Source organism: Penicillium hispanicum, assembly GCF_028827665.1.
Source record: "Penicillium hispanicum strain IBT 35686 chromosome Unknown utg000009l_segment0_segment0, whole genome shotgun sequence".
NCBI lineage: Eukaryota > Fungi > Ascomycota > Eurotiomycetes > Eurotiales > Aspergillaceae > Penicillium > Penicillium hispanicum.
The window spans coordinates 7,498-134,244 of NW_026623201.1; the positions used below are offsets into that span (position 1 = coordinate 7,498).

Here is a 126,747-nt window from a genome sequence, read left to right on the forward strand (position 1 = left end):
CTATGCAAAAGGATTGACCTTTTTTCATAGGTAAGTGTGGGGTACATTTCATAATCGGCTGACTTGAAATCTCCATTTGAGATACATTTCGTTTTCGGATCCCAGTACCAATCACCATGAGAGAAGAGGGTTGCATAACCAAAATTCAAAGGTAATACGTGGTAATTTTGTGGTTGTGACTGTTCGACATCCCACTGACAAACTAAACATGGAAGATAATGGAAGCCACTCATTTTCATGAGGAGTGAAGTAGATGTTGATTTAGGGTAGGAGGGGAAATCTTTGCGTCTATATATATGGCCCTATAAACATACCAACGTAACACAATCTTGTTGACAATCAAGCAAACAGCTTGGTATATTCCCCATTTATATTTATTGAAAAGTGGTCCGAACACACCGAATTCACTGTGTCACAAGCTGACAAGCATTGCGCTACTATATATGATTATAGAGGGCTATAGCGGCCATCGTGAAAATGCACTAAATTGTGACCGCTACCAGCGCGGTGAGAGCTACTATAATTGTATCTTACTAACTAGTGACCTTCTAACTAACTTGAGTTTGCCAGATAGGGGCTTTACAATAATTCAGACTCTTGTTCGCGATTCTATTGGTTGAAGTATATATCCACTACATCCTAGGTTGTAACACCAGTTAACTAATTATATTATATTAGTAAGTTAGATCATAGTTAACTAGTTCGTTAGAGGGAACAATACTAGACAATATATCATCCACGTCAGCATATAAGGAGCCATGAACACTAGGACGTACGGCTTCATTCGTTCCCCTGGGTATCCGGACACAATGAAGCGCCTAGAATGAAGCAGCAGATATAGCAATTTTACGCAGACATCCATTCTCCCCTTTGCTGTCACGAGACAGAGCTTACATCTGTGATAACATCCGCGCCTAGTTAGAATGAGGGAGAGCTTCTACCAAAAGCAGTTAGCTTATAGAATTGACAAGAAGCCAACTACCATATACACCAGAACGCCCTATAGGTCTCTGGGTCTCTACCTAAGACCCGTGCCTACCATCTAACACGATTGGGAACGGCATATTATCGGTTATTGACACATGAAAGGTTAATTACATATGCAAAGTCCTACAACAGGAACTAATGTGACTTATGTCGGCAAACCCTTATCCTAGTAATGATTATTTCATTTCTTGGTTTCTCTCTTCACGGCTTACAGTTATCGCCATACCTCGAGCAATGTTGACTTTATCCAGAAAACTCTGATATCAAACCAAGATTCGGACACTATTTCTGCGTCAATGCCAGCCAACGAAGCCACCAAAGGAATATACCTTCATCTAGCCGGCACTTTTGAACGAGAACGGTAGTTTAAGGAGTAAAGGCGTTGCTGGGTGATGAAACCCAGCCCGCTGAGCTCTTTCTAGTATTTACAAGTGGCTACCAGTAAAGGCAGGTACTTACGATTGGGAACCCCTCGAGATGTGAACGTGATTGGATCAGGCCCATCTTCATCACTGCAGTCCTATACTATGTACGGCAGTCTTACTCTCTTCTTCCCAGAGCGGAACGGACAATACATACAATGTTATCAAAAACCACGGCGACGGAGCTACGCATCACGAAGGACATCGTCATCCAGAAGAGAATCACAGATCCTTGGTCCGTTTGTCGCTCTCAGCGATCCATTGCTCCAGCATCTTAGGATCGCGGGGGACAAAGCCAACTTTGAATGGCTTGGGCTCCGTAGTCAGAGCCGTAGGGATAGCATTGCAATTGATGGCGTCCAAGATAGGGTGATCAGTCGGGTTTTTTGCAGGGCGGATCTCGAATGCAGTGATGAGGCGCAGGAAGGCCGTGTACAGCTCTCGGTTCGCGAGATGAGAGCCAGCACACATACGAGAACCGGCTCCATACCCGTAGTGGGGAGTGCCCGATCCGTCAGCCAACTCCAGATAGCGCTCGGGAATGAATTGATCTGCCTGCTTGAAGTGATCCCCGTCGTAGTCGGCCGCCCACGCATTCTAATCAGGGTCAGCAGGCAGACGTTCAGGAAGACAGAGATTGGCACTTACCATGAAAAAGGTGGTGCCGGCAGGAATAGTGGCTCCATTCCACTGGATATCCTTGGTGCTCTCTCGAGGTAGGCAAATTGGGATCACCGTCCAGAATCGCAGGGTCTCTTTGACTAGAGCTGTCACGTAAGGCACTTTTTCCTCAACCAGACATTTTTCCCAGGCATCACCACCCGGATAGACGTTCATAATTTCCTCGTACGCTTTCTTCTGTATGCGTTGGCCATCTTCGGAGGCCAGATAAGCAATGCCCATGATCAAATTGCCGGGAACAGTGTCGAGTCCAGCGGAAACCATGGTCAAGCAGATTGATTTCACCTCAGCTGGCATTCAAGTCAGCTTCAAGGATGACCAGGTCAATCTGTGTAACTAGAGAGAGGCCACAGCACTTACCGTCATTCAGCTTCGCCTCGGGGTCTTTGATAATGTTACCCGTGATGCAGGGCTTGTCCGTGCCCTCGTTGATGCGATCCTTCAGCATATCCAGCAGGTACGTAAGATATTTGTCGCGACGAACACGGAAATCCTCGGCCTCGTGGTTCATCTTTGGGAAGATACGCAGTAGCGGGATATAGTCCTGCCAGTTGTTGGAGGTGCTACGGAAATTGGACACTCCACGCTCCACCTCGACGATTTCGTGCAACAGCTGGTCATCCACATTGCCCTCTATACGGAATCCATAATTGAGGGTCAGGCTGGTGTTGAGAGCAAACCGCTGAAAATAGGCCGTTGGGTTGACATCGACGGTACCATTCTTGCTATCCCGGTAGAGCTCCTTGATGCTGGAATTGGCCTCGAGGTCGATGATGGGCATGTACAATTGCACTGCGGGACGATTCAGGGCGGTCGCGGCAGCCTTGCGGCGCCGCTTGCAGGATTCATCCCACGGGGAGGTTCCAATGGTGAATCCCTGTGAGCTCGAGACCACACTGTGGAATGTGTGAAATGTCGGCCTGGAGATGAGAGCGGACTGGTCCTTGATCCATAGTTGTCGCACCGAGTCAAAGCTGTTGGCGAACACGATGCGCTGGCACGCCCAGCTAGTCAGTCTGGTTGAAAACGCGAGCGCAGAGAGAGGCAACGAGGGCGCGCCCTACCTTGTTTCCCATGCGCACCTGGAACACTGGACCAAACTTTTTCGCCCACTTGCCCGCCACGGTCGCATGCTGGTCGCCCAGCTGTAGCAGATTTCCGAAAAGGGGGAGGCCTGGGATTTCGGGGATGCCTTTGATCTTGGGGACATCGGTGCGGTTCAGGTAGCGGATGATGAAGTAGACCACCGTGACGGCAGCGATTGCAAGCGTGTGGACAGCCATGGTGAGTCTTGATCCATCCAAATCGGAGAGTCCGCGAGCCTCGCGAGGGGCATGCATCTCTTAGAAGCAGAGTGCCCCAACGGCACCTTTCCGGCCAGCAGGGTGAGGTCTGCATCACGCGAGCCAGTCACTGCGAGTCTCGACGCATGTCGACGCATGTCGAGCGGGCATCTCGGAATGAACGCCGCGCCAGCCACTTACAGACGGCGGATTTCCTCCGACGCGGACACCAGAAGTGGAGAGATGCGGAGTGGGTGACCGAACTTGGCCGCGGGGTTGTCGTGGCAGGGCGGAATGAAAGTCACTCTTTGCGTAGATCCGTAGCCAGAGGGCGTCTCCATTGAATCGCGTCCCTGCTGGACCTCGAGTCTATCCTTATCATCCGCATACTCTGGCCAGTGGCAGTGTCGGCTTACGATACAAGGTCTCAGAACGAATATCACCTGCAGGAACACGCGGGAACGAAGAAATACAGACGGTAACATGTACCGCATTGGCCCGGGTTCGGTATAGAGCGTTAGATAGAACATCAATCACTCAAGTCCATCTACCTTTTCCAGGGATTACCTTGTAGGGGACAAAGCTAGAAGTCAAGTCACCGGCGAAATATCATCTCTGTGGTAAAGAAGCAGTACGGCAAGAAGACTGTCTATTCGGTGGTATCCCCCCGAATATTCTGTGAACATCCACAGATATATCTACGGATATTCTTGTTATGGACGGTACAAGGCCAATCCCGATGGAGGCTAGTGCCCCATCCCACATCTACCTCGTCGCGGCGTCCTTTTTTATTTATCCCTGCCTCGTTCATCATCACGAGCGACGCGCTCCCCTCCGTTCTCACCAACCCCCTCCCCAATGGACGCTGCAGTTGCTCGTCAACCAACATCTCTCATCGGTCGCGAGGTCAGCTTCATCTCGGGCCCTATCGACACCGGGTCCGACCAGAAGTATTTCCATGTACACTACGTGCCTCGCATCAAAACGGCTATTGAACGAGGCCACACTCCGGCAGAAAATGGGATGTTGGGGGGGGGGGGGGGGCGCCCTTCCGTGCGCTGGGAGTCAATGTGCAGGTGGTGAACGGGCAGACGAGCCGCGAGCGCGACGCGACGCTAACCGCTGCCAGCACCTATGACATTTTGCGAATCCGTACGAAGGAAGAAGCACAGGCCTTGTACGGCCACCTGTGGCACGACGGGTATGTGACCAACACCGAGAGGAATTGGAAGCGCCGCCGGGGCATTCAGGAAGATGTGGGCTATCAGTGCCGAGGAGGTCAACCGCTCTTTGGGATATTCCTCGGAGGCGACCTCCGCCGTTCTAAAAAAGAAGCCCATCTGGGTGAAATGTGTTGAGAAATTATTGAAACGGCACCAGTGACGGAGACAATCTCTCAGGTGAAACGTCAGTCTTGCCTGAGATCGGCTAATATAGCATACACGGTTGGGGTCAACGCGATCTCCATGATGTCATTTATCTGGTGACTCTCACGTACGCAAGGCGATACCGTCAAGTGTACTGGATGGCTGCAGGTTGAAATAGGCTTCAGTCACAAAAGAACTTTGGGAGTTCTTGGGGGTGGCTTGAAACGCAGGGATGGCAACCGGATTTGTCCACGCGGTGGTGAAGGCGCCGAGATATACACCGCGATCAGCAGCGTGGAATCCGAGCCTGATTGTCGTTGGTCGCTGCACTCCGCCCTCCCGAGGGTCACCCAACCGGTTTGACATCCAACTTGTTCTACACAGTATAGCAGCCTGACATCACCACACTTGACCTGAACCTCTCTGGGCTCATCTAGGCGCCGGTGTTGCCGTTTTGAGCTTTCCATTAGACGCCGACTTCCCCGGATTAGGGCAACTCTAGCGCGTCCACCAATCATCTCGCTCAACTCTCCGTGATGATGTCGAATGTGGGCCTTAGTTAGCCTCGATCGCGTTTTCGGTCATCGGCGTGGACGAACGCAGACCAGAACGCCATCAATCGCACCGAAATCAATCCAGATTGCAGCACCCGTGCAAGGATATAGCGTGGCAGGGAGACCATCTACCGACAAGCCAGCCTTTGATCGGCAAAAATAGACACAGTCCGTCGCCACGGACTGTGAGCGCCGGGTTCGACCATTCTGTGCTCTTTCTCATTTGTAGTACGGAACACACCGACGTATATTGACGCGACCATATGGCGCTATTACATACGTACGGGGCCGAGTGGAGACTCACTACCCAGGTGACTCCGAGGTTGGGAGGAGCGACGCTGAGTATAAAACACTGTGCGGCGATGAACCTCCGGCGGGCACTGCCCCTTCGTGGTTTTCTTCTCTTCACAGTTCGCCTATACTAGTGAGGTCTTTACTATTCACTATTCTGATATTTCTGAAGAACCCCCTTTCCCTACATCCCCGTGTCTTCTGCTCATCCTTTCCATTTCCCTTTCGAAACGGGTGTACGCGGCCACCTCCATCGTCGACCATGGGGGCTGGAGATGTGATCGCCCCCTCGCAAGATCTCGAGAAGGAGTCTCTCGGCAGTAAACGCCTCGACTCGATCTCGAGACGTCAGCCAGCTGACACGCATGCCGAAGATGCTGCGGAACCCGACAACGAGAGCGGTGCCTCCCTGCGGGCGGACAAGGTGCGGTCCGATGGCAAACGAGAATTGACCGAGGATGATTGCTACGACCAACTCGGATTTAGCTTCCCTTGGTATAAAAGATGGGGCATCCTGACAGTCATCTTCATAGTTCAATCCTCCATGAACTTCAACAGCAGCGTCTATCCCAACGCAGTGACCCCATTGTCGGAGCACTTCCATATTAGTGAACAGGCAGCTCGGGTTGGCCAGATGATTTTCCTGGTAACCTATGCCTTTGGCTGTGAGCTATGGGCTCCTTGGAGTGAAGAGTTTGGCCGTTGGCCCATCATGCAGCTCAGTCTTTTCCTCGTCAACATCTGGCAGATCCCTTGCGCGCTCGCCCCAAATTTCGGGACTATTGTTGTCTGCCGTGCACTCGGTGGGCTGAGCTCTGCCGGGGGCTCCGTGACACTGGGGATGACTGCCGACATGTGGGAGCCGGATGATCAAGGCTTCGCCGTCGCGTACGTCGTGTTGTCGTCCGTTGGCGGAACTACAATCGGCCCCGTATTCGGCGGAATGATTCAGCAATGGCTAGACTGGCGCTGGAACTTCTGGATCCAGCTGATTTTCGGAGGCGTCACCCAGCTAGCGCATTTTCTCTTCGTGTCGGAGACTCGCGCCACTATACTCATCGACCGTGAAGCAAAACGTCGACGCAAGACAGGCGAGGATCCAAACGTGTACGGGCCCAATGAACTAAAGAAGCCTCGTCTTACTGGTCAAGAGATTCTTGCTGTCTGGCGCCGGCCATTTGAAATGTTCTTGCGGGAGCCCATAGTCCTGTGCTTGTCGCTTTTGTCGGGGTTCTCTGATGCTTTGATCTTTACCTGCATCGAGTCCTTTACCTTGGTATTCAAGCTATGGGATTTCAACGCCCTGGAGATTGGTCTATGCTTTATCGCGGTGGTTGCTGGCTATTTAGTCGCCTATGCTATCTTCCTCCCGGACATCTGGCGACAGCGTCATATTCGCAAACGCCAGGGAAATGCGTCGCGTCTCGCCGAACGTCGCCTCCTGTTTTTACTCTTTATTGCGCCGCTCGAGACCATCGGGCTTTTCGGGTTTGCCTGGACTTCGATGGGGCCCGAATACACCCCTTGGATTGTACCCTTGGTCTTTGCCTTCCTGATTGCCATCGCCAACTACGGTATCTACATGGCTACCATCGACTATATGGTGGCTGCGTATGGTCCATACTCGGCCTCCGCCACGGGCGGTAATGGTTTTGCACGCGACTTTTTGGCCGGTATCAGCGCTATGTACGCCACACCAATGTACAGCAATATCGGTGGCAAATTCCACCTACAATGGGCAAGTACCATCCTAGGCTGCATTTCCATTCTGGTCACTATTCCGATTTATATCTTCTACTGGAAGGGTCCTCGGATTCGGGCTAGTAGCAAGTTTGCGCAGACTCTGGAGGCTGATCGTCAGCGTGGAGCCAGTCGGCGAGCCAGCCGCGCGAGTGCCAGTCAGTTGGGAGCGTGATCGCTTTCTCATTTCTTCCATATGTCAATTTTGAACATCTGACTGCATACCGGCTGTGTTGGTTAGCTGAGGGTTCTGACGGTTGTGAGAAGGTGAATTTTGGATGCTTTTCTGTCGATAATTTCCCCTACTATACAAATTTAAGATGCATGGCGAACGTCCATTTGTATATGAATGCTGGTACTGATTGCATGTTTCATGTTTCCCATATGTTCATAGAAACTAGATATGTGTATTATTCTATTCCACCATCTGCCCTCTTGGCCCATTTATATTGCCCCCCTGCTTGGCCCTACCGGCTCTCACACTTGCAAGTCGGTAGGTATAGAACCCCCGGCACCTCGGGCGATACGAAACGAGCCTTGGTAGGGGAGAGATGAAGTGGAATAATAGTTAGCTAATAAGATTCCTGAAGCAAGCACCAAGACTGCTTTATATAAGGCTGTCCATGCAGAAACTCTCCTTGCTCTCAAGACCAGGGATCTGCTCACGAATGACACATTTTTCCAACAAGCGAAGTCCAACAAGAGGCGATGCTCAGCAAAACCCTCTAGCGAAATGGACCCCACTATACGCAACAATAAATCCCCATAGACATACGCAGTCACCGTGAAAACATAACCGAGTAACAATTCTAGAAGAGTCTATCTGCACGCAAGGCAAGTCTATATGTACTATGAGGCAAGTCTATAGTCTTCCACCAGGCATGTGGATATATCCAAGGGAGAAGAACAGGCGTATTCAGAAAAGGAAAAAAAGTGCATCACTCCCCCCAACCATCCACCCGTTCGCTAATAATCAAAGAATGACATCTTGCGCAAGCTATTCTATACAAATACAACAGAACCAGTCAAAATCTCGCATCTCTAAGAAAAAGGCCAGTCAGTAAATGCTGTGAACTCCACCGTATATGGGACATCTTCTATGTCCTATAAATCTTAATCACACTCTTGATGGACTTGCGACAGATCGGACAAAGATCAACCTGCTTAGCACACGTCACGCATGAACAGACATGGCCGCAGTCGCAGAAGACGGCATCCTGTTCTTCCGAGTAACAGATCTGGCAGAGATCCATTTCCTCATCAGCCACCTCCAAGTAGCTGATACCTTTACCATGCCGCTTGCCATCCTTATAACCACCGACGTATTTATTACCGGTCTTCTTTTCAATGTAGGTGCCTTGTCCGTGGCGCACATCTTCGACCCAATCACCATCGTAGGTATCGCCTGTCGGGTAGTCCATTTTGCCTTGGCCATGGCGCCGGCCAAAGATGAAATCACCCTCGTAAACAGTTCCATTGCCGGACAAGTGCTTGCCTCGTCCGTGATAATATCCTTTCAGGAACTCACCACTATAGAAATCCCCAGTGAAGGTAGCCTCGATTGTCTTCGTACCTGTGAAGCCCTGAACTGGGTGATTGCGTGACTCAGCCCACAGATACTGGATGAGGCGATCGGGGCTGGAGAAAAGGCCAGCGGTACCAAGTTGGATGCGCCTGTGGTGTTGTTAGATGTCGATTCACAAGATTACGGGTCCTTTGAAACCTACTTATCTCTGCTCATCTTGTCACCAACGATGATGCAAGATCCATGGGGGACAACAACATCCGCAAAATTTTCAGCCGGCGACACAGTGGTCACGGTGGTACCATCTACCCGCTTCCACATGAGGAAGTCCCGCCGAATGGGCCACTGGAGGTGCCTTCGAAGAGATGCTTTGACGTTGGCCTCAAGCTTGGAGAAGAAGGAGCCCACTGTACGAAGAGCCTGATTGTCTGCATCGAAAACCTGGATGAAATAATATGCATGCCCAACGGGTAAAGTGACTTCCTGATCGGGCCGCGCTTCCGTAGTAGACACTGAGTGGGAAGGTTCAGCTGCACCAGGGTTGAGCGACGGGCGTTCTACTTCCGATGGGATGCTCTGATCCGATTCAGGAGGGGTCGTGGAGGCCAGTTGATCATGGGCAGCAGCCACGGCCAAAACAGCCTCACGCTCGGCTCGCTCTTCCGCATATACATTGATTTCTGGGGACTGAGCGCCCAGGGCTGGCGGAATGCTGGCATTCAGATAGTCCTCTGTACGACCGGGAGTAGCCTCGTTGATAACACCACTCGATGAGCTGGCGATAGCATCACCTTCAATCGCAGATGACGGCGGCTCTGTGACCTCTGAATTTGCTCGCTCGATGATAGACTCCTCGGGCTTGTCTTCAGTCGTAATGGGCGATGGTGGATCGGGGATGGCGAAGAATTTGGCATCGTCTTGGAGTACAGAGTCAACTAAAAAGATCCTTGTGATGCAAAAGCAAAGATTGTCACTTACCCTCGGAGATGGTCTCCATCCAGAACCGCAGGGTATCTACTGATCCATCCAGTGGGAGATTAAGATCAGTGATAAGATCGAACGTGAGTGTGGGCCCACACTGGGAGGGAGTGTGCCCAATGTGCCAGAGACGAACGCGCTCGGCCCCAACGGCCTCATTCGCGGCCGACTTCCACAGGGCAATTTTCTTGCGGAGATCGGCAAGACGAGACGAACGAGGCAGCGTCATATACATGACACCGTTGGTCGCCTTGGCGCGTGACATGAGATCGTATGTGTCAAACAAGCTGTTCAACTGATCGTAATCGGACACCGAAAACACTTCGACCTGAACCTCCTCATTTGCTGGCTTCTCATACGTTTCTGGGGCCATTCTGTAGATCCCGGTCTCGTAGTATTGTTTGAGAGCCTCCGAAACTTCCCAAGGCCCTTGAGGACCAGGCAAAAGCTCCGATACCATGTCTTTCCTGACGTACATAGCGACAACCGGAACATCATGGCCTTTCTTGTGATCCACAGTCTGCGACGGATCGAGGCCAAGGTGCGGCCCCATGGCTGTCTTTTGAGTCAGGCACTCCACCCGGTTGTCACTGCCATCATCGAAGGCCAACCATTTGGTTCCAGGACCTGCCGGACGAAGGATGCTGAAGAATTTGCCAGAGGTACGGCGACCGCGATGCACCACATAGCCATAAAGTACATACTTGCCGCCCTGTTTATCAACCACGAAAGGATCCAGATCAAGCTCCTCATGCAGATCAACTTTGTTAAACATCAGCTGCCAGCGCATTGTCTTGTCAAGGGAGTGGCGACCAAGGTCAACGTGTAGCATTGGGGGAGAGACCAGAGACCAGGTTTGGCTTCCAAGTAGACCTTTACAGCCTCGCCTGTTGATCGAACCTGGTCGGATTGAACACGGATACGAGAGTTGAAATCCACGGGTAAAGTGTTGATCGGGGCAGTATTATTTGCCCCTCCAGAGGATTTGGGCGGGCTGTCAAAAAGCCTCGCTAGATCTGCGCCAGCATCTGTGTCGGCGAGTTCCAGCTCCAGAGTACGACGCAAACGCTCCCAGAACTCAGAAACATCACTCGAAAACTCACGCAAGTTGCGCAGAATAGATGTGATTCCATCCGTGTCGACGTACTGAAGTGACTGAGTGCGACGACGCAAGTGCCATAGCAATTTCTGGAGAGCATCGCACAAAGGCTTTGGTTTCACATCGCAATTGGTAAGATGTTCGAGGACATCAACCTTCTGAATGATCTTGCAGAAGGGGCCGATGTGCAGCCATGATGCCAGGCCCGCAACCTCAGCGCTATGGTTGATGACCGAGTCACCAAGGGGACGGTAGCCAGTCAAGGCTAGACTGTCCCAAGTGGGCTCCGAGTCACTTGGATGCCACCACAAGGATCTCGTGGGGTCATCGACCACACGAATGTATGCGTCGAATGCAAGCGTGTCATTATTAAGCAAAGCACGATGTTGGCCCCGGCGCCGAGTGTGAATCTGATCCCACGGGCCATGGAAGTAAGTCCATCCCCAATCTAGATTGTGAGAGTTGAATTGGTGGCAAGAAGACTGCATCCACCCTGTTCGAGGCTCCTCGGGGTTGTACACAATGACGCCGATCTGAGCGGCCACCCGCCAAGGGTCGGATGGCGGTTCAATAGGTGTCTGAGAAGCCGAGGCTGCGGCAGGATATTGAGATTTATAATGCTCCATCCACGATGCTGGATCCGTGGATGCTGCAATCTGAATGCTGGCGTCGGGGGCCGTGTCATTTAGAATATCCTCCGATTCGCCGCGACGGATGGTGAACTCGGTTTCGGGCATTTTGTCATCGGGGGTGGGCAATGTGGGAGAGCATTCAATATATACACTCAGCGAGCCAACGTTGTTTCCACGGGGGTAGAACTTGATCCGCCACCAGTATCCCCCGATCAAGGCGGCCGGGGAGCGCATAATCTTATCTCGATTAGGAGCTTCAGGCGTACCCCGGACGCCCTTGAACTTCCACGTGAGACGCGCCTTTTGCTTCGGCACGAACTCGGGGTCGTCCAAGTCACGGAAGAAGTTGCCCTCCCAGTACGAGTCTGCCATATCGTCAGCCGCCGTTCATCACGATTTCGTTGGTCCTCTTGGCCCGGCACCTACGATCACAGGCACTGTAGTCCGCATCGGCCCGGTCAATCTCTTTCAATTCCTCTTCGTCAGGGACTGTGGTATCCTCCTCCAAGTCTGCCCAAAAGGCATGCTCGATTTCTTCAGCGGGCTGGACCGTGGGCGGAGGAGTGAGTGCCCGAGGATGCGGTGCGGCAACGGACTCAGGCTGTTCCGAGGTCATCACCGGGTTCGAAGGCACAGCATTGACTTCCGGCGGGTCTAACGGCAGATTTTCGGTTTCCAGATGGCCGGGTTCCACAGGGTCGTTATCCCCTGTCGCGACGGTGGACCGGGCGTTGGTCACGGAGTCCGGTGCGTGGTCCATGGAGGTGGAATACGCAATGCCGACTGATAACCCGTCAAATGAGACCGGGAGGAAATCGAGGGACTGCCGAATCCGGGTGTTACGGCGGGAGAACAAACCAAACTGGAAGTCCCAGTTGAGATCGATGTTGGCGCCGCTCTTCTCTCTAGAACGATGATTCTTGTCCGATAGGCAACTCACAAGTTTCGCAACGGAGATGAGCGGCTGATGCGTGGGATGGAGAAAGAAGGGAATGAGAGGGAAAGAGAGATTGAGAGAAGCGAGAGGGAAAAGGGGAAAACCCTGATGGGATTCCAGAACGCCCACGAAAAGCGAGCGGAAGACCAAAAGATAAGAGTCCGGGGGATTGGCCGCGGTGGGGACGGTGGATCTCCACGCGGTGTACTATGTCTATACACGGAATGTCTAACGATGGTGGGCGAGTGATCAGATGGATACTATGGTATTACCACGCTGTTCGGCTCCTTTCAGGCTTGACACATTCGATGCGCCCTCGAACTCGCGGTGAAGCCTTGTCTCTCGCTCTCTCACTCTCTCTCCGATCGGCAGTGGATCCGAGACTCCACTTCAGGGCAGCCAACGGATCCCAACCTTAAACCACTCCTCGGATATTCATTCAGCGAAATAATTTTTCCCCTTTGCCACCTTCGGCCCACGACACTTTTGCCACTCCGCTGGTCGTGATCGTTACGCTTACGAATCCGACCCCTTCCCCCTGGTGCAGATTGCAGATAGTGCCACTCAGGGTGTGGAGCATGGAAACAAGGGGGCGGAGAAAAGGAAGGGAAGAACGGCGTGTCGTGGCGGCTGCGGCTGCCCTGAGGTCTTGAGGTCTGCTCGCCAGACGCAGTCAGAAGCATCCCCCGCCCTCCGTGACCCACTCCGGTGCCGCACCCAAGTTGGGCATTCTGCCTGGCCAGAAAGCTTGTAATCAACAGGAATGGAGGGATGCAAGCAGACACCGAATTGGCGGTGCGAGAGAGCCCATCTGGTGATCGCTGGCGCATCTCCTGTGTGACGCGGGACCCTGCATGGCGGGCAGGAGATCGAGGAAGGAGCGCACTCGAAACTCGACCAGAAACCCTTCCCCTTCCGATACAAAGACAAAAAGGATACTTGTTCAGTATTGCGTCGAAGGTTTGGCCCGGGCAAACGACGCAGCGACAATGAGGGGGAATGCCACGGTCGCTTCGGCATAGACCTTAACGGCTTGGGCGTCGGTTTTGATCTTGCCCCAGCTCACGGCCTCGTCGGGCCGGGCTCCCGCATCACTGCCATCGAATTCCTGAGCAGTGTTCACGTACACCGCGTGCTCGGCCCCATTGCGCATCAAGCACGCGTTGGCGATGTGATGCTTCACCACGCCGCCCCCCAGAATGATCATTCCCGCCCGCGCGGCCCGCACGGCCATCGTGTTGATCCGGCGCACATCATCCACGATATCTACTCGCAGCCGCTGAGGTGAGGTCTTGAAAGTATGGAAATAGAGCATGTCCCCCAGGGATCCATCGGTCAGGGCAGGACAGAAGACGGGGATGTTGTTGCGGGCGGCCCAGTAAAGCACGGAGTCCTCGTGGTTGATCTCCCGGCCCAAGCGCTCTGTAATACGGCTGGGGGTCCAATGGAGCTCGTCCTCCTCGTCTCCCGTCTCCTGTGCCTTGCGCTTCGCGGCCTCCTGTTCCTCGAGCATATGGTTCAGAATGGGAATCAGCCAATCCTCAAAGGCACAGTAGTTGTTGTTTGGCACCAGAAGATTGCCGATCCGGTTCAGGCCCTTGGCCCGAAGGCCGGCCCCGGGGGTATTGAACGACCCTAGGTACGTCGGGGCCAGGCATTTGATGAGGTCTTCCTCCACCCCGCCAGCCGTGGTCACGATGGCGGACACATGCTTATGTTTGACGAGATACCGCAGCGTGTCGCGCAGACCAGATGAGATCAGGTTGGATGTGTATCCTAGAAAGATGGTGGTCTTTTCGCCCGTTTCGGGGTGCTGAAAAGCACGCTGAGAGAGGAAAGGAGGCATATCAGACTCGGCACAGTAATTGGAATTTGGCGTGGTCTGATTACTTACCATCTCGTTGATAATGCGAGCGGCCTCAGCTACAGCACTTCCTTGGAAGCCGGTATTGGACAGGTTGTCGACCAGCTCGGCCACTGTTATATCACGCCCCTCGAACTGATCAAAGTCCACACCACGTACTTCCTGAGTTCCTTCGGGCACCGGTTCGGAGGACAGGAGAACTGAGTCGGTCGCGGAGGCGGGTGGTGCGGAGACGGGCTGGGCGCTCATGATGGCGGGGAGAGGGAAACAGAGAGAGGGGAGGGAGAGAGGAAAAATGTAAGTGGGTGCAAAATGTATGAATGAATGACCTGCTTCGGCTGGTTTTCTCCAAGTCTGGCGGCGTGCAATGGAAATCGTGCTGTCCCGCGTGCCGAGCGGTAGATAGATTTTTTTTTCTGTCGGAGGCGGGGAAGATGATTATCGTCAGGCACTCGATGATACCTGAGGCATCAAGAAACACAGTTTGAAACATGCTGTTCTATATGCCTCAGGCACTCCGGCTTCGATCTACTCAACGGCTAGAAAGTCATGGCCAGCCGGCGCCCTGCGTGATGCTACGCGGGGCCTGTCAATATCGCACTCTGATACAGGAGCAGCTTCCGGGGTCAATCTCTTAGTCCTACGCAGTGATAGCGTTAGTCCCGATAGGCTAAGGAGTAAGCATGCCGAGACACCCATCTCCGAGCCCCATCGTACAGTACTTATGTAACACTACTCTTGTCAGGCACGCAGGACCCGCCCAGCGCGTGCACGGCCCCGGCTCTCTTCGTTCGTTCGTGCTTCCATGATTTCCCTTTCCATTCGATTTCGGACTCTGCAACACTCTCCACGGGGGCTTCCCATGAACCAAGTCCGTCGGTAGTTCTTCAATCTCATTTGATCCCTGGCGGGATCCGTCCATCCATCCCACTCCCTCCGCCATTATCATTATTCACCACCTTCGTCCCCCGGCCCTTCCCTTCACCCTCCACTTCGCATCCTCAGGCTCCAACCCCGACACACCCTGACTCGACCGGGCCCTCACGTGGCCCGTGCGTGGATCACGTGTTTCTACCCTCAATCGGTATGGCTTCTGCATATTTCAACCATCCAGCCTTCAGCTACTGACCGCCGGGTCATCTTGTGATAGTATGACCTGGTAATGTCGTCTCGATTTCCTCCTTCGTCCGGGTTCAACTCCCGCGACCGTTCCCCCCAGCGCTTTGGGGACCGCCGCCCACCTGCCGGTCCCCGTGGCCCCGACGACGGCAGTCCTTCATTCGGCAGGGAACCTCCGCGCGGTCCGCGTGCCTTGGTCGATTCCCCCCGAGGGGGTCCATTCGGTGGAGGTCGAGGTCGCGGCTATGGCCGCGGCGAATTTCGAGATCGGGATCGCGACCTGAGAGACCGGGACCGTGATCGCGATTTTCGCGACAACCGCGACCATCCTCCATTCCGCCGCGACATGGACCGGGATTGGGGTCGCCGAGACCGAGACTTCGACCTTCGTGATTCCCGTATTGGTTTCGGCCGTGGGCGCTCTAGGTCACCGACACGCGACTTCCGCGATCTCAGAGAACCCCCGGGTCGCGACTTTGATTTAGTGCGAATGCGACGCAATTCCCGTGACAGCCTCTTGTCCGCCTCCTCCGGTGGCCCCGACGGTCCGCCCTCGAGTGGAGGTCACACACGCGGTGGCTCCATGCGTGGGCGGGGACGTGGTGACTGGGAAGGAGGTCGGGGCCGAGGTCGTCCGCTATACTTGGATGATCGTGAGCCCTTCCGACGACGCAGTCGGTCTCGCGATGCGTGGCGGGACCGTGTACGCGACCGCTTGCCCGATCGTGACCGTGACCGGGACCGTGACCGTGATCGAGATTTAGATCGAGACCGTCTTATGGACCGTGATCGTGGGCTCGACCGCGATCGTGACATTCGTGACAGAGACTGGGACCGCGAATTGGATCGGCGTGATCGATTCGATCGCCGAGACGATTGGGATGTTCGACGACATGACCGGGATGACCGTGATCGACCGAGTGAGCCCTGGAAACGTGACCGTCCTCCCAGTCGAGCAGACATACGTGGTCCCGTAGGTTCCGCCATTCCTCACGGTGCGCTTCCGCCCATGGGTACTGCTCTGTCTGATCGTGTACCTGGTCAAATGGCCCTCGAACACAGCCGAAAAGCATCGACGATATCTACCACAGCGGGACAAGAAATACGACGTGATAATGACCGGTCTGAGCCTGCGCTTATCAGATCTGAGCCTCCCAAAGACCTCGGACCTACTGGTCACCACTCGCCTCCTCCGTCAGCTCCCCAGGTGCCGGCGTTTGGCTCATTCTCTGCTCCCATTCCCGCTTTATCTACGACCAAAGCTTCCGTTGCCGACGAGCACTCACTAGGGGATGCATCGATACCGGGTGACAAGAATCGACCTGAGGGCACAGACAAGCCATTAGTTCATCCTCCAACGGGCCCGAAAGCAGAACGAGGCGATCCGCCTGAACTCCTGAATGCTCGCCGACATCCCCCTGATAGGGGACGCCAGGAAGAGCCTGCGCGGACTGCAAGGGCATCCACGCATTTGTCAGACCGGTCTCCCCCGACTGCCCCAGCTGCCATGTTCAAGCAGGACTCGATTTCCGGCCCAAGTGAATCGCACCCACCTGGAAAACCCGCCTCAGCAACCACCTCTCCCACGTTTGCACGACTTCCTCCACCAGCTCCCCGCGCCCTTTCCCGAGAACCTTCTATCTCCCCTCGAATGCAAACATCGAGTATCCCAACGGGACCTCGGGCATTGCAACAACAGCGGCCAGGCCTATCCCCGCGCGGTCCGACTAAAAGTAACAAACAGTGGTCTCGTTCCAGTTTCGGTCGTGCGCCTTCTGTTTCAAATGTACCACCAAACAGAGACACGGATGAAAATGCCAGCATTTCTGCGGCTAGCATTGATCAAGCTCATCGAGACCATCAGCCAGTGTCACCTCACCTCGACGATGAGGCTACGATATGTCAGGCCCGTCACACCGCGGAGCCCTCAAGCGCGGCTTCACCAAATTTATCTGCAACAAGGATCCCAATTCGCAGTAGCCCTCCACCAGTACCGACAGTTGAAACTGCCAACGAGAAAGACTCGGAACAGTTTGGAAATGAAGAGCCACCCCTCATTCCTGATTTTGAACAATCAAGCGACGAAGAGGACGAGGAGAGTGGCGTGTTTAACCAGGAATATCTTGATGAGCGGAAGCGGTTATTCGAAAAAGACATGCAGTTCCTTCGCTCTGAAATGCCCCTTTCTCCTCTGGAAGATCCAACTATTGTCTCTCTTCTCTGGAGAATCCAGTTGCTTGGCGCCATTGCCCACCAAGAGATAGCTGAGCCACCGCAGCCAGAACCGCCCCAGTCAGTGGACGAGGAGGTTGTCTCTAATGTCTCATCTAAAGAGAGAGTTGTTACGTTTGTTCCACCAGCAATTGAGAGCGAGCCAGACTCAGCCCGGCAAAGCCCCATTCCACCCGTTGCAACACTTCCTGCGATCACGATCGACAGCCTACCTTTTCTCAACCCAGGACCTCCAACCCCCCTCTCCGATCTCGAAGTGTGCCATGAAAATACGTCCACTCAAGACCGTCTTAAGGATACGTTTCGCAGTGAGCTTTCCAAGCGTCAGAAACAGATTTCGCATAAGAATGCAGATCTGAGGGAAGAGTACATGGCATACTACAAGCCCTGGCGCTTGGCTGTTTGGGAACTCGATCGATCAAAGGACCACAATCCTGTGAGTCCGGGTTCTGCGTCACCACCGCCACCCCCGGTCCCTCCTACCCCTGCACCCCTTCCAGAAGGGCGTGAGGGCCGACGCTATAAGGGAAATAGTGAGCTTGATTTCCTCAACGCGTTGAAGGCCTCAGAGATCTCCGCTCAAGAGGAACTTGAGCGCCGACGAACCAAGATGGCGACAGCTCGCCCTGATCTGGCCCGTGAGGCGGTTATACCTGACATGATGGAGCCACGAGAAGAGAAAGCTTGTGTCTACAAAGATGTCAACAACACCGTCGACCCCGATAAAGCCATGGACGTGTTTGGTTTCACTCCGCCGCCCAATGATTTCACCAAGGAGGAACATGTGATCTTCACAGACGCTTTTATGGCGCACCCTAAGAAATGGGGCAAGATCGCCGAGGCACTACCTGGCCGGGACTTCCAGCAGTGCATCGTTCACTACTATCTCACCAAAGAGGAGATCAAATATAAGGCAAAACTGAACAAGCGCTGGAGTCGCCGGGGCAGAGGAAAAGCCAGATCGACCCGCCCTAAATCGAATGCTCTTATTGCCGATTTGGGTGTGGTCAAGCCGGATTTTGACGGCGAGGATGAGCCTGCTCCTGTTACGGATACTGGCCGCCCCCGTCGTGCAGCAGCCCCTACATTTGGCGATTCGAATGAACCGGAAGGTCTTAGTAGCGGCCGCCGTGGCCAAACGGGCAGAGAGAGCGAACTTGTTGAGAAAGTTGCCCCGCGGCGGGGCGGACGAACTGCTGGTGTTCGAGGTCAACGACGCACCCGGACTACTCAGCAGGAGCAGAAGGCTCAAGGCCAGCCCCTGCAAGGCAATCCTCCTCTCGCGGCTGCGCCCAAGATGGAAGCAGTTGTGGAGGGGCCGGTAGGTGTTTTACTCCAAGATCGCGAGCCTCCTGAGAAGGATGTCAACCCACCTATCCCCCGTCCCAGAGCAGGTCGCGGGCGAGCGAAGGAGGGAATGTATGTCTTTGAAACTGAAGTCGAGCCCATCGTGGCTCCCAAACAGGTAGAAACTGGATATGGATCTTTGCAGCCGACGAGCTACTGGTCTGTCCCAGAGCAACGCGATTTCCCCCGATTGCTTGCACATTTCGGTCGTGATTTTGAAGGTATCTCGAATTTTATGAAGACCAAGACCACAGTGATGGTAAGAACCCGCTTTTATTCCCCCGTTCCTGGCTAGTTCCCAGGCTAACGAGAATTCATATAGGTGAAAAATTACTATCAGCGACGCCTCGACTCGGGCCAAAAGGACTTCGAGGAAATTCTGCTTGTGGCTGAAGATCAAAAGGCTCGCGGAGAACCTACAGGCCCTCTGCCCGTCCCTAGTGTTGCCCCCAAACGGCGCTATGAGGCAACCCCATCGGCTATTGTTCCCCGCCCTCTTGCTCCTCACGGCGATCTGATGACCGAAGCGGAGGAAAGACGGTTCTCGTCCAAGAGCAAGCCCATTGCCATGTCCCCTCAACCAATGCCCCTCCACAGCCGACCGCTCCCTGATAATGAACGGGGCTCCAGCCGCTACCCACCACTTGCGCAAGCTTCTACGCCGGCTTCAGTGCCACCGGCCGCTGCCACCCTTGGGGAAGAGGCTTCCAGGGCAATGCGTGCTCAGCCAGGACCGGCCAGTCAACGGATGCAGGGGCCGCGGCTTGGATATTTCACCGATGACCGACGGGAGTCTTCCATCTTGCCGCATTCCACACCTCGTACACAAGAGATGGCAATTTCCTCGCGACATACGCCTGCAGCGTCGATACATCATGATATGACTCGGATAGACCAGCTGTCTTCACAGGCTTATGTGCCTGCTCAGCCACCTACGGCCCTTCTGCCCCCAACACATTCTCGACCTCCCAGCCTAACGCAACCTCCCGGATCGCCAACCCAATTGTCCAGATCAGAGCTTGATATTTCTTCCGTTCATCGTGATCCTTTCGCACAACGACAGTATTATCCGCTTTCAGGGCAAGCGGTTGGACTTTCCCAATCGCCCCGACCTGTCTTGTCGCCAGTGAAAGATGCTCCACGTCCGAGCGCCACACCAGCTCCTGAGCCAGCTCCCCGTCAGATTCCCGCTAAGCGCTCCAACATTATGAGCATCCTAAACGACGACTCCGAGGAGCCGCAGCCTCGGAAACGGTTTGCCGGTGAGCAGACGCCATCTGCTCCTGCCTCCCGATCTGCATACCATCCCGCTGGCCCAGCGCGCCTTGAGGAGAAGGGCTCCGCAGGTACCGCACAAAAGTCTTCCAGCTACGGCCAACAAACCCAATATCAAACATCGGCGCGTGGTTATCCAGAATTGTCCAGTTACGGTCCTCCAAGTGGCCCAGGAGCATCGGTCAACAACGATTGGATGGCACGGTTTGACCCGAGAGCACAACAAACGTCCTCGCAGTCTCAGGTACAGGCGCTGCCGCCGCAGAATAATCGACCAGCCAGTTCGGTGGCTCCTCAGGGTCCGTTTTCACATTACGCATCTACTCTATCCCAACCGGCGGGTCCCTTGAACAACCTTCCAGTGCCATCTCCCGCGCCAACCCCACCACCAGCGTCCCAAAGATCATCTTACGCCAGTGTTTTCGCCCAGCCTAACTCTGGTCAGCCCCCTTCTTCCTCTGGCCCTCGCGATTTGCCTCCTCAGCCTTCTACATATCGGCCTGGGTCTCCACCTCCGCGAGGCAGTGTTGCTTTTGGCTCACGACAGGAGCCGCCGACACCAGCCCAATCATCTGCAGCATTGTTTGGCCTCCCTCCCCGAACTGGCGCTCATTCCTCGTATGCCCCTGGCACGCCGTCCACTCCAGTTTCGGTCCAGCCGCATGGCCAAAGTTATCAACAGCATGTCCAGACCCTAGTCAATGGCGCTCACCAGTCGCACCGATCGACGCCAGTGAGCTTGCCTGGCGGTCCTCCGCAATATGGACATAGCACTCCGCCGCCACAGGCTCAGGCCGCCCGGTCGATGCCGTCCCTAGCCACCCTCGGCCGGTCATATACACCACCATCGGCCTTGCATCCGACAGTGAGTGGTACAGGAATGGGCTATGCGCCCCCTCCGTCGTCCACCAATGGAACGATTCCACCTCTCCCTCAACGACCGCCTGGACCGGGCTCGCTGGGTGAGCCTGTGTCGAATCCGACTCATCACCGAGTTTACAGCCAAAGTTCAGCACCAGGCGGCCTCCCGGGTCCAATGCATCCGTCCGCGCAACCTCGTTGATTAGATGCATCGATGAGTCGATGAGTCGATGAGACTGCACCGTGTATCGTCTCAGAAGCCTAGTTGAAAGTGATGTGGTTTGTTCTACGATGGACACCCTCTTATTTGTCAGTCAGTGCGGGGCATTGCTTCCTGTGTTGGTTGGGTGTTTGTTCTTTTAATATGTACAATAAGACGAATGAATTGATGCATGCCGCCCATGTCTGAAGACTCCCCCGAACTGATAGTCGTAGGATACGGCTGATGACCGAAATTCCTATACATAGAGCTTCAGCGATCCACCTGGTTCATATGGCTGGGCAGATTCCACGGATCGTAGTCTTGATGCGTGTACTGCAGGCTCTCGCTAACGTCATGGCTATCACGGAGACCGAATCGTTCGTCCACGACCAGATCAACCTCAATGTTCAGCTTGTCACCCGCGTAGTAGGCCTTAAGGTCCTGGATCTTCAGAATCACCCGGGAGAAGCGCATTGTCGTGTACAGAAGGATATTATGGTCAGTGGCTTCTCAATTGATTGAGAGGGTAAGATCAAGCTGGGGACGTACCCCATGGGGAAATGATGCTGAACGTGTTGAAAATGACATCCGTCATGGCATCTTGGGCCAGAATCTGGACGCTGGGGCTGGGGACGAGACGACACCATATCCAGCAGAGCAGTCTGATCAGGACCGTGCCCGTCACCAGGCCAATTGAGGGCACCGACAGCCCGACCAGGGTGGGATCGCCTGCGGTGAGTCAGTTGAGGGATGCTAGAGCCACTTAGAAAAGAATTGTAGTGACCCAGGCGATTACCGTGCTGAGGAAATCCAATACTCCGTCCACTAGGCCTGCGAGCATGGACATGGAGCTAGTCAGCGCCATGATGGCCACCTTGGATATCAGCAGCACTACGTTGGCCCAGTTGATCAATCGCTCCTCAGTCTCTGGATGTATCCTGCCGTTGGGATCCCTGTGCCCCCCATTGTTGCGTTCGGAGCCCTGGAGTACTTCCTTCTATCGGGTTTGTCAGTCCACATAGGCTAATACACGATCGGGGAAGGACAGGTGAGCCATCAACCAATAACACATTGATGGAAGAGTCTCGACAGACATTAGTTTGCGTAGATTCTTCAACGAGTCTGCGGGCCGATAGTAACGCTGCCTGTTATGGTTCATAGGCAGCGGTTAGGCTCGGGGCGGAAGTACTCGCATGTTTAGTAGTCGAGACGTTAGCACTCTCACTAGGTCGAAGCGGAGCAGATGACCCTGTTGATAATTATATGTATATGGGTCAACACATGTTGGTGGCCAAACGACACGATCGTCATTCTCGTCTACTATGGGCATAACCTGAGACTTCTGTAATGACAGGAGAGTAACAGTGATATCCATGGAAGAGATTGATTGGATGTGAGAAAGAGAAACACAAGGTATATATGTCCAGATGCGCCGACCACCCATACAAGGAGATGCTTTTTCAGATTGGCAATGCCAGAGATATAGATACATGAGAGACACTCGTGAATTCACAGATCATTTGGCCGCCTTCTTGGCCGATTTCTTCTCCTTCTTGTCACCCTTCGTAGCGGTCTTCTTCTCGCCTTTGCTCTCGTTCGATGACACCTTCACAGGCTCGGTGGCGGTGTCTTCCTCCTTGCTTGGCTTGGCCAATTCCTCAGACTTGGGTGACGCTTCAGCCTTGGTTTTCTTGGACTTGTTCAAAACGGCCTTGGGGTTGATACCCTTGCGACGCAGACGGTTTCGTTCGGCTCGGGCAATTCGCTCTGAATCCTCATTCTCTTCGAAAGGACCAAAGCCACCGCCCTCAAGCTCCACGGCAGCGCCATCCTCGTCAACAATCGGAGTCTTATCGATTTCATCATCAGTAGACGCACCCTGGGAGCTGGCACGACGCGCAGGGCGGTCGCCAGTCGCAGTAGCCACGTCAGTCGGCTTGGCCACGGGAGTAGGGCCAGTCTTCTTGAGCTTGCAGACATAGAAGCCATCAACGTTCTCGCGGTGAGGGAAGTACCGACGGGTGAGCGCCATCTTGGCATCAAACTTCTTGCTCATGTAGCTAGTGAAACCGGGGCTACCGAAATCACCCAGGCCAGTATCCACGATCTTGACGTTGGGTCGTTTCCGTAGCACATACTGCACCACGGCCTCGTTCTCCTCCACAGTAACACTGCAAGTCGAGTAGACAATGTATCCACCTGTCTTGGACGAATGATCAACAGAGTCAATCGCGGCAAGGAGCAGCTGCCGCTGCATATGAGGGATAGCCAGAAAGTCACGCTCATCCTTCGATGTCTTCACGCCGGGGTCCTTGGAGATAACGCCGGTACCGGTGCAAGGTGCGTCGAGCAGCACGCGATCGAAACCACCCATGGCCTTGGGGAAAGCGGTGCGGGCATCCATGTTGGTCACGATGGTATTCTTACAACCAAGGCGATGGATGTTACCAATTAAACCCTTGGCACGAGGCTTGCTGGCATCGTTGGCGATGATGCAACCGGTGTTGCGCATCAACGCGGACATGTACGTCGTCTTACCACCGGGGGCAGATGCCATATCCAGGACGCGCTCGTTGGCCTGAGGTGCCAGCGCCATGACGGGCAGGAAGGAGGAGGCGGCTTGAAGAATGTAGTGGCCCGCCAAGTACTCGGGAGTAGCACCCAGGGGAACGGCAGACTCGAAGACTTGCAAACCAACCTTGGACCATTTGCCAATGGGCTCGAGCACCACACCACGATTGATTAGAGCTTGAGCGAGGGATCGACGATTCGTGCGCAGGGTGTTCGTACGGATAACGACAGGACGAGGAGTCTCGTTGGCTTCGAAGAATGCGAACGCCTCCATGGGAGTGAACAAATTGAACAGCTTTTCGGCGAGGAAACGGGTGTAGCCGTAGTAAGTGCAAATATCGTTGAGGACGAGGTCGACATAATCAGCACGGGACTTGTCGGGTTGACCGAGAGATTTCAAGTCGCCCAGAATGCGAATAGTGTCCGTAATGCGTTGGCGCAGCAGTTGGAGATCTGGTGCAAGTCCCTGTTGGGTCTCGTCGCCGAACACATCGGGGCGGTCGCCAGCAATATTGGTTTGCATGGCGGCGTCTTGCAACTCCTGCTCAGCCTCCTCGTCTTCGAGCTTTTTGGCCGCATCTAACTTGCGGGAAAGACCCTCAATGTTGGCGGCGGTCAGCTTTTCCTCGGCGTCTGACAGGTCCTCGTCGTCGGAGAACATGGTCTCGCGGGGGTGGTCCTCTTCGTCGGAGTCCATAACCGAGTCGTCCTCAAGTTCATCCTCATTCTCGAGGTCCGAAAGCCCTTCAATCTGATCATCACTATCCATTGAGCCCTCACTGACGCCGTCCAGATCGTCAAATTCGTCGTTCTCCATGCTCATGTCTTCATCGTCCGAGTCCACGTCGGAGCCCATGGGTACCGGCTTCTTTTTCGTCAAAATCTCTTTCTTCTGTGCCTTTTGTCCAGTTCCATTGGAGGGCGCGCTGTTGACCTTGGTCTTCTTCAGGGAATTCTTCTTCGTCACGATCTCATCGTCCTCGTCGGCTCGGCGTCGCTTCTTAGCTGCTGCAGCCTTGGCCGAGTCTGCCTCGCCGGCCTTGCGCTTCTTCAACATGGAAATTTTTGACTCATCAAGCGGGGCCGGAGGGCCCTGCTTCTTCATACGGCGGCCTTTTCCCATGGTGATGCGGTGTTGGGGTTGAATGGTTGCAAGTTTCTTCTCGACCTTTTCGGGTCATTTTTTTTTCTTCGGCAGCGGTGGAAGATGGCAGTAAAGAGAACAGAGAAGGCGGTGTCCGAAGCTTCTGCTGCCTGATATCCGAGGCGCCAACGCTCCACGCGGAATGCAGAACGGATTTTGGACAACGCAATAACTAGGAGGAGAAACCTGTTCTAGAGATGACATCACTCATGTACCTACAACTGAATATACTTCCAACAGTTCGTTAGACGAGGCATACACACATGTCCAGTCAGATTCGCCGTGACCATTCCCCCTGTGCAGATCCATTGCAGGGCTGCAGATTCCCTTTGAACACACCGTGCTCCTAGTCGGAGGCCGCAGCAATGCCTGTCTATACTGGAACATCCTGGAAAAAACGAATTTGTCAAATCAGCTGGGGCTGGTACTCAATCTCCATGGCTACAGGAGGTATCGCCATCCTCTTATCCGAAACGCCTCACCGATTCACTGGGCTGGAGATCATTGGAAAGATTATCTACATTGTCAACCTGATCCTTTTCTTCACAATCACTTTCTGCATGGGCCTACGCTTCCTTGTTCAGCCAATCGCCTCCAAGGAGTCTCTCCAGGATCGTAACGAGACCTATTTTGCACCGACATGCTTGCTAGCCATCGCGACAATCATCATCGGGGCAGAAGCCTACGGAAGTAGCTCCTGTGGCCCCTGGTTACAGGATGCCATGCGTGTTGCCTTTTGGATCTATTGTGCCATCTGTTTCCTCTGGGCGATCTTCCACAATTGGTACTTATTCCACCGGGGCATGGCCAGCCACCAGCCCTTCCCAATCATCAGGCTATTGCCCTCTTTCCCAGCTATGCTTTCTGGCACAATTGCCTCATCCATTGCGACGAATCAGCCACGGCACCAAGCCCTATCCATCCTCATCGGCGGTATCACCATGCAAGGATTCGGTTTCATAATCTCGCTGTTCATTTACGGCGAATACCACTACTTCCTCAACAAACACGGTCTTCCGCCTCGGCATGAACGGCCAGAAATGTTCATCGCCGTGGGGCCGTGGAGTTTCACTGCACTTGCTTTGATTGGAATGGCCGAAGAGGCAGTGGAAAAATTTCCTTCGCACTATATCATTACCTCCATGAGCCCACCATCCACAGGAAGCGTGAGTGCGAACACCGGTAATATCACATTGATAATCGCCTCGCTTATCGCCATCTTTATCTGGAGCATGGCCTTTTTCCACTTTTGCATTGCCATGGTCAGCGTTTTGGCGTCTAGTCGGATCTTTGGGGGAGCAGGGTTGGTGGGTATGTCGCTTCCTTACTGGAGTATGGTATTCCCCAACACGGGCTTTGTGATAGCAACCATTCGTATCGGAGAGGTGTTGCAGTCGGAAGCTATTCTATGGGTAAGCTCGATCATGACTGTATTACAAGTGGCAGTATGGCTAGCGGCTGGCTTAGCCACAATCGTTGCAGTTATGAAGCGTCAAATGTTATGGCCAGAAGAATGCTAGCAAGCAAAAGACCGGTTTATGTTACGATTTCTTAACGATAGGAAAGAAAAGGGGGGCATGGATTAGAATTAATTTTTAAACCTACAATGAATTTCCATAGTCGTAGAATGCCTAGATTTTCAGCAGTTCCAAGTCCCGAGTTGCCTCGTACGATATTCGCGTTACCAAGTTCAACTCCTAGTCTTTGGGGTATCGGGTCGAACCCAAAATTATTCAAGATAGGACGCTAATATAGCTATGTTATGATTCGATTGATATAGGGGAGTAATTTGAACTATTGTCTGTATTATTCCGCCCATTTGAATGGACCAACTCTTAATACGACCACACCGCCCTCCGGAGGACCAAACAACCTCACCACGTTCGCCGGACTACAGCCACAAGGGCGCCTCCACGAAGTGGTTCTTGCGCTGGATTTTCGCTTACCACCATTTCATTTCTCGTCGTTTGGTCCCGTCGTTGATCATGTCGGAGCTCTCCTTCACCAAGTCCTACCTTTCCACGTTGGACTCTCGTCCTATCAAGCTACGTGCTGATCATGTCTTCGATCCCGAGCAAATTGGGCTGCGTGTGCCGGTGAGCTCCCCATTCCACTAGAATTTGGTCTCTGCGCAGGATCTACAAGAAGTTCACGCTAATATTTGCCGATTTGCAGTACACTCTCCCCCGCCTCCAGGCCCCGCACCCGGAAATGCCGAAGAAAGTAAAGCAGGCGCAGGCTCCAGGCTCCTCCCGGTCTATCAGTATCCATGTCAAATCAGTGCGAAACCCGCCTCTCGAATTCTCGCTCCCTAATGCTCCGCTATCTACAACCTCCGTGCAGGATCTACGTGATGCCGTGAAGGAGCGAGTCATCGATATGCAAGGGAACCCAGTTGCATTGGACAAGATCAAGATTCTATATCGCCGCAAACCTGTGTCGAGTACAGGCAAGACCGTCGCCGAGATTTTGGCCGACGAGCCGGATATGCTTGCTGGCGGCAAAGCCGTCGAATTTGGGGTGATGATCATCGGAGGCGCCAAGGTAGTCGATATATCCGAGTCTCAACCAGAGGCAGTAGAAGCGCGAGATATCTCCCCGCCCAAGCCGGCCATTGGACCAAGTGGTGCGGAGGTCCTACAGACCGAGGTCTTCTGGGATGATCTACAGGGTTATCTGGAGCAACGGTTGAAGGATGAACAGGAGGCTAAACGACTCAGATTACTGTTCAAGGAGGCCTGGAGCTCGGGTCGGTGAAAAGGGCTTGTTTCTACATGAATTCCATAGTGTCTTTTGAGCGGTCCCAAACTGACCTTGATAATACCCATGGCCGGTTGGTATTTACCTGCAATGCCACATGCACAGGAAGCTATGGATATGGATTTCAAAGTTGTACACACTTACACATCGGAGTCCCTCCGCTGGCAGGTAACGCCCGTAGAGAAAAACCACTGAGAAACCAGAGATATTCAGACCGAATGCCCAGCCATGGGTGTCTGGGAGATGAACCCCCGGAGGATACAACGCCAAGGGTTCCAAGTCCGGCGGCAAGCCAGCCGATCAGAGGACAGGAGCAAGAAAGCAGGAATATCGGTAAGGGATGGGACCATGTCGAATGGACACCGAGCATGCACCAAAGCAGATGGTAAGCAAGGAGATGTGGCAGAAACATGATTAGAAATGTACGCCAGGGTGTCATCGCGAAAACGGCACATTATCCGCGTCGGGGTCAAAAGTACACATGTAGAAGAAAAGAGAAACCACATAGAACGAATACCATATGCCAGGCAGCTGGATGGGAAACCATTGCAAATGCTTGAAAGAACTGGCCCGGCCAATCGCTCATCCGGTTCATGGGATCATATCACGGGAAGAAGACCCAAGGAATACACATGGGAGTAGAAGGCAAGGAAAGAAAATCATACAAGGCTGTCGTCGCGTCGTTTGGTCATCTCGAGAAGACCTTGACCACCCCATCTCCACCACCGCTGACGACCCAGCGTCCGTCGCGGCTCCAGACGACAGCGCAGACGCCCTCCCCGCGCATCAGTCGATGGCTGGTCAGCTCTTGAGTGCAACTACGCTTCTCGAGATTCCAGAAGCGCAGGCTAGCATCATGGCCGGCTGAGACAAGCTCGCGCCCATCTGGAGACAAGGACAACGAAGCGATCGCAGCCGGGTGGGCCAGCATCGTGTACGTACATTGACCTGAGATAGAACTGTAAGAACGACGACAAAGAAATCGAGGCGAGGGATGCTACTTACCGCTGTTGGCGTCAAAGAAGCGAATGTATCGGTCTTCGTAACCGCTGATGATAACACCCTCCACGCTGCTTGACCCGGTAGCCCCGTGCACCACTTCTTCTTCGGCCATGGTACGGTTAGGATCCAAGTTGGCAGACCCGTCAAAGCCAACAGTCGTGGCAACCACGGAGTTCACGCCGGTTGAAGGGGTCCCATCGTAAGTTTCGAGGCTGGCCATGCCGATAATTTCCTCACCAGTCCTGGTGTCGTAAACGAGAATGGAGGCATCCGAGTAGGAAACAACAAAGTTGACACCAGCCAACGACAGGGGGCTTATGCATGTGGGGGAGGGTGAGTCGCTGCGCACGATGTGGTGGACGAGTGTGTAATGGAATGGGGTGGTAGTGGCGACGCTGGGCTGCGGAGAAGATGGGAAGTTAGACCCAGAGGAGATCGAGTTTGCGCGCCGGCTTCCACCTTGGCGGCGCGAGCCTGCCTGGGGAGAGGAGACCAGAGGAGGAGGGCTGACGGCCCAGATCAGGATACGGCCGTCGGCTGCACCAGATGCCAGCAGAATACGATCCGTTCCTCCATAGTGGCTGCATGAATCGCCAAAGACAGAGCCCGCTGTCCCGGGGAGTACGCAGAGTCCCCATACGGCATCGGTATGACCATCCAGAGTAGCCTTGGGATCAACCCGGCCACGTTCCCAAACCCGCACACTAGCATCTTGACCACCAGAAAAGACCCATCCATCGCCCAAAGCTCGGCCACCGTTGGAGATGTTTTGTGACGGCGAGCAGGCGGCTAAGGATGTGACTGCGCCCACATGGCCACGGTGGGTGAAGTAGCTGGTGATGTCTAAGTCGTTGCTCGAACTGGGCCCGTGAGCGCCAAAAGTGCCGTAAGTTGCTGGGATGATCCATCGCTTGATCGTTCCATCGTCACTGCATGTGCAGATCTCCGGCTCCGACGGGCTACCACCACCCGTGAAGATCACAGAGCGGATCACATCGAGGTGACCACGAAGGGCGAATCGGACTTTGAAGTTGGAGTCCTGCTGGGCCATGCCGGCAGCGAAATCCCGGGAGTCAACTGCGCCATCGCTCTTGCGCCGAGAACCTAAGCTCTTTCGTCGATGAGAGAGAGACCCGTCGCGGGAGGGCGACTTGCCGCGGACAAAGTTGGCGTTCGGAAATGCATCGGTATCAGGACGATGGGGCAGTATGGGCTCGCTAAGCGTACCCTGTTCTATAGGCTCATCAAAGCTCCACCCATCCATATCCTCTGCCCTCTCCTCATTCTTGTTCTGCGCATGCAGCTCCTCTCTAATGGCCACCTGGGGACCCTGAGCCTCGTATGCGGACTGTTGGCCTACCGCACGATCATCGCCCAACGCCTGCTCGTAGACCTGCTTTCGATTGTCGACGGCCGCGAGAGGTGTTTGTTGCGTCTCAATCTGCCGGCGGTCGATTGCATCTCGAGGAACATAGTGGGCCTGGTTACGGGGTATTACGGCGTTCTCAGCGTACTGGACACTCACAGGCTGGTGGTTAGGAAGCACTACCTCACGCGCCATCATGTTGTTTGCCTTCTGCCGTTGCTGTTGAAGATATGCCTCCTCGAGATTCTGCTGTGACAGCTGTTGGTTCCCATAGATATGGCCCGAAAGATCGGACTCGCTGAGGTCGGGAGGCGGGTGAGATGTAGGAATGACATGATATGTAACCTCCTGGGCACATTTGGATAGATAATTTCGGGATTTGTCCCGTTCGTCCTCTTGACGAAATTCCTGGGAATCATCCTGGTTTGCATCCGAGTCCTCGTTCGAGGGCAAACGTTGCGCTGGGATCATTCAGTTCAGTAAACCTGAGGCAGTCGCACTGATGGACTCACTGCTCACCTTTCAAGAAGTTCACACTATCACGCGCAACAGCTTTGGGCTCTTTGGTCTCCTCAATTCGCTCGTTGTTCGAAAGCTTCTTCACCTTCTCCCTCTCCTTCTTCAACGCAGCCTCCATCAATCGAACGTGCTTCCCAAGAGACTCATGAAGACGTTTGCTAGTCCTCAACTCGCCTTCAAGTCGACCGATACGAGACTTCATCTCCGCGCGCTCGATCTCCCAGGCGTTACGGTCGCGTTCGTGTCGGTGCCATTCTGTCTGTAGGAAACGCATCACACCTGGTGGGCCAGAAATTAGCCAACGATCAAAAAAGCGGGATATTGAGCACATGCTCACCCTGTAACGTATATTCTGTCCCCTGCGGTCCGCCATTTGGAGGGCCATCACCCATCGCCCCGGGCATTCCAACACCAGCCATGGCCGATTGGGATTGCCAAGCCATATAAACGTAGTGGGTTCAGCACACGAGGTCAATCTGGGTAGCAGGGGCAGTTAAGAGCGAAGCCCGCTGAAGACCGAAAGCAACGAGCCTCGATCTGGAGCTTGTGGTTCTCCTGACCCCCGGTCGTATCCACACCGCGGTAAGCGAATCCAAACCCCCAGGGGGGCAGCGACGAATGGCAGGGGAACCACAATGTGTCGGCCAGCAAGTCGGGGTTGTCGAGGCCCGGACAGAATGGGAGGGAACAAGGCCAATGATCGTCTGCAGCAAGGTCGAGGGCGTGCGCTCGTTTGTTATGGGCGAGTTTGGGTGGCTTTTCGGGGGACTTCACGTGGTGCTGACCGCCTGCTGCATCGGGACTGGGGGGATTAGGGGTGGTGTGAATCACCGGGTTTGAATAATATAGAGTGCGGAAAAGAGTATGATTGATGAGATATAACGGAGACAGCGATCATAGCGATGCCAATTTCTGGCAGCAAGTAAGTGATGTGGTCACTCTTCCGGGTTCGTTCCAACCGACATCAAGGTGAGCGCCCTGCGGTTGAGGTATCCACGGGGGCCCGTACTAGCCAATAATATGTGTCTGGTACTATACATATGTACATTGTACATGGTCATTTAAACGTGACTCTCGATTTGATTTCTCTCGATCCCAGGTATATTTTATATCAAGAGGGCTGAGTGAGCAAAGAAGATATGGACCTTTATGGGTAGAATAGAATGTGCTTGTCCACCAAAGTAGCTCCCAGGACTATATATATTGGAGACATCCATGGATATCTCAAATTGGTATGAAACAAGTTGTTTCTACCAAGGGATAATGGATCGTTGCGGGCAACGATAAGGCCAGTAAGCATGATGTCAACCACTAGAGAACGCAAGAAAAGAGGATTGAATGATTTAACCGAGTCCCATGTGCCCCGTCTCTAATGCACATTGTCGTAGAGAACGTACCGTCCAAGTAAAGTTCAAAGTGAGCCTCACATGGACAAGCTTCTTATGGAAACAGGCAGGGCTCATTGCTCGCCAATCATACTCATGATGTCGTAAATCAATGCAGTACCCAAGTTGGCACTATTGGGTGTTTAAAATTCTAGCTCTTCCACTTCCATGCCACAGTCCACGCAAGTCTTGACTGGGATGCCTGTTTCCGGGCTATCCACAGCTCGGCCCCATTGATGGACGTGTTTGCGATGACTACTCAGGTCGTCGCCAAACTCCCCGCCGGACTTTCCCTGTCGATTGCGTCGGTAAGCTTCGACACGGGTACGCTTCTTTAGGTCCTGCAGTTTCGTCTTGAATTTAGCTTCCCGCCGTCGCTTCTTGTCGCTCTCGCGACGTTCAAACTCGGCATCCAGCGCCTCGGGGGAACCCCACTTCTTATCGGAGAACGCATATTCCTCCACTTGACAGCGGAGATACAGCATCATGTTATTCCACGTCGATTTGTGGGGATTGGGCCGTTCAAGGTGGGGGAGAAGCTCCTCGTCTCGCAACTCGGCTAGTGGGAAGGTCAGTCGTACTCGAGCTTCCATCGGGAACGAAGACGGCGACTCACGATCGGTCAGGAGATAGTCTTCCTTCGCTTCCGTTTTCGTGAGAAGACTGTACTTTTCTGGGTACTTCTCTTTACAGGCGTGGCAGATGCAGCACCGAAGCATCTCTTCCCACTTCCAATCGATCTCTAGACTTCCACATTCGCGGCAGGTCTTCTGTTTGGTTTTATCATCCAGGACGCTCAGCCCCGGCTCGAATGGGCCCTCACGATTTTGGCGGAGCGACTGCAGTAATTGATGACGCTCCCACTCTTTTTGAGTCATATGAGCCGGCCTCTGCTCTTCCTTGCCATCGGAAACATGTAGTGCCTTGTTATACGGATCATCCTCCTGCGTCAGAAACCCGCCCTTGGTGTCAGTCATCTTGCTGAAGTCATAGTCGACATATCTCGTAAAGTTGCGCGCAGGCCTGATAGTATCAAGCGGACCACCAGACGAGACTTTATTTGAGCGAGCATCGCGCATGGTGGCCGGAGGATTGGCTGCCGTCATCGAGTTGAAGGATCGCTTGACTCCCTGGATGGGCTGGGAAGAGTGATGTGACGTGACGGTGGATGCCGAGTTGTTGGCTAATTCAGCTTCCCGTTGTTCACGAAGGGCCTTGGCTTTCATACGATTGACTTCCTAGTGATGGAGCCGTGAGCAATGTGAGGGATTCCAACTGGTGTTGCGACTTACCATCTTGCGCTGTTGTTCAGGTGTCAACGGGCCTCGGGGTAGTTGCCCAGAACCCGAAGCACTCCTGCGCGGAGGTGTACAAGGCTGATCGGTCGACATCGTGTCCCTTGTTTCTGGTCATTGGTTGCTGTAGAGGAGGAAGCGGCGCAGAAGAATCGCGGGCGGCGAGACGCGCGGTCACGTGTCGAAAAGGAGATATGATTGGTTCATGGGTTGTCGGTTTGCTTCATTGCAGAGCTTCGGCTTCATAGACATTTCCTCACCAGCTACGAGTCTGCAGCGAAGGCACCGGATCCTCCTTCGTCGTCGCGCTCCTGACCATAGAGTACCTCACAGACGCCCCCGACTGGGATATCCATGACTGCATCGGTGCCTTCGCTCCAAATCTCCCGCCAGTTGACCTTGCGATTTTGCGGGCCCATAATCTGGTATGAAGTTGCGCCAGGCTTCATCTTGGTGGCTCCTCCCGGTCGCCGCCGCGCCTTCCCATCAATGACTGCGATGTTCGCAACCTCATCGACGATATTCTCAATGCTATCCATGGGAAGAGTAAGGTAGCCAGTGTTATACGAGGCCAATGCCACGTAGATGTAAACAAGGGACATAACCAGCCATGATGGGATCGCCAGTGACCACCAGCGGTTTGGATAGTAATAAATTCCAAGTTGATGAAGGAACGGCGAGGGAAGATAGGACCACAGGAGGTAGATCACTAAAATGAGGTTCGGTCAGCGTGCGCGGAGAGAATGAGAGACGATGAGAAGTGCCGAGATGCGACGAGAGACATGTCACTGACAGAATGCAAGCGATGAGGCCAGGTAAAGCACGAAGCCATAGTATTCGTAGGTCGGGACCTTGGGGCTGGCGCGCGGAACGGTGGTTGCGCGACGGGCCGACTTGGCCACCGCGGCCTCCGTGTCGTTGGGAGTTTCGACATCCGAGCTATCAGGAGTGGTGGGACGCGACGTCGTTGTCGAGAATGGTGGCCGTAACAAGGATGTCAACGAGGGAGAGGGCGGGAGCGGCGTCGGTGGGCGATTGTAAAACGGAGGCGCAAACGCATTGGGCCCGTGAAGAGAGCTGGACGACTGTCGAAATGGATGGTGCCTCCCAACGTCGTCGGCCGAGTCCTCGGATCCCGAATCTGAGAGGGACTGAGGATCGAGAGAGTAATGCGATTGGAAGTCGGCGTCGTCTTCAACTTCGATCTCATGGTAGCTGGGGGAGGTCACGCTTTCGTCCTCGGCATAGCTCTCCTGTGTCTCCTCTGGCGAGGCTAGATCGTCGAGCAAGGGCGGAAAGGGCTGTTTGGGCTCGAAGGAGGCCTCCATGCCCGTCCGCTTGGAGGCTGTATCCATCCGGTGCGGATCGTACGCTGGTAGACAGAGATGTTGACGGTTTTCCACCTCGCGCGGGTTTCTGCCGCCGCCAACCCGTCCATTTCCACCGCTCGATGCGTAGTTGGAGCCAAATAGATGCCGCGACGCAATAAACATGCCACTTTGGAGAGTTGATTCCCATCAAGGCCTATGTGTACTCTATCTTGAAGAAAAAGAATGAGGAAAAGGAAATGATTTTTTTTGGTCCCATAATTGTTCGTTAGGCTTGTTTGCGTAACATTGCGGATGTCAGACTTCCGCCGGGGCGTACGCTATACCACGACTCGGCCTTTGGATTTATTCAGGAATTTGCCTCAATAGGCACTGAGATGAGACGATGCAGAGAGCAACCGAACTCAGCGAGCAGAGCTATATAAAAGTGGCTGAATAGCCGACTGGAGTCTCCCAATTCATCAACATTCAAAGCACTAGCAACTAATTGATTCAAAAGATTGCCTTGAACTGAGTCCATCCGCAGCAGAAAAGCTTTGTGATCACCAAACATACAAGGCTTGCGGCGTAGTTAGCCGCCGTGAAAGCAATGAGCCCCCGATATTCTCCGTTGCATGTCGACAGAATTTGCCCAGCTATTGGGATACCGGTAAGACAACTGCTCACGTTAGCTATCTCTTGACGGCGAAATACAGGGAACAGGCGGGAGACGTACCTGATGCTGACAATCACGTAGGCCGTCGCATAGTAGCGACCATACGTTTCCAATTTGCACAGTTGACCAATGCACACGGGGGCAAGACTAACGTTGCTGCCACTGGCAAACCCAAACAACAAGGCAAAAATGGTTATAACGGGCTTACTGGAGGCTGCAGGAATCCACAAGCAGCAGACGCACAGCAGACATCCCAAGATGGTGATTATCAGGGTGTTGAACCGACCAATGCGATCAGCACAGTAGCCGGGAATCCACCGACCAAAGATGGCACCAGCGTTGATCAAGGACAGGAGAAGGAAGGCAAACCCCGACGGGAGGCCATGAAGGAGTGCATAGGAAGTCAGGTATGTGACTGGGACGAAGAGACCCCATTCCATGAAGAATATCCCCATACTGGCAAGCATCAGCGCTCTGTCGCGGAACACAGAAAGATCGGGCAGAATGGCACCCAAAGTCGCAGATCGGCGAGGATTCCTTGGTCGAATCAGCAGAATGGCGATACTGAAAGTGATCAGATCGACCAATGCGATCACACGAGTGGCCCAGGCAAAGCCTATCCGCGATGCAACATGCTGGAAAAGCAAAGGAAATACCAGTCCGCCAAAGGAACCGCCGGAAGAAGCGACCCCGGTTGCTAATCCTCGTCGCCGATGGAAGTAATGGGCGACAATTGAGATGGCCGGATTAAAGGCAAGAGACAAACTGGCCCCTCCAAGAACCCCAAACACCAACATGAAATGCCAGTAGGCAGTGCAAAAACCCAAGAGAACTAGAAACAAGATCGTTCCAATGGCGCCGCAAACGACCAGAGCCCGTGGACCTTTGGCATCAAAGATGGGACCAACCTGGATCCCGCAGAAAAAGGCTAGGAAGGTGTACAGGCCGAAGATCCAGCCCACTTGCCCAGACGAATATTGGCGCAACTCGTGTTCCTCCAGATAGGCCTGGAAGATACCTAGACAATTCATCAAGCCCATAGTGCCAAAACACGCCATCCAACTGCCTAGCACGACACTCCAGGCGCTCCAGCCCCCTTCGGGATAGGCTATAGGATCATCTTGGTCACGTTGATGAGTAGAACGAGGCTCACCTTGGGCATGATCAGGTTGCTCTCGTGATTTCCTGCTTTCTTGTTCATCCGCCAAGTCGGTTGTTTTGGCTGTGGTCATTTTGCGGACCGGCAAATGGGACATCCTTCCCTTTGCAGAGTCGTGGGAATGTCACCGTGTATTTTCCAGAGCTGAACTAAAGAGTTGGTGTCATTTCGACTGATGATAGCGGTCTTTGCAAGAAGTCGGGTTGTGCGGTACTGTCGACTAATCTGACCCGTCGGACGATCCGAAGCAGAGCCATCGGCTCACCCCACAGTCGATCACTAGGATTGTATCTGGCTGGAATGGTCGCTTTCGAAATAGAACCATTGCAGCGCTGCCCACTTCTGGAGCCCAGGAAAAATGGGGGTTTGTGCATGGACTTCATTTGTCTTATTATGTACGTCTTAGGAGACGATCAAGCATGCAGAGCCGTCGCACCCCGATTGCACTCGATTGCCGGCGCGCTTCAACCTTCAAAATCCCACAGAAGGCATCGTATTATATACTCTTAGTTTCGCCGTGACTGCCTGGATCATGCCTTGTATCTTCTTCGCGGAGGGAAACTTCCGTCCAAACGCATCTAGCAATTCAATTGCCAGTTCCAGGTCATCAATGGCCCTGACATGATCCAATACCAATGACAGGTTGTCAGCGCGCGCAGTTGAAGTATACATGAGTGACAGGGCTGAGTTGAAAATGGCAACCAGGTTGAGCCAATTGTAAGCAAAGCGATTCTGTCGATGCAAATTGATTGCTTGGCGAATCGCCATGCCTGACGCTTCTGCGAGAATCTTCATTCGTGCAAGGTCCAGATCGGGGCTCAGTGGCGAGGGACGATAAAGCATGATGACGTGGGTATAGTAGTTCAGATCAAACCAGCTCGTGCACAAGTGTGGTACCTTGGATTGGAGATCGGGAAGGGGAAACGGCATGCCCCGGCGCCATTCAATGAGACGCTTATGTAGGTTCTGGATCGTTTTCTCTCGTGCTTCTGGACTTTGTCGCTGACTGTAATTTGGCGAGTGAACACAGCTTCCGATATCGCTGGCAATCCGTCGAAGAGCGAGGATGTGAAGGGGGACCGCCATTGTAGATGGCTCGAGATTGCTAGGCGACACGATACCCCCTGGCTTGATGTGATCATCGTCGACATCCACAAAGGGCTGACAGGACAGAAATTGGTCAGTAATCATTCACCCTGCGGTTCGGACAGTCGCAACCAACCTCGACGGTGATATCATCATCTTGAATGGCAAAAGGCCGACCCAGAGCCAAAGAGACCACCCTATAAAAGTATCGAGTTAATTCGGAATGTCTCGATGCCGGTCTCCAATCCTCAAACACGTCACATACCGATCCATCATATAGAGGGAAAAGAAGATACGCTTCTGCTGCTCTGCGGCATCCACGGCCAATGACTGGTATGTTTCTGATGAATGAAGTCCCATGCCTGTCGCCATGCGAGCCGCCATCCCAACCAAGAACCAGGTATCTGTCCAGCGTTAGTGCTGAATCAACATCATCACGCTTTCATGGCTAAGGGGACAGCATACTAGGCCCTATTTTATTGAAAAAGGAGTATGAAACCTGGAGCATTAATACCTCCAACCCGGCCTGAACACGCAGCGTTAGAAAGGGTAGCTTTCCCAGTCATTGATGAGGATTCCTTACCAAGTCGCCACATCCCATCGCAGACTCGAAATAAGTCATGGCTTTATTAAAGAACTGGACGGATTCGGTTTCGTCCATGAGCGACACGGAGCAATAGGTGGTGGAGCCGATTGCCAAAACCATCCAAATCCTGAACTGCCACGAAGGGGACTGAGCAAGAGGATCGAGCGGGTCGGCATATATCCTCCAAAGTACCGTTTCGAATTCATTCTTGCGAATAATTGGGTAGAGGGTGTGGGAGTGGGCAAAATAGAAATCGAGAATATAGTTGATGTGAGAAGGTTCCAAGAGCGCAAGACCCATGGAATCTTCCAAATCTTCCACGACCGGGTTGCCGAATAAGGAGTTCAATGGCAAGGGACTGGTCAAGGAAGGGTTCATTTCGAAGAATATCGGGTTCAGATGTGCAGACGAATCTGATTCCGTGCCCCAATTCTGGTCCTGGTTGCCGTTGGCGGGCAGTTCACCATCGAAAACGAAGCCATCTTGGTCCGGAGACAGACGCTGTAGAACCGTCTGAGTGAGCTGGGCGAATGATAGCCCCGACGACGACCCTAGATATCGCTCGGCCGCTGCTTCCAAGGATAATAATCGGAGTTCTTCGGCGAGATTGTCCGTTCGCTGCCCGGCGGCCACGTTGGCCGGGGACGCTGGAAGGGCATTAAAATCCGGCACGGCATCCTTCATCGACTGCAATGGAGATGAATGGTTTGCGACATTGTCGGAGAGCAAATCGTCGCCGAGATGGACCTCGCGCTCCTGGTCCCAGGGACCAGACGTCTGATCGTTTTGAGAATTTTGCGGCGTCAGCGACGCGGCGAGCCGTTGCTCAAGCTCCTTCACTCGTCGCTCCAGGCCACGCACGTAGCTGTTGCTCGTTAGAACTCCGGCCCGAGTTATTCCCAAGGGGATCCGCTATTCGGGGGTAATGCGTACGCGATCGGATAGGACGCTACTTGGGTTGCATCGTCCAGGAAGCTGCAGGGCACTTTCGCATGCTGGCATGCTTGACATTGGGGGAGGGTCTTGTCGCAACGCTTTTTGCGTCGGTGGCAGCGTTTACAGGAGCTCTCTGCCCGCGCTTCTGCCTCCATCATCGAGCACGAAGACGGAGGAGCGAGCGAGAGCAGGTGGGGAGATAAGGCGCCGATTGGGGACGGCGGTGATCTCTGGCCTTATCTCGGGCACTTCTGATGGTGGGCGCGCGCCAATGGCTTTTTTTCTCTCCTCCCCCTCTCGTTCTCTCCCAAGTGACTAGGTGTCGGTTGTCCGGACAGCAAAGACGAATAGCATCCAAAAGATGTGTTGCAATCTCAAGCTGGGGATTGAGGAGTGAGTCGTGCGGGGAGGAATGGGTTGAAGTATCTGCTGCCAATGGGAGATCGTGGATTGCTCATTGTGGGGGGGGGGGAGAGAAGGATGGGAGTGGCTGAAGGGGGAGAAATGGCAGATCCGGTGCCGGAGAACGAAGAGAAAGATGCAATTGATCCGATCGCCATGGTTGGAAAGATTGGGCGCGTCAAAGGGGATTCCATTCCAACAGTGGACTCTTTCCTACTACTTCACGACCTAATCTAACCCCGATGTATCCATGGATAGTTATATACTGTCAGTCTCCGCCACTGCCGCCGGATAGGCAAAGCAATAGTCTATTGCTCCTGGAAGGATCCATCTAGACTGGTGATTTTATAAAGGTCACGATTCGCTGGGGATATCGAGGTTCATCCCAGCCCTCTTCGGCGATGCCGCCTCACTGCCGGCCGTCGGGCGATCCGCTTAGGACACCGAGCCTCTGGAGATGGCGGGCAAGTATAAAGACCCCAGTGCATATAGATGGACCCTCGTCTTCCACCATCCACCATCCACCATCCACCATCCAACTTCGCTCGCCATGTCTGCCAATGGCCAATCTTTCCTCCTCGACCCCCAGAAGGTCTCGGGTCCCATGAGATACTCGCATGCCCGCGTGGTGCAGCCATCCACCTACCATACCATCTACATCTCTGGAATCGCCGCCGTGAACCCGGAGGATGGATCCTACGAAGGCGTCGTGGAGAATGCCGACGGATCCTTCACGACCGATGTCCGACAACAGACCGCCGCCGTCTTGCGCAGAATCGACCAGATTATCCAAGGCGCGTCCAATGGCAAAGCAGACCTGTACAACATTGTGGACGCGACGGTCTACATCTTGGACATGAAGACGCAATATGCCGGTATGAATGAAGAGTGGAACAAGATCTGGGCCGACCGCGCGAGCGCGCCCAGCCGGGCGACAATCGGGGTCAGAGAGCTTCCCGATCCTCGATTTGTGGTGGAGATCAAGGCGACGGCGATATTCCCGGCTTAAGGCATCGTAATCCCGTTGGCTGCAGGAAAAGTCGGCAGGTGTATCAGAATATTGAAGTCAAAGGCCAACTGGTCGGAGAGTCCGAATTTGTATATAACCGGATGAGAAGTCGGGAGTCTACCTAGTGAATATGAGAATCAATGGAAGAGTGAAGAATGAACGTAAGCAAAGGGATGGCTGGCATTCGGCCACCTGGGAAGTTGTGAAAGTAGCCTGATACCAGACTAGCTGCATCCATTAGTTATATAACTACACCGCTTCCATCTCGCCATTCACCGGTTATCGCGGAAATGCAAGATGACTGGCGGGTTGCCTTATGACTTCTCACTTATCGCGTCTGTCGCGTCCTGCATGGAGCTAAGACCGATCAAGGGAATCCATCCAGATCATGAGGGATAAGCGTAGCTGCTGACATGGACGAATTGCTCCTTCTACTCGGAGGGATCCGTGGTCGGACAGTCCGACGGCGCTTCCAGCGCGTGAGGGGCCACTGATCGGAGTGTCTCTTCACTCTTCGATCTTCGCATTCGGGGCGTATCTATTTAAACCCCATGTCCGGAAATCCCCGGTCGACCTCATCGCTGGTGATTCCATCTTGACGACTACACCGATCGACTCCAACGGCCACCTTCCCGAGAAGAGCAATGATTGACATGAAACTCGAGGAGCATCTCGCCGTCTTGGGCACCGTGCCTCGAAGCTACTTCTTGGCTCTCGTCCCGTTGTGCATCTATCTACTATACAGAGTAAGCTGCAGCTCCCCCCCCCAGCAATGGAGGCGTGTTGGGTGGTTCTGACTTGATTCCTCTAGTGGTCCTTTGCGACCGACATTCCTTACATCAAAGGCCTACCGGAGATCCCTGGGGCAGTCCCAGTCTTCGGTCACCTCCTGAAGCTGGGTGAGGACCACGCCACGGTGTGCGAGCGCTGGTGGCGACAGTATGGCCACTCCGTCTTCCAAATTAAGCTGGGGAACACTCGGGCCGTCGTGGTCAACTCGTTCGAGGACTGTCGGAGGATGCTCCTCGGACATCAGAACGCGATCATCGATCGGCCAACGTTGTACACCTTCCACGGAGTCGTGAGTAGTACCCAAGGCTTCACGATTGGATCGTCCCCATGGGACGAGTCTTGCAAGAAGAAGCGCAAAGCCGCCGGGACAGCACTGGGACGGCCGGCATTACGCAACTACCATCCGATGTTCGATCTGGAAAGCTATTGCATTCTGCGCGATCTCTACCGGGATAGTTCGAATGGTGCGATCGAACTCAATGTCAGACCGTATATCCAACGGTACGCTTTGAACACCACCTTGACCTTATGCTACGGAATTCGCATGGACGCGGTCTACGATGATCTCCTCCGGGAAATCCTCTACGTCGGCTCCGCAATCTCGCTGCTTCGAAGCGCCTCGGAGAACTTGCAAGATTACATCCCCATCCTACGCTACCTGCCCAACAACGAGAAGAACGCCCGGTCTAAGGAGCTGCGGGACCGTCGCGATGCATACCTGAACCTTCTCTTGGACAAAGTGCGCGACATGATCAAGAAGGGCACCGACAAGCCTTGCATTTCTGCCGCCATTCTCAAGGACGAGGAGACCAAGTTGAGTGGCGTCGAAGTCTCTTCGATCTGTCTGTCGTTGGTCTCCGGTGGCTTCGAAACTATTCCGGGCACCTTGACCTCAGCCATTGGCTCGCTTTCCACCCCGGAAGGGCAGATCTGGCAAGATCGCGCCTACGAAGACATCAAGCGCCATTATCCCAATGTCCGGGATGCGTGGACAAGCTCGATATCGGAAGAAAAAGTTCCCTACGTGAATGCCATCGTCAAAGAGGCGGGGCGCTACTACACCGTTAGTTCCATGAGTCTGCCTAGAAAAACGGTGACCGAGGTGAACTGGAACGGTGCCATCATACCCCCCAAGACCATGGTTCTGATCAACGCCCAGGCAGGCAATCACGGTAAGGCCTCTCAATGACTTCTCTGAAATGCCCCTGCTTACTTGCAAACTAGACGTGGACCACTTCGGACCCGATGGCGGGAAATTTGACCCCGAGCGGTGGCTGAAGTCCATCGATCCCCCAGCCGAAAAGGAAGCATCCGGGCTACCTCATTTGAGCTTTGGCTCTGGATCGCGCGCTTGCTCAGGCCAATTCATCGCCTCGCGACTCCTCTATTGTGCTCTGATCCGCCTTCTCGCCTCGTACAAGATCGTGGCGAGCGAGGAGAATCCCCCTAACACAGACTATGTGGATTACAACCAGTTCAAGACTGCGCTGGTTGCGATCCCTAGAGATTTCAAGGTTCGGCTGATCCCAAGAGACGATGCTGTCACTAGCGAGTGCTTGAACCTAGCCGAGCTTCGAACAAAGGAGCATTATAAGGAGTAGAGTCAGGATTCCTGAAGTGGAGTACATTTGTACCTAGTTGATCCTAGTCTAAAATTGATATCTAACATCCCTAATTTTGTTAGAGTTCGGATTACCACTGTCTATCAATGCGTAGAACAAGACGATGAAGCCCAGATTGAGATAGTACCAGGCAATGAGAGGTTTACCAGAGGGCGGACTTCATGGGATGCGATAGACGCAACCCGTAAGAATCCTCCAAAACGTATGACAGCGGAAGCTAGAATCTTCTCCAAGCGACTCGACTGAATACCTAAAAGCATGCGGCGTGGTGACTATCGGCATTTCGGCTACTCCGACGAGCCCAGTGGAAGTTCCCCACCTCATCCGACATCAGACCGCCATATATTGATTGCGAGAGCGATCTGCTCTTCAGGGCAGTCCAACTGCAGCATCTGTCCTTTTCAACAAGATGTCACAACTCGCAGCTCTAGATTTGTTTAACGTCAAGGGTCGTGTTGCAGTGGTTACCGGCGGAAGCAGTGGGATCGGGTTGATGATCTCGAAGGTTTGTCGAACACTGAACTCACAGAACAAACACTGATAGAGACATTACTACAGGGACTGGTGCAAAATGGAGCCAAAGTGTACCTAGTAGCTCTGCCAAGCGATCCCATCGAAGAGACTGTTGTCGATTTGAACCGGCTGGGACGCGATACCGGAGGGAGCGCAGAAGGGTAGGTGGAAATGCGTCGACGAGAGCTACCACTGCACGGATTAGCTAACACCCCTTCCAAAGATTTCCATGCAATCTCTCATCAAAGGACTCGATAGGAGAGCTTGCCCGAAGGATATCTCAGCAAGAGAAGTCGCTGGACATGCTAATCTCCAATGCTGGCATTCGCCGCGATCCTCCGCGTGTTTGCAACGTGCTTACCGCTCCGCTCGACGAGCTTCAAGCGTCAATGTGGTCAATCGAAGACAAAGACTGGGAAAACACATTTCGTGTGAACACCACGGCTCACTACTTTCTCAGCGTTGCCTTTCTTCCGCTGCTTGCGGCGGCGGCGGATCAACCGACTAGCGGTGGGGGGAAAGGCCGCGACGAGGGAAGAGGGGTGATAGTGGTCACTAGCTCTTGTGCCAGTATGCACAATGCTACCAATATCGACCTTACCAGCTATGCTACCAGCAAAGCAGCGACGGACCATCTTGTGAAGTTGTTGGCCGCCAAATACAATCGATTCTATGTTCGAGTCGTGGGGATCAACCCTGGATGTGAGTCAACTGATGAGAACCTCGTTAAAGTCAAGGGCTAACTCATAGATCTTATCAAGTTGTCCCTAGCAACATGAACCCCGTGGGGGCTGAAGGAAACATTTTCAGCTCTCTGTTCGACAAGGTCCCCGCTAGGCGAGCCGGGGCCGCCGAGGACATTGCCGGAACCATTTTGTACTTGGTCAGCAAAGCAGGAGTGAGTGATGTGAGGTCAACCTCTTATCTACTGAGATACACTGACAAGTCGCAAATAGTCGTATGTTGACGGTGTCTCCCTTTGTGTGGATGGTGGTCGAACTCTGTTGGCGAACGGACAGGAATAATAGCGCAATTGGTAATTGTCGATCCTATGGATCCAGAGATACTATCATCAATGGCATTCACTGCGAGTTCCTAAGCAATGCTCACCTATCGCGGTGCCGGACTCGGGATGATTCGAGGTTATCCAATCATCGGGATGCCCGCATCCTTAGTCTAGTAGCTAAATCGGCACCTCCGATCTGTCGCCATGACTCCCACTGCTAGATTTGATTCGATATTCTCTTTTAAATACCAATTGAAATATCATAGTTGGAGAATACCATAGTGTCTCGTGGTTGCTATTGTCTCACCTCCTCGATTTCAACATGTCGGTGGCATTTTTGGCTGACAAGACCCAGTACGTGCGGCGCAGTCACGGAAAGGAAACGAGAAGTTAATCCATCTTAGATCCAAAGTCTCCGTGGAGGATTTGCATCATGCTGCGGCAAGTCTCGGGATCAAGATCCCGAACGACTCAGATGCCGCCGATTACTTGCATCTGCTGCAGTCCGCCGAGGCCATCATGCGGGAGATTGAAAGCGGGGAGGATTATATTCACCCTTCACTGGTACCCACTGCAACCATCAGTCCTCGCACATACTGGGAGCCTCACTGCGAAGACAATCCTTTAAATGCCTGGAGATATCGTTGCGAGTTGGTAGCGGCTAATCCGACCAGTGCTGCGCTGTGTGGAAGGACCGTAGCCATCAAAGATAACATTTCTGTCGGCGGTCTTCCGACGACGGTGGGAACGTTCACTGAACTGCTTTGCAAGGACGGGGCCCTTCCCGTATCTCCAATTGACGCTTCGGTAGTCTCTCGGATTCTTTTAGCGGGTGCGACAATCAAAGGATCCTCGAATTGTGAGAACTATTGTGCATCGCCGCTCTCTTTCAGCGCGGCAAGCGGCCCCGTCCACAACGCACGGATGAAGGGCTACACCTCCGGCGGAAGTAGCAGTGGCTCTGCGTCTCTTGTGGCGGCTGATTTCCTGCAGCGCGCAGAAGGCGCCTCGCTGGGTGAAACGGTTGATCTGGCGATTGGTGGTGATCAGGCCGGATCGGTCAGAATCCCAGCATCCTATAGTGGAATTTATGGAATGAAACCCACGTATGGTCTGATCCCATACACCGGGGCGGTGCCATTGGCACCCATGATCGATCACCTGGGACCCCTCGCCTCCAACCTGGAGGACATTGCCGTGTTACTCCAGGTCATGGCGGGTTATGATTCGATTGATCCACGAATGACTCCCGAATCGCCGCTGCCATCACAAGTCCAAAATTACCTGCAAATTTTGTCCGAGTTCAAAGATCGCAAGCTGGATAGGCTTCAAAAACTGGGATCTGGGCTCAAAGTCGGCCTGCTCACGGAAGCTTTCGAGGTGTTGGGTTTATCACCCGAAGTTCGGGACACTGTGCTCCAGTCAGCGAAGCAGGCCTTTGCTGCAGCCGGTGCAGAGCTGGTGGATATTTCTATCCCCATGCACCGACAAGGCAGTCTGATCTGGACAGCCTCTACCCGGATGTCCATGTCTGAATGGGTGTGTCAGGGTAAGTCCTCCGGGTTTTTGTCTTATCTGCCACCCCATATCCAAGCCCGTTGGCCTCCGGACCAACGCATGTATGACCTGATTACCTCGACCAACCCGGCCTTGATGAATGTCATGCTCAGCGGACCGTTCCTCCAAAGGCACTTTGGTGCCCATGTTGAAGCCAAGGCGCATCGCAAGGTGTTTGAACTGCGGGCAGCCTACGACCAGGCGTTAACGAGTGTTGACATTCTCGTCACGCCTTGTGCACCGACAGTCGCCATGGCGCATCCAAAGATGCAGGCCGACGCGGAGGGTCCCAGCTCCAGTATCATGGAGAAACTGTCCGCGGCAGTCGGGGTGACCACGAATACAGCGCCTTTTAATGTCACTGGGCATCCCGCCCTGAATGTGCCATGCGGGCTCGGTCGGGCTCCAAATCAGCCTGGGGTCAAATTGCCGATTGGCATGCAGCTGGTGGGAAGACGATGGGAGGATGCGACGGTCCTCCAGGCAGCGGCTGTTTTTGAAGAAGGACGGAAGATGGTGTCTCTGGACCAGAGCGGAGTGAGGGTGTAGTTGGGCCGAAGTCACTTGCCTACAAATTCGAGAGTTTACTTTTTCCCCAATGTCATTTTGAATTGGATCGTCTTCAATCCCACCAAATCATCTATGAGGAAAAGAACCCCAGCCCTTTCCCTCTTACACATCCTACAATCACCCGTCTTTCGTGTGTGTTATGCAATCCCCACGATGGCGCTGCACGCCAGAAGCCTCCAGTTCGCACACCAGATCACCGCTACAACTGGCACTGCACGTGTTGCATATCGCACAAGTGCCCACAGTTCCACCTGCTCGCAGATCTTTGTGAAACTGCAATGACATCAGGGCTGATCCCTCGTTGTTACACACGACGCGTGTGGAGGGCGACATAGTAGTGAGATGCAATCTCGACAAGACGACCCACGGGCTCGGCCCTTTGGACGGGACACGGTGATGCGTGCTGATCCCTTTTACCTGCCACCGGCAGACGCTGCAGCTTAAGTGTCGCGCCTCCCAAACCCTCCAACCACCCTTGCATCTAGGCTGACAAGTTGGCCACCCCGGTATCGAGTGCTGGTGTAGGGGAAAGAAAAGTTTGTCTGGTGACAACTTGCAGAAAGCTTCTCGCACACCATCTCAGCCCTATTGGAGGATGGGGCCAAGCGATTGTTGTACCAAGGGGATTGTACGGCCATGAAGAAGGGAATCCGAGGGCTCGCCGATGTCTATCTCTACCCGATGTGGAGCGCCCAGCTTGACCCTCGAGCGCGCGAACATTCTGATGCACGCCACGGCAATTCTATTGGCTGAAAGCTCGTGACGGGCAGCACGAACCACTGTCCATGCGGTTCAGGGGAACCTCTCAATCCCTGATCCATGATCGGCATATCTCCACCCGATAGTTTTGTTTCCTGCGGGTCTCGCGTTCTCTGCCGTCCGCTCTTTCGCGCTGCGCGAGGATGGGTGTGTGTCTGTTTCCCTCAGATTGCTCCGGCATGGCGGGCCTAGCTGATGGAAATTCCATCCTGACCTCGGGCCAGTACCTGCCTTGTCCCTTCGCGCTGTGACACGCAGAGTATTGCGTAAGTGCTTCTGCGAAGGAGTGTGGCGCACAAACTATGGGATCGACAAAATACTATCGCGTTCCGACGATTTGGTGCAATGCGACCTACCTATCACAGCCCCAGGCGGAACTACAGTGGATGCATCTCATTTGGAGTGACAGGTCCAAAATGCGGGACTGCACGCCAAAGCCTTTTTCTGATGAGAGGAGGAGCGGGCCGCCGTCCTTTCTGACGGAGAAATTATGGGGCCCTGTCGTCTGGCATTAATACTTTTATCCCCCCGGTCTCCCGGCAGGGCTGGCGTGAGCGGGAACCAGACACACACCCACGATGTCGAGTGCAGTCGTAGGCCACCCTTCTCAACCACGCCGGTCATCCGATACTGACAGATTTTCAGGACCCAAACAATGACCCCAATGTGGGCTCTTCGCGAGGCGATGCTTCGTCAACGTCTGGCGACGTCGTGAGCGGTCTAACTGGCGATGGTGGCTCATCGTCCTCGGCCCTGATAATGACACTGCTTCCGGCTTTGATCTACGCTGCTTTCTGGGTCGCTCTGTTTCTAATCTTTCGACGAACTCAACGCCGATGGTACGCGCCAAGATCCCACCTGCCGGATCTTCGCGAGCACGAACGAACTCCGGAGTTGCCCTCTGGCTGGGTCAACTGGCTCGGGACATTCTTGAAAATTGAAGACAATCACGTTTTACACCATTCGTCGCTGGACGGCTATCTTTTTCTGCGATTTTTGCGAGTCCTCTGTGCGACCTGCTTCACAGGATGTCTGATTACTTGGCCTACGTTGATGCCCATCCATGCGACTGGGGGAAATGGCAACGGCCAGCTCGACGTCCTGAGTTTCAGCAACGTCAAAAGTCCGAACAAGTACTATGCGAATGTTTTGGTCTCATGGGTCTTCTTCAGTAATGCCTCCGGCTTGATTCGTCCTTTGTCTCCAATAGCAAGTCGCTGACCAATAATTAGCATTCGTGTTCTTCGTCGTGACCCGCGAGAGTCTCTACTATGCGAATTTGCGTCAGGCTTATCTGAATTCTCCCGCATACACCTCGCGCATGTCCTCAAGAACAGTGCTTTTCATGTCTGTCCCGGAAGACTATAAAAACGAGAAAAAGCTGCGCCATGTATTTGGTGATACTATTCGTCGAGTCTGGATCACATCAGACTGTAGCGAATTGGAGAAGAAAGTCAATCAACGAGATAAGATGGCCTTCAATCTGGAAACAGCGGAGACCAAATATATTCGACGAGCCAACAAAGTTCGCATCGACGCCGTCAAAACAGGCGAATTCTCCCCCGACACCTGTCTTGACTGCGAGTCGAGTAATCCTTCATGGTCCCACAAGGTCAAACGGCCCACACACCGATTGAAGTTTTTCGGTCAAAAGGTTGACTCCATCTCTTGGTACCGAGCGGAGTTGGCCAAATTGACCGAGGAAGTCATGGACCTCCAACGGAAGCACCAGGATGGCGAGGCTAAACAGCTCTCCGCAATTTTTGTCGAGTTCACCTCTCAGTCCGATGCCCAGATCGCCTTACAGACGCTATCCCATCACCAGCCATTTCATATGACACCTCGTTTTATTGGTGTTTCCCCTGGAGAGGTAGTCTGGTCGGCTTTGAACCTCAGTTGGTGGCAACGCATTATTCGAAAATTCGCGGTCCAGGGTGGCCTCGCGGCCCTGGTCATCTTCTGGTCGTTCCCCGCGGCCATTGTGGGGACCATCTCCAACATTACCTATCTGTGCAAGATGATTTCGTTTCTCAAGTTTATCTTGGATTTGCCTGATCTTATAAAAGGAGCTATTGAAGGCTTGCTCCCCTCGGCAGCACTTGTGGCTCTGATGTCGCTGGTCCCGATCATCTGTCGGAGTACGTGTTTCCCTTCTATGAGATGATACTATAGGGTCGACCGATCTGACAATGTGCAGTTTGCGCCCGTCGCTCAGGCGTCCCATCGACCGCACGAGTTGAGCTGTTCACCCAAAGTGCGCACTTCGTATTCCAGGTTGTGCAAGTATTCTTAGTGACTACCTTGACATCAGCTGCATCTGCAGCTACAGCGCAAATCATCAAGAACCCGCTTTCAGCCAAGGATCTATTGGCCCAGAATCTACCCAAAGCCACCAACTTCTATATTTCCTATTTTCTGCTTCAGGGACTGAGCACGAGCTCCATGGCCCTGGTGCAGATTGCAAGTGCCTTGGTATTCAAATTTGTGACCACATTCTTTGCTTACTCCCCACGCCGTCTGTTCCGTCGGTGGGCTGAGCTGGGAAGTCTGAGTTGGGGCAGTGTGTTCCCTGTTTTCACCAATATGGGGGTGATCGGTAAGTCGACTCTCAATATATTCGATTGAACTTGAAACTAACCCCAGGAATAGCTCTCACTTATTCATGCATTGCGCCACTGATCTTGGGATTTGCGTTTATAGGTCTGTATCTCGTCTACCAGGCCTACCGCTACAACTTCCTTTTCGTGTACGATATCGAAATCGATACCAAAGGCCTGGTCTATCCTCGAGCCCTGCAGCATTTGCTGACGGGAGTCTATCTGGCGGAAGTCTGCATGATTGGTCTATTCGCCATTAAGGGCGCCGTCGGATCGGTTGTTCTGATGGCGTTATTTACCATCGGAACCGCACTGGCCCATATATCCCTCAACGAAGCGCTCGCTCCATTGAACACATTTCTACCGCGGTCCCTCGATGCGGAAGAAGAATTGCTGCAGGATAAGGAGGACGCTAGAAATGAAATCAACGAACAACGACGATCGCGCACCATTGCTTTCTGGCGATGGTTCCATCCAAATGTGTACAAAGACTACGCAGCACTTCGTCGAAAGGTGCGCCGCAATGTGGCAGAGGTTTCCTATACACCTGAGGAATTGCGTACGGCGTACTTCGAGCCCTGCATCTCATCTCCAGCGCCAACGCTATGGATCCCGCGCGATAAATGGGGTTTCAGCCAACATGAGATTCTAGAGACCGATGCCATCATCAACATCACAGACAAGGGTGCTCATCTAGACGAGAAAAACAAGATTGTGTGGGATAAATATGACCCTCATCTTCCCCTGCGCGAGTTGAAAACGCTGTATTGATGGGTTTCTTTTCTCTTGCTTTTTGATACCACGAGAATGATATGACGATCGATGAAATTTCTTTTTGTACAGTACGAAGCCCATGGTTTGGCGATATTGGCGCCCATTCGTGGCGGGGAGGGGAGCGTTGTGCGAACGTATATACATACCTACCTCGGTAGACACGATTTAAATGAACATGGCATAACAGGAATTTGGCCTTCATACCTAGGTATTAGACCTCAAGAATACTAGAACAAAGTATATTCGTCGTGAACACTTTGCTCAATGGCCATTTATGTGAAATTGACAGCATTCGCAGCCTGATTAACTGTTGCCCCACGAGTAAGGAGAGGTCGGATTTGAAGACGACTGTATGCGCGGCAGAGATTATCGAGCTGATTGCAGACAACGTTATGATTACGTCTGAAATATCCTAGTAGTACTGACTGCTGTTTTCCTGCACAATACTGGATAGCCCTGACACCAAATTTAACGTCAATGTGATATTTGAGCCGGAAACGAATTAATCGGTTCTGAAGACAGGGTCGAGCCACTGTGACTACCGATAGAGGATAGTACATTTCCATTCTTAATGAGCGGCGGACTCTATGCTGTCACTTTATTTCCATATTGATGGAATATATATGCTGGTGTCTGCTTCGTAGATGCGGACGTATCTTCTGTGCTGTCAGGTAAGCTCTTGGCTGCGAAACTGTGGAGAATGAGGACAATGGTTCGGAGAACCGGGGACTGTGCTTGATATATCTTAACATTGAGCTCGAAAATGCTGTAGACCATTGTTGAAGGTATGTTGCTTCGTTAAATTGATTCATTACATCATAGAAAGACCCTCTAGTTAACTAGTTAACTAGGTGGATGCATAAACATGAATGTACGTGTGACAAGAACACTTGGCAGTTGATTTGTCACACATGGAGCCTAATAGCCGCACGCTGCAATGGCAAATTTACATCAGGATGCAGTCTTTGTTGGAGTTTCGCCGATCTGAAAATCGATCGGTGTTGACCGGCCTGGCTGAATATCGATTCCGCGGATATCGATTTCCAGGATACTGATTGTATTGGTGGGTTGAAGCTTCTCCATAGTGGGACCGCCTGTCGGGAGGTGAATATCGCGGACCGCTTGCAGCTTGCTCATAAGGAGGCGGTGGTGCGTTAGGATCATCGGGATCAGGGTGCTGATGGGGCTGCGGGCTTGTTTGGGAAATGAGACCATTCGCGATGCTCGAGCTCCGAGTGGGAGCATTGCTCATGCGAGGGCTAGACCCAGGTGGAGAGCGAAGGGGTGTCGACGAGACACGGTTCGGCGCCTGTTGGTTACCCGATTGCTCACGATGTTCCTCCTCGTATTGAAGCGAGAGGGCGAAGGCATAGTCTGCATCACTTTGTTCTTGTGATGACAGACTGGTCCGCAGTGTCTCGCCTGCGGCGGGCGGTGCGTTGGCTGCAGTGCCGCTTGATACGCGAGGAGCGGCTGAGTCGGCGGAGCCCGACGAGCCGTGACCAACAGCTCGGAAGTCACCAGAGAAAAACTCAGAATTGAAGCCAGTCATGTCGACAAGAGACTCCCACACAATCTCAGCATATTTCGCGTATCCAGTGTCCGTGACCAGGCTATAGAGTTGCTGTGATCGAGGATGTTTATAGAGTGTAGAGAAATGATCATTGCGGAAGAAGATGGAAATTGAGCCAGGGGCTAGTTTCGTTGATAGTTGGGTCAAGCCAAAGGGGCTCAGCTGGGTTGCATTCTCCACATCCACGAATTCTTCAATGACTTGGATGTCTGCCATCTTCTGTTCCTCTTCTGGAGACAAAGAGCCCCCACGCATGATACAATCCTCGAGTTCTTGTTTGCGAAAAGGTAAGAGCTGAATATCTTCATGGTATTGAGCGACGCGTGTCATTGCAGTGTGAGCTTGGCTGGACCATGGAGCAAGCCACCCATGGATGAGAGGCACGCCAAATGTACTGTACAGCCGAAGATCGGCGGTCTGGAAAAATGTGCCCAGAGAATCCACCGTTTCCTAGGAAGGTGTCAGTTCCCATGACGTACAATTTGGCGGTGAAAAGCGATGGGTGCTTACCAATGTCAGGCGAGGGTTAACATTCATGCCGGTGTGCAACATTGTGAGAAATTGTGTGAGAGCCTCAATATCTGGAAACTCCTCATCTGGACTCAGACACGTGGTCAACTCCTCGAACAAAGCTTCGATTAACAAGCCCAAAGAGATTTGTTCCCGAGTTCGCAAGGCTTTGACAATTGGCGTTTCTTCCTTCGGGTCAGCGCGCAGGGCTAGAGCATTAATGAGTGCAAGTAACGGACAGGGCCCGTTTTCATTTTGGACCAGGATGGGAGACTTGAGTAGGTTGCCAGTCGGGTCAGTCCAATTGATATGCCGGATGGAATAGGTTTCGGCCCGTTGTTCCTTTTGCCTGGCTGCCCCGGCAGTCGATAGTTGAACGCCTGATGTCGGCTGAGGCAGATCTCGCGTGTCATCGTTCGACTGCAGTACCGAAGGTGACTCTGTCGGTGGCATAAAGCCATCAGATAGTGCCCACTCCGTTGTTGGACCTACCGCTTCCGACGAGTAGACGGACGACGCTGCTCTGTGGGACCCTGTTTCCACGCCTAGGGTATCTGGAGGTTCCAAGTCAATCAATTCGTGGGATGTTGCCGAGGTTCCGCTCGAAATCGCACTAGACATTGCGGAAGGAGTGTGTATTCCAGCATCTGAACCCAGCCTGCCATGGTTCTGAGAGGGTTGTAGACCAAATGGATCTTCATCCGGTTGATCTGAGGGCTGTATGATTACAGCCGGGGCATAAGGATTGTTGTGCTCCCCCTGCACATAGATCTCCTGGGGTGCTGAAATTTTGATTGAATGTTCTGATGCCCATGGGGATGGGTCGTGTTCCAGTGAGTGGTGAGTCTCGACATGCGGGTTCTCAGCGTAGGCCCATGAGGACTCGTGGTCAGGGTCCACCAACGAAAGTCGAGCTGTCATGGGAATGTATCCCTCCGCTGCGACATGTGAGCAACAGCTCTCAGATACCAAGGTATGCTCATGCTTACTTTGACTTAACAGGTCACTGTTTATGGTTGTATGCGAATGGCGGCCATTCCATTCAGTCGGGTCCGACGAATCTCGATTGGGCTGTGCAGGTCTCTGTTTCAAGAACGGGTTGTTGGATTGAAGCTGCACAGGCACGTCCCCGGTCGTCGCATTGTGAGAACCGGCAACAGGTTGCGAACCGTGCTCCGCCATACCATGTGAGCCTGGCACGAGAGCTGGTGGAATCCAGTCCCCTCGGTGATCTGTATCCGCTCGATCTGTCCCTTCGACGGTGTCTGGTCGGTGGTGCTCTGCTCGTCCTCCCAGGTGCTCGGCCCAGGTGTGTGGCGGATAGCTGGTCGTGGAGCCCACGGGGGACCTCTGAGCTTCTTCGAGCGGCATCAGGTCGAAGGCTGGGGAAGTGTTGAGGTCGGGGGAGTATACAGACTCCTGCGAGGGGATTCGGGTGGTGCGAGCGCAGCGCGGAGACGACGCCGCGGATTTGGCGGTGGGTGAGGGCGAATGAGACTCTGGACGAGCATTCCACTTGCTGATATTATCCAGGCGCGGCGGGGGCTGTTTTCGGAGCACCATTAAGAATGTCTGGGGTGGGTGTTGGGGAGTGTATATTTAGAACCCAGGGCGTAAGCAGTAGGAGTATACTTCCACCAGCTTGTTCTATACCCACTTGCTCTCCACATCCAGAGCTTTCAAGCGGGTTGTACGTGCCAGAGTAGCTCAATGCCACAGACTAAGCATTTAAGTAAAATTGAGAGCAGTGAGTTGGAAAGTGAGCCATGGAGTGAACGGCAATTCGGAGAGTACCTTGCGCCCAGCCAAGCCTCGGGAGGGCGAGAGAGACGGGGAGGAGAAGCTCGGCCTCTCGAGAGGCGGTGATGATATCAGACGCGATACGGACGTAATTACGCGCTGCAGTCTTGTATGGAAGACACCAGGCACCCGCATTTATGGTGGTATGGGTATTACCCAGGTATGGGTGGAGAGATCGCGGGCAGGTCCGTTCTACCGTCGCACCCACAATACCATACCGTTTGGACGATACAGGCGTCTTGATTCTGCGGACTAAAAGATGACCCGAGATCCGGGAGCTCCCCCATCACGATCGCTGATTGGTCGAGGCGCGCAAAAAGTTGCCCGGCCTCTTTGACATGACGAAAAGTAGGTGGAATCGCATCGATGCAGCGGCCAGGGCCTCGCACCATGCATTCCTTTATTCGCCCGGATCAATTTGTGGCACTCAAGCTACCATCAGACCAGACCCGGATCGTGAAGCTCGTCCCCGATACGTACGTCCCTACCTAGAACGAACAGAAAAGGCCATGCTCCAAGTACACTGACACTATCTCACCAGTGTGGTGCAATTGGGCAAATATGGCAGCTTTGCCGCAAACCAGGTCATCGGTCGCCCCTTCTACTTGACCTTTGAGATCCAGGATATTCCCGAGAGCGATGGCTATCAACTGCGCGTGGTCTCCGCCACCGAGTTACATGCCGAAACCCTCATCGAAGAGGCCGAAGCCGATGGCGAGGGCGATGAACCGGAGTCTGACGAAGGCACTCCGATGCGCACCAACCGTCAAACCGTCGACGACGCCTCAACACAACGGTTGACCCTACAGGAGATCGAGGAGCTGAAGAAGGAAGCCGGCGGCGCAGGCAAGGAGATTGTTGCAAAACTCTTGGAGTCGCACTCGGCGTTGGATCAGAAAACCGCATTCTCGCTGGCCAAGTACACTTTGCGCAAGCGCAAGAAGTACATCAAGCGATTCACTATCCTCCCGCTGGATGTCGGCTTCCTCGCCAACTATATGCTGGAACAAAAGGACGCATCAAAGACCATGGAATTGCGAGACGAGCATATTGGCTTGCTTGGGTGCCTGGGGAATGTGCATCACGGTGGTGAGTCGGCAGCGGATGCATTGCCTTCGGTCAAACCAAATGGACGTTATCTCGTGGTCGATGAAACTGGGGGGCTTGTCGTCGCTGCTATGGCCGAGCGCATGGGAATTCTGTATCCTCGTGACAATGAGGATGAAGAGGAGCAAGAGGCAGAGGAACAGCGTGAAGATCATCCTGCTGCGGGAGATAAGAGCATCGAGCCACAGGGATCTGGTTCGAATACTCGGCGTAAACCCCCTCGTCCAATGTCGGCCCGTGGGAATACGTTGACTGTTGTTCACGCCTCTTCACAACCAAACTTGTCGCTCTTGAAATACTTTGGTTACGACACTAACAGCCCTGACCCATCCCACCCTCTTCATACTCACCTCAAGACTCTATCCTGGCTGCAGCTCGTGGACCCTGGCCGTGACCCCATTTTGTCCAATGAGCCTCCCGTGATGGCCCAACAGGAGTTTGCGGAGCTCAAAACCAGCAGGCGCGCCGCGTATCTCTTCAAGCGCAATCGGTGGGAGAGAGTCCAGAAAGTGGTAAATGAAGCTCGCGAGGGCGGATTTGACGGTCTTATTGTTGCGACTCTGCTCGAACCCGCCACTGTCTTGAAAACGCTAGTCCCTCTTCTCTCCGGATCGGCCCCCGTGGCTGTGTATTCGCCAACCGTCGAGCCGCTCGTCGGGCTGATGGATCTCTATTCTACTGGCCGAAGGACAGCCTTCATCAATCGCAAGCGGGATTTGGATGCGCAAAAGCCCCTTGGGCAAGAATCGGCTGACTTTTCTTCACTACTGGAAGAATTTGAACTTGATCCCACCCAACTACTGCCACCCTCTTTGCAGACTTCACGCGTCCGTGCCTGGCAAGTGCTGCCAGGTCGAACCCACCCTCTCATGATGGAACGTGGCGGTGCAGAGGGATATCTCTTCCACGGCATCCGAGTCCTTCCTACCACGGAACATATTCAGGCGGCTGGTAACTTCCGCAAGAAGCGCAAGCTGGAGGCGACATCCACTCCCAATAGTGACCGAGATGTTGTAATGACATCTTAGCTATCCCCAATTACCCACACTGCATAGGACCGCTGGAGTCAACTGGGATAGCATCAAGAATGTGTACGAGTGTAATGGTTTTTGGAGTTCATCGGACCCTGCGACAGGCTTTCTTTCCTACCGTCAATTCAGCAGGGGAAATGTGACGAATGACAACTGAGGCAGTTGTATCCCTAGGCTGAATGAAGTGAACAAATGCCGCCCGAGATCCAGCTCTGGCAGCTACGGTATATGGCACACCACGCTCGACGAGACCGCCGCGTATTAAAAGCAAGGTCCATTCATGCGCTGAGTTTCATGAAACAATATACAACATTCCCTCCATCTACAAGCTCTTTCCCATGAATTTTCTCTTCGTGAAGCTGAGCCAAAACTGGGCAGATCATTAGTACTGGGTGTTTGTGGATCATCGATAGAATCAAGCGTACCTTGGATGGTCCGACCCCGCCGGGGTATAATCTAGCATGTAGTCGTACGGCGATTTCCTGGCGAACTTGGGAGATGTATCTAATTGGAAAATAGGCGTTAGCATTGAATTTCTCAGATTGTGGGTAGACGTTGACATTGAGACATACGCCCGCAGACTCTCCGCATCCTGGCGATCGCGTGGAGGCTCAAAGGCCTGGTTGAGTGGGAAGGACACATCACCGGGTATGGCGAAATTGTCGAGGGCGGCATTGATCAGGGCCTAGTCGCGCAGCGTGTCAGTGATTCTTGATCACTAAGATTGGGAATTAAGATTGGTAGAATCTACCTTCTCGGCTTCGCGGGCGGTCATTGTTGGCTTCACCTTCCCGAGACACTCGCTGATGAACAGCGTACCGTAGATGAGCATGCGGTCCGCCGGACCATTGATCTCAAAGTTGCGAAACAAAACATTTGCGCGGAATAGCGACAGGATCTCGTCGACGCAGTCGTAGGACTCGCTTTCGGGGGAGACGTCGATGTCCGGGGTAGAGGGAGGAAGTGCAGGCAGAGTGTATGCGGGACCGCGAGTACGAGTGCGGAGAGGCAGGATAGGAAAGTTTCCTGGTGATTCAAACAGTCAATTCCATCTCGTTGGAGTCGGTCGCATGCACTGGCAGCGGTTGGCGGGGCACGCATACCTATCACGGGGACGTCGCGGTCCTCTAGGAAAATGGAGTGGTATGCCTAATTGAAATACCAGTCAGTCCGAAAGACTCAAAGGGGGGTGGCAATTCATCATTGTTAGGACGTACGGGCATGGTGGATGGTCAGCAACGAGTTGTCCCCGGAGGAGGTTGCAAGGCGTGGAAGGTGCGGAGTGATTAGGCAGGGAGGATGTCATCGCCCGGTGGAGCTTGAAAGCCCCAGCTCCCCTTGATTTTCCGCCCCGAGCCTCTCTTTACGCGCGGAACGCGTCAAGCGCTACTTTTCGCGATCCCTTTCATTGAGTGCCTGGAGCCCTTCCTCACTCCCGCAATACTCACCATGTCAGACTACGAAGACGAAATGGAGGTGGACGCGACTTCCAAGGAGGTACAGTTCAGCTCCGACAACGCCAGTGGGAAGAAAAGGACAGCCGCCGATCTCCCCGTTGAAGCTCAGGACAATCTGCCGTGGTACGTAGCAGCAGCGCTTGGAAGCTTGATCTTCGAGAAGAGGAATGCTCACGATCAACACAGGGTCGAGAAATACCGTCCAGACAGCCTCGACGATGTCTCCGGCCATCAAGATATCCTAGCGACCATCAACCGATTTGTCGAAGCAAATGTATTTCTAGCTGGTGCACACTTCAAAGCTCGAGCTCAGATTCTAATCAATTCTGCAGCGTCTGCCACATCTCCTTCTCTATGGACCCCCTGGAACCGGCAAGACCTCCACAGTGCTCGCACTTGCGCGGCAAATATACGGTAGCAAGAACATGAGGCAGATGGTGCTGGAGCTGAATGCCAGTGACGATCGTGGCATCGATGTCGTCCGAGAACAGATCAAGACGTTTGCCAGTGCGTTGGTATTCTTCTGTGGGTGAATAAGTGATGGGGAATATAAACTGACGTGGCAATGTTGTAGGCACAAAACAGATCTTCTCTATGGCTCCCCAGGCTGCGGGTAATTCGTCTCTCGCTGGGTTCAAGTTGATCGTTCTCGACGAAGCAGACGCCATGACATCGACCGCTCAGATGGCTTTGCGTCGCATCATGGAGCGCTACACTGCCAACACACGGTTCTGCATCATCGCCAACTACACACACAAGCTTTCTCCGGCTCTCCTCTCGCGGTGCACGCGGTTCCGATTCAGTCCACTCAAAGAAGCCGACATCCGGACTCTCGTGGACAAAGTCATTGAGAAGGAGCAGGTCCGAATTCAGCCCGAGGCGGTGGATAGTCTAGTGACCCTGAGCAAGGGTGATATGCGGCGGGCCCTGAACGTTCTTCAAGCTTGCCATGCGAGCAGTAGGATCCTCTTGATGTGTTTCCTTGCCACAATTTGCACCTCGCTGACACGATCGACTAGGCATTCCTCTGCCCATGCGCGATGCGCCCAATGCGCCCCGCCCAGAACCTGAGACGATTACCAACGCGACTATTTACGACTGCATTGCGGCGCCGCACCCGGCCGATATCCAAGAAATCATGACCACCATTCTCTCTACTAGCGATGTCACCTCTTGCCTAAACACTGTCAACACACTCAAGGCCACCAAGGGTTTGGCCCTAGCGGATATCCTCTCGGCCCTGGCCGATCAACTGCAGCAGCTGGAGGTGCCCGCACAAACCCGCATCACTTGGCTGGAAGGCCTGGCCGAGATCGAATGGCGACTGTCGGGAGGTGGGTCTGAGATGATACAGACGGGAGGAATGGTGGGCGTGGTGCGCGACGGGTGTGAACTTATGGGGGACAAGGGCGTTGCATTGACATGAGCGGACGAGAGCGGGTGCGGAAGCAAAGGGAGGAAATGGACAAAAAGAGAACCAAGAAACCAACATTGAGAATCCTGGATACGCGCCAATGACCGCAATCATGACTGCCGATTCACCAGAAAAGACATGCCGATGAGATACACAGCAATGCCCGCCTGGAGCAGCCTTGACTGCCCGTTGGTGATTTAGTACTGTTTCGTGCTCGACCATCACCCCGGTGGAGTCTTGCGTAGTAGAATTCCATCCACCATTATCCATTGGTGTCAGGTTAACCAGCTTGGCCAGATTTAGTACGATTTCGGAGCTGATCAGCGCGAGGGGAAAGTCGGGGACTCCGGGGACCGGGGGTTCTGCATACGCCGAGGGTGTAGAACGCGGGCAATCGTCTCCAGAGTGCCAGACACGCTCGGCGGCATCATTCGTCGTCAATCTCCCCCTCCCCGTAACCCAATTGCTTTCGGCTGCAGTAGCCTCTGCGGTGTCCAGGTCGCTTCGTTATCGGCCCTCTCCGTCTCCAATGACAGTTAGACTTTGGCACTTCCGCGGCATTCGCCCAACCATGACACCCCAGTTACGAGCCGACATCTCCGCGGATCAGTAGCGACAGAGACGGAAGCTCAGAGGAGAAAAGATCTCCCTGATAAGTAGCGGCGCTCGTGCCCTGCGTTTCGGAGAGCTTCGTTCTCGTTTGCTTCGGATCTTCCATCCGAACTCGCCTCGCCATGCGCTATTCCCTCCAGTGTAGCCTGCTTCTGGTCTCTCTCTCGGTGCCGGTGGTGAGCGCAGAGCGTGTGCTGGGTGCCTACATCTACTCGCGCCATGGAGACCGCACAGCCAAGGTGTTTGGCAGCACTCAGTTGACCGATCTGGGCTATCACGAGGTCTTTGAATCAGGGACCTTCTACCATGACCGGTACATCGCCTCAGGCTCGGAGAAACGGATCGAGGGCATCAGCGAGTACGTCGTCAATTCCAAGCAGATCAGCGCCAGTGCCCCTTCCGATGCAGTCCTGCAGAACTCGGCCACGGGCTTCCTGCAGGGTGTTTATCCCCCGGTGGGCAGTCATGCCTCGCAGACCCTGGGCAATGGTACCACCGTTGAGTCGCCATTGAACGGCTACCAGCTGATCCAACTGTCCATCACCTCCGAAAACTCGGACAGCGAGGATTCGACCTGGCTGCAGGGCTCCAGTGACTGCCAGAAGGCAGGTATCAGCAGCAACGACTACTACGCCTCGGATCCTTACAACGAGATGCTCAAGTCAACCCAGAGTTTCTACCAGTCTCTATCTCCCATGCTGAACCGTACCTTCAACGCGTCCTCCATGTCGTTCAAGAACGCGTACACCATTTTCGACTACCTGAACGTGGGCCGCATTCACAACTCGTCGGCGGAATTCCCCAACGAGTCGCAGCTGACCGACGAAGTCTACCAGCAGCTGCTATCCCTAGCCAGCATCCATGAGTACAACCTAGCGTACAATTCAAGCGACCCGGTACGCGCCATCGATGGCGCCGTTCTGGTGGGCCAGATTCTGTCAGCCCTCAACGACACCATCACCTCGGAGGGCAAGTCCAAACTGACCGTTGGTTTCGGCTCATATGGTACCTTCTTCTCATTCTTCGCGCTGATGCAGCTTCCCGCTGCATCCGTCGATTTCACTGGCGTCCCGGACTATGCCTCCACCATGGTCCTCGAGCTGGTGACAAATGCCACAGACAGCGATTTCCCGAGCTCCGACGAGATTAGCGTGCGCTTCCTCTGGCACAATGGCACCGTGACCGGCTCAGACGAGCCTACGACTTATCCTCTATTTAGCCAGTCGAACACTCTTCTCCCCTGGTCTGAATTTGCCTCGGAGATGAAAAAAATCGCCGTTCTCGATACCAACGAGTGGTGCCAGGTATGCGGCAACACAGATGGCAAGTGCGCTTCCACCTCCAGCAGCAGTTCGGGTTCGGCCTCTGCCAGTGCAGCCTCATCCGGTGGTGGCATGTCGCGGGGCATAGCCGGGGTGATAGGCGCTATGGTCACGCTGGCTGTAATCCTCGGTTTGGAAGCTCTGTTCTTCCTGGTCGGTGGATTCCGCATCATAAAGCGACGCAAGACAGTCACCGATACGAGCACACCGGCTGCTATAAACGATGAAAAAAGTTCGTAAAGAAGAAAAACCTCTGGTCGATATCGAGGATCTTCGGCGGACTGTGTATTGGGTACAATGTCGACCCAGCTGATCTCATGGTCTGAAACTTGCTATAGGTTAAATTGGGGACGTATGACGAGATAACGTGTAGACAAGACGTATAGTAATCTCCGATTCCACATCCCGAGTTGCTTATCCATTCAGCCCAGTAAGCAGGAATGTAGTCTGATCGATTGGTATCGTCGGAAATGAACCCTAGTCGAAATGGAAGAGACGCCGAGCGCCAGCGACCATCCCGCAGATTCACCGCCCTGGCGTCTTTCCCCCTCGACCAGCCGCGGCCGCTCTTCCCCCCGTCCCCTTAACCACCTGTCATGCCGCGCCAACAGATCAACCTCGAGCCTTACCGGGACGAGATCATCACGCTTTTCCAACATGGGATCAGCAGTGACTCGATCAGCCGCACCCTGGAGAGCCGATATAACATCCAAGTCAAAGAGAGAACGATCCAGAGCCGGCTACGCAAGTGGGGTATTCGCAAACGACACCGCACCACTACTGCTGATGCCACGCTGCATGCTCGGATCAAGGTGCTCTTCGTGCAAAATAAGCTGACCGACAAGGCAATGCTGAAGTTGCTGTGGCAAGACGGCTATGACATCTCCGAACGCACGCTCCGCCGGCTGCGGTTCCAGCTTGGGCTCCATGCGAAGGCTTCTTTGGAGCACGAGCAGATCCCTGTCCAGGTCGTTGCATTGGCTCCAGCAGGATCGATGTCTTGATCCTGGTCTGTTGCTTTCTATGCGTCTGCTGACGATTCCCTTGTGTATAACCGGCTCGTCGTTGTCTCTTCTGACGACACCTTCACCCCATGCGCCACCATTACAACTTGACTGGAGTCCCTCTTCCCTATGCGACAAACTGCACACTCGCCCAACCTGGGGTACTAGTAGTCAATTATTGGCTGCTGGCTCGACTCACCCTCCCAGAGCATGCTCTCACCTCCAAACGCTTCGTTTGACCAACCTCCGAGGAATTTATGTGCAGTGATACTGGCCAGTCTCAAAAATTACTACCCAATTTTTTTCAACTGTTCCAAGGACACTACATTGCTGGCAGCCGACAGCCGAAACTTTCACGGCACTATGATAGCTCCGCTTACCTATCTGTCCTGGCAACACCGTGTCTGAACATCGGCTCAAGCTTCTCCCCTTGCGACCTTCTACCGTGCGCGACTATACGAACGACGACCTGAACTCACTTTGCATTAGCACTGACTGGACTTTGTAGGGGCCCTGCTTGAGCCCCCGCCCGACCTTGCCAACGCGACAATTATCTAAGCAATCTTGGGGGATACCTTCCATGAGGAAATGATGACGAGACAAACAACCGAATGGACCCAAATGTATCGCATTCCATGACCATAGCCAAGTGTATCTAGTTACCTGTAAAGACCAATGACGACCAATTGTAGCAGAAGCATCACGTGCCATGACGTCCACTTTTCTCGCCGCACGCCGCGTCCGTTCGGACTGCAGTGCTATTTTCTTGATCGCCATTGCTGTTTTACTCGAGGGCCGGGGCTCGCCCGCTCTTGCTCTTCTTCTTTCCATCATGTCCGCCCACTATGCCAGCGAGCCAAATCCCACCGCATCAGCCACGCTGAATACAACAGTCGGTCCGATCCACATCGCGCTCTTCGCGAACCAGACCCCTCTCACCTGCAAGAACTTCCTTCAGCACTGCAAGGACAACTACTATGCAGGGACGATCTTCCATCGTGTCGCGCCAGAGTTCGTGATCCAGGGCGGTGATCCGACAGGGACCGGGTCCGGCGGCACCTCCATCTACGAGTATCCAGAATTCGAGTACGACCCCGAAGCTCGCGATCCGAATGAGCAGGTGGTCCTGCGAGACGAGCTGCACAGCCGTCTACGCTTCAACCGGCGGGGCCTGGTCGGGATGGCCAAGAGTGAAGATGGTTCATATGGCAGTCAATTCTTCATTACGCTCGCCAACACCGAGCGTGAGTTGAACCAGCAGTGCACGCTTTTCGGGCGATTGGAAGGTGACAGCATCTTCAACGTCCTCAAGATTGCGGACGCGGAACGCGTCGAAGGCACCGAGCGACCCGTATACCCGATCAAGGTGACATCGTGCGAGATTGGGGAACTGGGTCCATTGGCCGGCAAGCTGAAGGATCGAAAGACGGTTTCAGTTTCAGGCGCAGGAAATGATAAGCCGGTGCCGAAGAAAAAGAAGAAGACAGCCAAGGCCGGGAAGGTCTTGCTCAGCTTTGGGGGTGATGAAGGCGACGAGGAAATGCCTATAAGGCCGGCAAAGCCAAAATTCAACACGAAATTGGTGGCAGATACGCCCGGTGCGGCAAGCGACACATCAAAGGCGCCAAACCCTCAAGTATCAGAGTCCAAACAGCCACGCAAGCGACCTCGGTCTCCATCCCCGAAACGCTCTCCGTCGGCAGAGCGCAGACAACGTCCGAAGACGCCAGAGCCACAGAATCAACTCCCCCTTCAGAACCCTGAATCCCCCGAGCGCTCGCCCGGCCCCATTTCTCCTCCAAAGAACCAGTCGAAATTGTCCCGGACCAACGCCGAGATTGAGTCATTGAAAGCGTCTATGCGCCGTAATGTCGACACGGGTCCAGCTGACACCGACCACAAGAAGAGTGCTCTCGAGGCTATGATTCCGGAGACTTCGATCCGCGGACGCAGGCGTCCTCCACCGGGCTCAGTCAATGGAGCAGGATCTGGTGCGGGGCCCCGAAATGCAGCGGAGACCGAGGCATTGCGCATCTTTAATGCGTTCAAAGCTAAGCTAGATGGCGCCGATACACAACCCTCTACGCAGGCCTTACATAATGGATCAAATGCTGGCAGAGACAAAAGTCGCGGCAAAGAAGATGACGCAGGTGACGAGGAAGCGCAGCTCTGCGATCTACACTTTATCGCCAACTGCCAGTCCTGTCAGTCGTGGGACAACCCCGAGGACGCAACGGCGGACGAAGCAGCTGGGGATGATGCAGGCTGGTTGACGCACGAGCTCCGGTTCGGCAAAGACAGCCTGGGCAAGGATTTGAAGTGGAAGAAGGACCACCGAGACGACATAGACTCGCTGATGGTAATTGATCCGCGTGAGAAAGAGAAGGAGCTGGCCGGCGGCAGCAGCGGTGGACGCAAGCGTGGGCTCCAGCGGGATCGAGAGCGAGAGCGTAAGCGAGAGCGAGTAGGCGAGTTGGAATGGGACCGGGAAAGACGGCGTTAGAGAAATACAAGATGGAAGAGCATCTGATACCCGTTTTGCACGGTCCTGGATGAAATATAAGATCTCCGTAAAATAATCTAGTCACACAACATGATGCCAGTCGCTCGCAGGAGTAGTGGATTCCAAATTCATACGATCATCAGGCCTTAATGAGCAATAGGGATCAGTCCATTCAAATATCAATTGGATCATCATGGATCATGTCAAGTTTGTACAATGCAGCCTAATTGTCCCGCCCCGAGAATCACACACTACTCAGTCAAATAAAAGAACGCCGTTGGTTGTTATCCGCATCATTTGTCTTTTCTTCGAAATGCCTTTTTGGGCGTTCCATTCCTCCTCAGGGTATCTTTGATACTCAGTGCCCATTATGTATGGGATAGACTGAATCACGTCTTCCTGCGGCGCTTCGCACTGCCTCCATCTTCAGCACCCTCGCCGGAAGGCTCCTCAATGGCAATTGGACTAGTCGCCTCACTGTCCGTCAACTGTTCGATGACACGGCCCGAGTCCAGGTGGTTCCCCGATCCAGAATCACTGCCATAGCCCGTTCCGTCGAAGCCGTAGTTGTAATGGCCAGGGCCTTGGTTGGTCCCTTCAAAGAGATCACCGTTGTCAGGAATATGGTCAAAGTCGAAGAGATCGTTGGTGTCGCCGTCATCCTGAGAGATTCCTGTGGGCTCGTGAAGGCTCGCGCCAGGCCCTGAGCCTTGGCCGGTGCCATTATTATCGTCAAGATTGAGGTGCTTCTTCGCGTCATTGTCCGTGTCGCCGAGATCAGTGAAATAGTCGTTGTTGAAAATTTGATCAAGGTCCAGAGGCGGGGGCGGCACGTTGCTATCGTGATCCAGGCCCGGTATTGCGCCAGTGGGGCTTAAAGGCTGAAGAAGGTTGGTGAGATTCTGTACGGACCGATCCTGTTCCGCTTGCATCTTGACTAAGTTGTCAATCTCTTGCCGGGTGTTTGCTAGACGGCCAGAGTAGTTCTGCGGCATTGGGGGCGGATTCGGTGTAATAAGGGCGTTGTTAGGCGATCTGGCTGCACCAGGGTCCGCCGAGCTGGTCTCATTTGCCATGAGCCGAAGCATATCGGCGCGTTGATTCGGGGTTAGGGGAACGTTTCCGCCAGAAGTTTCTAGGGAAGAGAGCACATTGGGGAACTCGGAGAAGCTCGTTGGGATGCCATTCCGCGCGTTGGAATTCTGGATGACAGACATGATATCTCTCCCCGGGAAGTCCTCTCCTGTTTGCTGCACCGAGGGGACGGTCGAGGCTCCCTGCCGTGGGCTGTTCCCTAGAACCTCTTCCACATGGCCAGACTGTGTAGCGCTCGGTTGACGAGCATGACCACGCGATCGCGCTTCGTAAGAGCCATTGGCTGCAGGCGAGAGGGTCGTGGCACGATTCGTCTCACCTGCAGCAGGAGGCGCTTTCAAGAGTAGTGGCTGCTTTTTCATTGTTCTTTGTCCCGTCGGACTCGTCATCGAGGCCAGGGGGCTCAACGAAAAGTCATCCCCCATATCGACAATATTCCCTTGGTGGTCCTGAGAGATGGCGCCAGCAAACGAGTTGGCAATATTCTGCGTTCCATCTTGCCCTTGCAAGCTGCGGTTGTACACTGTTGCAAGGAATGTGAGAATGGCATTTATCGAGTTCTCATGCCGAGTATGCTGCTCCTGGAAGTTGGCAGCCTGGGCATAGAGCTGCTCATGTTCTTTCCGCAGCCTGGTGATGGTATTGGAAATTATTTGCTGTTGCGATCGAATCGCCTGCAGTTCCCGATAAACTCCTGCAAATTGGTCATTCGGCAAGGTAGTGTCAGTGGTGAGCGACAACTGCTGAGGCCGCGCCCGGTTCTCGCGAGAGGCGGGCAAGCCCTCCTCGCCAAACTCTTCTAGATCATTTTCATCTGCATCCTCTGTCTTCACCCGCGCTCCGCCTTTGCTTCCCTTGGTTCCGTGTGCAGCTGCATTCTTGGGCTTCTGAATCAACCAGAGAAGGTCTGGATGACCTCGTTTGAAGTACGGGTTGGCATATTCACTGGGACTCTTGTTCTTTCGCTCGCTGGCGCGCATGGAGTTGTCTGACAGTCCAACTTTCTTGTGGAAGCCGTACATATTAAGCTGTCGCACAAACGATGCATAATTGTTGTGTTTGAACAGTTCCGGGATCAATGTCCTCGCAAATTCATCCTCGTCCAATACGATAAACGAATTACCATCATCCGACCACCGAATGAGTTCAGTGTTCTTGGACTCGTCTAAAAAGCTGTGTGTTTCTCGATTAGTTGAATGCTTTGAACAGGGGAAGATCTCTCAGTCATACCTGCTCAATTTCTGCACGAATGGTGGGATCTGTTTCCGCTTCGCCTGCGCCTCCTTCTTCGCGGCTAACGCCCGCTGATAGAGTTCCTCCAGCGATTCTCCCCACGCGCCCGACTCGCCTTGGCCAGAATTTGTGTTTGGATCCGAGTATGTAGTTGGGGCTTGCTCATATCCACGGTTTCGAGTCACCAGTTGGTTGGCTTGTTGACGCCGGGTCAGTTGATTAGACGTGGTCGCGGCTGATCCAGACAGGTCCTGCGGTGCCGCATAGCCTGTGGGATTGAACGAGGAAGGATCGGTAAAGGAAGCTGGATTGATGACGTTTGCCGAAGGGTTCTGGCCCCATTGCAAGAACTGATCGTTGGATAGTTGGGAACCGGGGTTGGACGACGGGTAGTTGGGCACCGCACCTAGCTGCGGATGCACTGCTGGTGATGTGCCTGGAGCTGGTCTTTTGCGAGTCATGCCTTGAGAACTCATTTTCAACGAACTGAACTTGGATGTGGAGGTGGGATAGATATCTTAGGGCGAGGATGCTCGAATATATTAGACCGAGATGGGCGAGTGAATGAAGACCCCAGGCGTGGGGGATATGGGAAGAATCGGATCGAGAGCAATCCGGCTCTAAATGCTAGAAGTTGGTCGTGAATATCGTCGCAAACGTAGAGCCACGCAAAAATGTCTGGGTCCACCAGCACTCGGGTGAAAAACCGGCCGACGGTGATAACAACACCCCGAATATCGTAAAGCAGCGCAACCAACACGGGAGAATGCAGTATTCAGCAGCAACTAATCGAGAGGACGTCGACAGCGATGCAGGATGCTTTGGCGAGACACCACAATCAGCAGGCGCCAGAAGTGTCCGACATTCAGAATCGCTCGGGGGGGCACCAGCAAAGAGACCGGGCCAGAAAGACAGGATGCTCCAGCACAATGGAAGCTGATGCAGATTGATCGGGCGCGATCAAGGAGCAGGACGGAACGGGGGAGCGCAGGAGAGGGAAATCTTGAGCTGCGTCGCTTGGCGGCGACGATGAGGTCAATTCGAGCGGCCGCGGGCGCTGATTGGCTGATGCGCTGAGTCAGCGGCGAAGGCGGTGGTCTATCATATCCGTCACGGAAGCATTGTTCTGAACTGGAAGCACGGTGGATGGGAGAATAACTGGCGACGGGACTGCTATTGATCTTGGCCTGCCATCTATCTCGTCCTACGAGGCTTGATTCGCAGCTACGGCTGAGCATCTCCGACTAACACGCGGAATTCCGTGAGGGTTCTCTCCCACTCGGCTGGTTGCTCTCTCGTGAATCTCCACACCCTCCGGGGGGCTGCCAGGTCCTCGGCTATACGTGCCTCATTTTTGGTGCCGTTGAACACTGTGACATTACCCAGTCCCATCACCAGCGTGTACAGGGCAGCTGCGGGGCTGATGTTGGTGCGGGCAGCAAGGAACTGTATCGGCGCAGATTGTACCAGTTCGGGGTTGGCAGTCAGGGTCCAGAAGCTCTGGTAGATGATCTGATGCTCGCGACAGAATGTCCGTAGGGGGACGTCGAATAAAGTGTCCTCGTAGAAACGATTTTGCACCACTGCAGGCTTCACCTTGACCTGGGGCGAGGTGCATAACTCACGAAGCACCGACAGATCCGTATTGGAAATGCCCAGATTGCGGATCCGATGGGGCACATAGGTCTCCAGCGCTAGCCAAGCCTCCATGGTCAGCTCGATAGTCGGCAGCGGTGTGTGCACGACCACAGTATCAAGATAGCCATCGTTCACACTGCCCGGGTCCTCGGACGGTCGGAGATGGTGCAAAGATGATTTGATGGAGGCATGGACCTGCTCTGTCACAGATGCATTTGCGTCATACGGCTTGTCGTTCAGGTCCTGTGCCGAGACGGGACTAAATTTGGTTTGCACCTGCATCGGGGGTCAGCGACCACAGCCTCTGGATCTCTAGTCGAGTCACTGGGCACCCACGTAGAGATCCTCGCGGCCCACCATGCCATCCGCAATAGCCTTGCGCAAGCCATCACCGACCAGTCGTTCTTGATAGTGTCGAGGCTGAGCTGCTGTGTCCACAGCCCGGAAGCCAGCCTTGACCGCGGTGTAAACGAGATCAGCGGAGCGGTCCTTCTTCCAGGCGGTGCCGTAGATGAACACTGGAAGGACCGACAAAGTGGAGTCCAGTGTGGGACGCAAGCAGTATTTATCCCACATTTGGCTCACGGCTCGAACTATGGTGATAGTGTGAGGATGATTGCGGCAGATCTATAATTATCCTGCGTGGGGCTGCTAGTCGAGCGAGAGAGAGAGAGACAGAAGGGAAGACCGGGAGACTATGGGGCTGATCTAGAAAGTAATGCAATATCATGTTAGTAACAAAATCATCATTCAATGGCCGGTTGGAGTAGTTGGTTATCTCGCATCGTTAACACCGATGAGGCCGCCGGATCGAGCCCGGCACTGGTCATTTCTTTTTTTTTTGTTAGCACGCCGTATTTATTTCATGCAAGGAGTACCCTCCTGACTTTATTTAGGTATCTTTCGTATTATAAAAAAATAACTTTCAGCAAGAATTGATATTTCACTGCCAAATAAGATGCCTTGTACTTCTCTATGAGTGTCCACTGAAATTCTATATTGCCTTATCCATGGTTTAACTTCACAGTCTCTGGCCACCTAATTTACGAAGCTTTAATCATACGCTAAAATAAATCACCTAAGCAACTGTATCATAAACAGATAAAATCAACCAAAATGAACAGATGAAAATCACATAAATCACCAGCAAGTAGGGCCTCCGCAAGCATCGATAATATCTCGCGTAGAGTGAGAAACTCATAACGTCTTATCCGAGATGCTGCGATACCCCCCTCAGTCATATGATATCTGTTCGTACCATCCTATCTGTACAGACTATGCTATTATTTTCTATGATCCTTCGCATGCGCAATAAGCCATTAAAGGCCTGGGATATGCTCAGTATTACTGTCTCAATTGCCCTAATTGATTATGTCTTCCGCGCCCACTTTCTAACGTTTCAACGAAGAAGCAACTCAATGCGATTCGGCTGATGAGTGAGAGCGCCAGCAACTATGGCGGTACATGTACGCTTTTGAAAAGATTCTCGCATTCTAAACCAGCCGAGGGTCAACCATACAAGATGCAACCTTGTCCAACATAAGACCATGGGCTCCGCAATAGGAAAACGAGCATAACCTCCCACCTTACGAACACTCCAATTTGCTGCATTGGATGCAGCAGCACTCCCCAAAGATCTGGCAGCAAGAAGAGCGTTTCAACATCAGTGATCAAGACGCTAGGGAAAGGAAGATCACCGCGATTGGAGATATTGCTCTTGCATTGCTCGAGTGGCGGAGGTTTACCAACGGAGTATGTCGGGATAGGGAGGGGATCCGTCCAATAGGAATCAATAAGAAATCTAAATTGCTATTACGCCCAATCTGCCAATTTAGGGGGCGTACGCTTAACTAATCATAACATACAGGAAAAGGATAAACTATTAATGCGATTCTCCACATACTCATTCCAATATACCCCCTCAGCTGTCCTTCCATCCCTAAGGGCAGCTACACCTATACCGGCACCAGCACCTCCTAGGGCCCTGTTCGCCCTGAATCGCTTAAATCCGCTGTCTTTCTAAACCAATACCTATTTCCTCTTTAGGCTAGTTGATTAGATAACTTATATCAGTTATCCTAAGCAGATTTAGAAAGTTCTAATACTTCTAGCGTGGTAGCGTCTTAGTAAGCCTATCTATAACTATATAGGCAGTTAGAATCTATCGAATCTTGATTTAACTATCTTTAATCTTTTACCTAAGCCAATACCGATAAATATCGATATACCTAAGCTTTATCTTAAATCCTATATCCTTAGAGGTTATTAACGCGACTATACGTTTATTATTATAATTAATAGTGATTAGGTATAATAAAATAAAGTTAACTTATCTAAATAGGCGTTTCTATAACTATATTAACTTTCTAGCCTTAGATATACTAAGCAGTTTAACTTCTATTATTAAGGTCGTTATTATTAGTTATTTTAATACTTTCTAGTCTATAGGTCCTCTATATATTTAGTAGATATATCCTATAGAGCTTTTTTAATTGATATAGTCTATAAATAATATATTACTTATAATCTAAACTAATTCTATTTCTTTATTCTAATCTATTCTATACTGAATTACTAAGAATTAAGTAGTATATAGATAGTAGATAATTTAATTGATTAACTAATAATATTTAGGACTAGGATTAGTTAAGAACTATATTATTTTAGCTATCGTTTTAGCTATATCTGGCTATATAATTATTATAGGGAATTAAGTAGATCTAACCTTTTACTAGTATAAATAGATTATTACAGACCTAGCATCGGCAACACGCTAAGGCATAGAAATAGAGAAGCAATAACCAATCAACTTAGAAGTCATATAGAGAAACCTTCAGGCTGCGATCAGGATAAACAGTGAATCATATAACTCAACCTATTAGGTGATAGGGCGATATAGTGGATAATAGGATTGGATCCTATCAAGCAATAAGATCTGGTCTTATTAGGCGATATAATAGACTAGATATATAGAGATACTTATTCACTAATATATATTTAGTTCTTTATGTTCAATCCTCATATTATTTAGATTCTTATTATTACTTAAAATAATCAGATTAACAACTACTTATTCTTATTAACTTTATATTTAATTAATACCTTAACCAATATCTAATAACCTTAAAAGCTTATTTAATAATAATAATATTTAAATAACTAACTTAATTAGCGCTCTTAGTTAATATACCTTTTAGGATAAATACTTTATAGACTCTAAGCCTATATAAGACTAGATAAATAGTGGTAATAAAAGATAGATAAGCTTAAAAGGACTATAGCTATTAAAAAAATATTACTTTTAAGATAGTAAAACTAATATAGTAATAAATAATTAGCTAGTATATAATATATTAAATACTAAATTTAGGATTTAATTAAAATTAATAAAATATTAATATTTTATTATTAACTATAATTAAACTATAGTAAAAAATAATAGTATTAATAATATAAAGAGAGATTAGATAGGATATATATTATTACTATCTCTTATTAATACTAAATTAATAGATATAGCTTTATAATTATAAAAATAATTAGTATAAAAATTAGTTTTATTTATAAAGCTACTAAAACTAGATTTCTTCTATAGTAATTAAAATAAATTATAAATATTTCTTATTTAAATAGATATATAGTTATATATTATTAATTATATAGCTAAGGCTAATAAAGTAATTTATATATCTATTTATTTTTAAAAATAAACTTTTAAATAGTTTAAACTATATATTTAAAAATTTAATAAAAAGCCTTTAGCTAACTAAAATAATATAACTAAAAAAATCTTTATAGTATACTAAATCTTTAAAAAAAAGCTTAAATAGATATTTAGAGATATTAATATTTAATAGATAGCTGAAAAAAGACTTAAATAAATCTAATAAACTAGTTTAGTAAATATCTATATTACTAAATTTTAATAGATTATCTTATATCTAGATTATAATAATAATATTTATATCTAATTATTTAAATAAGGTTTTAAAAAAGAAGTTAAAGATAAATTAATATAAATTAACTAATCTACTAAACTTTTAAAAATAATTAAGATTATAGTTAAATTTAATAATTAACTATATAAATAAAAACTTTAGTAAAATAAAATATAATATAATAGATACTACTATTAAAGAGATAAATAAAAATTATAATAATCTAAAAAAATTTATAATAATCTTTATAGACTATAGTTAATAAAGTTTAATATAGTAAAGCTTTTTATTAAAGAATAGAAATAATATAGAGAAAAAAAGCTTTATTTTAAATATAATAAACTAAATTATATAATAAAAAAATATAAAAATAAAATAAATAATTAGAAACCTTAATAGATTTATATTATCTAGGAAAAAGGAGTATATAATATAACTAAAACTATAAAAGTAAAAGTATTTTATATAATATAAAATAAGCTAAGTTAAGGATTTAATATTAAGTAAAACCTAGAATAGGGCCTAAAACTAATATACTAGATATTAGAAAGATATATTATAGAAATAAAAGAAGTATTTAATAGAATCTATAAAGGCTCTAAGAGTAAAGTAGAAAAGGCTAAGAAGGCTAAATAAATATTATATAAGATCTAAGAAAGATACTATATAAATAAATAAACCTAAGTAAATAAAAAAGCCCTAGAAAAGGTATTAAAGTCTAGAATTAAATAAATAATACTAAATAATATAAAATAATTATTAATTATAGTCTAGGATAACTAAATAGATAAATAGTAGAACTATAAAAGTTCGCGATAAAAAACTACTATAATAGTAAATAAAAATATCTAAGAGTTCAGGAAAAGCTTAGATAAGATGAATAAGGATATTAATTAAATTAAAAAGATATAATAAGAATAAATAAATAATATAGATTAATTAAGAACCTCAATATGTAAAGATATTAATATTATTAATTTAAAGTAATTAATTAAGTAATAAAAAATAGAATTAGCCTATAAGAAAATTAAGAAATATATTAATATCCTTAGATAACTTTATAAACTATTTAATAAAAAAACTAAGCTATAAAAACTATAGATTATTAATAAAATACTAGATAATAGATAATCTATATCTAAAAATATCAGATAGGAGAATTCCTATCAGGAATATCTATTTACCCAATTCTAATCTAACCAGGATTCAAACTAGAAACCTTTCCCTTTTCTCCCTGATTTTTAATTTAAACCTAATTAGGAAAATCTATAATAAAGAAAATAATATTTAACTTTGTTAATTACTATTATATTAACTTTAAAACCTAATTAATTAATTAGAAACTATTTAAAAAAGATAAAAATTAGATTAAAAAGGTATATAATTATCCTAAATTTGCTTATATATAGAAGAAAACTATTAAGTCTATATTATCTAAATCTATAGATAATACTCTATTTAATAAAAAACTAGTATTATATATCTATTTAATAATTTAGGTATACTTATCTATTTAATTAAGAATCACTCTATAGGACTAACTAATATATAATATAGTATCTAATATCTATATATATAATAATTATATATAATTTATTGATTATAAACTATATATATTAGTAAAAAAAGTCCTAGTTAAAGATAGCTCTATTATAATCCTTAGATATAAAATAGCTTTATTCTAGCCTAGCTAATTATATAATAAGTAGCCTTTCTATCTTAAATAATATATATATATATATATACTAGATTTCTATTTTAACGTCTTCTCTATATTACATATAGAATCTATTAGAATCTTTTATTATATATATCTTTATCTTTTTAAAAATTAGATAGATATATTTATCTATTCTATATATACTATCTAGGGTCTATACTATATAACTTAAAACTAAAAATCTATTTAATTCTATTAATAAACCTATATAATTAGATTAATAGAGCTTTATTTAGCCTTAGGTACCTTTAACCTATAGTATTAGTGATTAAAATATATTAATACTAAAGCCCTAACTTATCTAGAATTAGCTACTATAAGAATCTTTATTAAACTAACTAATTATATATCTAAAAAAGATCAGATAAATACTATTAGATTATATAATATCTACTAAAAGAGTAAAATTAAGCACTAGATATTCTACTATCTTATAAATATAGGATAGAAACTATTTAAAACCCTATATTAGGACTTTATATATATAATCTATATATATAATTATAATACTTATATTAGTTATCTATTCTACCCTATTATTTAATACTATTTATTAAAAAATATTAAATTAAAAAACTAAGTTTTTAAGGCCCTATCTAATAAAATATAGTTTATTAATATCTATTTTAGTATTAAACTAAAGTAAATCTACTATAATAGAGACTAAAATCTTCTTTTATTAGCTAGTTTTCTTGAAAAAAAAAGAATTAAGACTAATATTATTTTACTTTATTATCTTAAGATAAATAATTATATAGAATATATTAGTAAATTAATTATCTTATTAGTTAGATCTATATATATAAATATTAATCTCCTAGAAAATCTATAGTCTAAGGTTATTAATATAGTAGTTTATATCCTAAATTAAGTTTTAAACTATTAATTAAGATAGAAATTACTATATTAAGCCTTATCTAATTAACTTAGCTAATTATATTTTAGCTATATAATATAAAAAACTAGATCTATTAAATCTTTAAATCTATAAATATAAGATTTATATCTATATTAGGAATCTTCTATATCTAAGAAAATTAATATCTTATATTTAAATTAGTTATCTTATTAGTTTTAATATTTTAAATATATAGTGAATCTAGATCTTTTAATTAAATTATATTATTTATATATAACTATATTTTTAATAAGACTAGCTTCTTTTATCCTTTTTTTATTTATAATAATATATCTATTTTTAATAATAATTATTATTAAATTAGGATATTTATATTATTTAAATTTAATAAAGTTATTAAAGATATTAATATACTAGAATTTTCTCTCTTTATAAATAGTATAAATAATATAAATAGTATAAATTTTAATATAAATAAAATAAATAATAACTATTAAAGTCCTTAAAATCATCTAAAAAAGAAAATAATCTATTATCTATATAATCTAGATAATAAGATTATTAAAGATACTTTACTCTCTCCTCCTATATTTAAAAAAATTAATAAATTAAAATCTTTTAATATATCAGATAATAATAATAATAATAAAGATATATCCCTTTTATCCTAAACACTATCTATCTATAACCTAGAACTAATAAAATACTAATTTTTAAAACTAATAATTATAATTAATAATATTAGATTTAATTAAAATACCTATTTTAGCCTAAAATATCCTAAATTACTATTATCTAACCTAATTAATAAATAATATTAGATTAATATTATTAATATACTCCCAAAGAATTGCGTTTTGCTATTTGGCAGCCTCCTCCGGCGGTCGGTGACGCCAAAAGATGGCGGCGTTTCAGCAACCTCCCTCCGCCACGCTCGCGCCCCCTTCGCGCCACGCACCACTCACCACGCCCCGCTGTCTGCCTCGGACAGCCATTTCGGGAGCGCTTCCATCGTGGATTCCCAGAGGGCTCATCGATCGCCCCACCACTTCTACTAGGGAGATAGCGCCGAAATGGCTCCTTCAGCACCACGCCAACTACACCCTGGCCAGGACGCAGCCGCCATGGCTATAAATGTCCTCTTCCCAGCCCACGATTCACCCGCTGCCCAACACTGCCCTCATTTCGACTCAAGCGCCAACTCTAAAGCTCTCTCGCTGATCTTCTATGGTCCTTTCTTCTTCTATTCAGTCGTGCATTAAAACGTCTCGAGCTCCGAGGTCGTTTCTTCCCTTGGTCGGCGAAGTCTACTGGCCATGCGTCGTTGGAAGAGGTCCAATGCCAGCAACCACGGAATCACAAGCGAATCCTCTTGTACTTCTCCCGTCGATACCGACAGTGATAGACCGTTTGAGCCCGATTCCTCTGAGACCGATCTCACCGACTCGGAATGCCTCCCTCTAGCGGGTCGAATGATTGCTCAGAAGAAGTTAAGTCTAACCACCGGAGCAAAATTGTTACCAGCAGACCTGTCGAATATGGAATGTGTCCACTAGGCCTGGTACTAAGTCCTAGATGATGACATGGATGAAGACTTAGCCTAGGTGCTGGAAGATTATAGCCGATCTAATAAAATGAAGAAGTTGCAACGTTGACTGAAAGAGCGTTAGGATTGGTAAGTAACTGGAATATCGTTGAAAGCCTATAGCAAGTTTATATTAACTGACCTATATACCTTATCTTAGGTTCTGCTAAATAAAAGCAATGGAGCCGTCCACTGATCTAAAGTGGGGGGATATAGAGGATGCACTGTGTGAGGTGTCTCTAAATAATATACACTGATTCCTAAATTGGTGCCTAAAGCTAGAGTACAGTCCCGATGGTCGCTGTTAGAAAGGCTATATAAAGGCTAGCTCCCTTGAAGTGGATTGGAAGTACTTCTGACTTTACTATATACGAGTTACTAAATACGAGATAAGTAAAGAGATAGGCGAGGTAGTTTGTATAGTTTGTTTTTTAATCCCCCCCCCCCCCCTAAAATAGTGTCTAGGAGGCCTTGCTGACGAAGATGGATAGGGTATAAGATACTTAGTGGATAAGCATGGTCTTGATAAATAACTGTGGGGAAATGTCCTAGTATATATTGAGGATATGATTCCTTTTAATGAGATGATCCTTTAGACCCGGGAAAAGCGATTCCATTTGGGGTTTTAGTGGATTATACTGTGCCTATATAATACTATTGGGTTATTTACTATTAACTGAAAATAGGCAATATTTGACCTTTAGTTTAAGCATCTATAAATATTGCTCTAGCAGGATCTATATAGAGGACCTCCGAAGCTGATGATAGAACTGGAGCCCTAGTTTATGAAAAGCGTCCTAGGCATGTCGAAGCTGTAGGTGGCGCCCTATGCTATACCTCTGCCCACTTTAGGGCCTGTCTGCTACAATCAGACTGATTGGTTAATGTTAATCAGCAACACGTTTGCACTACCTGAAATTGTCTATGGCGTATCGCTGGTCTTTAGCCTGTATGTTCTACTCTTCATTATATTGTTCTATGTCTGTGCCTTTGAAGCGTCTCACTTAACCTCGATAGAAGACCTTTGGAGACTGCTTGTTGAGGGCGGCTGACAGGAAATGCCACTTCCACTGAAGAAAGAAATGGATAATTACTATATCTTCCTGAAGGTTAAGGTGATTTATGGCCAGCCCCGTATTTTGTGGGAGACGCCTATAAATGGTAGCACACTCGACGTATAGCTTAGGACAGCCAGTGAGATATATGGCTTCCTTGATTATTTTTTCTCTTACCAATTTCGATATAGAGGAGGTGATTTACTTGATAAAAGTGGTGAGTAGACTATAAATTCCTAAGGTTCTGATTTTCTCTAGATGAGCGGATTAACTCTTCTGCCTAGGTTTTGTTAGTGAAGCACAGTGTAATATGATTATAGCTTACACCACTAGTAGAACGTTTATTAAGTATTACTATCCCTATCGGTATACTAGTTTATAAGAGATTATATACGGCCTCAACCTAGACGAAGAGTTCTTAAAAGCTGTAACCTGGATAAGTTATTGGATTGATTGGCGGCGACTATAATACCTGAGCAACGCTGACCAGGAATTGGTGGAGAAAGACCCAGAACTATAATCAGCTGTACACTGGTAAGTTGATTTAGAGACCTAGTGCGCTAATTACTCTTATAACCTAGTATTGTAAGCGATGCTAGAGGACCAGAAGCATTAAGTGTATAATCTACGCCGGCATCTGTAAGACAAAAGGCGGAAAGAAAAACGCCGCGATTTCAGTCAGAAATAAGCAGTAATTGATATTGAAAGATAGCTCACTGGTGGGGCTATCAGTGATAAGCCTACGCGCGAGGTATTATGGAAGGAGTTTGAAATGCTATTAGAGCAGATTCTTCTCGTGGAGACGTTCTTTACTTGGCCCACCACTGATTTATTAGAAGACGAGTGGACGCGGCGTAACAAAGCTATTGCTGCTGGAATACAATATTGCGGCTTTTAGGAGGGTGGGCCCCTTTGGGGACGACGGAAACGCTCTGCGCCGTCCGACGATGACGATGTAGTTCCCTCCCCGCCAGCTCGAAAGATAAAGGCCGATACGCTACCGACTACGTTGTGGGAGGAAGGACATACCGCTGGCGGGAAACCTATTACGAATGCAAAGCTAACGCGCGCATGTTTCCAATGCCCTAAGGCATATTCCGACTATAATGGAGTGAGGAGACATTTCAGGACATCACATTTGACGGACCGGACATGTAATTTTTGCGATTTGTCCGTCTTGCACGAGATGCACTTGCGAAGGCATGCTTCTGATGTCTATGGCCTTCGAACATGACCGTCAGATTCTTCTTTTCCGATCTTAGAGGCCCTTGCGCCAACTTTTTTTTGTTCTGTTCCCTGTTTCCTGTTTGGACATATTTGGTGGGGCCATTATTGGGTTGGTGACTATTTCATTAAAGCGTACCTTATTTGTCGCGATCATTTAGTGCTACCAAAGCAGAATTCCATAGTAGTTGTTTCGACCTTTTGTTTGATGGGTGATAATAAAATCGGCTGCATTCCTCTTTTTTAGAGTTAGGGAAAGTCAAGCTAAGGGACTATACGCTTAGGGTAAAGTCGATTCACTAGGTCAGTTGCATCACCCTAAGTCGTGAGAGTCGCATCCATCTCGACTCGGATCGCCTAAGACAAAGAGTGGTGGCAGCGATCAAGGAGGTGAAACAGTGTGTTAGGTTGCAGTCGCCGTTCTGCTTCTTCTCGCGCTTTTCTCTCTTCTCCTCGCGCTAGTCTCTCTTCCTCAAGCTGACGTCGTAGTTCGGCGATTATTTCTTCCATTCCTTATCGAAGGTGGTATTCAGCACATAATCGAGACGAAAAACCGAAGTCAGCGTAGAAGGGAATCCGCCATTTGGGACGGTGAATAAACGGTCAGGGGTAGGGGGTAGAAGAGATGCGTGTTTGGATGTTTACCAGCTGACTCACCCCTTGGCTGTGGTTATTTATGCCTCAGGCACCAAACGTTTTCGCGTTTTGTGCTGACTCTCATGCACCAAAATACGAGCTGCCTGGATTGTTTTACCTAGAATGGCCTCGTCAGTACATAGATAAATTATAACGACAGAAAAACACATTTCACCAATGTAAGATCCCGCTGACAACTGGAAGTTCTCGTTCTTTATTCTATTTTTACGACCTGGGGTATAGGTGGCTCGCTAGTGTGCAAACCGTACCCGTTTCTAGAAAATCAACAGCATAGTATTAGCAGGGCAATCGCGTAGAAACTGAATACCAGGTTTGTTGAAGCAACCCTCATTTTCGAAACGGGCATCAAGAGGTAAATCAAAATGGTTGGAAGAAGGAAAGAAGGAAAGGAATGGTCCTTTGCGCATTCAAAAATTGGAAAGTCGAATTTGTGCATTTGTAGCATTTGCATTTATTTCGCTCTCTTTAATAAACAGACCATTACTTTATAACAGCGATCGTTACCCATGCCTTTCCATTCAGGTACATCACAACTATAGCCCCCCCCCCCGCTCCCTAATAGATCAATGGAACAACTCGCAATTGCTGCTCTAGAGTCTACTCGGCCCAATCACACATCGGCAAGAAAATTAATACGCCAAAAACGATGCCGTCGCAAAAAGAATTTGATGAAAAAGGCATACGAATATAGTAAGGTGTGTGATACAGACGTATACGTGGGCATTCGCATTCGGGCGACGGGTCAGGTACATAATCTGTCAGCAGATGCTTCGGGATTTTGGGCATTTCTTATGTCGCAATTGGTATATTGCAGAACTTCCACTGGTGAAAGAAAGCTGACTTGTTAGGGCACCTACTACTCAAGGCCAAGTTTGATTACAGACCGGGACTTAGAGAAGACTGGGGAAGGAATAACTGTCACCGCTAAGCGATAAATATTTCAAGACGCAAGTACTGCGCATTAGTCCTCCATATATTTTTATATAAACTGAATTTCGCGATATACTAGTATATACCGGACGATATGCTTAGGGTAAAGTAGGTTTGGTTCTCTGAACTGGCACTAGATAGTAGGAGCACAATCTAAATTTGGAATCAACAGGCTCTCGGCGCGTATAAATTAAGGACGAAGAAAGGACCAAAAATTTCCCGATGTCTACCGTGTTTGGCTCGGGGGAATCGCTATGTCGACGCTGCGTCGAAAGTTCCGCCACACCCTTTTGTTACGCTTGAGGGCCCCCACTTTTAGTCATCTTCCCGGAAGCCAATCATCAACCCAACCAACGTAGAGAGCCATAACTATAGAGATTATTTAGCAATTTCCGTCTCAGAGGTGGCAGGGGAAAAACTCTTTAATAATGGCAGAGATTTGTTAGGCCTAAGAAGACACTCTCTGTACGGGGAAACAGTGAGACGGCTGATGCTACTGCGGGATATATATAAATCGGAGGGTTTAGCATTGAGCACGTGTTGAGTTTTTCGAATTTTTCGAATAAATGGATTTTCGAAAAGCTTTTAGTCATCGATAATTTTCAAATATTCGGATATCAATAATTCACTATCCACCTCCAGGCAATGGGAGAATGCATGAACATCACCGGAAAGCAGCCAGAATGTTACGGACCCCGCGACCACCAACTATCTAAGGGCTTCTAAGGTCCAATCATTCCCAGGGGCTGTGCATTAGCTCCAAAGTCACGTGCAGACGGTATATCTCGCGATCCCTCAGGTGTACCAGTTGAAATCGTTCCACCTCGATCGCTGAGCGATCACTGAGCATCAGGACGGACAACCCACTTGGCAGACATTATCCGGTGTGTATGCAGCTATATCGACGGGACAATGACTGGCGCCTCCCTTACCGCATTGGCACCAGTACCAACGCGCAACCACGTGACAACCCCCGGTATACGATTGACAGTTCTTGGCACCCAGAACTCAGTAGGTCATCTACCGAGCATCTACTGACAATCTACCCACACATCTACCACCTTGGAAAGGAGGATATATATAAGGACACTCATTTCATGTACTTAGCACGAGCGCGATCAATTCAATCTAAGTTACTGGGACGTACAGTTCATACTTGGATACTCTTGTGTTCATCGCATTCACGATTCACCTCGTCGACACCCATCCTACAAGTAGGGGAGCTACTTCGGTACTGACCTACTTGGCGCTCTACTTGGCGTTGTTCCTCGATACCCTCTACAGACCCGAGCCTGTGTAAGGCCTGAAGGACTAGGCGACAGTACGGTTGCGAGGCAGATCGTTGAAGAGACGTGGAAATCAGGCAAGTGTTCCGCTCTACTAACAGCGACCAGGTAGCACCGCGTAACACAGAACTCGACATTGCCATCTACATACTATCTTTGATATTCTAAATGCAAAATCCTAAAACCACCCTTCTACTTTCGGAACCGGACTCTCCTACGTCAGCTTTTCCAGGTGATACTACCATCCGCGGTCCACAACATTGAAAGATCGAATAGAAATTATTTATCCCGGACGACTTGGCAAATATACGATGATCCGATGGAAGCTCCGCCGCCTTGAAGTCATGTGATTTAGTGCCCAACTTCGGCAACGGATTTTACCCCTCATCTCACCACGAAGAAAATTGTGGTTTTTTAATCGTGGTCGCAACTTTTAAAGGTACGCCAATGCTCCAACGTAAAAAAAGAAAAATGCTAATCTCAAATTATATCAGTTCATTTAGCAATAACTTGCCATTCAATGGAAACCCAAGAATTACCGTCAGCCGCAAATGACATTCGAAAAGAGATGAAAGCAAAGATACCAAATGTCACCACATATGAAGAGGATGAAAAAGGAAACAAGAAATACGGCGGGGACGAAATTGCAGGGTTAATTTCTCGCATGAAAGTTGAACTTAAGCTCGACGAGGTAGGCATTGATACTCTTCGTTTTCCACGGCATCTCACTAATTTTGCTAGACCTGGGAAGGACGTTTGAGATATTGGTCGACCTCTACAAAATTGATTAATACTGGAAAACAAGGATACCTTGTAGCGATATCGGACGAAATGCAGATATACCCGGGAGGCTCATTGAAGGGCGGGTCATATATTCAAGTCAAGAATGAACCTGTTTTGGGGGCGGGTGCAATTACTTTATTTTTTGTACCTCGTTAGAATACGCCGTTGCTCAAATCAGATTAGATTATATCTATCCAGCACTGTCATTATTGTATATCAGAGAATATTTAATCATTCTTTTACGTTACTGGCACTGTCATCACCGGAGAGTATGAACCATTGTGCGTGACGTACTGGAGACCCTTGACAGCTAGTCTCTGAGAATCACAAGCGAGCGTTCTCTTTTGATGAAGGACAGTAGTAGAATAACGGCCGATTAAAGGGTGAGCTGATGGTTTCTAAGATTTGATGAAAGGGTGTAATCATCCCCTGATCAATGACAGTTGGAGGTGACGATGTAAGGTTGGCCTATGGCGCAGTATTCCAAGGTTGTTGCAATAGGGAAACGTCTCCCGTTCCCCAATCGCATAGCGATTCGATCGGTGGTGATGATGCAAAGTTGATCTGTGATGCAGCATTCCAGGGTTGCTGCAGTAGGGAGATATCTCCTGTTCTCCAATCGCATAGTGATTCGATCGGTGGTGGCAATGCAAAGTTGACCTGTGACGCAGCATTCCAGGGTTGTTGCAATAGGGAGATATCTCCTGTTCTCCAATCGCATAGTGATTCGATCGGTGGTGGCAATGCAAAGTTGACCTGTGATGCAGCATTCCAGGGTTGTTGCAATAGAGAGACGTCTCCTGTTCCCCAATCGCACAGTGATTCGATCGGTGGCGACGGGCTAGGGGCTTGCTGTACCGAAGATGCATTTGTGCGCCTGTTCAGCTGCACACAGTCATTCAGCCGCCGTGACGGGCTGGTATTATATGAAGCCCGTTCATCTCTAGGTTCACCAGGTTCACCTGACCTTCTGTCAAGAGAGTCTGAGTTCGAGACTGGGCTTGGAGGTGAAATGCCTTGGTTCTCAAATTCGAATTCGTGAGCTGTGGGAGATGCACCCCGTACATCCTCTGAGGGTGAAGTGGTGGACTCCAACAAGTTGTGACGTCGAGGGGACTGCGAAATTGAGATAGGTGGCACGGACATGCTGCCGATTGACTGGTAAGTGTCGTTATTACTGCCATCTGATATTTCATCATTCGAATTCGGTGTTTCAATGACAGATCCTTGCGTTGGTGTTGACGTGTCGTTTGGGTAAGCTTCCACCGAGCTATCTATCACGGGGTGGCATATGGACGGCACAGAGGACGATGAATAAGTGGTCCTGCTTGACCGAGATATCGAAGTTTCGGCACAATCGTCTATAATAATCAACCTCAAATACGACGGAAAAGAAAGAACTCCGGTATTCCGCCTTACCTTGGGATAATGAAGTTGTATTTAGACGGCGTCTTTTGAAAAAGTGGGGGAGAGTTCCCGGCTTTCTTTTTTTTTTTTTGGTCTCCAGAAGAAATCGTTCGAGACCAGAAAGCTCTAGTTTTTGATAATCGGAAAATGGATACCCCAGAACTTCACAAATATCTTCCAGACTGCACCGATAATTTTAGCGAATGTGCCGCATCTGGAGCAAGTAACGTACGGTACTTTATAGTTGAAAATCCTCTGTATGATGGAAGGAATTGCCAAGGGCACTGATGTCTTTGACGATTCCTCTGGGTAGAAGTCTTTATCTAGCCCCTTTATCAAGACATCAGGTTGAATGGTAGAATTCAATCGAATGAAATAGTCGACTTGGCGCTCAACTTTGATGATCCAGAGTTAGCTCCTCCGACATGTTTTCAGAACGAGCAACATACCAGTGTAGATTATGTCCCAGCTACGTAGACCACATTTAGTCCGAGATAGATGGTAAATAGCTTCGTTTGCCCATTTAGCACCACGAATTAGTGCTCTGAACCGTTCCGAGCAGGCATCCGACCCATAAACGGATCGCATAACGTCATACACGGTTTCGCTCTTGGTAGTAAATTTTACAACGGCACACATGGAGCAAAAGACTAGCTCTCGAAAACATGCAAATGGTCGGTTTTTTGACTTTGTCGGATTCCCTTGACCCAACGCTGTCGCCTTCATAGATTCGCTGTATCTTTGCAACACGCATATGAGTGGATTAGGCGACGACCTGGAGGGAGAGGTGCTATCTGATAGAGCCAAGCCCGATATTAAGTGGCAAACAATCTCTTGTCGTCGACCCTCATCACAAGAAGACAAGGTGAGAGAGTGAGGTTGTACGATGGAAGGATGACCATGCATATGAATGATGATGGAGGATCTATCTACATGAGAGGAAGCTTAAGTGTGTGGGTCATGTGACACCCACATACGGACACCCACATACGAACACCCCCCTAGCTACCGAGCTGTAGATACAGATGATATCGACGTCCATCGAGTATGCAATTTGATCTGGCCAATCAGAGGCCAGGAATCAGCGCAGGAAAGCGCAGTTTAGGTCGTGAGACCCAGTAAGCTGATAAAACGGTTATATTTAGTCCGTTTAAGCAGTTTAGTTAAACTATTGGCGACCTATTCAACCGAGGAGACCTATTGGAATATATAGGTAAGCTTGCGTACCTCGTCGCGTATATAATGCTATTTGATAGTGATGTGATATATATGTTAATAGAATTTAGGATTCCTAGTTAAATTAAGATATCCTTTATTATCTCTATAGATAAATGTAGGTTATAGTGTTAGTTTAGAGAGTCTTATCTTATTAAAAAACTATTAAATCTATATTATTTCCTGATAAAAAAGTGATACTGTAATATATTTAGCTTCTATACTGCTTAGTGTAACTATAGTCTATTTCTTTAATACTTAAGTAATAAGGCTATTAGTAAGCTTAAAGATATAGCTAAAAGTTAATATATAGTCTTTAGAGTGTTATCCTATTTAGTTAGCGTTATAGTAGCTAAGTAAGCTATTAATTAATATAGAATAGTAAGTGATCTTTAGGGTTTTAGTGCTAAAAAAATATTAAAAGATACAGTAAAAAATAATTAGATAATCTTAAAAGGGATTATATATATACTATATAAGTTTAGTGATAGTATAGGCAATATTTAGTCTTATTAAGATTATTAGCTATATAAGTAATTTAACTATTTTTCTATATAGATTAATATTGTCACTAGAAGCTGTTAATTAAGAAGATTATAGGATATTTTTATTAATAAAAGGAGTTAGCACTAGTTTATAGATTGTTATACTAAAATATACTAAGATCTTATCTATATAGGATATTTAATAGAGATAAATTAATCTATTCATTCTAAAATTGATATTAATATTAGTAAACTGTTTAATATATTTATTATTAGTTAGGTTAAAGTAATAAATAAGATTAGTCTTTACTTAGTTAATATCTAAATTAGTTAGTAATAGAATTAGTGTATTATTTATAAAGATAAGTATATAAATATAATAATTAGTTATATAAAGACTAAATACTAAGTTATTAGATTAAAAGTGTATAAAACTAAGTATGATTAAGATACTAGAAATTAGATTATATTACTTTTAAAAAGATTATTTTAATTTATAAAAGATCTTAATTAGCTATCTTACTTTATTAGGATAGTCTTTCTATTTTAGTTTAAATAGGTTAATATAAATCTTTTTTTTTAGTTTAGTGTTAAGAAATATTATAATATAGTCTATATAATAAATCTTTTAGTTTAATACTATAGTAATAGTTATAAAGATTTTTATTAAAATAGATTTAGTAATAACTAAATAGATCTTATTATAGTCTAGTAGTATCTATTTAAAGTTATATATTACTAAGTATACTTTATAGATATTATTAGTTTTAATCTTAAATATCTATTAAAGAGAAAAAGTCTTCTTTCTATAGACTCTGTTAATAACTTATAAGATTCTATTTAGGTATTAATACTATAGTTTTTTTTTAGTGGTAACTAACTATTTTATTTTTTTATATAAATATATAGCTTTATACTATAAGTTTAGAACTTTAATTAAGTTTTAGCTAATTAATTTAGTAGATTATAAGATTAAATAAGCTCTATTAATAATATTTTTAATATATATAGATATAGTTTATTAATAAAGTATTTATTTTTAAATATATACTAAATATTAAAAGCCTTCTTTAGATAATTTAAAAAGGATTATTAGGACTAATTTATTACCCCCTTTTATCTTAGTATTATAGAGTTTTACCTTTTTAGTAATAATCTCTATTAGCTAGACTTTATCTAAAACTTCTTTCTGTAGTATTATCTTCTTTTTTAAGATAGTATTTAGTGTATAAGTATATTTAGATAGTGGTGTATAGATAATAGGAATATAGGGGTTAGGGATAATAGATAAATAGTATATAGGTTTTAGAGGTATAAGTGTTTAATTAATTAAGATTAGTGCTTATAGTATAAGTTATATAGTTATTAGAGTAGATAGTTTTTATATAAAATAAATTACTAGTTTAGGGGACTTTTAATTAATAAAATTAGTAGGTATATAGTAATAAGCTACTGATTAATTATAATCTAGTAAGGTTTTTATCTTTTTAAGATAGAGATTTATATACTTAGATAGAGTATCTAGATTATAATTAAGGTGTAAAAGCTTTTATAAGGTTAACTTTTAAAAGATAATATAATAAAAGACTATTATCTTTTTTAAATATATATTATAAATATAATATAAACTATTATAGTTATAGCTTAGTAGATGATCTTTAGCTATATAAAAAGATAGCTTAGTTATATATTTTTTTTTTAGAATAAGATACTATACTTAGTATCTTAGTATATATAGATTAGATAAGTTTAGTTATTTATTATAAAAGACTTTATATAGTATTATATCTATCTTTAAATACTATAACCTATTTATAGTGTAGTTTACACTAAATAGTAGCTCTTTTTAAAGATACTTTAGAATTTAATATTTAGATATTATTATAATAAATAGCTTAATAAATTAGTAATTTTTTACTTCTATAATACTATTTAGCTATAGTATATAAAATAGTATAGGGTTTTATTTAATTCTATATATTTAGTAGTAGTTAGTAAACAAGTTATATTTATAGATATTATTACCTTATATATACTTAATTTAATAGCTAAACTAAATTTTAAAGTAAATATTAAGATTATAGAAGCACTATATAATCTTATTTTTTATATAGAGAAGATAGACCTAGTAGAAGTAAGAGATATTATTAGTAAAAGATATATAAAAGTAATAGCCTTTATAGGTAGTAATATTAATAGATCTTTATATATTAATATAAACTATATTATTTAAATAGGTATAAATAGGCTTAGATTAACTAAATAAGAGTAAGTGACCTTTTTTAAGTAAGTATAGTAGATAAAGATACTTAAAGGCTAAGTCTTTTTTAATAATAATTCTATTTATATATTCTAGTATATAATAGACTTTATATTTACTAATATAATATATATAGTAATATATAAGGTCTATTAAGATAGATTTAGGACTTTTAGTATCTAATATAGATACTAAATAAATAAATAGGTTAGCTTTTATAAAATAGATTAATTATATATTAGGACTAATTATAATCTAATACTAAGAATTCTCTTTATAGCTAATAGCTATAATTTTATTAGATATTTTATTAATTAATAAGGTATATAAACTAAGGATAGAAAGGATATAATTATTATTATAAAGTTTATAGTAAAAGATTAGGTTAGATACTATTATTAGCACTAACTAGTAGTTCTTTAAGATAATTAATAAAAGTTTATCTTAGTAATTAGAGTACTAGTCTTAAATAGAGATAGCAATATTACTATACCCTTTAGTATATTAAATAGTATTATTAGCTATAAAAACTAAGATATAATATTTATTAAAATTAATAAAATTTAAATAATATAATATTATATAATTAGATATACTAAAATCTAGTATCTATTAATTAACTTTTAGATTACTATTACTAGTAAATAGAATAGATATATAAATATAGGCAATTTATATATAAATAATATTTAAGAATTATTAAGATAGCTATAGTAAGTTATTATTATTAATCTTTTAAATATAGTCCTATATTAATATAGTGGTAATATAATAACTGCCTTAATAAGATCTATAACTAGTGTATCCTCTATACTTAGACTAATTCTATTATAAAAAGGTTATAGATTAATCTTTTTTAGTGTTTTTAGGATTAAAAGAGTATTTAGCCTTAGTATAACTAACTTTCTAAATATAATATATATATTAATAGAACTTCTTTTTTTTATTATCTTTATCCTTTAAATCCTTCTTCTTAGATTTCTATTACTAAATAGTAGCTAATATAGTAGTTAGGCACTTCCTATATATCTTATAGTTAAGAAAGTTAGTATATATATACTCTATAAAACTAGGTTTTATTAGATTAGGTTTAAAGGTTTAGAACTATAGTTCTATCTCTAGTGTTATATATATAGTGGTTATAAACTGGCTAAACTGCTAATATTCTAAAAGATATTAAATAGGTCTAAAGATCTTAACTAGTTTATTTAGGAGATAATACTATTTAGTAATAAATTAAGTAAGATTACTACTATTTCTATAATAATAGTATAAAATCTATTTATTATAGTAGATTAGGAAGGTATTAGATATAGCAGTACTAAAGTTAATAATTAGTGATTAGTATACTTTAGTAGTAAGATTATATTTAGTGATAAATAATTATAAGTTATTATCTAAGGTAGTATTAAGCAGATAAAGAGCTTAGTTCTAGAGAGATTACTAGATTTAATACTTTTTATTAGGAGTAGTTATATACTTTTATACTTAGTTAGATTAATTATTAATAGTAACTTAGTTCTTAAATTTATTAAATTAAAGAGCTATATAATAAATTATCTTTACTTAAAATAGTATAGTAACTAGGTCCTAATAAACTAGCTGATTTTAGCTAATAATAATATACTAAAGTTCTTTATCTTAGATATTAAGTATAATATATAGGGTATATATCTATAGATACCAATTTATAGCTCTTTAAAGCTTTAGTATAGTATCAGTGATCTTCTTTTTACCTATAATAACAAAGAAGCAGTATAAAAGCTGATTAATTAAATAAAAAAGATTATATCTTTTTAAATCCCTAATTAGATAGAAATCTAGTATAGATCAGTACAGACTAATATATTTATAGAGAATCGTAACAGTAAAGTGATTTATTAATAAATTAAGCTAAAACTTAGTGCTCTAATAGAACTAACTATATAGAGTTTAAATCTAGTATTAAAAAGACAATAGGATAGATAGTTAACGTAGAATCAACCAAGGTAAATATATATATATATATGTTCCAGTGGAGTTGCCAACTGGACTATAAACCCTACAGGGACTCCACTGACGCGTATCAGCAGTGAGTAAATATACTAGAGATAGTAGGGGGTAGACAGGACGAAAGACTGCCCAGAAAAGTGCTGCTGCCGAGCAACAGCGAGGTTAAGATAAAACCAGCGACGGCGAGGTCACCAGCGCACGCGTAAGCGAGGGGCACAGTAGAGATGTGAGACTCTACTGAAGACGAGCAGGAGGGCTCATAACCTGAGAGAGTGAGGTTGTACGATGGAAGGATGACCATGCATATGAATGATGATGGAGGATCTATCTACATGAGAGGAAGCTTAAGTGTGTGGGTCATGTGACACCCACATACGGACACCCACATACGAACACCAAGGATATCTTGTACATCCTTGCGCGTGTATTTCCAAAACTCTTCTTCAAGGCCATCCTTGACCCCTAGCCTTTTGGCTAGACCACGAGTCTTTGTAGTTAAAACGCGTTCGACGTTACTTCGATTGTAGCTTTCGTGTGACCCAGCCCGAATATGATAGATTGGCGTGGACCGGTCTCCGTAGCGTACAAAGATCTGGGAACCTGTACCCTTAGGCCACCAATACAAGACTTTGGCTGAACTCATTCGGCGTTGCTGTTTAATGCTTCTTGCCTCTAATGCATCCAGTTCTGTTTGCTTGTCGTCATAATCAATGTCGGAATTGGCATTAGACTCTTCACTCGCCGAGAGCTCACTCGGAACAGGTTGGTCATTGTCGCTATACAAAGAGTCTTCATCTTCCTCAGCCTGCGGGTTTGGTGTCCCGATATATTGCTCCGCCCATGCTTGGCTAATATTCCAAGACTGAGGAAGATAATGTCTTTTGTTGAACTGTTTTATAAGCTTATGTGTTTTGTTAAAAGATTCCCAGAACATTTCTGGAGACTCTTTTTTCTCTGCATCCCTTTCGTCACGTTGCCAGGCCTCGCAGAATGCATTGTAAGAAGCTTCAGGAATGACACCGGCATCGATATTTGTCGCATTATTTTCCCTATTGGCGCCTCGAATTTTGTTGTTCAGATTTCGAAAGAATTCCTTACATGCAGCATAGTTTGGTTCACCCGCCATGAAGAACCGTTCGGCCATATCAGGTTGATTTTCTGTCTCCTTTCGAATGACTTCTTTCACCCAGCGACTCAACGGACTTGGCTTATTTTCCACTGGGGCATCCTGATCAGAAGCATCGTTCAATTCGATATCTGTTTGGTCGTTTGATTCATGGTCGCTCGCATTAGGGGCAAAATCCCCCTCGCGGGTTGGGCTTCTGCCATATCTCGTCCTTTGGTCTGGGGATTTGCCTTTATCTTGATCAGCCTGGCTTCTTGATTCCCGGGCCCGTGAGCCCTCAGCTTGTGGGGACTCTGGTTCAGAGCCGCCATCTGTAGGAGCAGGTGTTTGGATATCACGGGCTGCCCGAGTCTTGGCCTTCTTTTTCTGTCTCGAACCACCTTTAGCCATATTTAGATATAATTAAAAGCCATAAGAGTTTCTACTGGTGAATGTTGCAGGAGAGACCTTGCTTTATAGCTAAGTACTTGCTCATGAACCTAGACATGTAAGGTTCCAAAATAGTGCTGCAGTACCGTTTCACGGTTTACGCTCTACTCCTATCTGAAACAGCGCGGGGGCACTGAAACAGCGCGGCGGTCCTGAAACGGCCGGGAGGTGGAGCGATCATAATTAGACAAACTGCTACCTTTAGTTCCTATCTAAAATGGCACCGTGGGTTTGAAGCTAGGGTGTCTGGTTTGTCAGAATATACGAAGCCAGAGAGTTGAAGGGCCGAGGCGAACTAATTGGGCGAGCTGTACGGAGTAGACCTACACAGAGTGCGCGGAACAACTGGAGGATCAACTAACTAAGCGCACAGAGCAGTGGGACTGCCAGGATGGGGAGAGAGGGGATTTCAACCTACGACCTACATCTAGATCTAGAAGGGCCCTTGCTAGGTCATGAGCTAGGTAACAGTTTCATTGTACGATCCATATTAGTATAATATATACGTATCACCTGAAATAGCTTGCTCACTACCCTTGAATAATTTCTTTCAACAAGTTTTTTAAGCTCTCTCTTAGCATATACTGAAAAGCTGTATTTTCTATCTTCAAAATCAGTATCACGTAGATCTAAGACGATGGCTAATCCGAATTTCAAGAGGAAGAGCATCAAAGTAGTGTCTCTTTAAACTCCAAGTTCCTCCTGGGTTTGCAAGATCCAGGAAATCATCCTGCTCGTAGTTCGTCAGCGATAGGATATTAAGAAAGTACATTTGAATTCACCTTCAAGAGCTTCTTTAGAGGCGAGTTTTCTGTCTTCTTTATAAATGATAATGCCATATGTGATAATTCGGAAGGCCCGTCTGTTGATTCGGAGATCAAAGCTTTCCGATCACTGAGAAATATTACGATCGCTCCAACAGCTTTGATATCTGCTTGAAATAGATTTTTTGGGCATCTTTTGATCAGGCTATTTCCGACATTGGCTGTTAAATTTTTAGTGATAGCATTTTTAGTAGTGCGGAATGATTACCTATCTTGACTCCCCCAGTCTGGGTTATCAGAATATTGCTACAGTCGATATGTCCATGAGCCACTTTCAGGTCGTGGTGGATATATTCGAGCCCCTGGAGTAGCTCCTTGCAAATTGTGGCGATGTCGGCTTCGTTGAAATGCACACTTGCTGCTGCGCACCCGAGAGAAATAGCAAAATGCTCATACTCATAAACTAAGTAAGTAGTGCAGCGGCTGTAATAGCAGTCCAGAAGTGTAACCAGGTTCTTATGGGAGAAAGATGGCAATGAGTGAAGGACTCGGCCTGGATGCTCTTTGATCAGACAGACCGGAAGACTATCGACGTCTCTAAGGGCTATAACACCCTCTCCAGCTTGGTCGACGTAGCATGACTTATGGTATTGGACAGTGGACTTCTTCCGTGGATCCAAAAGAGACGTATTAGAAGAAGGATTTCCACGTCGAGGGGTGTTATCACTCGTTTCTTGGGTACAGTGTGTGGCAACGTCTAAATCATCAAGCGAATGAGGAAGGATAGTTGTTCGGTTTGAGTTCGCCATGGTGAGTCACAGAGGCTGGCTGTCTGCGTCGTTTATGTGTCTCCTAAGCCCTAGGTGGGCACAAGGATCCGTTTCAGATGGCATCCGATATTGTCGATCATGTGACGAAAACCAATCGGCCTCCGCGTTGGCTCCTGAGAATACTTGCATCTAGTTGGACACTATCAGATCCGAAAACTAGCAGGAAAACAATAGTCGAGCTAAAAGAGGGAAGGGACCCTTGGCGCTGACATTATATCCCCAGAATAACAAAATTACTCTCACCATGAGTTCGTTGCTCACGCGAACTAGATACTCATCCCTAAAACAGAATAGTGTCAGTGGATAAATGGAGGTAATTCCAATAAAGATATCAAATTGTCCCCATCCCCAGCCTTCCGCTATTAAAGATTCTGTATGACAAGTCGCAACGACATATAGACCCAACAACATATAGATCCATACTATTTATCCTGACATCATAAGGCAAAAGAATAGATAGTCGCTCTCTATAACGCCGTATTAGATAATTGCCCTACAACATTATCTCTTATGTTTGTGGCTGCACAAGAAGCAATTAGAAAGATTGAGCAGATTGGTAACCAATTGGTTAACAAGAATATTCGGGTACAGATAGACCTAATCCTGGGGTATATTCGATGGCAGAGGTTTACAGATTAACGATATTGAATAGTTGCGAAGAAAAAGATGATAGGCTACAGTATTTCCGGAAAACGGTGTCACCACCTACACTCTTTCGTTGTTTCCAGAACCCTAATGCCAAGGAACTCGAAACTATTTTCGGAATAATCAGAATAAATTGTCCGGTTTAGGCCTTGTACTGTAAATTACCGGATCATCATATTAGCATTGCCGACTGTTTATTACCTGTCAAAGTGTAACACCTGCTACCTCAATGCCCCACGTCGACATTCCCAATGCAATTGAGTTCTCCATCACCACTAATCAGCGGTGCAACGAAACATGGCTCCCAACGTAGCCAAGTCTACACTCATGTTTATTCATGACATGATAAGCAGCGGCGAACTAAGTACCTCCGAGATGGCTAATGCTGCTGGCTGCAGCAAGCGCGCAATCACTAGGATCCGGTCTAGCCGACGCCTATTCGCAGCATCAAAGCTCCACCCATCAAAGGTGGACGGCCACGAAGCATCACGCCGATAATGCTGGAAGCCCTCTGTGACCATTTACCTGAAAAATCGGATTTATACCTTTATGAGATGAAGCTTTTCTTTCTGGATGAATTCGACGTATCCATTCCGGAAGTCCACGATCAGCGACGCCCTACGTCGCAAAGGGTAGTCTAAAAAGACAGCTCGACAAAAGAGTGAAACCCAGATTTACGTGATGATTACTGTCATCTTATCTCAGAGTTCTGCTCATACCATCTCGTCCACGTTGGTGAATCCGGCTGTGATAAGAGGATAGGGTTCAGAAGGACGGGCTGGTCTCCCCTTGGTACGACACCTGTCCAAGTTGTCGAAATTCCATCGCGATCAACGGTACCAGATACTTCCTGCATATACCCGGGATGGTATTCTACTCTCTCGCGTCTTCAAATGTTCGACAGATGCCGCACTCTTTGAGGATCGTTGTGTCGGTGAACTATCGCTCCCAACGCGACCTAATGAAGCGATTGACCATCTCGATATTGATTGGACTGCCGTCGAAAGACAGCTGCTTAGATGGGGAGAACTGTTCGTTCCAGGCAAGAAACCGAGGCTAAGCATTTCCTTTTAACTATGTCGAGGATGGTCGTCTCTCCAGAACTACCTCAGGTAGGACAGAGAAAAAAGGAAGGTCGTCTGTCACTCAACGAATGCTCAACGAGCGAGACGCTCAACTGGATGCCGAAGAAAACCCGCCCAGTCAAGAATTTGTTTGGTGGGGAGTTTATAACCTGATGTGTTGTCTTTCCTCGTCATGCTATCTTGGACCACATTGCTGGTAAGATGTGACCGGGGAAAGCATTACGGACCGAGGCGCCTTCATTTAAAATGCCCGATCGCCTTTGTGGAGAAAGGCGGCACCTTGCCGTCTCACTGGACGTCCCCCACAATGTTCGTGAAGATTGATGTACGGGAGAGAGGCAAATACTGGAGAGCCAACAGTCTAAAAAGAGACGGTCAGCGCCAGGAAGCTCCCCCTTAAATATACCCTTCAATGGAATGCAACCTTCCTCTCAATCACAGGCGCTCAACTTTCCAAACATGGAATACTAGTACATCAGGCTGGTACTTTGGACCACGAAAGACAGCTGGACCAATGACGCGGCAACATTCAACCAAAACAGTGGGTACTTCGCTAGCCCATGCGGATCAGAATTGAGGATTGGATATCAGCGTTACTAAACGAGCACTTTTGTATAAGGTCCACGGCTTATTTGCCCTTGATTGGTCTATCGGCGTTAGGCCCTACCTGACCCGCTTTTATCGGCGATAAATTGTAGAAATACGAAAACGGAGTTAGTCACGCTAATATGATTGGGAATTGTTCTGCTGCCCATTGAATCTAATGCGTCATAGGTTTCTGTGAAACCTACAATAAACCGATGTGAGGCCATGACCACGGCATAACGCCGATGGCTTTAGGTTATTTAAGCCCAGCCAGATTCGTCGCCTTGAGAACATCAAGATCCTCTCAGTCAAACCTCATAACCAGACTTCCCTGAATCGAATTCAAAATGCCTTCTCATGGTCAATACAACACTGAAAGAGTCAAATATCCTTCTCATGGGGACACTGTCGCCGGGATTCTCTTTTATCCCACAAATGTCACGGAACCACCCGGTGTTGTTATAACTGGCCCATATTCTTTTGTGAAAGAGCAAGCGCCGTTGCAATACGCAACCCGTCTCGCAGATGAAGGTTACGCAGCTCTGATCTTCGACCCTCGCACCGTTGGTGAAAGCACCGGCCAACCCCGACGACAAGAAAACCCGAAAATGAAAAACGAGGACATGGTCGCAGGCCTTGACTATCTATCGGCACGCGGCGATGTCGATCCATCTCGGCTCTTCTTAGTCGGTATCTGCCAGGGCGGCCCGGAATCCTTGGATGTGGCATCCTACGACGGCCGAGTTGCAGGCGTGGCCTCTGTCTCTGGATACTACCGAGACCATGAAACCGACATTTACATGATTTGCGCTGGATGTGTTGCATGGTCGCCTGGTGCAGACATAGCGGCGATGAAAATGCCCACTCCCGAACAGGGGGAAGCCCTGTACAAAGCCCGGCTTGAACGAGCTAAAAAGGCCCGTGAATTGTACAACAAGACCGGGGAAGTGGTGTACCAGCCGCTGGTTGATCCGAAGGCCGCTGATCCTGATACAGGGTCGCTGGCCGGTCTTCCGGGGCCAGTTGTTTGGTCCTGGTATGGACCGTGGACACTGAAGGGATTTGAAAACCGATACGCAGTGATGAGCGACTTGGATCACTTTGACTATACCACCGTACCTGGCGTGGCGAAGCTGAACAAGCCAGCGCTGCTGATCCACGGCGACAACTGTATGAATGCGGCGGCCGCGAAGCGCCACTACGATTCCATTCCCACAAGTCAGAAAAAGTTGATCTGGAACAACGAGGTTTCCCACTTCCAACACTACGACCAGCCGGATTGCGTTGATCGTAATGTGGGGGATATTGCAACCTGGTTTGCCGGGATCAAATAGGATGCAACTAAGGACATGTACATTTCAATGGTTAAGTCCGTTCATCAAACTCCAAAAGCTGGTATCTGAGAAGTCGCCTTCAAAATTCCATCCATCTGTAATATTGACAGTAAGCGGGTCCAAGGAAAACCTGTCGGGTGTATCTGTGAACGGTACTTGTGTTATTGAAAGATGATCGAATAATAGGTCGTGGGTAGGACGCGGAGGTAGAACGGCATCAAAAGGTTCTGACGGCGCCCTATGAGAAAGATCTGTATCGCTATTGGGCGGGATCCATTCTGGACTGGTGAAAGGTGGTCTAGTGTCTTCAACGATTTCGGAGATGCCGAGCCGATATGCTAAACGACGGTATAAGCTGCAGACAACGCCATGTGCTGACTTTGCCATGAAATTGGATTGGCCAATTATGCTCAGCCTTTGCATCCCCCTTTCAACAACGTCGATACACTCTGTTTGTTGTTCACGATCCTCGTTCGGAACAAGGCAGAGTGCTGCAATGAGAACAATCGCATCGAAAGAAGCATAGACAAAATTAAACACCTTGCGCTGGCGTGGCTCTGACTGCTCAAATAGTCGTTCTTGTGCACGAAGAACGGATCTCCCAGCTTCCAGGGCTTCTGTGCGACTATTGGCAACAGAGAATATGAAGGGTCGATGAAGTGCCAGAATAACAAAGTGGATGAGCGACGATAGTCCATCTCGAGCAACTGGTAACCATTGGCACCCGTGTAATCCATCAAACTTCGTGTCTGGATTTTCCAGACGGCACCAAGAGGGTAAACGTTCTAAGCCTTTTTTGATTGCAGCGCTAATGTGTTCAACAATGGGGTAGTCTTGTGATCTAGCACCGTTATGTTCCAGTTGGTGAATGTCCTTGAAATATCGATAGGCCACATTATAGCCGGCGAGGATGATATCAAATGGTCGAGGGGGTTCGGTCTCGGTCTGCCAATGCCAAAATAATTCTCGCTGCTTTTCCTCATCCTCTATTGTGCGGGCAAAGTGATCGATTTGAATATCGGTGACGATCGGCCGGCCGAGAACGACAGCCATGTGGACGTCCCAAATATGCAAGACCACCCAGACTCTGTGACCCACGAGACTGACCTTTTCTCTCCCGCGCTTCGGCCCCACTGGAGATTGATCAGATACAATTCGTCCGGTATGTAGACCAATCTCCTGTGCGTCGCGGATTGCTGCCCCGAGTGCATGCCAGGCTTCAATAACTTTACCACTGCTTTTCAAGAACGAGGCTCGTAGCAAACCTGCTTGTACAGTGGCGATTGTTATATCCCTTTTCCCCACTAGTGCCAGTAAGTCAGCACCTGTATCGCTATATTCGCCTCCAAGATCATGGAAGGTCATATCAGCCATGGTAATGAGAGAACCGATCATTTCATCATGAGGAGGGTGAAAAAGAAGGGCGTGTGCGAGGACTTGAAAGAGTAGTGCTGGAAACACAACGGTTTCGAGCGCTAATCTTTCGAAGCCCACTTGAAGGTCGGAGTATGATATCTCTCTCCATGCGACCAGGTGTTCCTTGAAGGATTCCTGGTCAAGCAGGTCGTACTGCCAATTGATGTCGGAGAAAAATGTTTGGACCAAGAGGTCGATGCAGGCCTGTGAGGGCAGCTGGCGGACTGCTTCCTTATACTTGCGGTTCGCATCATTTCGGAAAGTGGCCTGGTTTGTGGTACGGGAGCTAGATAAACTAGTGGCCTGACCGCCACACAGCTCAGCAGTATGCAATAGGCTCATGGAGTTGTAATTGCCGTGGCTGGAGTATCCAAAATCTCGAATTTTGTCCTGAAACTCGCTAGACCACTCGGTGTTCGGTTCAGCAGGTTGGCAGATATGAACCATATTCGTGCCACGGCTGGTTTCCGAAGAATCACCCTCACCAGAACCGCTTCGTGTGGCTTGGCAGCCCTTCGGTTCAGCGTCATATTGGCAAAGATTCTGCGGTCGCCAATCAGACAATACGCAAGATTGCTTTCGGAAGTACACATACCTGCGTACCTCGCTTGATACAGTTGCAACATGGGTACTGGCGGTCACACTATTCAACCTTTAGTAAACCTTTGTTGAGCTACCTCCTGAGGTTCCCTACCTTTTGCTTCCGCCGATGGCATTCGGTACATGACACGACAATCCTCTTCCTTTTCTGAGGTTTGCGTTGTCCGCTAATAGAACGTGACTTTGGCATAGGTAGTCTCGGTGTCATATTGCACTGATATCCAGCAGACCTCAGATAACGGTACAGAGAACGATAGAAGGATGATGTATTGTGACGGTGAGGGCCACTGTGGTAGGAGTGTTCAGTGCATGATTTTAGCGCCTATTCTCCGCCGTGCTCACCGCCTACGTCACTCACCTGACACCTAGTAGCACGGATGGTAGTTTTATCATGCTTCCCCTCCTTGATTTAAAGCTACTTTTGCCTCCTGTTCGTTCAGCCAGAGCATCAGTGGCACCTCCACGCCGTCTGAGTCCTTGGTTAGCCCCATACGTGCAAAGTATGCAAAGTATACGAGGCTCGGTGCGGACCATCTCGACACGCTCACGAGCGTGGCCAGCCTGGCGTCGACGTAGACTAGGGCTGGTTGGATTAGGCAGAGAAGCTTTTTGTGCGAGTCATCGAGGTGCTGGAACTAAGACGATCCTCGGCGAGAATCAGCCCTTTACGAAGACGTGTAAGGCCGACCTCCTTTCACGTGGAAGTCTTTGAGTTACAATAGCCAAGCTCGATCTACAGTGACGCCGCAAAGATATTATCAACCGCCCCTCATTTTTTCGTTCCATACTACTAGGTTACTTCGTCAGTGGACAATGATAAATGATCCACCATCGACGACATCAAGTAGCGCACACCTAATGTGTCTCAGAGGTCCTGGTCAGGACCGGATATCGTCTGACGCTTCTCTGTCAAGACCCAATAATTTACTTTTTCAGAAGGATTCAAGGCTAGGGCCAGAGATCTTCCTGAACAAATACCACCAGGTTCATATCATCGAGTCTCACCCGTCGATTTCGGGCGATATTTCTCCGTAGAACATTTCCAGCGGACTCTCTTATCCGTCCCCAGTAAGAACTAGGTGGTAGAGCTAGGTCTTGTTCCGTGTCCTTTGCCACAACCCGGTTGTTTAGTTTTACCCTCCACTCGATCTGGTAATGAATATTAATTAGTTGTTGATCCTCATGTCCTCTAGCACCATCCTGTGGATCCACTTGCCGAAAACCTAGTTGCTCAGACTGTGGTTGGTGAAAGGGCGATGAACGTTCACTAAATATTTGGTCGGGGTCAGGAGTCGAGCAAATTAAGGACGGTGTGCATTCGCGGCCAGGGGTAGGAGCATACGAGGGAGTCTGATCCCATGTATAAGGCAGCTGAGATTGGTAGGTATCGTCATTGCCGAAAGCAGCGTGAGTCATCCCTTCAATGCAGCAGATGCTACTGAGGAGCCTAGGTGTGGTACCATCGCATGTTAGCTGGAACACGATGGGTGCTACAACGCATCAGTTAGGGAAACTCTGTCTGACAGACTGATCAGCAGGATCATGAGTATTCAGTAAGCAACGAAGGGTAACTACTGTAGATCACAGTTCGTGTTGTCAGCGTTCCAAGGTTCAAAGTAAGCACTAGGATTGCCACTTGGACGACGACGTGGTGCAGGAAAGATGACAGCTGGCCGAAGCCGCGAGACTGCTATCCACCAATCATTGTTTGACTTGTTTGCATTGCTATGGAAGATTCTGCCACCTTCGATCACCCAGACGCAAATGAGACACAATGTATGTAACGTTGTTTTGTAAAATCCTGTACTCGTAAAATCGATATTCCGATTGACTTCCAAACTAATACTAGTGGATCTTGGCATTAGGGTTCAGGAAACAATGACAGAGTGTAGGTGGTGACACCGTTTTCCGGAAATACTGTATCAAAAGAAGCAAAATATTCATCCGCAAACCATGTGAAACTAGACTATCAAACTTCGCGAAGAGAATCGCTACATAAGCGGATAGGCTAGCCTACGTCTTAATGTCACTAAATACCAGCTTTCTATTTTACCTTGTCTACTTATTCTTCTATAGACCTGGACTGGTTTTTATAAGTCTTGAATATTTTATGACCTACCCCTAGTGCTACATGCTCCTAGTCGCCCGGGCAACTTGTTAAAATGAGTAAGGCCTGCGGTAACCCTCCGGAATGTCCTAATTTCCCTTTGTTCTCAGTGCATTATCTCCTGGCGATGATTCTGTTTCACCTTCTCCAGCTTCCCAAATTTGTAAATTATGACGAGACTTAGAGAGATAGCGGAAGCGAGCGCAGATGCTATGACGCTTAGGAGTGACATAATTGACCATTCACCACTATGCGCCGTGTAGAGGTTAATAATAGTTGAGAGCAATCCGGCCAGTGAATTCAGCAAAGTAGGTCTGGTATTGTAGTAAGTAAACGTTTGTATAGCGGCTCATGCTATTGGACTTACATTAACAACCGGTTGACGAGCCATATATAATTGTTTTGGTATTCCCAAAACAGCCATGCCATCACGGCCGCTCCCAATGCAAAAAGAAAGCATGCCAACACCAAGAGGGGTGGATTTTGAATAGTGTTCAAAATAGCCTCTCCAGCTTTGTTTCCCTCAAGCGTCCCATTGAGGCTGTCCGACTTTTCAAGAGAAGTGAACGTTCCCGGTAGTACGAGATATCCGGCTAGGAGGATCCACTGCGCGGAACTTGCCAGAATATTATATTTCCATGGTACTTGCTCGGACTCAACAATCATCCGCACATAACGCGTTTCAAGAGATATATGTGGAAACTCTGCTCTGGGAGACTGCATTCTTTATTTTCTGCTTGTGGTTGCACTACTCTGCGAAGATCCTCTAACTTATAGAACTGATTCTGAAACGGGCCTGTCCCCTGAAACGGATCCATGTACCCCTGCTACGGCCATAGGTACGTGCGCCAACTTCCCGTTTGACTCCACGGTTGGAATTCCTGCTCGAATAGCTCAACACCTTCGTGCACCCGCTTACGCACCGAGTCTCTAATTTGATGTCGCACCTGAGTACGCGCAGATACTAGACTAAATGTGAGCTTGATTCCTGTCATCGAACATATAGCGCCATACCAGCAACAAGTATTCTTCCGACTTTGTTCTTGACCTGGTTGTTTATTTGCTCTTCCCAATTGACGAGACCATTATAGACTTTAATCAAGTCATTCTGCCCAATTCGTCGGACAAATTCTCTGGCATCTGACCTGAGCTGATCGTAGACTGTAACATGTAGGATCTATTAAATTAGTAAATCAGGCCTGAGAATCACATATTAGAGCACTCACATGGCCATTGTCTTGTCTGACTAGCATTTGAAGCCAATCGCGCGCACTCTCCCAGTCTCCAGCTTTATCCAGTTGCCATACCAACGAGATCCTTTGCGTACGCACACGAGCTTTATCATGTCCGTCAAGGATCTCCTTTATATATGGTAGTTGGGCAGCGATCCCAATTCCCGTTGCGACCATGAATATTTCCCCATAATCTCCTAGTGCCTCGTTCCTCCAGTTGATAGTCGAGGGTCCAAATGGACCATCAATCCAAGCCCCAATACCCCTATTAGGTTCGATACGCTCCAAAAGTCTCTTAGTAAAGCCGGAGCGTGGGCGAAATAAAATTGAAATTGAACTCGCCCGTCCTATCAGATCATCTTCCCACCAGCTGATTACAAATGGGTGTGCCTGGAAAAGGTAGAAGATACCAATATGTGGTACTCCTATATTAACACGTTCACCTGCACGAACTTGCCAGGGCCGAGGAAGTCTTATGGTTAGACGAGCAACATCCCCAATGAATGGCTGGAGCATCAGTATGGCTGGACTTTTCCCAATAGCCATATTCCGGTAAGCCACACGAGATAACTGTAAGGCTTCAGTAACAGCCACAGTTATAGCGAATAAAAGAGGAAAGACTGCAAATTTTGAACCAGCCGCTCGAGTATGTTGCCATATTGCGTAAACAAGGAAGCCAGCGCAGCCCAGGTGTGTAAGGAGAAAGACCTCGTATACCCTCTTTCGGACCAATGGCAGAATAAGAAGCGAGAGTAGCATACATCCGGACTAAATAAATGTTAGAGAGTATGAAAGGGCTTGAGATTAGGGACTTACTAGTAATCCATAAAAGTCAACTCTGTGAGACCAAGACACTGCGCTTGTCCGAGTAATAATAATAATATGTATTATTGCCTCTATTGAGGCCATAATTGCCAGAGATCTATGTATAAAACCATAGGTGTTCAGAGAAATTCCAAGAAGCCGAGCCCCAAACTCGTATCCTGCGCCCAGGAATAGTGGTACCAAGTTGATTACAGATAAGCGTGCTGATTTCGCGGCTGCCTCTGCATAGGTGTGAATACCGACAAAATTGCAAACGCAATTAGCTGTCATTAAAATGATAAATATAATGAGGTGAAGTCGGGATATCGAATGCAGTCCAAGTAAGCGGCCGTACGATCTTGCATAAACGAGATGATTCAATATAAAGAATCGCACTCTTAAGAACGCAGTTGAAGAAGATAGTTGCGACCCTAACGTTCGGCAACAGCGGGATATTATCAATGATACCATAAGTAAGCTAATAGCCAAGGTATAAACTCCCTCTGGGGAGTTCAGGGGGATTCATAATACTCAGGTTGAACATGATAAACAAGATAGGTTTATAGTTTGTAGATATTTAGAATTCGGTAAAGTAGCAATAGCTCCCTTGATATATCTCCTTCAATATTATATATAGTAATAACTTCTAGTTATTTATCATGCGCTGATTTCAGAAGCTATTCCCTAAGGGTGAGATCTTGGAAGAACCGTTTCAGATTGCCCCCTCAGACTATCCATTTGATCGGCCGTTTGTTTCAGGAACTGTTCTCTAGTGCCAAGGTACTCAAGGAGCCGGTTCAGGTAAGAGGTCGACTTTGAAATTGAATCCGCCCGGGCTTTGTTCATAGTGGAAAAGTTTTCACGACGTATGTTTGGAATAAGTCTCTCCTAGCTAGTTGTAAGTAAAATTATTCATCAGGGCTGTAGGGGATATTCACTAGCTCATTATCAGGGGGAGGCCAATCTTCTGAGGAAGTATAGACAATAGACCGTCCATCAGGGTGATGAAGAGCGAGGTAAACCTGAGCCTGACACAGAAACGCAAGCTCGTGGCTTTTAGATAGGAGTGTAGTCGCTCTTTTCCTATATCGATCGCCTTTCCCCATGTTGATACAAGAATAATAGTGATCGAGAGAGGTAGGAACGAAATATTGCCAGAGGAGAAGTTTGATTCTTACGGATCTAACATAAAAGGCCTAGGACTTGGAGCCGTTTTAGGGAGCCGTTTTAGTCTGCTGTTAGGCAAGCTCGCTTGGATCCCGAACTGCCCGTGTCTTCTGACCCCCTCCTGCGCCGCTTCCCCCATGTGAGGCCATTAGCCCCAATGACATCACAGCTACCACACGGTATCGTACTGGATCCGTGCTGATCAATACCAAACGGAGATCGTAAGCCCTGCTTTGCAGCGACTGAGGCCATTGTACTTGGAAACCCCGAGATCCTCCAACGTCTTTTCGAACTTGTTTGTAAATATAGATTGATCTTGCAGTCGACGTGGGACACAAGGAAAGATATCGGATAGCGGTATAGGCCGCAGTGGCAAATATCAGTTATACCTCCAAAATGACAAATAACCCCACTGTCTGATGCGTAGTTTAATCCTTCTGGATGAAGGCGCTGGAGGGCTTGGACGACCTTCTGTGCTGAACCCCGGCAGCGTATAATACCATGACATCGGAAAGGATTCACAGGGTTATCCGGTAAATCGAGAAGTGTAAAGTAGAAACTGGAGATCAGCAGCATAGTTGCAGCTTCACGAGCCCTCCGGGCGCTTCCGGGTTGGAATAATAGATTGCGATAATCATCAATGGCGTCAACAGCATCAATAGAATTCGGCGTGCCCTTGAGCGACACGTTTAGTCTATGCAGATCAAGATCATTTGCCTGGCTCTCCATTCTCTTCCAATCATATTCTGTATCCAACGTCGACATCCATGCATCAAACCCACGGCGTAAAAAGCTATCTCGAAAAATATGGCGGAAGTGTGGGGTCTGATCATGGGGGTCGTCGACTACCCCAGTACCTAGTGATAATATCTTAATAGATTCGCCAAATTTGGGCCAAATATCTCGGGCTATGTCGCACGCGATACCGCCGGCAAAGTTGTGCTTCAATCCGCCATCCTGGAAGGAGCCTATTCCCTGCAAATCGGCAGGGGTAAAGTAACTATTTGGCGCTTTGGTCAGCTTGCGCCTTAGGCTAATGCAAACTACTGCAGGGCTAGTCGGAAAACTCACAAAGGCGCGGCGGCGGTTGCTCTGCCCCTATATTTCTTTGTTAGCAGGGTGGAAGTAGTTATTTGTAAACCCGGATCATACGCATCCCGCACGGTCGGCTCATAGTCGGTATCCGGCCGTATTATTGTGTACCCTATCAATTTTAGCCGTTGCTCATGAACTAGTCATGCTGGTACACCAACCAGTCCGATCGCCAATATTTTGATCACGATTAAAGTTTCCGATCACGAAAGTACCGGCGTCCTTGGAAATACTCGTAGTCACCACACCCACTTTTGGCCCAGAGCGCAGTGGCCCTGGTGGATCGTCCCTGCTACTCCCAAATACGCGCCGGTGGGAACCAAAAGCAGCTTGCAACGCGGAATCGAAGACCTTGGAATCATAGCAGCTATCATAAAGCAGCCATTGAACCCACTGAACGACCTGTCTAAGGATAGAAGTATTTGCGTGGACGTGGTCAAGTAACATGAGCAACCTTGAGTGACGTCTCTCACGGAAAATCTGGCAGGCTAGCTCATCAAAAGTGGTAGAGCACTTGCGAACACTCCATGACATTATAAACAGTCCCAGAACTATTATACCACCTAGGTACCAGTTTAATAATTAATACGCGCCTTGACGTACTTTGACACTCACCTGCACTAGTCCCAATAGCGAGATCGACTACTTCTTGGATTGTGCAAGGATATAAGTGCTCCTGTACTAAACCAAGGAACTCCAATGGGATTACCCCCCTAACACCACCCCCGTCGATAGCTAGGATTGTAGGACTCGAGGTTGGCGGAAGCATGTCCACAATAAGGGGCCTTGAGTAAAGGCAATAAATACACCCTTTTATAGTAAATCGATACTCCACCCCAGGAGTCGGATTCCCGAATACTTGCGCACAGCGGTCGCATAACGTATGACCACACGCGAGCACATGTTGAGCGGTACGGAAAAGACAATAGAGGCAAATTGTGTTGCTCCTCAAGCGACAAAGTTTACCACTCTCGGACATCATTTGCTCCTTTCGTAATTGCGCAGCTGTTTTCCCTTCGAGCTGGAAGCGCTCGAAAAAGGTAGAAAAGCTATTCTCAATTAGTACTAGGATCTCCTCTAAGTCCGCCCGGGAGCGCGCGTATTTCCGATATGCTCCAAGAACACCATTGCGGTATAACCGGAAAACCTTATGAGGATCGAGAGCTATCCATATTAGCTTCTGTTCCCAATGTAGGTAAAGACATACCTATCATCTCTGGCACATAATTGTCCATAAATAAAGCCGAAGAAATAGTTGGGCCTAGGTCCTCTGGTTGAAAGCCCACCCTCCTGCCAATCTCCAGGTAGTGCGCAAGATGAGACTTCAACGCCGGAGAAACAGGCCGATTCTCTCTAGTGACTGTGACTAGATCGAATGGGTCACTGATATGCCCTAATGTATGCTGGAGCACGGATTGATATAATGCTAGCATATGTTTTCCACTAATGCAAGCATGGTTGGCATGACGGACAGCGTATATGACGTCTAAATGCCGAAGAATTGTAGCCTTAGCTTTTTCATGCTGTACAGCTGGGGAAACTTCGCGGGGACCTAGGTCGATTGTCTCTATGCCCGAGAAAGATGCCGTGTATGTAGCATTTTCAAAGTTCTTTTCAATGCTCACCGGTAGGCAAGTATATCTGCTACCGGGGAGATTTAAAAAGAGAATAACTTTCGGACGAACACTCGGAGGAAATGTGGAGGCAGATCCAAGCTCTGAACATTGAGACAGGAATTCAGTTGCACTGGAAACGGCCGAGTCGTCATCAATAAAAATGCAAACAAGATCAGTAAAGAAGAAGATTAAACGTGCCCATAAGGCCGTGATGATACTTCTCGGCCAAGTATTCCAGGTGATGGGGAGACTTGCTCCGCTACCTAGTCGTGGCAAAGGTCGATCACCAGAGGGGATTGATCCATCGGCAAACAAAATAGGCCGACCGCCATTCAGCGATGCGATGTCGTATCGAAGTTTGATATGTGCAGACGAAGGTCGTCTTTTTATATTATTCATTGGGAACAGCTTTTGGAGGTAATTTTCCCTGGCTTTTCCGCCTAGAAAGACACAAAAGGACGGGTGTTGTTCGCTAGGATTAGGTAGCTCGGCTATGACTCGCTGGAGTCGTCCGTAGTCCAAGACGGCGGGTCTTGAATCATCGCCGACTCCGGTATGTAGCCAGGATACATTCTGATGATTTTGCATTTTGATTACCGCTTGATAGAGTTGTAATTCAAGTGAACAAGTACGTAGTGTATATATACGATGTATGCGCCGTTTCAGAACAGCTAGATAAAACTACCGGGCGAAAAATTCCATCACCCTGGCTGACCTAGCGCAGCGGAAACTGACTGTGCCATCTACTAGACAGGGGTGCGTCTCAGTTCCGGGATTCTCATAGAGCCAATGAACTACATCTCATATCCAACACCAACTAGCCCGTTCTGAAAAGCTGGCACTGACTGTGCTTATAAAAAGGTCCACATCTACTACCCCTCTTGCTCCGATTCAAAGAGCTATGTCTCACTCAAACGAACAGAACATATTTGATCTATACATGGACGACTGCATATGGACCGATTTACTTGATGAGGACTTCATCTCTTCTTTGATGGAGGATGACATTACGACTGTTTCCTCTCACCAGCAAGAGGAACATATGAATATAGACGTGTATGTCTCTTGTTGTATAATACTTCAAATACAGAACTAACTTGAACAGCCCCCAGCCAATGTCCTCTATGTATGACCCGAATTAATATCATATCCTCTTTTTTAACTAATAGAAATAGCAATTCCCAGGGCATGATTGATGATACTGCCGCAGCCGATGCTGTCTCTTCCTCCCTAAAAGCCCTCGAAGTGAGAGTCCAGGAGCTTTATAGACAATTGGACCTCATACAGAAATCGGTCGACCGTACTGCGGATTCCGTTGAGACACTTCAGGGCATTCTTAATGATGTTTTGAAACGAGAGCTGGACACAATCGAGAAGTTCAAAGACTTAGCGAATCACTTTGTTGCATAACTATCTAGCTCAAATATTATTCCCGCTCCTATATCTCGCTAATAATATCTTTGGAACCAATATTCCACAAGTCCAAGTAGCGTGTCTCAGACTCATGCAAACGCGCGGCAGTTTGAGCAAGGGATTCCTCCATAAGGTGGAACATTTCGGTCATATTTTGTTGAAATCGGAGAAATATCTGCTTTGTTTCCTTATGCCATTGGATCTCAGCTCTGAGGTAGCTCATTTCATATGCAACACTTTCGAAGTATTGTTTGGAATAAGGCGAGAGCCTCTTTGAGTGTTGCAATCGGGAGGGCAGCCTTTCAAGGTTTGAGGATGTACCTCCACAGCGAAGGATATGATGGTCTGCGGGGGTGATTTCCTCGGAAATCGGTTCAAGTTGATGGTTGTAGTGTTGGTCCATAGGTGGGGAGTAGCAGATTGGTAATTCCATTACTTGATGTCATAATTCAAATGGAAATACAAGGCCACCATTTTATTATAAGGAGGATGAGCGGGTCTGGCGCTGATTTCGCTGCGCACTTCGTGCGGGGTGACATTAGGTTCCAAAATGATGTCGCATATATGCGGCAGCACCTTCTCTCAGAGCCAATTTTGACGCTCTGTAGAGATCAGTTTTTGGATCTTCCTAAGTATTAATAATAAGGGGGTGTATCCTCAGTTCAGTACCCCCAAAAGCCTCCACTATCTTAAACAATGTCTGCTAATCCTAGTGATATCTCGCACTCCAAGGTAGGTTTTGACCATAACGATGTGAAGACGCTGCTTACGGATAGACCAGGAGAGTACCATGTGCAGGCTGATAGAGAGCCTTTTCAACCATCAAAAGGAGTCTAGAAACTATCAAGGACATTTGGAATTTAGAATCAGGTGTGATTCTATAACCATCCAAAGCCTACGAGCTTATTGCGTACAACTTGAGAAGGTAGCCTCCGGATTACAGAGCACTCGTTCCCAACATGAGGCTTCTGCACAATATACATCCAACTTATGCCAGGCTATGGCTCGAGACCTCGACCTCGAAAAAGGCAAGGTCAGAGAATTGGAGTCACTTCTTAATGAAGTGACTCCTATGGTTGAATCGTTGCTTCGGCGCCTGAGTGATGACCGATCGTCGGATGATAGGAAAAGGATAGAGGAGCTTCAAAAAGAGAATCAGAGTCAGCAATCTTTGATTCTTTTGCTGCAGTTAGTGGTTGCTGAGCGAGAGGAAAAGGTTCGGGACCTCAGGGCCGTTCTGGAAGGCGCGAAAGTTTGGTACGATCACACTGAAGAGTATGCTCAAGACGAAGACGAGGCTTCTGTGGAAATCATAACAGACTAGTAGTCAGCTTCAGCATGTGCTGCATATAGCCTACACCTACTAGGACTTTAAGATTTTCTTCCTTTTTTTTATTTACTTGTTGGTTTCCCTATTCTGAGATCTTTTCCGTGCTATCATGGCTCTTAGCTACGTGATCAATAATGGATGTCGATCAACCAGTTCTTGGCATCCGTCTATTCCTTTTACCAACTAGTGTGGGATGCAATGTGATGAGATGTAGGTGTATCTTCCGAGTGGATCCCGAGGGCGTTTAGATGCTTTGTTCCTGGTTGGTAGTTCTGGCCGTTGGTGAGGTTATATGGCTGGAACGATATGACGAACCAGTTCTTGGCATCCGCTTTATTCCTTTTACCAACTAGTGTGGGATGCAATGTGATGAGATGCAGGTGTATCTTCCAAGTGGAGCCCGAAGGCGTTTCGATGCTTTGTTCCTGGTTGGTAGTTCTGGCCGTTGGTGAGGTTATATGGCTGGAACGATATGACGAACCAGTTCTTGGCATCCGCTTTATTCCTTTTACCCCCTAGCGTGGAATGCAACGTGGTAATATGCAGGTGTATCTTCCAAGTGGAGCCCGAAGGCGTTTCGATGCTTTGTTCCTGGTTGGTAGCATTGGTCGTGGATGAGGTCATATGACCGGCACTATATGTGGCCATCCCTGTCGACAGATACCAAAAATGGCGAGATACCGCAAAGTGGTGGTACTTTACCTAATTTAACTTAGCGTTAAAGTTTCAGGTCATAATTGCTTCTGTCCTGTCCGCGCCTGTTCTTTACGCTCTGTATCGTGCTCGTATCGATTGGTCTCGCTGAGTTCGCACCGAAGGCCTCTGTTTCGACTTTGGTTTAGGTTCGGTCTGATAGCCGTGATACGTAATAAAAATGCGTGTCACTATTCCTACTCGTGCTGGCTCGCTGGTAATGCTCAGTCTAACCTTCAAGATTAGTATACAGGTCTGTCGCCACTGGTCCCTTTCTTAGGGAGATCGTCTTTTGGTTGTACTACAAGTAGCACCCTAACTATACTTTGGAACCTAAAATAGCGAAGGGTATGCGATTCCTACCAAAAGTCTACCAAGCTTGAACTATTTTCTTCTGCAACGTCTTAGCTGTCATTGACATATTCTGTTATTAGAGGTATTAGAGCTTGAGACTCTTCTGAGCCGATGTACGTCAGGACCTCCTCTTCTGACTACGGCGTTTTTCTGACAAATAGAGGGACAGTTCAGGCAAAGAGCTAACTAAGGGAAGATCATGGTGTCCGAGATCAAAGCCAAGGTTTTCTGGGAGACCACGGTTTTCGTGGAGGGCCATTTTCCTTTAGTTGTTTAGCTACTATTTAATTTTCACGCTTTGAATGAAATGAAAATACGCCTTGTTGGAGTCAAGTAAAGTAGCTAGGTTCTACTTCACATAGTTTCCGTATTCTCAAGAAGGTGAAATGAGAAATAGCCCCGCTCCATGGTCTCACACATCCTCTGGCATTCAGTGTACAAAACCCAAAATTCCCATTCTTGTCTCGCCCATGAGATTTTCCGGTTAAAGTGCATTTGATTTTTTTTCTTCCAGATGACGTGAAGTTGGGCCTCAGGGGAATAGTGGCCTTTCCCAAGCGCGCATTGTTGACAGAGAGTATAGACATTTATACGTCTTTTGGGTGGAAGCAGAAAAGCCCAAATCTTCGTAGTATATAGGCCGGGGAAATGATGCACTATATTGATGTCCACAGGAAGCGAACAGTGCTCCTCACATGACACACATTTCCAGGTAATATTTCCTCTCATTCTAATAATAGTTAGCTAGAGTATCTTGAGGTACGTCCGGACTTACGCGACGTAGCGGGTTTCAGTTGCTAGTAATATTTGCTTTAAGCAATAATAGTAAACTCCTTAGGAAAGAGTTCTCTAATTTATCAGCAATTTGTCGGGGCCGGATCTGTTTCAAACAAGAGAGCCGGTTTTGGATCCTTCCTCTGCATTCCCCACATCAGTTCCCGCTGTGGGTGGCGCCGGATCCTGAACGGGAGCAGTACGTCAGATTATATCTCAGCCCCCTTTGGGCATCATTAGGGGAAACAGCAACTGCAATGTCTTCTTGCAATATGGCTTCTTATTTGCCTGCTGAGATAATGGAGCTGATTATCAATAATTTGTCTTTGTCGTCTATTGCTGCCTTGTCTCTTGTGAATAGAAGGTGTAGGGCTGTGGCTATTCCTCTGCTTTTTCGAAGAATCAAAATTCCCTTCTCTTTAAGAGGATTGGATAATCTTAGCAGGTTATCCCACTCACCACTCGCAGTCAATGTGAGAGTCCTCCATTATGAAGCATGTGAACTTCTCGATCCTTGTATGTTGAGGATGCATGATGTACCGCAAATAGACTAAATTTCCTAGGTATCAGCTACTTCGATTATTTCAGTACCTGCGTGTATACATCTGAAGAATATTTTCGAGACAGACAGGAAAGTGAATTGATTTCCTACGGTCAGGTGCTCTCGTACACTGAATTACATGCTTCCTTGAGTAGTCTTTCTCAGGAGCAACAAGCGATCTTGCGAGACAGAATTGACGTCCGTATTATGAGTGACTCTATACGGAGGTTTCGGTATCTATCAACCGTGATACTTTCGTTCGACAACTTGCCTCAAAACAAATGTTTAGGATTTACGAGTCAACTGTTCATTGACTGGGAAAGATCGTACTCGACTCATTTTCATACCATCCTCAAGGCAATGAACTCTGCTAATGGCGAGGGAATTCTAATCAAAGGTCTCGAAGTTTTTGGTTTCTATGCTAGCTTGAATACCGCATGCACACTTCTGACATTGGCTAATAAGGCTATGGCCAATGTAACCCATCTCAAACTTGTTGATAGCGTGGCACTTTTCCAGTTTCTATTGGCAGCTAATCTCCCCCGCCTTAAACGGTTATGTGTGTGTGATTGCTGGCTCATAGGCAGGGATCTGGAACATTTTGTACAAAAGCATTTGGTCAAAGAATTGTCTCTAGAAAATATATCTCTGCCAAAGGATGTATTCTTGGAGAAGCACTCAATTTTGATGTATATTAGGGCTCTGCAAGGATCACAGAAGACCGGAAAGTGGAAAACTGCCGACGTCTTACGGGGCTGAAAACAAGTCGGTTTGCTCTATATGTGTACTAGCAGCATGTTGAATTTATTTCTCTGGGTGGGGGGCTAGAAATACACTGTATGTATATGTAGAGCGAGATGCTCGAGAACCTATGCACCGGCTAGATATATTTACTTTAAGCAACCTCCGGGAGACTAGTGTCTGGGTGGACTATACTGTCTGGGGGGACTCTAGTGTCTGGGGGGACTCTAGTGTCTGGGTGGACTCTAGTGTCTGGGGGGACTATACTGTCTGGGGGGACTCTAGTGTCTGGGGGGACTATACTGTCTGGGTGGACTCTAGTGTCTGGGGGAACTATACTGTCTGGGTGGACTATACTGTCTGGGTGGACTCTAGTGTCTGGGGGACTATACTGTCTGGGGGGACTCTAGTGTCTGGGTGGACTCTAGTGTCTGGGGGGACTATACTGTCTGGGGGGACTCTAGTGTCTGGGTGGACTATACTGTCTGGGTGGACTCTAGTGTCTGGGGGGACTATACTTTCTGGGTGGACTCTAGTGTCTGGGGGGACTATACTGTCTGGGTGGACTCTAGTGTCTGGGTGGACTCTAGCCTGGTCGGGCTTGAATCTCGTTTAGGGCCTGCTTATATAATGTACTGGTGGGGCAGCTCCGTTTCAGATCTATCTTTATAAATGTCTCTCGATACTTTACTTCAGATACTACCACACAAATGGAGATTGAACAGTCACTGAGCGATAGGGCTAATAGATTAGCCTACGAACGTCTTCAATATTTTAAAGGCCGTGCCGTCGTCAACTTCAAATTTTTCCAATTCGAGGTCCCAGGTAAAAGACACTTGAGTCAGAAAAATGTTGAAAGACTTTTATCTATTTTCACAATTGAAGGATGCGGCAATCTGGAACCGGAGCACCGTATTGCGGTTTTGGTCAATTCGAATATTTTGGAGCAAGCATTGGCTTCTTCGGGCATCTCTTCAGAGACTCTTTTGAACCCCACCACTCAGCCACGATTAGTATTCGAAGGCAACCAACAGCTTCAATGTCTCTATGGGATACATCGAGTAAAAGCGGGAGAAGCATTTGGGAAAGACTGTTGGCTAACGGACATTTATCTTGATGGTATGCAATATTCAAATATTGGATATAATTGTGTCTAACATTAGTAGATCTCCCTCGTGAATCTCTTACTCAGCTACAGGAGGAGTCTTCGAAGAGTTTACAACTTACCGATGGAGAAATTTATCGTACGCTCAGACAACATCAAATTCACCATAACTTTGCGCAAGAGCAAAAGTGGTGGGCTAAATTTGAATCAGAGGGGCGGCGAAAGGATATTCGCCGCCTTCAGCGTATTAAGCTCCTTGTTCAAGCATTTGACAAGCTACTTCCATATATCGGACTGTGGGAGCCCCTTAAATGCTCGCAAATTGAGCGACTTCTCGGCTTCAAATGCCACGACGTAAGTGTCTTGTATTCTACGACGTCATAGCGAACTAACAATTTTAGATTATTTACCACTATTTGTCTGATATTCACCAGAAATGGTCACAGCTTTTTACAGCAGACAAAGCTCCTTTGGTTGACCCTACTTCTGTCAGGCTCATAGAAGGATTAATGCCCACATATTCGCTTAAAGACCGTGTCCGAATAGAAAATCTGATGCGAACAAACCAGTTATTTCCTCTGGTAACAGCAATAGAGGCCAGAGAAACCCTACGAGTTCAGCTCATTGCAACGACAGGGAGACTAACATCATTAAATACCCTCTTGCAAGACACACTTTTTCTTTCAGGCCCAGTTAGAGCGCTACATCAGCTCTGTCCCCCGCGGTTCAAAGACTTCACAAGAACAATGCGCCGGCAGTGGACTCAAAAAGGAGGGACCACCACTAAGATACAGATATCGGAGCATACTTTTCGACATGGATGGAGCTCTGATATGTCATTTGCAATTGCTTTGATGCAACTGTGGCTTTTCGGATTGAGGCATTTCGTCAAACCCCCATCCCGAGGCCAGCCAAAACTAGCCTCTAGAAGCCTTCTTGTGCCAATAAATCTTCACAGGTTAGCTCTTTTATCCAAAGAGTTAGGGTTTTACTCCCCTCAGATTGAAGAGCTATCGCATTCTGGCCCAGATTGCAGTATATCGAAGGATATTATAGAAGGGCTATGTGAGGACGATCTTTGTGTCCTAACATCCCAAGATGTTAGATCAATGTCACAAAAACTCCGATCAATTTTCCAAACCCTCCCTAGTCATGAGCAATGCCCAACTCCGACTCCGAATTTCACCACAGATCAGGCGGACGAAATGGCGACGGTCCGCTTTAACAGCCCTACCCATAGCCAATTTTTGAGGTTAAGGGAGAATCTGTTCTTCGATCAGGTCTTCACCACGCCATATTCAGAAGCTCACTACCCCTCTCCCCTTGGAGTAGTGAGAGATATCTTGGTGTCTTTCTTTGGGCAGTTTCAAATAAACATCGAACCATCAATCATTTCCACCCCAGTCGATCTTGAACCATATCCAAGCGGAACACCAGATGGCATTGATGTTTCAGTGGCCGACAACAGCCAAGCTGCACCTGCCCCTGAGGCTGACGCAAGTCATACCACGGCCACTACATCAGTGGAAGAAACATACAGAGCCCCGGATTTTGGGCCATCTCTATTTGCTGCAGGTTTTGAAGACCCGTCTCAGATCATGCCACTGGACTGCAGACACCAAATATCTCATCACCGCAACCTCCTCGAAATGCTGAAGTTGTGGTATGCTTCACCCAATCCCGCTTTGACTGTGCTGTATATTGCTGACCAGCGGGCGTACTACAAATTTCTCTCCGGGGATAACTGGATACTCAGATCGACCTTGCAAGACCTCACAGACAAGTACAACTTTCTAGTGATTGACAATCAATACGATTTGGTTATGCCTGATGTGAATCAAACGTATCAAAAAGCATTGAACTATCACTTTTTGCTAGCAGCACCAAAGGTTCTACCGTACGTGGAAATAAGAGAAGACCAATCGATTGAAGAAGTGCGTGACTACTTGATGTATTATAATATACACACTGGGAAGCGGAAAGGCGCGATTCACGAAGAGGATTCTAGGGCCCAGAAACGAACAGCACATCCTCACAGCAATGCCGATGGGTCGGTGTCTATGAGAAATCCTGGAGGGCAAGACACTACGAGAACAAGTACGGCAGCGAGTCCATCCGAGGAGGAGCTCTAGAGAAATGGATACGAAAAGCCAAAAAACTATAGTCTACGTATTGTGACGATCCTGTCAGGCACATGGCATGCGAACATATAATCTCCTTCGTCATACTGTCTTCCTTCTTCTTTCTCTCCCTTCTGTCGTTAGGTTTCTCGTTGGAATGCACTTAGTTTACTTCATAGTTTATTGGCTTAACTCTCACCCCTACCGCGAAATTCAGACTGCTAGTGTAACCATCCCTGTGATCTCAGTTTTCAGAGGTAAAAGCTAGCCGCGCTTAAAATGAATCACGGAGAAATATGCCCTAGACCTATTCTCGTGCAGTATAGCTGAAGCAACTGTTAGGTACCTGTTTAATGCAATGATACGCTTTCGATCTCGAGCCACCTACCAGGCTTTAGTAGGAGAAAGTTAAGAGATAATGGTGTTTGCGATTTACTATTTTATAGATAGCTAGTAGATACATCAGAGAGATTGTTTCCCCCTCCATACGCTAATTTAATTCACTTCAGGTCGCGCCCTGTTCTCTGAATTGGCTTCGGATAATACGTGGCCTAGCAGTGTTAGCGCCTTAATTAACTTGGGGATCACTATTGGGATATACCAGATGAGGGGCAAAAAAAGACCAAAACCCTGACGTGTCTGCGTGAAATATAAATACTCGGCCAGTATCTCTGATACGGAGACCAAGGAAGGCATCGGCGCCGCAGATTTTGCTGTATTCGTATAGCTTTTTCTCCAGGCTAAGTCTACGGCGGTCCCTTTTTTGCCTAAGAGACTTCCTCTCTGAAAAAGCCTGCTTTGGGGCTGCCATTCTGATAGAGCCAAAGTTTCGGATAGTTCAATTACAGGGAATTATAGGATGTGTTGCGTTTACTTAAGGGAGTCTCGGATATCTCGGGTATTTTTGTCTAAAGGGACAAAAATGGCTCGGTTAGCTGAGATCCGTTTCAGGTATCCAGACTAGGGCCTAGGCGGTCATCGTTGAGATCCGTTTCAGAGCCTGGCGTCTGAAAGTGAATATAACAAAGATATTTATTCTAATAATATTTATCTACTCCCATTATTCTAATTATCTTTTATATCTCCTAAAGATGCGTCTGTTTCATTCTTTGCTCATCGCAGTATTCTTTGCATCTGTCACGTTTGCCGGTTTCCTCCAAGTCATTGATCACGATGGCCAATGCGAGATATGGTCTAATAATAATTATGGCTGCACAGGCTACTCTGAGTCCTTTGCCTTGCTTAATGGAGCCGATTGTTCAGGTAAGTAGTGCTTGATATTATTCGTTACTTTAATACTAAATTATCCCTAGATCTAAGCAAAGTTATAGATGGCAACCGTCAAGATTACCATTTCCTTCAGGTAGACGCCTGTGGTACAGACAATGAAGGACCTGTTGCGTGGATTCAGGTTGATCAGAATGGCGTAGTCACCTTCTTCAATGAGAATGGTGACAAATCTGCCTGCACACTAGGAAATGGCCTGACGGTTGGCAGCTTATGTAGTGCATCTGTGTTAGATGTCACTAGGACTCTGCCAGTCGTTCCAGCGTCGAAGACATATATTCACTCAGCCTCTATCACACGCCAATATCCGACCTCCCTATCTATTCTGAGTCATGCTTCAACATCAGCTGATGTTACCTATGCTTGCTCTGTTTTCGAAGAATTCTAATCCTGATCTGTGTTAGCTATTATTTTTCTCTCCTTTTGGGTACTTTGTTTTTGATAATACTGAATCAGCAACCTCATCAATGTTAGAGAAGATTTCGAAAACAGTTTATCTGTAGACCCGTATACGTAACTAAGCTGTATTGTTTAGATTAGAAACTTGTATATATTGGGCCTCATTGTCTGATAATTAAGTCATAGAAAATTACCATAGTCTTGGGGTTAAGAAACCGTGGGGAAGATCTGGCTTGATTCCAGCCCGATTCTTGTTCAGATGATGTCCGCTCTCAGGTGTGCCTACAGATAAACTGGACAACAATTAGAAGACTATGTAGAGCATTAAACTATCTCACAAACTATATCGATGTTTACTTTCGGCGTATGTCATAATAGAGTAATATTTATAAACCCATGTCACAGGGAAAGCTGCTCCGAGTACCGGTCTTTACTACCTTAGTCAGCAGCCATTAGGTAACTAATTAGTTAGCCTAACTTAGTCTCCCTGTATCCCTGAATACGAGACTCCTACACCCTGTAACACAGTGTGCCTTAAATTTGCTCTTCGGACAGAAATTGATAAGCAGACAGAGAGTTTGCCAGCCCCGTTTCTCGAACCCATATGTAAATGATAAGTTGGGCATGGCTGGAACAGTGTCCTACAAAAGAGGACCTTAGCTCCTTAATCATTCGGGCGGCTAAAGTAGACGCTTGTTTCCACCGGATGCGCCAGCAGAGATCCACTTTTCAGAGTTCGGGGAGATTGAGTCAGTGCCACATCATGCGCGTAGTCAAGTCGAGAAATATGGCTCACCCTGGGACATTTAGCGGCCCTGCTAGTCTCTAACAGCTCCGTGCCAGCCGTGCACTATTAGAGCCCCGTTGAATCATACCGTGAAATACGGAGTACACCGGCAGGGACAGGGATGTAGAAATTGTCACGCATTCACCTCCTTCCCGAGAGGAGGTGTTCATGTACGGAGTACAACACTATAATTTGTTGACCATTTTTCCTACTGGCCAAAAGCTTTTACACGGTTATCGTGAAATCCCGGGAGCGTATGCAATGTAACGCCCTATTTGATTACCAGGGTGGTGTCAGTAGAGAGCAGGCCTTACTTCGTTGGTTTTCTCTTGAAAGGCGCACTGGCTGGGCAAAATTTGGTGTGAATAGCGTGCAGCCCGGGCCATGGGTCACCCGGGTAAATCAAAAAGGATTTGGTATATTTATTATTGGTCTAGGGCAGTCTGTCTACCTCAGCTCGAGGTCCAGAAAAGCCCTACAGAAATGTCGAGGTATATTAGGATACGGCTTGCTAGAGGGCTAACGCGACTTGCTCCATACCGTATCATTTATTTTAGTACAGGGATTTAAGTTTAGACCACGATCACACCTTCAAATTAGTTGGGGGCAAAGATGTTCCAACCAATTATTATGTGTCTCTATGCGCCGTTGGCGACTACATAGCAGGCCGGAACACCGGAATATCCCCCGTGCTAAGTGGAGGCGCTGCCCCAAAGACACACTTGTCACTGCTGGGCTTGAATGCTCTGCCTGAGCCTATTGGCGGGTAGTTAATTGGGCAGTCGCGATAGAGCTCCACAATAACCTGGTACTTTGTGGGCGACGATCGGCTGGCCGCAGCAATCATTTACTCTACTGTTATCATGTGCTTAAGTCGGACTCTTTTAACTTCGAGGCCGGCTCCCTCCAATCTAATGTCCTTCTGCTATCTTTTTCCATATTTTTATATCCAGCCTCCTGACAAAATTCACAAAAATGCGTCCGAAGAGCCAAGGTCCGGGAGAGAACGCACCTGCAAGCACGCCCAATCCAGAGCAAGACATCGTCACGCGATATTTCAGTCCGCCAGAGGACAAACTGGTCTCCATCCTTGAATTCTTACAGCCATATCAAACTGTGTTGCAAGCCGGTATATACTTGTCGCGAGTTTTCGGACTTCCACTCATCAGCGATATAAAAGCTTCCGGGATTAGTTCGCTATTCAGCAAGTGCGCGCCGCAAATATTGGAGATTGAACAGGCGGAATGCAGTACGGTGAACTGGGTCGATATTTTACGCTCCCCAATATATAACCCCCAGCTACAGGAAAACGGGGAGTACCATGTCCGGATTGAAAAGGCGAACGCACTTGTTATCCTGTCAAAAGATGACCACGACTTTATTGCCACTGGTCTTCCTCGACAGCTTATTGACCCTCAATCATATCCGGGCGATCTGACGTCAGAGATGAATACTGTCAAGTTGGCAATAGCTCAGATATCACATTGGAAAGCTCTAACCGTGGATTGTTCGTACAACTCTATAATTCCCTCGCAAATAATCGATCGCTCTGCTAAGTAACTACCACAGTGACAGAAACAATCGACAATGTACTTGTGGAGCTATCTAAAAGAATGGATACTTTGGCGAAGAAGGACCTTACGTCCGGGCTTCAGCAAAATTCCCCAAATCATGCTGAGATCAGCTCGGATGCGTCAATTCCGGCCGAGAATACAGAGAGCTCTCAAACACCTCAGCAAGGCAAACGAAGAAAGAGTATGTCCCCCTCAGGTACACAAAAGTGTTGCATAGTCACTGAAACCCATAAAGCTCGTACGCATACATGGACAGACGAAGAGACCAGGAACTTAGTTCCGTGGTTCGAGAAGCACCAGTTTCTATCACCAAAAGAAACTAGGCGTCAATATTATCAATTCTCTGGCCAAGACCGAAGCTATTCTTCCCTGCAATCCAAATTATACCAGCAAGGGGCTGGACATTTGTCTAATAAGAGAAAACGGTCTTCTCTTGAGCAACATCCTATCTCGAAGCCTTCTCCAGCCCTGGCGTCTTCTAAACCCAAACAGTTAGCTGGTTCTTCCCAGCTTTCCCTAGCGATGGGTCTCGTTTCTGGATCCTCTTCTCCAAAAAAATGGCAGACTTCAGGACCGATCGCACTTGACACAGTTGAATCGGATAACCAATCATCACAGGCCCCTCAATGTGGCAGGTTGAGTTTACAGGATGCAAACAATAGGCATCAACTGACAGATAAATCAAATACTGCCGGCTCTAACGATCTGGATTCCATTCGGAACACGGTCTGGAGAGGTTCACAGGAGAGAATATACCAAAGAACTGAACCCAAGGCCGGTGCACAAAGCGAAATGGATTACTCCGGCAGTTGCACAAAAGCAGTTCGTGTCAACGTGAAAACCAATTAGACATGGACACATTGCAGAACTCAGGGTTTCCAAATTCTGTAACATTTTCTCCACCTGTCCGTGAGGAATGGGCCGTGACTCACACCACAAGGGGCATTGATAAGCAGATAGTACCATCTGCTAACTGCCAAGATATTGCACTGTCCAGAAGTGAGCCACGGAGCGTCCCAGGATCTCCTAAGGTCAATGGAAACATGATTGAAAATCCACTGTCTTTGGAGACACATCCGGAAGATAAGGCAGGAGACGCGAGTCAAAATAAACGAAGAGAGCCTGTTGGAACCATTGCGATGAGATCATCGGATGTTACTTTGAATCGAGAGCAACAGGCTCATAGCACGACTAGCACACACACTACCGGGTCTCTAAATAATTCAGGTGATTGTGATACGAGCCCTAATCGTGAAAATCAAGCGACGCGAACGAGGAAGCGCATATACACCCGGAGAACCAAGACGGGTTGTTTTACCTGCCGACAAAGAAAAAAGAAGTGCGACGAGCAGAGGCCATCATGTAAGAGAACCCTTTTTCAATCACGCATAAGGACTTCATTGACAACGTAAATAGGCCAAAATTGTGCTCAGATTGGGCTCCAATGTACGGGTTATGAGCCGCCAGCACATCGAGACACACCCCAATCCCTGATTAGCGGGACCCCTACCCAACAGATAGAAGCCAGTGCGCATTCATCGCGTGCAGAAACTCGCCACAATCAACTCCTACCATCTAATCACAGCGGATTTTTCCCGGTAAATGTGGTGGCGAGTTCTGCAGATACGGCATCTGCACAAGGTGTCTATATAGAAACTCCTGGAACTGGAGACACATGGATACCAAACCACGCCCGATCCAACTATGGAGGTTCTCAAGGGCATATGGCTGGTACCCAGGATCAGCACATTTCACCAGAGCATGAATCTTTATTGGAACCCCACTCGGCTTCCCAAAAGCAGACGATTCCATCAATCCAAGATCTCCTTCGACAAACGGATATTAGGGAATAAGATGGATGGGTCACATTATCTGTACATAGTCAATTTTTACCTGTTCTTTTCTGCCGTCAGAAACCCGACTCTTCATGGGATATTCTTTTACACAAGAAACAAAAGACAGAAGGTGAGTCTATTCTAAACAGGAAAGACAGATAACAAGCTGCTGATCATAATTACCCCCGAGGAAGCTGCACATGGTAAATGAAGACGAGGAAAACCTTGCAAGGGTCAAAACTTTTCAAAATGCAAAGCATGATTTGTGGCTTTTTGCAATACAAAAATTGATGATGTTCTCTTTTCCTGGAATTTCCTGAATCGAAAATCAACGCATCCTAAATATATTTCCTGCCATCTATATCTTATTGCAGTCTCGATGACTTGCGAAAACCCTTGTTACACCTGGCACTGCCGAAGAGAAGGGCAGGCACAACGGTATTAGGATAGAGCTCGTCAGAGATCAAGAGTAGACATAACTTGCATATTCTCTTCAAAGAAATCCGCAGAAAACTACAAATAGATCTAGTCTGCTTTTGACGCCCAGAACCTTCGGTGAAATCACAGCATTTAAGCAAGGCAATATTTTTACCTTTGGTTCAGCCTTTCTTCTTGTTCGCCTTCTTTGAAGAATTAACTCTTGGCTTGCGTTCCTCCTCTGGATAAACAGGCGCGAATTCCTCCAAAGCCTCATTCGGAGGCTGAGGGGGATCCACTGCTTCATTCAACGAGTCACCCAGTTCAGATCCTTCCGTATCAAATCCCACTTCCTCATATAAAGATCCACAACTACTCTCCCCTCTCAAGGAGTTGCCCGCTAATGGAGTATCGAAGCTGCCTTCTGCAGACCAAATTAGTTTATTAGAACCAGTGAGGATCAAGGTAAGGGCTTTACATACCGTCGGTCTTTGCCCTAACAAACCGTTTGCAGGTCTCCGAGCCTTTGGTCAAGATCAAGAGTTCCTTGGTGAGCTGTTCGCGAACTGTTTGACTTTCCTCCGACTCACCGGCGATCCTCATGATAAGATTCGCTGGCATATCGAATACGGTCACCGGCGACAGGATGCGGGACAGCGAAGACATGAGTCTACCTTCCACAACTTCGTTGGCAATATCATCAACGAACCGCTTCAGTGCGACCTATCTTCCATTAGATCAATAAAAAGGCAAAAGAACACGGGTAATATTACCTTATAGTAAGCTAGCATACAGTCCAACGCCTCAATCGATGCAAAACGCACCATATCTGGTTCTGATTTCTGCAACAGTGTTTGAAGAAGTTGGTCAAGATTGATGGAATATTCTGTGTGGTATGGCTTCTTCAAATCATCAACCCCAAAGAACCGCTGTAAGGTCCTGGCGAGCTCGTCTTCCTGGCGTTCAGCCCGGATCTTCTGCAGGGTTTCCGTGAAGTAGTGATTGTAAGTGATCGAATGCCCTGTTTGGTGTGGCATGAGTAGCTCTCTAGTCTTCGTGTCGATTTCCCTTTTGATAGAGTCACAAGCTGGAAGAATGATCTCTTCGATGACTGCGGCCGAAGTGGCTTCGTCGGTAACATATTTGACCACAAGGGTGAGAAACTCTCTGGCAGCAGCCCATATACCGTCTGTGTGGCTACGGGTCAGCTGTTCCCACGGGGAGCACTGTTCTAGGAACAGATCACGGACAACCATAGGATTAAACGTGCCAGGCAATTCGCGACTCCTGGTTCTTTTGAGGAGATGGCTGATGTGCTGTATATATTCTTCACGGGTAACCCCGACCTGGTGCTTGGCCGGTACCTGCCCATCATTGGGCTCACAGATGCGTCGATAATGACCTCGTCGGCTGATACGCTGGGCGAATTCTTCATTAGAATTCTGCACTATGGCTCGTATTCTTTTATGATATCCACTGGTCGAGTGAGCGTCACCGAAAAAAGGATCATTGTATGTGCCGTCAATAGCCGCTTTCACAAGCTCCTGGAGGGACTGGCTTATATTCAAAAGATACGATTTCTGCTCGTCGATGGTGGTCCGAGGCTCACCAAGTTTTCGTAAGCGGGTCCTGCAGTGGCCGCTTTTATCTTCGATCTCTCTGATCAGGCTTGGTAGCTCGGTGGCGATCTGCGAAAGCAGCACTCTGCTCAGCCGCGTCCGCAGGCTATCGATGCCTACTAGCGAGCGTGGCAAATCTCCCCATATCCCCTGGGAGAAAAACCCTTGTTCCTCGATATCGCGATCTGTTAGGGTCCATTGGCCTTTATCCATATCCATATTCTTGAGGACGTGCCACCCAAGCCGGAACTCGACGTCCTGATTTTTTGCCAACGATACAAACATTGTTTCACTCTCAGACCCGGCGACCAGAGTATCAGGCTTTGTTATGATTCCTAGTGTTCGTTTCCCAGATGGGTCAGCATCTCGGGCCAGCTTGAGGACGATTTGATTGGCAAAGTCATTCTTGGCTGACACAACGGCCAGGAGGATGCTGCGCGGCTCTTTCATATAAGACTGAACCACATCCTGGACAAGTTGAACGTCCATCGCTGACTGTTGTTTGGTTTCCGAAATGGATAAGTCCAGGGAGGTCAACAATAGTCAGGTGAGGGCGATCGGGACCTGACACTTCCACCCGCAGCAGGTCATTTGAAAAGGCTTTTCCGTGGGTCGTTATTCCCATTGCCCCTTTAGCTTTTTCAATCAGGATTGGTAGGCCTTCGAAGCTATCCAACTGCTCGCAGAAATCACCAAGTGACCGTTGCTCAACATCGCTGCGTGTTTGGTGAGGCACGATGGATACACGAACGCCAACATGGGGATGTTTTCGGAGGACAAGCTCAGTAGGAAATCTGGTGCACAGGTTGCTTTTGACAGGAAACCCAACACCGGATATTGCCTCAAGAACAGAGCTTTTGCCAGAGGACTGGTCACCACAGACTATGATCTGCGGCTGGGAAATGTACGCAGGTCGGGTTAGGGGTGAATGCTTCCATCCCCTAGAAGCGGTGAGAGCCAGCTATAAAGCTATGCCTAATATAGTATAGTTCCATACACATATAATTTATTATAGCCTACATACATATTTACCCCTTTCTACGCAGCATACTTCTATAATGGCTTCTCCTTCTATTGAACCAGCGAATCCATCTCGATCAGGGGCATGGGGCACTCGAGATCAACGGCTTTTAGCTCGTACCCTACGAGCTCAGAAGCTAACATATGCCCAAATTGCATCACATCTAGGCATGACCCTACGCCAGGTCCAAACTGCTTGCACTGCAGATAGACCTACATCTCGCAAATCACGCGGTGGGCGCCCAAAGCTATCTGAGGATGATATCGATAAGATTATCGAGTTTATTACTTCATCAAAAGAGACCCGTCGAATGTCATACGAGACTATAATTCGAGAACTCCAGCTTCCAGTTTGCAAAACAACCTTACGCAAATCTCTCGCAAAACGTGGATATCACCGATGTAAGGCCCTTCGAAAGCCGCCAATCTCAGAGCATACTCGAGCTCTTCGGCTAAGCTGGGCTTTAGAACATGTGAATTGGACTCGTGAGCAATGGAGCAAGATACTTTGGACTGATAAAACTTGGGTTACTTCAACATATCACCGACGAATCTTTGTGACACGGCGAGCTGGTGAAGAATTTGAGGAAACTTGTGTTCGAGAGCGTCTTCAACGGCTTGGTGGTTGGATGTTTTGGCGCTCAATTTTTGGCACTGAAAAAGGGCCTTATTTATTTTGGGAGAAGGAATGGGGTACAATTACTACCGAGAGCTATGGGGAGCGTGTTATACCACTTATTGATGGTATTATACGACTTACTCGTGAGTATGGTGAGGAATTGATGCTTATGCAAGACGGTGCACCTTCTCATCGCAATATTCTTACAATTGAAGAACTACGAAGTCGTGGATTATCTGTTATTGATTGGCCGCCCTACTCGCCTGATTTAAATCCTATTGAGCAGGTATGGGATTGGATGAAAGAGTGGATTGGCCAACGTTATCTTATACTCCATGATCGTAGGCTCTCATATGATCAACTACGTCAAGCAGTCAAAGCAGCATGGGAAGCCCTACCTACATCTTTCCTAGAGAAACAGATCGATTTGATGCAAGCGCGATGCCAGGCTGTTATCGATGCAGAGGGTGGTATCACTCCCTATTAGGCTATCGATCTGGCTGTCTATCTGGCTGTTGATCTGGCTGTTGATTTGTATATTTAATGTTTAATGTTTAATGTTTAATAGACATATATATATATTATGTGTGTCTGGAGGGATATCTATTTTGCCAGGGGCTAGTAGAATATGAATAATTGAGAGAGTGAGGTTGTACGATGGAAGAATGACCATGCATATGAATGATGATGATGGAGGATCTATCTACATGAGAGGAAGCTTAAGTGTGTGGGTCATGTGACACCCACATACGAACACCCCCCTAGCTACCGAGCTGTAGATACAGATGATATCGACGTCCATC

The 126,747-nt window shown here is 48.1% G+C and overlaps 42 protein-coding genes across 42 annotated transcripts; 23 read left to right on the plus strand and 19 right to left on the minus strand.

The window, feature by feature from the left end:
* Nucleotides 1–1,631: 1,631 nt before the first annotated feature.
* N7459_010066 (cytochrome P450) lies at nucleotides 1,632–3,430 on the minus strand (the record flags this gene model as incomplete). Its single annotated transcript, XM_056949234.1, has 4 exons — nucleotides 1,632–2,006; nucleotides 2,058–2,380; nucleotides 2,451–3,084; nucleotides 3,155–3,430. 4 exons carry the CDS (start codon nucleotides 3,428–3,430, stop codon nucleotides 1,632–1,634), a joined length of 1,608 nt encoding a protein of 535 aa, XP_056795167.1.
* A 1,058-nt stretch (nucleotides 3,431–4,488) lies between these two features.
* Nucleotides 4,489–4,841, minus strand: N7459_010067 (uncharacterized protein; the record flags this gene model as incomplete). The annotated part of the gene is made up of 2 exons (XM_056949235.1): nucleotides 4,489–4,696; nucleotides 4,816–4,841. 2 exons carry the CDS (start codon nucleotides 4,839–4,841, stop codon nucleotides 4,489–4,491), a joined length of 234 nt encoding a protein of 77 aa, XP_056795168.1.
* Nucleotides 4,842–5,847: 1,006 nt separating this feature from the next.
* On the plus strand, nucleotides 5,848–7,500 carry N7459_010068 (uncharacterized protein; the record flags this gene model as incomplete). Its single annotated transcript, XM_056949236.1, has 1 exon — nucleotides 5,848–7,500. One exon carries the CDS (start codon nucleotides 5,848–5,850, stop codon nucleotides 7,498–7,500), a length of 1,653 nt encoding a protein of 550 aa, XP_056795169.1.
* Nucleotides 7,501–8,422: 922 nt separating this feature from the next.
* On the minus strand, nucleotides 8,423–12,319 carry N7459_010069 (putative MATH and UCH domain protein; the record flags this gene model as incomplete). The annotated part of the gene is made up of 5 exons (XM_056949237.1): nucleotides 8,423–8,999; nucleotides 9,053–9,767; nucleotides 9,829–10,621; nucleotides 10,702–11,924; nucleotides 11,986–12,319. 5 exons carry the CDS (start codon nucleotides 12,317–12,319, stop codon nucleotides 8,423–8,425), a joined length of 3,642 nt encoding a protein of 1,213 aa, XP_056795170.1.
* Nucleotides 12,320–13,439: 1,120 nt separating this feature from the next.
* N7459_010070 (deoxyhypusine synthase) lies at nucleotides 13,440–14,609 on the minus strand (the record flags this gene model as incomplete). Its single annotated transcript, XM_056949238.1, has 1 exon — nucleotides 13,440–14,609. The coding sequence occupies one exon, from the start codon at nucleotides 14,607–14,609 to the stop codon at nucleotides 13,440–13,442; it is 1,170 nt and encodes a 389-aa protein (XP_056795171.1).
* Nucleotides 14,610–15,522: 913 nt separating this feature from the next.
* N7459_010071 (MYB DNA-binding domain protein) lies at nucleotides 15,523–21,396 on the plus strand (the record flags this gene model as incomplete). The annotated part of the gene is made up of 2 exons (XM_056949239.1): nucleotides 15,523–19,317; nucleotides 19,381–21,396. The coding sequence occupies 2 exons, from the start codon at nucleotides 15,523–15,525 to the stop codon at nucleotides 21,394–21,396; spliced, it is 5,811 nt and encodes a 1,936-aa protein (XP_056795172.1).
* A 270-nt stretch (nucleotides 21,397–21,666) lies between these two features.
* Nucleotides 21,667–22,378, minus strand: N7459_010072 (uncharacterized protein; the record flags this gene model as incomplete). Its single annotated transcript, XM_056949240.1, is given in 4 exon segments — nucleotides 21,667–21,905; nucleotides 21,946–22,125; nucleotides 22,160–22,196; nucleotides 22,214–22,378. Coding segments are annotated over 4 exon segments (621 nt in total), but the record flags the coding sequence as incomplete, so codon positions are not given.
* A 534-nt stretch (nucleotides 22,379–22,912) lies between these two features.
* Nucleotides 22,913–25,090, minus strand: N7459_010073 (rRNA (cytosine-C5-)-methyltransferase NOP2; the record flags this gene model as incomplete). Its single annotated transcript, XM_056949241.1, has 1 exon — nucleotides 22,913–25,090. One exon carries the CDS (start codon nucleotides 25,088–25,090, stop codon nucleotides 22,913–22,915), a length of 2,178 nt encoding a protein of 725 aa, XP_056795174.1.
* Nucleotides 25,091–25,548: 458 nt separating this feature from the next.
* N7459_010074 (tellurite-resistance/dicarboxylate transporter family protein) lies at nucleotides 25,549–26,631 on the plus strand (the record flags this gene model as incomplete). Its single annotated transcript, XM_056949242.1, has 1 exon — nucleotides 25,549–26,631. The coding sequence occupies one exon, from the start codon at nucleotides 25,549–25,551 to the stop codon at nucleotides 26,629–26,631; it is 1,083 nt and encodes a 360-aa protein (XP_056795175.1).
* Nucleotides 26,632–27,096: 465 nt separating this feature from the next.
* On the plus strand, nucleotides 27,097–27,868 carry N7459_010075 (uncharacterized protein; the record flags this gene model as incomplete). Its single annotated transcript, XM_056949243.1, has 2 exons — nucleotides 27,097–27,207; nucleotides 27,287–27,868. The coding sequence occupies 2 exons, from the start codon at nucleotides 27,097–27,099 to the stop codon at nucleotides 27,866–27,868; spliced, it is 693 nt and encodes a 230-aa protein (XP_056795176.1).
* A 691-nt stretch (nucleotides 27,869–28,559) lies between these two features.
* On the minus strand, nucleotides 28,560–31,177 carry N7459_010076 (cell differentiation and development protein Fsr1; the record flags this gene model as incomplete). Its single annotated transcript, XM_056949244.1, has 4 exons — nucleotides 28,560–28,819; nucleotides 28,877–30,700; nucleotides 30,759–31,037; nucleotides 31,096–31,177. 4 exons carry the CDS (start codon nucleotides 31,175–31,177, stop codon nucleotides 28,560–28,562), a joined length of 2,445 nt encoding a protein of 814 aa, XP_056795177.1.
* Nucleotides 31,178–32,286: 1,109 nt separating this feature from the next.
* rad14 (DNA repair protein RAD14) lies at nucleotides 32,287–33,534 on the minus strand (the record flags this gene model as incomplete). Its single annotated transcript, XM_056949245.1, has 2 exons — nucleotides 32,287–33,381; nucleotides 33,436–33,534. The coding sequence occupies 2 exons, from the start codon at nucleotides 33,532–33,534 to the stop codon at nucleotides 32,287–32,289; spliced, it is 1,194 nt and encodes a 397-aa protein (XP_056795178.1).
* A 167-nt stretch (nucleotides 33,535–33,701) lies between these two features.
* N7459_010078 (uncharacterized protein) lies at nucleotides 33,702–34,931 on the minus strand (the record flags this gene model as incomplete). The annotated part of the gene is made up of 2 exons (XM_056949246.1): nucleotides 33,702–34,147; nucleotides 34,232–34,931. The coding sequence occupies 2 exons, from the start codon at nucleotides 34,929–34,931 to the stop codon at nucleotides 33,702–33,704; spliced, it is 1,146 nt and encodes a 381-aa protein (XP_056795179.1).
* A 327-nt stretch (nucleotides 34,932–35,258) lies between these two features.
* N7459_010079 (MCT family MFS transporter) lies at nucleotides 35,259–36,653 on the minus strand (the record flags this gene model as incomplete). The annotated part of the gene is made up of 1 exon (XM_056949247.1): nucleotides 35,259–36,653. One exon carries the CDS (start codon nucleotides 36,651–36,653, stop codon nucleotides 35,259–35,261), a length of 1,395 nt encoding a protein of 464 aa, XP_056795180.1.
* Nucleotides 36,654–37,051: 398 nt separating this feature from the next.
* N7459_010080 (fungal specific transcription factor domain-containing protein) lies at nucleotides 37,052–39,263 on the minus strand (the record flags this gene model as incomplete). The annotated part of the gene is made up of 5 exons (XM_056949248.1): nucleotides 37,052–37,741; nucleotides 37,776–37,863; nucleotides 37,932–37,996; nucleotides 38,250–39,164; nucleotides 39,186–39,263. 5 exons carry the CDS (start codon nucleotides 39,261–39,263, stop codon nucleotides 37,052–37,054), a joined length of 1,836 nt encoding a protein of 611 aa, XP_056795181.1.
* An 877-nt stretch (nucleotides 39,264–40,140) lies between these two features.
* On the plus strand, nucleotides 40,141–40,599 carry N7459_010081 (RidA family protein; the record flags this gene model as incomplete). The annotated part of the gene is made up of 1 exon (XM_056949249.1): nucleotides 40,141–40,599. One exon carries the CDS (start codon nucleotides 40,141–40,143, stop codon nucleotides 40,597–40,599), a length of 459 nt encoding a protein of 152 aa, XP_056795182.1.
* A 644-nt stretch (nucleotides 40,600–41,243) lies between these two features.
* Nucleotides 41,244–42,992, plus strand: N7459_010082 (cytochrome P450; the record flags this gene model as incomplete). Its single annotated transcript, XM_056949250.1, has 3 exons — nucleotides 41,244–41,345; nucleotides 41,411–42,563; nucleotides 42,616–42,992. The coding sequence occupies 3 exons, from the start codon at nucleotides 41,244–41,246 to the stop codon at nucleotides 42,990–42,992; spliced, it is 1,632 nt and encodes a 543-aa protein (XP_056795183.1).
* Nucleotides 42,993–43,422: 430 nt separating this feature from the next.
* On the plus strand, nucleotides 43,423–44,551 carry N7459_010083 (SDR family NAD(P)-dependent oxidoreductase; the record flags this gene model as incomplete). Its single annotated transcript, XM_056949251.1, has 5 exons — nucleotides 43,423–43,518; nucleotides 43,572–43,687; nucleotides 43,750–44,228; nucleotides 44,288–44,424; nucleotides 44,483–44,551. 5 exons carry the CDS (start codon nucleotides 43,423–43,425, stop codon nucleotides 44,549–44,551), a joined length of 897 nt encoding a protein of 298 aa, XP_056795184.1.
* Nucleotides 44,552–44,854: 303 nt separating this feature from the next.
* N7459_010084 (uncharacterized protein) lies at nucleotides 44,855–46,638 on the plus strand (the record flags this gene model as incomplete). The annotated part of the gene is made up of 2 exons (XM_056949252.1): nucleotides 44,855–44,886; nucleotides 44,937–46,638. The coding sequence occupies 2 exons, from the start codon at nucleotides 44,855–44,857 to the stop codon at nucleotides 46,636–46,638; spliced, it is 1,734 nt and encodes a 577-aa protein (XP_056795185.1).
* Nucleotides 46,639–47,996: 1,358 nt separating this feature from the next.
* On the plus strand, nucleotides 47,997–50,786 carry N7459_010085 (uncharacterized protein; the record flags this gene model as incomplete). Its single annotated transcript, XM_056949253.1, has 5 exons — nucleotides 47,997–48,011; nucleotides 48,064–48,589; nucleotides 48,651–49,556; nucleotides 49,616–50,014; nucleotides 50,068–50,786. 5 exons carry the CDS (start codon nucleotides 47,997–47,999, stop codon nucleotides 50,784–50,786), a joined length of 2,565 nt encoding a protein of 854 aa, XP_056795186.1.
* Nucleotides 50,787–51,735: 949 nt separating this feature from the next.
* On the minus strand, nucleotides 51,736–54,435 carry N7459_010086 (MINDY family deubiquitinase; the record flags this gene model as incomplete). The annotated part of the gene is made up of 3 exons (XM_056949254.1): nucleotides 51,736–52,812; nucleotides 52,873–53,810; nucleotides 53,862–54,435. 3 exons carry the CDS (start codon nucleotides 54,433–54,435, stop codon nucleotides 51,736–51,738), a joined length of 2,589 nt encoding a protein of 862 aa, XP_056795187.1.
* Nucleotides 54,436–55,062: 627 nt separating this feature from the next.
* On the plus strand, nucleotides 55,063–56,807 carry trm6 (tRNA 1-methyladenosine methyltransferase subunit GCD10; the record flags this gene model as incomplete). Its single annotated transcript, XM_056949255.1, has 2 exons — nucleotides 55,063–55,148; nucleotides 55,214–56,807. The coding sequence occupies 2 exons, from the start codon at nucleotides 55,063–55,065 to the stop codon at nucleotides 56,805–56,807; spliced, it is 1,680 nt and encodes a 559-aa protein (XP_056795188.1).
* Nucleotides 56,808–57,132: 325 nt separating this feature from the next.
* Nucleotides 57,133–58,033, minus strand: N7459_010088 (actin-related protein 2/3 complex subunit 3; the record flags this gene model as incomplete). Its single annotated transcript, XM_056949256.1, has 6 exons — nucleotides 57,133–57,180; nucleotides 57,236–57,314; nucleotides 57,383–57,495; nucleotides 57,562–57,836; nucleotides 57,914–57,959; nucleotides 58,028–58,033. The coding sequence occupies 6 exons, from the start codon at nucleotides 58,031–58,033 to the stop codon at nucleotides 57,133–57,135; spliced, it is 567 nt and encodes a 188-aa protein (XP_056795189.1).
* A 226-nt stretch (nucleotides 58,034–58,259) lies between these two features.
* Nucleotides 58,260–59,693, plus strand: N7459_010089 (replication factor C subunit 3; the record flags this gene model as incomplete). The annotated part of the gene is made up of 4 exons (XM_056949257.1): nucleotides 58,260–58,541; nucleotides 58,600–58,774; nucleotides 58,842–59,225; nucleotides 59,287–59,693. The coding sequence occupies 4 exons, from the start codon at nucleotides 58,260–58,262 to the stop codon at nucleotides 59,691–59,693; spliced, it is 1,248 nt and encodes a 415-aa protein (XP_056795190.1).
* Nucleotides 59,694–60,415: 722 nt separating this feature from the next.
* N7459_010090 (uncharacterized protein) lies at nucleotides 60,416–61,855 on the plus strand (the record flags this gene model as incomplete). Its single annotated transcript, XM_056949258.1, has 1 exon — nucleotides 60,416–61,855. One exon carries the CDS (start codon nucleotides 60,416–60,418, stop codon nucleotides 61,853–61,855), a length of 1,440 nt encoding a protein of 479 aa, XP_056795191.1.
* A 356-nt stretch (nucleotides 61,856–62,211) lies between these two features.
* On the plus strand, nucleotides 62,212–62,619 carry N7459_010091 (Clr5 domain-containing protein; the record flags this gene model as incomplete). Its single annotated transcript, XM_056949259.1, has 1 exon — nucleotides 62,212–62,619. The coding sequence occupies one exon, from the start codon at nucleotides 62,212–62,214 to the stop codon at nucleotides 62,617–62,619; it is 408 nt and encodes a 135-aa protein (XP_056795192.1).
* An 832-nt stretch (nucleotides 62,620–63,451) lies between these two features.
* Nucleotides 63,452–65,122, plus strand: cwc27 (putative peptidyl-prolyl cis-trans isomerase; the record flags this gene model as incomplete). The annotated part of the gene is made up of 1 exon (XM_056949260.1): nucleotides 63,452–65,122. The coding sequence occupies one exon, from the start codon at nucleotides 63,452–63,454 to the stop codon at nucleotides 65,120–65,122; it is 1,671 nt and encodes a 556-aa protein (XP_056795193.1).
* A 389-nt stretch (nucleotides 65,123–65,511) lies between these two features.
* N7459_010093 (uncharacterized protein) lies at nucleotides 65,512–67,926 on the minus strand (the record flags this gene model as incomplete). Its single annotated transcript, XM_056949261.1, has 2 exons — nucleotides 65,512–67,390; nucleotides 67,448–67,926. 2 exons carry the CDS (start codon nucleotides 67,924–67,926, stop codon nucleotides 65,512–65,514), a joined length of 2,358 nt encoding a protein of 785 aa, XP_056795194.1.
* A 748-nt stretch (nucleotides 67,927–68,674) lies between these two features.
* Nucleotides 68,675–69,664, minus strand: N7459_010094 (putative aldo-keto reductase (AKR); the record flags this gene model as incomplete). The annotated part of the gene is made up of 2 exons (XM_056949262.1): nucleotides 68,675–69,364; nucleotides 69,425–69,664. The coding sequence occupies 2 exons, from the start codon at nucleotides 69,662–69,664 to the stop codon at nucleotides 68,675–68,677; spliced, it is 930 nt and encodes a 309-aa protein (XP_056795195.1).
* An 8,584-nt stretch (nucleotides 69,665–78,248) lies between these two features.
* Nucleotides 78,249–79,479, plus strand: N7459_010095 (Zinc finger C2H2; the record flags this gene model as incomplete). Its single annotated transcript, XM_056949263.1, is given in 7 exon segments — nucleotides 78,249–78,365; nucleotides 78,382–78,462; nucleotides 78,631–78,685; nucleotides 78,736–78,779; nucleotides 78,845–78,922; nucleotides 78,958–79,041; nucleotides 79,144–79,479. The coding sequence occupies 7 exon segments, from the start codon at nucleotides 78,249–78,251 to the stop codon at nucleotides 79,477–79,479; spliced, it is 795 nt and encodes a 264-aa protein (XP_056795196.1).
* A 3,383-nt stretch (nucleotides 79,480–82,862) lies between these two features.
* N7459_010096 (uncharacterized protein) lies at nucleotides 82,863–83,102 on the plus strand (the record flags this gene model as incomplete). The annotated part of the gene is made up of 2 exons (XM_056949264.1): nucleotides 82,863–83,033; nucleotides 83,094–83,102. The coding sequence occupies 2 exons, from the start codon at nucleotides 82,863–82,865 to the stop codon at nucleotides 83,100–83,102; spliced, it is 180 nt and encodes a 59-aa protein (XP_056795197.1).
* A 7,710-nt stretch (nucleotides 83,103–90,812) lies between these two features.
* N7459_010097 (uncharacterized protein) lies at nucleotides 90,813–92,000 on the minus strand (the record flags this gene model as incomplete). The annotated part of the gene is made up of 1 exon (XM_056949265.1): nucleotides 90,813–92,000. The coding sequence occupies one exon, from the start codon at nucleotides 91,998–92,000 to the stop codon at nucleotides 90,813–90,815; it is 1,188 nt and encodes a 395-aa protein (XP_056795198.1).
* A 3,354-nt stretch (nucleotides 92,001–95,354) lies between these two features.
* N7459_010098 (uncharacterized protein) lies at nucleotides 95,355–95,763 on the plus strand (the record flags this gene model as incomplete). The annotated part of the gene is made up of 2 exons (XM_056949266.1): nucleotides 95,355–95,503; nucleotides 95,565–95,763. The coding sequence occupies 2 exons, from the start codon at nucleotides 95,355–95,357 to the stop codon at nucleotides 95,761–95,763; spliced, it is 348 nt and encodes a 115-aa protein (XP_056795199.1).
* A 532-nt stretch (nucleotides 95,764–96,295) lies between these two features.
* N7459_010099 (alpha/beta hydrolase) lies at nucleotides 96,296–97,282 on the plus strand (the record flags this gene model as incomplete). The annotated part of the gene is made up of 1 exon (XM_056949267.1): nucleotides 96,296–97,282. One exon carries the CDS (start codon nucleotides 96,296–96,298, stop codon nucleotides 97,280–97,282), a length of 987 nt encoding a protein of 328 aa, XP_056795200.1.
* A 24-nt stretch (nucleotides 97,283–97,306) lies between these two features.
* Nucleotides 97,307–99,145, minus strand: N7459_010100 (fungal specific transcription factor domain-containing protein; the record flags this gene model as incomplete). The annotated part of the gene is made up of 1 exon (XM_056949268.1): nucleotides 97,307–99,145. The coding sequence occupies one exon, from the start codon at nucleotides 99,143–99,145 to the stop codon at nucleotides 97,307–97,309; it is 1,839 nt and encodes a 612-aa protein (XP_056795201.1).
* Nucleotides 99,146–104,668: 5,523 nt separating this feature from the next.
* On the minus strand, nucleotides 104,669–107,904 carry N7459_010101 (uncharacterized protein; the record flags this gene model as incomplete). Its single annotated transcript, XM_056949269.1, has 5 exons — nucleotides 104,669–105,212; nucleotides 105,680–105,698; nucleotides 105,889–106,263; nucleotides 106,316–106,864; nucleotides 106,908–107,904. The coding sequence occupies 5 exons, from the start codon at nucleotides 107,902–107,904 to the stop codon at nucleotides 104,669–104,671; spliced, it is 2,484 nt and encodes an 827-aa protein (XP_056795202.1).
* Nucleotides 107,905–108,256: 352 nt separating this feature from the next.
* Nucleotides 108,257–108,726, plus strand: N7459_010102 (uncharacterized protein; the record flags this gene model as incomplete). The annotated part of the gene is made up of 3 exons (XM_056949270.1): nucleotides 108,257–108,372; nucleotides 108,422–108,442; nucleotides 108,492–108,726. 3 exons carry the CDS (start codon nucleotides 108,257–108,259, stop codon nucleotides 108,724–108,726), a joined length of 372 nt encoding a protein of 123 aa, XP_056795203.1.
* Nucleotides 108,727–109,425: 699 nt separating this feature from the next.
* N7459_010103 (uncharacterized protein) lies at nucleotides 109,426–110,053 on the plus strand (the record flags this gene model as incomplete). The annotated part of the gene is made up of 2 exons (XM_056949271.1): nucleotides 109,426–109,461; nucleotides 109,727–110,053. The coding sequence occupies 2 exons, from the start codon at nucleotides 109,426–109,428 to the stop codon at nucleotides 110,051–110,053; spliced, it is 363 nt and encodes a 120-aa protein (XP_056795204.1).
* Nucleotides 110,054–115,376: 5,323 nt separating this feature from the next.
* N7459_010104 (uncharacterized protein) lies at nucleotides 115,377–116,399 on the plus strand (the record flags this gene model as incomplete). The annotated part of the gene is made up of 1 exon (XM_056949272.1): nucleotides 115,377–116,399. One exon carries the CDS (start codon nucleotides 115,377–115,379, stop codon nucleotides 116,397–116,399), a length of 1,023 nt encoding a protein of 340 aa, XP_056795205.1.
* A 1,079-nt stretch (nucleotides 116,400–117,478) lies between these two features.
* On the plus strand, nucleotides 117,479–118,062 carry N7459_010105 (uncharacterized protein; the record flags this gene model as incomplete). Its single annotated transcript, XM_056949273.1, has 2 exons — nucleotides 117,479–117,650; nucleotides 117,701–118,062. 2 exons carry the CDS (start codon nucleotides 117,479–117,481, stop codon nucleotides 118,060–118,062), a joined length of 534 nt encoding a protein of 177 aa, XP_056795206.1.
* A 1,773-nt stretch (nucleotides 118,063–119,835) lies between these two features.
* On the plus strand, nucleotides 119,836–121,021 carry N7459_010106 (uncharacterized protein; the record flags this gene model as incomplete). The annotated part of the gene is made up of 3 exons (XM_056949274.1): nucleotides 119,836–120,367; nucleotides 120,430–120,615; nucleotides 120,927–121,021. The coding sequence occupies 3 exons, from the start codon at nucleotides 119,836–119,838 to the stop codon at nucleotides 121,019–121,021; spliced, it is 813 nt and encodes a 270-aa protein (XP_056795207.1).
* Nucleotides 121,022–122,868: 1,847 nt separating this feature from the next.
* Nucleotides 122,869–125,245, minus strand: N7459_010107 (putative dynamin GTPase; the record flags this gene model as incomplete). The annotated part of the gene is made up of 4 exons (XM_056949275.1): nucleotides 122,869–123,110; nucleotides 123,169–123,409; nucleotides 123,460–124,800; nucleotides 124,844–125,245. Coding segments are annotated over 4 exons (2,226 nt in total), but the record flags the coding sequence as incomplete, so codon positions are not given.
* Between the last annotated feature and the right edge of the window lie 1,502 nt (nucleotides 125,246–126,747).